The sequence below is a fragment of the Macaca mulatta genome, chromosome 5 (assembly GCF_049350105.2).
Source record: "Macaca mulatta isolate MMU2019108-1 chromosome 5, T2T-MMU8v2.0, whole genome shotgun sequence".
Lineage (NCBI taxonomy): Eukaryota > Metazoa > Chordata > Mammalia > Primates > Cercopithecidae > Macaca > Macaca mulatta.
The window spans coordinates 64587530-64731708 of NC_133410.1; the positions used below are offsets into that span (position 1 = coordinate 64587530).

The window sequence follows — 144179 nt, forward strand, 5'->3', positions numbered from 1 at the left end:
AGCCTAACATGCTTTGGACTCATCTGTATTTTTGCCTGTCACAGATGTATATGAGTAAACTGCATATTCTGCACCTCCATTTGTTTATTCATTCTCCAACTGGTGGACACTTGGATTGTATCTACTGCTATTTCAGTTCTTTCACAGTGTCTTGTGAGTGGGAGTTTTCACTGTTGTCATTTGTTTGTTTATGAAGTCTAATTTATTATTTCATTATTTTTTCTTTTATAGTTTTTCTGTAAATCTGTCTAAGAAAGCTTTGCCTATTGCAAAGTAATCAAGGAAAATGGCTCCTGTTTTCCTCTAAAAGTTTTAGGGTTGGTGTTTTTTTTTTGTTTTTTTTTTTTTTGAGACAGGGTCTTTCTCTGTTGCCCAGGCTGAAGTGCAGTGGTGCCTCTGAGGCTTACTGTAACCTCCGACTCCTAGGCTCAAGGGATCCTCCCACCTTAGCCTCCTCAGTAGCGAGGACTACAGGAGCGCCACCATACCAGTCTTTTTTTTTTTTTTTTTTTTTTTAAGTTTTCTGTAGAGACTTATTTTTTTATTTGTTTTTTTTATTATTATACTTTAAGTTCTGGGATACATGTGCAGAACATGCAGGTTTGTTACATAGGTATACATGTGCCATGGTGGTTTGCTGCACCCATTAACCCATCATCTACATTAGGTATTTCTTCTAATGCTATGCCTCCCATATCCCCACCTCCTGACAGGCCTCAGTTTGTAATGTTCCCCTCCTTGTGTTCATGTGTACTCATTGTTCAACTCCCTCTTATGAGTGAGAACATGCAGTGTTTTGTTTTCTGTTCTTGTGTTAGTTTGCTGAGAATGATGGTTTCTGGCTTCATCCATGTCCCTGCAAAGGACATGAACTCATCATTCTTTTATGGCTGCATAATATTCTATGGTGTATATATGCCACATTTTCTTTATCCAATCTATCATTGATGGGCATTTGGGTTGGTTCCAAGTCTTTACTATTGTGAACACTGCCACAGTAAACATACATGTGCATGTGTCTTCATAGTAGAATGATTTATAATCTTTTGGGTATATATCCAGTAATGAGATAGCTGGGTCAAATGGTATTTCTTGTTCTTGATCCTTGAGTAATCACCACACTGTTTTCCACAAACGTTGAACTAATTTACATTCCCACCAACAGTGTAAAACTGTTCCTATTGCTCCACATCCTCTCCAGCATCTGTTGTTTCCTGACTTTTAATGATTGCCATTCTAACTGGCATGAGATGTTAACTCATTGTGGTTTTGATCTCCATTTCTCTAATGACCAGTGATGATGAGCTTTTTTTCATATGTTTAAACATTTTTATATGTTTATTGTTTTTTTTTTTTGAGAAGTGTCTTTTCATATCTTTTTTAAAAGGCGGTTAGATGTCAACTCAGGATTCAAACTGAGGCCATCTGCTTTCATATTTTTAACCACGACCCACTGTTATAATGTCAATAATAACTCCCGGTCAATGACAACTTCTTAGGAGCTTTGCCTTGGCACGTACCCGAACTTTGTCATAGATTTGTCTCCTATCTCTAGTTCTTAAATTGCAATTTTTTGATAAACAAAAATTTACTTTTCCTGTTCTTTGCCCACATTTTAATAAAGTTGTTTGGTTTTTACTTTTAAATTTGTTTACATTCATTATAGATGCTGGATACTAGGCCTTTGTCACAGGCACAGTTAGCAAACATTTTGTATCATTCTGTAGGTTTTATTTTTACAGTGTTGATAGTTTCTTTTGCTGTGCAGATGCACTTTAATTTTACTAGAACCCACTTGTCATTCTTTGTTTCTGTTGCAATTGCTCTTGACATCTGAGTCATACAAGCTTTGCCCCTTTCTATGTCTAGAATGGTATTTCCTAGCTAACAAGCATAAGAAAAAAGCTCAATATCAATAATTGTTAGCAAGGACATGGAGTCAATGTAAATGCTCATCAGTGGTAGACTGAGTAAAGAAAATGTGGTACACATTCAACATGGAATACTATGAAGCCATAGGAAAAGCAAGACTATGTCTTTTGCAGGAGGAATATGGATGGAAGATGGAGGACATTATCCTTTGCAAATTAATGAAGTAATGCAGGAACAGAAAATCAAATACTGCATATTCTTACTAGTAATTTGGAGCTAAATGGTTAGGACATATGAACACATAGAGGGAAACAACAGACACTGTGAAGGTGGGAAACAGCAGACATATGATGGTGGAGTGTTGGAGGAGGAAGAGGAGCAGAAAAAAAAATAACTATTGGGTACCAAACTTAATACTTGGGTGACAAAATAATCTGTACAACAAACCACCATGACACAAGTTTATCTACATAACAAACCTTCACATGCACACCTGAACATAAAATAAAAGTTAAAAGAAAGAATGTAACTTTTCAGTTTTTGATTGATTTTTTTAAATATATGCAGAAAGTAGAGACACTTTACAATATATTCTGCACAAGCCCATTCTCAAATGGTAGCATAAGAATTCCGTGGATCAAAAGTCAAGGAAAACAAGAATAACTAGTGAAAATTGTTTCTTAAACTACCATTTGGTGTCCCTGGCAATAATCCTAAAGGTAAAAACCAAATAAAGTAACATTCACTGAAGAAAATCCACTAATTTGTGGTGAAAACAGCGAGTGTCTTTGGCATTTAAGCCACAACGTGCTCACTTGCCCACCCTCCTTGTTCAGTAACAGAAAACTCCCTCTCTTTCAGGGAGGTGCCGATGCTACCACTCGTTTTCTCTTTCCCATGGCAAGGTGAAGAAAGACATGTTTGTTTCCCCTTCCACCATGATTGCAATTTCCAGAGGCCTCCTCACCCCAGTGGAACTGTGAGTCAATTAAACCTCTTTCCTTTATAAGTTACCCAGTCTCTTTATAGCAATGTGATAGCAGACTAATACTTTCACTAACCAGTTTCTCAATATCTGTCTAAGCAGTCAATTAGTGAATAGCCTATATTCGTTTTGCACAATCTTCAGTTTTACATTAAATGCTACAACAACTTAAACTTTTTACTGAAGCTTTTTAAAAATAGTTGAATGATTAGTAATAATTTTCACTAAATATAAATTGTGATGATGTCAACTTGACTGGAATGAAGGATACCCAGATGGCTAGTAAGGCTTTGTTTCTGGGTGTATTTGTGAAGGTCTGTCAAGAGGATATTGAAATTTCTCTTTTCTGGCAGTTACCCTTGTGACTCTTGTCTGATCTGTGTCTTTTTTATTCCTACCAAGATAGCCACTTCATAGGAGATGGGACAGATGTTAGGTTTGTGTTCATTGGTCAAATGAGATACAGAGGAGGCAACTCAACAAAACACATGAAATGTCAGAAGCAGTATATTCTTACAGTTCCCAGAGAGAAGCAATCTGCTTGATTCACACGGCTAATGGGGAAGAGAAAGCTCTCTGGGTCATGCAGTACAACTAGTGGGTGGGGAGCAAGAGATAGTGAGGGATTTGTGAGCCAAAGCCTTTATTGGAGTCTAGGGTGTTATCTAAGTGGGCTTCCCTTGGGGAAATCCAATTAGTGGGTTTAGTGGTAGTAGGCGTACCTTCCAGGATTCATTCTACGACTTAGATGTGGTCACTGCATAGTCTATGTGGGGTCTGGGGATCAACAAGGTGATCCAAGTATATGGTATTTACAGGTCCCGTAAGAGATGGTCATTAGGATGCAGTTGTATAAGACAGAGATTTGGACCACCCTGAGGAATTTGGAGGATGAAGAGGAACCTGAAACTGTATCAATGGTTTCTAAGCTCTGCTTCCAGAATGAAGAAGTCCAACTCATATTTAAAATGAATGCCAAGGCCACATAAAATTTTAAGACTTTCCTAAAATAATTATAGTACAAATTATGTTTAACTGTCAGTATGGAGTGAGGAAAAACCCTCTCATTTCTTGTACTGTGGAAATATGAACAAAATTATTTTAGGAAGACTGCAGATTCAATGGTATTCCTGAGAGAATGATTGATTTCTTTTTCTAGTAAGATGTGTATAGATGAGTACAGTTTCATTTCAGAAGGATTAATATTCTTTTTCTTTTCTTTCAAGTTACAACTGCAAACCGAGTTCTGTTAAGTAATGACATAATTAACCTGTATCTAACTAGCAATGCCAAACTACTCTTTATTCTCACACTTCCACTTTTACACACACAAGCACACAAATGCATGTACACACACAGAAGAGAAAAGTATTATAGAAACCATATCTAAAAGGAATGTAAATCAACACAGTAATGATTTACTAGATATAAACTGTCATGCTCATAATTTAATAAATCGAATACAGACATATTTGGAGGTTTAATTACAAAATATATTTTTATGTGTTTGGAAACCACTCAGTTTTTAGAATTAGGTGTCCACTAAATATGAAAAGAACTGTACTCTTATTGCTTCATATTTTTCTATAATGATTTGGTCCCATGCTCTTTCTAGTAATCAATGATCGTTGATTTAAGTCAAATTTTTCACACACAGACATTATCTTGAAGAGACTAGATGGTGCTATGTGTCAAAATGTGGAGACAGTCTATGCTTCTGAAAATTCCTTTCTGTCTTCATTTAAGAAGTATAAGTAAATTTTATTTTATTCTCTATGGATACTTCACTTTTGTAATGCAAATATTGTTTTTCTCTGCAGGACAAGGAAGAATTTGTTCAGAGCTCAGGCAATGATGGTGTTGTGGTGTTTTCTCTTGGATCAACTCTCCAAAATCTTCCAGAAGAAAAGGCTGATATTTTTGTTTTAGTCCTCACCCAAATTCTGCAGAAACTCAGTATAAACTCCAAATCTGGTAAGCAGCTATTCCCACAGTGGATCGAGAGTGTGGATAATGGTGTCTTTTTTATTTGAAAGTTAAATCTTATTTTAAATTTAGCATAACAAGTACCTGTATTAAGAAAAAAAATCATAAAACATTATACTAATGTAGTTTGGTATAATTGATTATTTGTCTACTGAGACTTGCCATTTCCATGGAAACACATTTTTTGAAGTTATTTGTTTGTAATAAAATAGAAATAAAAACTTAAGTCCCACTAAGTATTTAGAACTTGAAATACTAAAATACTTAAGACCTGTGGTAACTTCTTCAAAAAAAAAAAAAAAAAAAAAAAAAGTTCTGAAATATGTTGGCTCCAATGACCAGGAAAAGGGAGGATAATTTTTATCAGCATACTGATAGAGAAGAATCATGCTTAAATATATCCTCAGCTTAAGTTGTTTTAGGATTCAATGTAGCAGGGCATAGGAATAGAACCCTAGATTTCTGTGGTTTTTCTAATTAGCTAAGAGTTTTCTAGAATTAGAAGGCAATTAAAGTTCTACAATGAATACGTAAGGCTATTTATGAAATAGTCAAAGGCTCTTTTAAAACTATTTAGTTAAATTTTATAAAACACAGCATAGGCAAGAATGTTAAATAGGAGTGTGAAATCTTGGGTTGTGATTATGTAATTCTCTGTTAAGGGGTTTGATACATCTTTACATCCTTTGGATTCAAATGTAAGGTTTCTTACAGACTTCCTAAAAATAAAACTGTATATAACAACAAGTACAAATCCAGATAAGATGCTCAATTGAAAAATGGAATAAAATTAACCCATGTCTCATTTTTTCTTAAATATTAAATAACACAAAATAAAGGTGAGAAGGAGGTAGGATGAAAAAACTACTACTCATCCAAAAACAGACAAAATCTAAAGCAGGGTATATTTGTGAGAAATTCTAAATTTGAAGAGAGGGAGGAAGGTCAAGTAACTATAATTTAAACAAAAGTCATGTATCCATAATAATTTTTATCTCTCAAAAACTGATTAGCCAGTACTGTTTTATTTTCTAATTCCTCACTTATAATCTCATTCTTTTGTAATTGATAATATGCAAAATGGCAATAAAGATAGATGTATAAAAAAGACAGATGTATAAAAGGCTTTTATTTATTTCAGTATTTACAAAGTAACCCTATATACTTTTCTCACTATGTAATCTGAAATGGAGTAGGATGTATGAGTTATAAATATTTCTACAGCCTTAAAATGCTATTATCCTGTGGTTTTACTTGTGAAATACATATATTTCTTCCACAGGTTTTATGGATATATATAAAAAAGAAAGAAACTAGCCACATTATGAGCCAATACTCAGCTCTATGATTGGATATTCCTGAATTATCTTCTTGGTAAGACTATGAGAAAGTAAAAATAAGCAATTAGATGAGCAACAAGGTGAATAACAGTTTAACAGCTAAAAATTCAATATTTTAAAGTTGTAAAAGTTTATTATTTTACTTCTAAAGCAGATTTATTTAAAAAATCGATCATCAATTTTATAGATTCACACTTTCTGTTGTTCGTGTAAGAGTTTCAGGCAATGCAGAAATAATTAATGCCTTGTTTTCTGAAGATAGAAAATTTCTGTGGTGGCAATGTCCCATGTGCTCATCTTTTGTAGAAAATGCTGCTTTCTTCAGTGAGTTATCTGATTGCTTTTTCCCCTTCTTTCTCAGAAATTCTTTTAACATTATAATAGAATTCTTACCCATTTCCCAATCCGATTCCAAAATTAAGTCATCTCAAAACCAAAACTTTTGTTACTCCTGGTGAAACTAATGGGACCTGTTAAGCTGTTTATGATAGGTCTCTATGGTGTGAGTTCCCATGTTTGCTGATCTGCCTAATGACATCATTCACATAAAGATCAAAGGAACAGCTGTGGAGGTGAACATATTTACAAGTGCACAATTGCTCAAAGATTTGAGAATTGTTATTCATAATTATTTGTCAATATTGCTACTTTTAAAGTTTTTCCAACCATTGATTATGTCACCAATCACACCAGAAAATGTTTGAGGCCATGTGACTTTTCTAACCATTTTTGGTTTGGTAATTCACCATCTTGGTCTTGGACCTGAAGTGTTATGCTGACTCACAATATGCTGATTCCTGGAGAGTGCACAAATACAAAAAATGATAACTTCAATGGATGCAGAGAAGCCAAAAGAGTAAAACTGACACATGCAATAGACCATACACAACAGGAAAATATCTTAGGGAACAGTTTGATATGAGAAGCATAATGACTTCACTTTTTCTACATGCTTAGCACTACTAGGCTAAGCATATAAATTGAAAATAATGATAATAGGGGATTACACTAGGAAAGGCTTACTATTTTTCTATAGAGTCCATTTAGACCATCACAGTCTACATTTCCACCTTTGTCAACCGATATTTATTGTGTTGCTTTAAATATAAGGGCCTATTCTTTCTAAAACTTTAAATAGTAAAGGTCATTAATCCTTTTTCAGAAAGAGAACATGTCAACAATATGTTCAAAAGAAATGGATTCTTTCAAGGAAAATAATCATAATATAAAAAGAACTCATTTTATGAAACTTTTTAATTGACAGTGCACTTGATAAACTTGGATTTATTAATACTTTTTTTGCTGTACTTAAAAAAATCACAAATATCCCAAATCTCTCATTTCTAATCTTTATTTACAATGTAAAGTTATTTACTGTGGAAAAATAAAAACATATTTACTCTGAAAGTAAGATTATTATGATATTTTCTAATCTTAATCTTTAAAATGTATAAATTAGTTAAATAACAACTTATATGCTAAGGACTTAAGATATTAGAAAACCTATTTGATCAAGAATATGTTGTATTAAATATGTGACAATTTAAAGCTCTACATCAAAGTATATATTCATATTTAAATCAGTTTTACATTAATTTCACAAACACAGGCTTGTCTCAGAGGTATTGGGAGTTCAGTTCCACATCACTTCAATAAAGCAAATATTGCAGCAAAGCAAGACACATGCATTTTTTGGTTCCCCAGTGCACATAAAAGTTATGTCTACACTATATTATAGTCTATTGAATGTGCAATACCATATGTCTAAGGGAAAATATACAGGCTTTACTTATAAAATACTTCATTGCTTAAAAATTGCTAATGATATCTAAGCCTTCACCAGGTTGTAATCTTTTAGCTGATGGGGGGTCTTACAGTGACATTGATGGCTGCTAACTGATCAAAGCTGTGGCTGCTGAAAGTTGGAGTGGCTGTGGCAATCTCTAAAAATAACACAACAGTAAAGATTGCTGCACCAATTGACTCTTCCTTCCAGTAAAGATTTATCTTTAGTATGTGATGCTGCTTCATAATGCTTTCCCCACAGTAGAGCTTCTTTTAAAACTGTAATAAATCATTTCAAACCCTGCCACTGCTTTATCAAGTAAATTGATGTCATATTTTAAAACATCTGTTGTCATTTCCACAATGTTCACAGCATCTCCATGGGAGAAAATGTCATCACAAGAAACCACTTTATTTGCTCATCCATAAGAAATGGATCTTCATCTGATCAAGTTTGATCAATAGATTGTAGCAATTCATATCCTTTGCCCACTTTTTGATGGGGTTGTTTGATTTTTTCTTATTAATTTGTTTAAGTTCTTTGTAGATTATGGATATTAGCCCTTTGTCAAATGGGTAGATCGCAAAAATCTCCCCCCATTCTGTAGGTTGCCTGTTCATGCTGATTGTAGTTTCTTTTGCCGTGAAGAAGCTCTTTAGTTTAATTAGATGTCATTTGTCTATTTTGGCTTTTGTTGCCATTGCTTTTTGTGTTTTAGTCATGAAGCCCTTGCCCATGCCTATGTCCTGAATGGTATTGCTTAGCTTTTCTTCTAGGGTTTTTATGGTTTTAGGTTTAACATTCAAGTCTTTAATCCACTTGAATTATTTTTTATAAGACACGTTTCAAAAGAAGACATTTATGCAGGCAACACACACATGAAAAAATGCTCATCATCCCTGGTCATCAGAGAAATCCAAATCAAAACCACCATGAGATACCATCTCAAACCAGTTAAAATGGTGATCATTAAAAAGTCAGGAAACAACAGATGCTGGAGAGGATGTGGAGAAATAGGAATGCTTTTACACTGTTGATGGGAGTGTATACTAGTTCACCCATTGTGGAAGACAGTGTGGCGATTCCTCAATGATCTAGAACTAGAAATGCCATTTGACCCAGCAATCCCGTTCCTGGGTATATACCCAAAGGATTATAAATCATGTTACTATAAAGACACATGCACACATATGCTAACTGTGGCACTATTAACAATAGCAAAGACTTGGAACCAACCCAAATGTCCATCAAGGATAGACTGGATTAAGAAAATTTGCGTCTGGCGTGGTGACTCAAGCCTGTAATCCCAGCACTTTGGGAGGCCGAGACGGGCAGATCATGAGGTCAGGAGATCGAGACCATCCTGGCTAACATGGTGAAACCCTGACTCTACTAAAAAATACAAAAAAACTAGCCGGGCGAGGTGGCAGGTGCCTGTAGTCCCAGCTACTCGGGAGGCTGAGGCAGGAGAATGACGTAAACCCGGGAGGCAGAGCTTACAGTGAGCTGAGATCCGGCCACTGCACTCCAGCCTGGGCTACAGAGCGAGACTCCATTTCCAAAAAAAAAACAAAAAAAGGAAAAAAAAAGAAAATTCGGCACATATACACCATGGAATACTATGCAACCATAAAAAACGATGAGTTCATGTCCTTTGCAGGGACGTGGATGAAGCTGGAAACCATCATTATGAGCAAACTATCACAAGGACAGAAAACCAAACACTGCATATTCTCACTCATAGGTGAAAATTGAACAATGAGAACATTTGGACACAGGGTGAGGATTATCACACACTGGGGCCTATCATGGGGTTGGGGGATAGGGATGGGATGGCATTAGGAGAAATGCCTGATGTAGACAATGAGTCAATGGGTGCAAGAAACCAACATGGCATGTGTATACATATGTAACAAACCTGCAAGTTGTGCATATGTACCCTAGAACTTAAAGAATATATACACACACACACACACACATAGATCTATATATATATAAAGATTGTAGCAATTCATTCACATCTTCAGGCCCCTCTTCTAATTGTAGTGCATTTGCTATTTCCACCACATCTGAATTTACTTTCTCCAATGAAGTTTTGAATCTCTCACAGTTGTCAATGAAGGCTGGCACCAACTTCTTCTAAACTCCTTTCAGTGTTGCTATGTTGACCTTCTTTCATGAATGATTATTATACTCAACAGCATCTAGAATGGTATATTGTTTTTCCGAAGGTTTTCAATTTATATTGCTCAGATCCATTGGAAGAATTAGTATAGCAGCTATTTTCTTATGAAATATATTACTTAAATAATAAGATTTGAAAGTTGAAATTACTCGTTGATCTGTGGGTTCCAGAATGGATGCTGTGTTAGATGAAATGAAAACATTAATCTCTTTGTACTTATCCATCAGAACTCCTGGGTAACCAGGTGCATTGTCAATGAGTAGTAATATTTTAAAGAAATATTTTATTTCTGAGCAGTAGGTCTCAACATGGGCTTAAAACATTCAGTAAACCTGCTGTAAACACATGAGTTGTCATCCAGGCTTTGTTTTTCCACTAATGAAGCACAGGCAGAGCAGTTATAACATAATTATTTAGGGCTGTAGGATATTCCAAATGGCAAATGAGCACCCATTTCAACTTAAAGTCACAAATTGCATTAGCCCCTAACAAAAGAGTCAGCCTGTCCTTTGAATATTTGAATCGGTTTTCATTTCCCTTTAGCTATGAAAGCCCTAGATTGCATTGTATTTAAAGTGAATGTTGTTTCATATACATTGACTATCTGTTACTTAACCTAACCACCTTGACCTTCCTTAGATGTATTGAATAACTTGCAATTTCTTTATCAACATTTGCTGCTTCACCTTACACTGTTATTTCATGCAGATGGCTTCTTAAACTCATGAATCAATCTCTATTAGTGTCAAACATTTGTTCCACAGAATCCTCATCTCTCAGCCTTCATAGAATTAGAGAGTTAGGGCCTTGCTTTGAATTAGGCTTTGGTTTAAGGGAATGTTGAGAGTAATTTGATCTTCTATCCAGACCACTAACACTTGCTCTTTATCAGCAATACAGCTATTTCCCTTTCTTATATTTTATGTGTTCACTGGAATAGCACTGCTAATTGCTTTTGTGTTTTACAAAGATCTCCAGGGTATTCCAATGTGCAGTAGCATTGGAAACATTAGATTAATGTCTAAACAGTGAGCATAGTTACTATTTTTATTGGGATTTAATTATCAGTCATTCCATTAGTTATTGACTAAATTAAACACAAGCTGTCTGTGTATTTTATATCTACATACGGTTTCAATCAAAGTAGTGGAAAACTAAAAAAAAAAAAAAAAAAAAAAAAAAAAGTTATTCCAATATATTAATACTTCACAAAACAGTGGCTCTTCTTGTTTCCATGACAAGTGTACATGAATTTAGTCACAATCTCTTTTCACTTTATTTTAATCTATCTCAACAGTGTCACCTATTGACCAGTCCGGGAATGAGAATATGTACTCTCTTTTCATAAACAGCTTGTGGAGGGAAGTATTTTTGTATTATGAGTGTCTTGCTCTTTTCTTTCACTTCATATTTTATTCTGTGTGTTTTCTCCATCCTATTTATCAGCAGCAAGCATCTCTTTAAAATCTATTTTGCTTTATCCTCAAGTTTTGCTTTCCTCAAAAGGAAATAAGGTTTAAATTATAGTTATTATTTGTTTATCTACAACTGTTCTAATAATGCAACATTAGCATAATATTATGTATGATTTCTTACATTGAATTTACCAGAAATTGTGTTACATGACTTTCGTACTTTAATTTAATTCTTAATAGATTCCTGGGAAAAGTATTATTATTGAACTTTATATTAATAGGCTCAACTCTCTTTGTCACATGCCATTATGGGCCTTTAATCAGCTTGTCAATGTAAGAAACAAAATAAATTACACAAATGTGGTTGAGATCATAGACCTGAACACCACAAGCAGGTTTTCCATATTGATTTCCTGTAAATGATTACAAAGAATACTATATATTTAATGATTTTATTTACACATTTTATCTACCAATATTTCAGCCATGATGTTTATTGCAGTTATTTAATACTTACATATTAGTATTTTGGAAACTTACCGGTTAGCCAAATATTTATATGTTTCTATTAAAAAAAGAGAAATTTTAAATTCCAGACTACTCAGCTATAACCAAACCTTTGGAACATTCTCACATTAGGTTGAGCATGGTCAGAAGACACTTAAATCAAATTATAACCCCATTTACTAATACAAACATAAATATCTAAATAAATTATTATAATTAAAATCAAATAATGATCAAATGGATTATTATAACATCACCAAAGCTATGTCACGTTCATTTTACCTAGCTGCAAGAATTTCTTGGGATATCTTCTAGCATTTTTAATTTATATGAAATATTACAAACTGAAAAAATAGTTTTAAGCACTTAAATAAGTGCCTATAGTCTCACTACCTAATACAGAACATAAAAGTATATTGCCATGTTGTCAGTACATATCCTTTAAAAGTGATACGTGGTGTGTAGGTGGAGGGATATTGATGTTGGTGGAATAGGAAACCCATTTTCCTTTTTTCCTCACAGAGAAATGGACTTAACAAATATATATATGTATATACACACACACACACACACACACACATATATATATATAGAGAGAGAGAGACCAAATAACCTTTATGAAAACTCCAGAAACAAGTTAAAACATCACAGCATCCCAGGCAAGAGCAAAGCCAAGAAGAACTTCACTGAAATTGCTAAGAAATTTCACAGAATTGTCTCACTATAGAGAACAGCCAGTACAACATGGCACAGTTAGGAGAAAATTCCCTAGCCATACCTTCCCCCATGGGAAAGAAAGAGAAGAGTAAAGCGTGCTTTAATGTTCTAGCTTTTGGAGGGGCTGCACAAGGGGCTAGTTTCTCTGACCTAACTCAAAAAAATCCCAGAAACTAGCAGAATTCGGATGCCTGTGAGCTACTGAGAAAAAACCGCGTTTGGCAGTGTTAAAAAGACTGCCCTACCACAGAATGACAGCAGAGGGAGAAATAGACTACAAACTCCTAAAGAGGATGTAGGAAAATAAAAAATCTTTAGCTGGGTAATTACATACAAAAGCTGAGAGAAGACACATTCCCAGAAAAGTTTTGAGAGACCCGCAGAATATCTAGCTGGTGTGACTAATGAACACAGTCTTTTGTACCAAGTTAGGTGGTACATAATGGGAGATGCAGCTATTTTTCAAATGCCCAAATTGTAGCAAAAGAACACAAGGCATACACACACACACACACACACACACACACACACACACACACGCCACAAAACCATGGCCCAATGAAGGGAACAAAATAAACTTCTAAAAAATAACCCCAAGGAAATGATGATCTATAAATTACTTGTCAAATAATTCATAATTATCATTTTAAAGATAATTAACTAAGAGAGAACAAAAAACTATATAAAATAAAAAAATAGTTCATATAAAAATGAAAATATTAACAAAAAGGTAAAACTCTATAAAAAAGAGTTGAACAAAAATTCAGGAGCAGAAGAATACAATAAATGAATTTTAATATTCACTAGAGGAGCACATGAGAAGACATTATCAAACATATAAAAAAACATACACACTTAAGAACATAGGTTATTTGAAATTACTCAGGCAGGGGAGCAAAAATATAAAGAAAAAAATACACACAAAAAAAGTGAAGACAACCTAACTAATTTATAAGACACCATCAAGCTAACCAATAAAGCATTATAAGAGTCCCAGTATGTGCAGTGCGCCCAAGATGGCCAAATAGGAATAGTTCCAGCCTCCAGTACCCAGCATGAGTGACAGAGAAGACAGGTGATTTCTGTATTTTTAACGGAGGTACCAGGTTCATCTCACAGGGGAGTGCTGGACAATCAGTGCTGGTCAGCTGGTGCAGCCCAACCAGCGAGAGCTGAAGCAGGGCATGGCATTGCCTCACCTGGAAAGCACAATGGGGAAGGGAATCCCTTTTCTTAGCCAAGGGAAACTGAGACACACAACACCTTGAATATCGGGGAACTCCCACCCTAATACTGCACTTTACCAAAGGTCTTAGCAAACAGCACACCAGGAGATTATATCCCACACCTGACCCAGAGGGTCCCACACCAACGGAGCCTCCCTCATTGCTAGCACAGCAATCTGAGATCTAACTGCAAGGTGGCAGTAAGGCTGGGGGAGGGGGACCCACCATTGCTGAGATTTAAGTAGGTAAACAAAGTCGCCTGGAAGCTCAAACTGGGTGGTGTCCACCACAGCTCAAGGAGACCTGCCAGCCTCTATAGACTCCTCCTCTGGGGACAGGGCATAGCTAAACAAAAAGCAGCAGAAACCTCAGAAGAGGTAAATGCCCCTGTCTGACAGCTTTGAAGAAAGCAGTGGATCTCCCAGCACGGAGGTTGAGATCTGAGAACGGACAGACTGCCTGCTCAAGTGGATCCCTGACCCCTGAGTAGCCTAACTGGGAGAAATCCACCACTAGGTGCAGACCAACACCTCACACCTCACATGGCAGGGTTCACCCCTGAGACGAAGCTACCAGAGCAAGAACCAGACAGCAACACTTGCTGTTCAGCAATATTCTATAATATGCAGCCTCTGCTGCTGATACCCAGGAAAACAGGGTCTGCAGTAGACATCAAGCAAATTCCAACAGACCTACAGCTGAGGGACCTGACTGTCAGAAGGAAAACTAACAAACAGGAAGGACACCCATGCCAAAACCCCATCAGTACATCACCATCATCAAAGACCAAAAGCAGATTAAACCACAAAGACGGGGAAAAAGCAGGGCAGAAAAGCTGGAAATTCAAAAAATCAGAGCGCATCTCCTCTTCCAAAGGAATATAGCTCATCGCCAACAACGGAACAAAGCTAGATGGAGAATGACTTTGATGAGTTGAGAGAAGGCTTCAGTCGATCAAACTTCTTAGAGCTAAAGGAGGAACTACGTAATTAGCGGAAAGAAACTAAAAACCTTGAAAAAAGAATGGATGAATGGATAACTAGAATAATCAATGCAGAGAAGACATTAAAAGAACTGATAGAGATGAAAACCATAACATGAGAAGTACATGACAAATGCACAAGCTTCAGTAGCTGACTCGATCAACTGGAAGAAAGAGTATCAGTGATTGAAGATCAAATGAATGAAATGAAGAGAGAAGAGAATTGTGGAGAAAAAAGAGTAGAAAGAAGTGAACAAAGCCTCCAGGAAGTATGGGATTAAGGAAAAAGACCAAATCGATGTCTGATTGGTGCCTCTGAAAGTGACGGGGAAAATGGAACCAGTTGGAAAACATTCTGCAGCATATCATCCAGGAGAACTTCCCCAAACTAATAAGGCAGGTCAACATTCAAATTCAGGAAATACAGAGAACACCAAAAAGATACTCTTCGAGAAGAGCAACTCCAAGATACATAATTGCCAGATTCACCAAAGTTGAAATGAAGGAAAAAATCTTAAGGGCAGCCAGAGAGAAAGGTCAGGTTACCCACAAAGGGAAGATCAGACTAACAGCAGATCTCTCGGCAGAAACTCTCCAAGCCAGAAGAGAGTGGGGGCCAATATCCAACATTCTTAAAGAAAAGATTTTTAAACCCAGAATTTCATATCCAGCCAAACTAAGTTTCATAAGTGAAGGAGAAATAAAATCCTTTACAGACAAGCAAATGCTTAGAGATTTTCTCACAACCAGGCCGGACTTACAAGAGACCGTGAAGGAAGCACTAAACATGGAAAGGAACAACAGGTAGCAACCATTGCAAAAACATGTCAAAATGTAAAGTCCATCGATGCTAGGAAGAAACTGCATCAACTAACGAGCAAAATAACCAGCTAATATCATAATGTCAGGATCAAGTTCACACATAACAATATTGACCTTAAATGTAAATAGACTAAATGGTTCATTTAAAAGACACAGAGTGGCAAATTGGATAAAGAGTCAAGACCCATCAGTTTGCTGTATTCAGGAGACCCATCTCACATGCAGAGACACACATAGGATCAAAATAAAGGGATGGAGGAAGATCTACCAAGCAAATGGAAAACAAAAAGAAGCAGGATTTTCAATCCTAGTCTCTAATAAAACAGATTTTAAACCATCAAAGATCAAAAGAGACAAAGAAGGCCATTACATAATGGTAAAGGGATCAATTCATCAGGAAGAGCTAACTATCCTAAATATATATGCATCCAATGCAGGAGCACCCAGATTCATAAAGCAAGTCCTTAGAGACTTACAAAGAGACTTAGACTCCCATACAATAATAATGGGAGATTTTAACACCCCCACTGTCAATATTAGACAGAACAACGAGACAGGAAGTTAACGAGGATATCCAGGAATTGAACTCAACTCTGCACCAACAGGACCTAATAGACATCTACAGAACTCTCCACCCCAAATCAACAGAATATATATTATTCTCAGCACAATATCACACTTATTCCAAAACTGATCACATAGTTGGAAGTAAAGCACTACTCAGCCAATGTAGAAGAAAATAAATTGTAACAAACTGTCTCTCAGACCACAGTACAATTAAACTAAGACTAAGGACTAAGAAACTCAATCAAAACCGCTCAACTACATGGAAACTGAACAACCTGCTCCTGAATGACTGCTGGATACATAATGAAATGAAGGCAGAAATAAAGATGTTCTTTGAAACCAATGAGAACAAAGATACAACATACCAGATTCTCTGTGACACAATTCAAGCAGTGTGTAGAGGGAAATTTATAGCACTAAATGCCCACAAGAGAAAGCAGGAAAAATCTAAAATTGACACCCTAACATCACAATTAAAAGAACTAGAGAAGCAAGAGCAAACACATTCAAAAGCTAGCAGAAGGCAAGAAATAACTAAGATCAGAGCAGAACTGAAGGAGATAGAGACACAAAAAACTCTCCAAAAAATCAATGAATCTAGGAGTTGGTTTTTTGAGAAGATCTAAAAAATTGATAGACTGCTAGCAAGACTAACAAAGAATAAAAGAAAGAAGAATCAAATAGATGCAATAAAACAATGATAAAGGGGATATCACCACCGACCCCACAGAAATACAAACTACCATCAGAGTATACTATAAACATCTCTATGCAAATACACTAGAAAACCTAGAAGAAATGGATAATTTCCTGGACACTTACACTCTCCCAAGACTATACCAGGAAGTTGATTCCCTGAATAGACCAATAGCAGGCTCTGAAATTGAGGCAATAATTAATAGACTGCCAACCAAAAAAAGTTCAGGACCAGATGGATTCACAGCTGAATTCCACCAGAGGTACAAGGAGGAGTTGGTACCATTCCTTCTGAAACTATTCCAACCAATAGAAAAAGAGGGAATCCTCCCTAACTATTTTACGAGGCCAACGTCATCCTGATACCAAAGCCTGGCAGAGACACAACAAAAAAAGAGAATTTTAGACCAATATCCCTGATGAACATCGATGCAAAAATCCTCAATAAAATACTGGCAAACCGAATCCAGCAGCACATCAAAAAGCTTATCCACCATGATCAAGTGGGCTTCATCCCTGGGGTGCAAGGCTGGTTCAACATACGCAAATCAATAAATGTAATCCAGCATGCAAACAGAATCAAAGACAAAAACCACATGATTATCTCAATAGATGCAGAAAAAGCCTTTGACAAAATTCAACAGCCCTTCATGCTAAAAACTCTCAATAAATTCGTTATTGATGGAACGTATCTCAAAATAATAAGAGCTATTTATGATAAACCCACAGCCAATATCATACTGAATGGGCAAAAACTGGAAGCATTCCCTTTGAAAAGTAGCACAAGACAGTTATGTCCTCTCTCACCACTCCTATTCAACATAGTTTTGGAAGTTCTGGCTAAGGCAATCAGCAAAGAGAAAGAAACAAAGGTATTCAGTTAGGAAAAGAAGAAGTCAAATTGTCCCTGTTTTCAGACGACATGACTGTATATTTAGAAAACCCGATTGTCTCAGCCAAAATCTCCTTAAGCTGAAAAGCAACTTCAGCAAAGACTCAGGATACAAAATCACTGTGCAAAAATCACAAGCATTCTTATACACCAGTAACAGACAAACAGAGAGCCAAATCATGAATGAACTTCCATTCACAATTGCTTCAAAGAGAATAAAATAGCTAGGAATCCAACTTACAAGGGATGTAAAGGACCTCTTCAAGGAGAACTACAAACCACTGCTCAGTGAAATCAAAGAGGACACAAACAAATGGAAGAACATACCATGCTCATGGATAGGAAGAATCAATTTTGTGAAAATGGCCATGCTGCCCAAGGTAATTTATAGATTTAAGGCCATACCCATTAAGCTACCAATGAGTTTCTTCACAGAATTGGAAAAAACTGCTTTAAAGTTCATATGGAACCAAAAAAGACCCCATATTGCCAAGACAATCCTAAGCCAAAAGAACAAAGCCAGAGGCATCACGCTACCTGACTTCAAACTATACTACAAGGCTACAGTAACCAAAACAGCATGGTGCTGGTAGCAAAACAGAGATATAGACCAATGGAACAGAACAGAGCCCTCAGAAATAATACCAAACATCTACAGCCATCTGATCTTTGACAAACCTGACAAAAACAAGAAATGGGGAAAGATTCCCTATTAGTAAATGGTGCTTGGAAAATAGGCTAGCCATAAGTAGAAAGCTGAAACTGGATCCTTTCTTTTTTTTTTTTTTTTTTTAATTTATTTATTATTATTATACTTTAAGTTGTAGGGTACATGTGCATAACGTGCAGGTTTGTTACATATGTATACTTGTGCCATGTTGGTGTGCTGCACCCATCAACTTGTCATTTACATTAGGTATAACTCCCAATGCAATCCCTCCCCACTACTTCCTCCCCATGACAGGCCCCTGTGTGTGATGTTCCCCTTCCTGAGTCCAAGTGATCTCATTGTTCAGTTCCCACCTATGAGGGAGAACATGTGGTGTTTGGTTTTCTGTTCTTGTGATAGATTGCTAAGAATGATGGTTTCTAGCTGCATCCATGTCCCTACAAAGGACACAAACTCATCCTTTTTGATGGCTGCATAGTATTCCATGGTGTATATGTGCCACATTTTCTTAATCCAATCTGTCACTGATGGACATTTGGGTTGATTCCAAGTCTTTGCTATTGTGAGTAGTGCTGCAATAAACATACGAGTGCATGTGTCTTTATAGCAGCATAATTTATAATCCTTTGGGTATATACCCTTTAATGGGATGGCTGGGTCATATGGTACATCTAGTTCTAGATCCTTGAGGAATCGCCATACTGTTTTCCATAATGGTTGAACTAGTTTACAATCCCACCAACAGTGTAAAAGTGTTCCTATTTTTCCACATCCTCTCCAGCACCTGTTGTTTCCTGACTTTTTAATGATCGCCATTCTAACTGGTGTGAGATGGTATCTCATTGTGGTTTTGATTTGCATTTCTCTGATGGCCAGTGATGAGGAGCATTTTTTCATGTGTCTGTTGGCTGTATGAATGTCTTCTTTTGAGAAATGTCTGTTCATATCCTTTGCCCACTTTTTGATGGGGTTGTTTGTTTTTTTCTTGTAAATTTGTTTGAGTTCTTTGTAGGTTCTGGATATTAGCCCTTTGTCAGATGAGTAGATTGCAAAAATTTTCTCCCATTCTGTAGGTTGCCTGTTCACTCTGATGGTAGTTTCTTTTGCTGTGCAGAAGCTCTTTAGTTTAATGAGATCCCATTTGTCAATTTTGGCTTTTGCTGTCATTGCTTTTGGTGTTTTAGACATGAAGTCTTTGCCCATGCCTATGTCCTGAATGGTACTACCTAGGTTTTCCTCTAGGATTTTTATGGTATTAGAAACAGGGTCTGGAGTGGATCCTTTCATTACTCCTTTTATGAAAATTAATTCAGGATGGATTAGAGACTTAAATGTTAGACTTAATACCATAAAAACCCTAGAAGAAAACCTAGGTAATACCATTCAGGACATAGGCATGGGCAAGGACTTCACGTCTAAAACACCGAAAGCAACGGCAACAAAAGCCAAAATTGACAAATGGGATCTAATTAAACTAAAGAGCTTCTTCACAGCAAAAGAAACTACCATCAGAGTGAACAGGCAACCTACAGAATGGAAGAAAACTTTTGCAATCTACTCATGTGACAAAGGGCTAATGTCCAGAACCTATAAAGAACTCAATCAAATTTACAAGAAAACAAACAAACAACCCCATCACAAAGTGGGAAAATCATATAAACAGACACTTCTCAAAAGAAGACATTCATACAGCCATCAGACACATGAAAAAATGCTCATCATCACTCGCCATCAGAGAAATGCAAATGAAAAGCATGTTGAGATACCATCTCATACCAGTTAGAATGGCAATCATTAAAAAATCAGGCAACAACAGGTGCTGGAGCGGATGTGGAGAAATAGGAACACTTTGAAACTGTTGGTGGGACTGTAAACTAGTTCAACTATTGTGGAAGACAATGTGGCAATTCCTCAAGGATCTAGAACTAGAAATACCATTCGACCCAGCCATCCCATTACTGGGGATATACCCAAGGATTATAAGTCATGCTGCTATAAAGACACATGCACATGTATGTTTATTGTGGCACTATTCACAATAGCAAAGACTTGGAATCAACCCAAATGTCCATCAATGACAGACTGGATTAAGAAAATGTGGCACATACATACCATGGAATACTATGCAGCCATAAAAAAGGATGAGTTCATGTCCTTTGTACGGACATAGATGCAGTTGGAAACCATTGTTCTCAGCAAACTATCGCAAGAACAGAAAACCAAATACCACATGTTCTCACTCATAGGTGAGAATTGAACAATGACATCACTTGGACACAGGAAGGGGAGCATCACACACTGGGTCCTATTATGGGGAGGGGATCATGGGGAGGGATAGCATTAGGAGATGTACCTAATGTAAATGATGAGTCAATGGGTGCAGTACACCAACATGGCACATGTATACTTATGTAACAAACCTGCATGTTGTGCACATGTACCCTAGAACTTAAAGTAAAAAAAAAAAAAAAAAAAATAGAGTCCCAGTAAAAAAAGAGTGAAAGATAGAGGCAGAGATTATATTTGAGAAAAATAATGACCAAAGAATTACCAGTTTTGCAGAGAGTAATAGACATACAAATTCAAGAACAACTGAATGCAGTTCCAATGTGAATAATCCAAAGAAGTCTGCAACAATGCACAAGGTAATTAAAGTTTCAGAAGTCATTGACAAAAAGAAAATCTTGAAAGCAGCAAGAAAAAAGGGACTTACATCATATAAAGAAACTCTGTAAGATTATCAATAAGATTCTCAGCAAAAATCATGCAAACCAAAAGTAAGTGAGATAATATATTCAAAGTGCTGAAAGGAAATAAAAAAAAAAGACAAATTTTTCAAATGAGAATATCATGTGCCAATCTTGTCCTTCAAAAATCATAGAGGAGTGAATGTTTCCCAGATTTAGGAAAAAAAAAATGGTGCGGGTTATAATCAACACTAGACTTAGAAGAAATGTTAAAAGGAGTCCTTCACATTGAAATGGAAGTATGCAAGGCGTGCCAGGCATGGTGGCTGCTGCCTGTAATTCCAGCACTTCAGAGGCTGAGGTGGGCAGATCACCTGAGGTCAGGAGTTTAAGACCATCATGACCAACATAGTGTAACACTGTTTCTACTAAAAAAACAAAATTAGCTGGGCATGGTGGCAAGTGCATGTAATCCCAGCTACTTGGGATGCTGAGGCAGGAGAATCACTTCAACCTGGGAGTTGGAGGTTACAGTGAGCCAAGCGTGTGCCATTGCATTCCAGCCTGGGCAAAAAGAGTGAAACTCCATCTCAAAAAATAAAAAAAAACGAAATAAAAAAAATATGCTAGGCAAAAGCACAAAAATAAAAATCTCACTAGTAAAGGTAAATATATAATCAAATATAGAGTTCTGTAGTAATGCTTGTGCATAAATTACTTTTAGTTCTGATATGCACCTTAAAAAACAAAAGCATAAAACAGCTATAAGTGTACATAAATTAATAACAATATAAGAAGATATCTTTAGTGCTATTAAGAATATTAAGTGGGGATGGGTGATGTAAATGAGCAATGTTTTAAATGTTATTGAAGTAAGATTTTAATCTTTAATGTTTTTTATTTAATTTAAAAATTGATTGTTATAATTTTAAATGTTTTATGTAATCCTCATGCTAGACACAAAAAAATACGTACAAAAGATACACAAAAGGATGTGAAGAAGGAATCAAAACTTATGGAGACAGCAAAAACTTGTAGTATGAGAAAATTTTATAGCAACAAATAACCATATTAGAAATGATAAAACATCTCAAACAAGCAACCTAACTTTACACATCAAGGTTCTAAGAAAAGGAAAACTAAGTCTAAAGTTAGCATAAGAAAGTTACATTTTCCATAAAACAGAAAATAACGAATGTTAAAGAGAATGTAGACAAATAGTAAGTCTTGTGCACTGTCTATAGGAATAAAAAAAAAGGTGAAGCTTCTAAAGAGAAGGGTATGAAGGTTCCTGAAATAAATTAAAAGAGAATTAGCATATTGTCGAACAATGTCACTTCTGGGTATTTTTCAAAAAAAAAAAAAAAAAATTAAAATCAGGATCTTGAAAATATATTGACACATCCATGTTGTGGGCAGCATTATTCATGATAGTCAATACTGGGCTTCCTAATCCTTCTTCATATGTATCTGGCAGCACATCAGGACTGAGAGACAACAGGGTTTTTTTTGTAGAGATGCTGCAGAAATATTTAAAAAATTTAAAAAATCAGAAACAAAAATATAATCTGATTTCATAGTCCATTAAAAAATCAATGTCTGGTTTTCAACAATAATCATGAAGTATACAAAGAAACATGAAACTATAACCCATTAAAAGTACCAAAATAAACTTACAAAAACAATTTCTGAGAAAACACAGACACTGGAATTACTACACAAAAGATTCTAAAATAACTGTCTTTAATGTGTCTAAATAACTAAAGGAATAAATTGACAAAGATAAGAAAACCATGAATGAACAACATGATATTAATCAAGAAAAAGAAATTAAAGAGGAAACCAAAAGGAAGCTCTGGAGCTGAAAAATACAATAATGGAAGTGAAAAATTTACTGGATGGTTTCAAAAGCAGATATAAGCAGATAGAAGAAAGAATTGGCAAACATGAAGACAGAGTCATTGAAATTACTGAGTCAGTTAAAAAAAAAAAAAGAAGAAGAAAATCAGAGCCTAAGAAGGTGTAGGGTATTTTCACATAAACCAAGATATGCACTGTGGGAGTCCGAGAATGAGAAGGAGTAAGAAAAGGACATAAAGAGTATTTGAAAAACATATTGCAGAAAATAACAAAAATGTAGTAAAGTACATACATCTACAAATCCAAGAAGCTCAACCAACCCCTAGTGGGATTAAGTCAGAAAGATCCACACTAAGATACGTTATAATCTAGATGCTTACAGTCAAAAGAGTAAGAGAAACTTGAAAACAGCAAAAGAGAAGTGACTCATCATAAATAAGTCATTCTTGGTATTCTTAGTAAGATTATCAACCAATTTCTTATCTGAAACATTGGAGCCAAAAAGCAGTGGGTTGACATATTTGAAGTAATGAAAAAATGTTAATAAATAATTGTATGTCCAGAAAAACTGTCCTCCAAAAACTAGGTAGAAATTAAGACTTTATCAGATTTTTAAAATGCAGAGAAATTTACTATTACCATACTTGCCCTGCAAAATACGCTAAAGAAAATATTTTAGTTTTAATAAAAGACTTCTAGACAGCAACACGAACACATATAGAGGAATAAAGATTTGTAGTGAAGATAAATTCATAACAATTATAAAAGATAATATTTTTGTAAGTTTGGTTGTGATTCCACTTTTTATTTATTTATAATATAGAAGACAGTTGCTTAAGAGACAATTAGTAATCTATGTTATTAGGCACACAATATATAGAGATATAATTTGTCACATCAGTAACAGAAAAATAAGAGTGATGGAACTATATATGAGCAGAGTTTTTATGCTATTAATGTGAACAACCAAAAAGTCAAAAAAGAAATCACAAGGGTAATTATAAAATACTTTAAAATCAATAAAACACAACATATCAAAACTTTAGAGATGCAGTGAAAGCAATGCTCAGAGGAAAACTTATACCTATAAATGCCTGTGTTCTAAAATGATTAGGGAAAAAAAACCTGATTTTCTATATATTCACTCACAACATAGAACTTCCAGGCACCAATATGTGGGTGTTTTACCTTCACAACAATCCAATTTAATTCTCAGCTGACAACAACTGTTTTTCCTACAATTTAATTCAAGTATGCTGCTGGATACATGACAATAGCATCAGATTCCACAAATGAAGGACTTAATCTCACTGCTCTTCAATTCAGATGCCAGTTGCAAGTAGTGAGTCTCCAGGTTATCCATTAACTACTGTCTGGCTTGGCTACAAATTATGACCCCATTCTCAGGGTGAATAGTTTACTAGAGTGACTCACAGGATCTTTCCAGCAGCTAGGCTCTAGCATTATCCAATATTGTTTAGACTGCCTGACACTTTTCCCTAAAGCCTCAATATCTTTCCAGGCTGATTCTCATTTTTTGTTTATTTCCTGGAAGAAAATTTCCTGTAATTATGTTTTCCCCGAATGCTGCTCCTCACTAAAACCAAATTCAGCCATTCCCAGGATAAATGAGATGGCTCTCATCTCTCCTAAGACACTTTTCCATTTCATGAACCTGTATTGTTCAATCCACCAAGCATGTTGTTTATTAATAACCTGAGTAAAGTTAGAATACATGTTTTGCACCCCAAAATGTTACATACCCCATAACAAGTATAGATAAGTGGTAGTCATACAAAAATGCAATTTCATTTCTATGCCAAAAGGCCTCCCCTATCCTTCTTATATTAGGGTGGAGCTGTTTCCCAGCGGAACTCAAATTCATCATAAAATGCCCACTGCTTAATTCTTCCAGAAACCCATTGTTTTTTACATTCACATTTGTGGATAACTTTCTATCCATAAAGCAAAGGTTATGTGTTTGTGATTAGCACACTGTGGCATGTTGGGCATACTGACATTATATTTCATCCATTTTAAAGTTTCTAAGTATTTTGTGATCAAAATGTACAGTTATGCAGCGATCTATCTTCTGAGAGCCATACAAAACACACACACACACACACACACACACAAAATTTAAAATTCTAGTAGAAAGCAAGTCCCTACATTTTCTTCCAGGAAATAAACAAAATATGACATCTTCTATAGTAGATAGAGCCAGAAAAACAGGTGTCAAAAATTGGCTACTTACTAGAGTTCCTTTTAGTTATTAACAGTTGATCTAGTTCATCAACGTATGGTACAACTAGAGTGTTTCCCAGAGTAATGTCACTCAATTTTACAGGCTGCCGTTTAACTTTGTCACATTCCAAAAAGCTCTTGCTCTGAGTCTTTCTAGAGATAATAATATATTGTTGGATTACCTTCATTGAATAACACATTTATTCATTCCTTTTACTCTCAGCCATGATTTCTCTTTCTCTCCATCTGTCCTTCTACCTCTAGAAGTGTTGTGAGGTCCATCCATTGGGCTGGCCCTGACTGCTGGCAGCAATCCTACTCTAGAAAGTTCTTTCCCTCCAGTCTACTACCATGTATATAGTATATGGTTATATAAATACAAAACTAATGGACTATCCTGACCAATATCCAACATAGTAGTAGTTACTGTTAGTTCCAACCTTGCCAGGTAGGGTGAATGCACAGTCAACTTTATCAGGTCCTTAAAAATTCTGACACAAACATTTAAAGTTATAGTTGCAAATTCTGGCTTAGGGTTTATCGTTGATTCTGGTATGAACACTTGCATCCCTGGTCTTGGGACCACTGTGGGAGGTGCAGGAAAAAAACAAAGTTGAGATGATCTGAGGGAGAAATGTATAGTTGCACCAGAATCCTCCTCATTCCCTCTTTCCCCGAGACCCCAGAAAAGTAGGGGTATGTATGGAGGAGACATCCTTTGTTAGCAGGAATCCCCCTTCATGTTGAGTGTGAGCACACACTTATGCAGGCATGTAGGCCCATCCTTCATGTCTGTATATCCTTCTGATTTAGATGATATCTTACATCATTTGTGCTGCTTTACAAAATACCTGAAGCTGGGTAATTACTAAGGGATGAATATTTCTTTTCCTCAGTTGTGGAGGCTAGGAGTCCAAGATCAAGGACCAAGCAGGTTCAGTGTCTAGCAAGAGTTTCTTTTGCTTCCAAGATAGGTCCTTGTCCCTTTGTCCTCAGGTGGTAAAAGAGACTTATGGGACAAACACACCCTCCTCAAGCTTTTTTTTTTATAAAACACTACTCCATTTATGAGTGTAAAGCCTCCATGACTTAATTATCTCTTAAGGACCCTACCTCTTAATACTGTTATGTTGCCGATTATGCTTCAGCATAAATATTGAAAGGCAAACACATATTCCAACCATAACATAAAGCAAATGTTTTAACTTTCAATTTAAATTATGTACTAAATCATTACTCTGAGAATGATATGCAACATGATATGTTCATTGGAGATAATATCTCTGCCAACTCCTAGACATGATGACTGTACAGTGTGTCTGTACTGTGTGCAACAAACTAATCTCAAAGTGTTTCTATTCTCTTACTAAACAACAATCAATACAGAAGACTTCTGTAACCAAGTGTTAGTCTGTAAAGGATGTTCCCCACACTTCAAACAAGGAATCAGTTCTGCATTAGACAGCAACTGAGTGTCCTCTAATTCCATTCTGACCCTACTTGGGAGATAGCATCAGATTCCACAGGTTAGGGACTCAGCAAACAAGACACTCCTCAATGCCATTTAGAAGCCCTAGTATGTTTACATGTGCTTTGACCAGCTAGTTACAAATCAGCATTCTCCCAACTCTTTCCTTGGTTTCGATTAATTTGCTAATGCAGTTCACAGAAGTCAATGAAATACACTTACCAGTTTATTATAAAAATTACTACATGTGATACAGGTATGGTGGAAGGGGTGTGGAGCTTGTGTGCCCTCCTGAGATGTGCCATTCTCCAGGAACCTCCATGGGTTTAGGTATCTGGAAACTCTGTGAATACTGTCCTTCTGAGTTTTTTTAAAGCCTTCATTATGTAGGCACTATTGATTAAACCATTGGCCATTGGTGATCAACTTAACCTTTAATTTCTCTATCCTTCTTGGAGGTTGGGGGATGGAGATGAAAGTTCCAACTCTCTAATCCTGCTTTGGTCTTTCCAATGACCGTCCTTCATTTCAAAGTGACATAGGAACTATCAGCTATCAGTGAATTAATTAACTTACAAAAGCACATGATTTTGGAGATTCTAATGATTTTACTAGTTGTATGCCAGAATATTGGGTGAAAGACCAAATATGTGTTTTACAATAAGACGCCTATACTCAATTTTTCTTGCAATATCACTTTTCATGAACTTTGTGAATGTCTTTTTCATTGTGATGATATGCCACAGATTACCTCTAAATAAAGAATACATTTTGCAAAATGAGAGATATGTAAATAAACTCATTGGTATTAACATATGTATTACATTTGAACTTTGAAGTTAAGTTTCAATTTTAATTTTACTCAAGTTGCAGAAAAAAACCTCAACTCACTGAAATGTAGCATAAAGCCACATACTAAGTACCTACGAGTTAATCATTTTTTTTCCTCAAAAAGCTACATGGCTATGTAAACAAAAAAGATTGGACAGGGTAATAAGAGTTTTAAATCTCCAAACTTGTCTGTCTGCCTTGACTGACAGCAGCTGTCCTCTGCCCAGTGATATTTCTTAGAGGGACACAGGGAGCTGAGTACATGGAATACTCAATAAGAAATATTTTAATGATGGTATGGCAAGTGAGACTTTTTTACTACCCAGGTACTAGGGATTGTTGTTACTATTCACATTCTTTGGTTCAAAAAATTTAAATTGGGTTGCATGATTAGAGTTCCGTCATTATTCTTAAATGCTTCTTTGCCATATTCTGAACTTTCCATTGAGAGATGGCCATGCGTTTATCAGGATAGTTAATTTCACAGGGGTAATATCAATTAGTAATTGAGTTTAAGGCCAAACAATTTTGCACCTAAAAAATCTCCCACACAAGGCCGTCATAGTAAATAGTCACAAACAGGATTAATCATCTTTTGTAATATTTTGAAAACACATACTACAGTATGCACAATCACTTAAATCAATTAATTTTATATTGGTAGACTGATTAACTAAAAGCTAAAATATGACATCTTCTATCATTAAAAAATGTCCTTGTTGTCCAAAAGAAGGAGGTCAGTGTAGGGAGGTCAGTGTAGGGTGTATTCACCTCCACAAGTAGAATGCATAAGTCGGCAAATAAGAAGTGGAAGTAGCCCCTTATACTATTACCAGCGATAGATGTTGTAGTAATTTTGTTTCCAGTCTCCAAGACCTTAGGGTTTAGCAGGTTCCGAGGTCCTGTTGTCTGAAGAAGAAATGCATTGTTTAGAAAGTAAATGCACTGTTCTGTGAAACTGGAAGCTGAACCTGTCTTTTCTTCTCTTCCTGAACTGAGGGGCTAATGAAAGAGATTAGCAACAAGAATGTCAGGACGTTGCTACGCAATGAACACTGAACACTATTTTGAATCCAGAACACTCACTGGAATGCTTCTTAGTACTATCATGTTCCATATTAGTTGTCAATAGAAAGTTGTGGCAAGCCTTTGTGGGCATTACCACTAAGAACTTGGATATAATATTCATTCCCTTTTCTTGTTCTTTAGACTTCGGGTTGTTAACAGCTCCCAAAGTTGCTAATTCCAGAATTCTGCATTATCCTTTGGTGGCTTCTTGCACAGATATTTAGAATATTCAGAAATAGTTAATCACTTAACATTAATTCTGCTATTAAAACATTTGCAACCAAAGTACTAAAAAGAAGCAAATACTGTAAAAGGCATTAAAATACTATGTGGGCTTGTGTCCTTTACACAAAATGTATAACAATAGTTAGACTCTGCTGTAGATAATCATGTATCTGATGCTCTGTTCCAAGACAGTATGGTCCAATAATGGCTAGTGAATGCACAAAGTCCTAAATGTTTCCCCAAATCACAAATGTTTCACTGTGAGTATATGACATGTTAAATATATATACACAATCAAAAATAATAAAATAAAAAGAAAGTATTATTTTATCAGTAACTGTGTTTATTCTCATAAAGTGCATAGTTCTCTGGGAAAATGATGAACATTTTTCATCTGTATGTAACCGCTACTTACATCACCTAACACACATCCAAGTTTGGCTACCAGAGATCAAACAATTAAAGCAATTAACCTTAGGTTCTAAACAAAGCTATGGTGACAAAATAACATCAGTATATGTGTTTGTAAATATTTATTTAATTGTACACACAAAATGAGTATTTTTTTGTAAATTTTACCTCAATTAAGAAAACATACAAATAAAAAGTGCACGTATTTACAAATGTCATCTGCACCACTATAAAGCCAATCTTTTTTTTCTAGTTTTTAAATGGAAAGATCTCACAAACTAAGCTTGGAAACACGCTTATAACGTTTGTGAAGGAAATGTCTACTTACACATCAAATTATTTATAAAGGCAGATTCTAAGTGGATCCTAAGTGAAAACTAAGAATGCATATTTTCCATAGCTTTTTTCTCATAAACTCATGTTAGTTCAAAGACAATGGTTAGATATCTTACCCGGCAATTAACACTAAAGAAGTACCATCCAGTGTCTTAGTCCATTTGTGCTGCTATAACAAAGTACCACAGATCGGATAATATAAAAAAAAAAATAGAAATGTAATTTACACAATTCTGGAGGCTGAGTAGTGCAAGATACAACCTTCAGCGGGTTTATCATGTGGTGATAGCTGTTCTCTGCTTCCAAAAATGGTGCCTTATTTTTATATCCTCTGAGAAGAAGGAATACTGTGTGCTCACATGGTATAAATTAGAAGGACAAAAAGGCTAAACACTGCATCAAGCTTCTTTTATATGGGCCTTAGTTACATTCACTAGCAGGAAACCCTCATGTCCTAATTACATCTTTAAGGCCTGACTTCATAACACCATCACATTGGCCATTGTTTCAATATGAAGAGTAGTGTGCATAAAGTTCTTATTTGTGTAGATTGGAGTTACTTAACAAAGGTAATAATTTTCTTACAAAAAAAGTAAAGAGGTGCAAACTCTCTCTGACCCTAATTGTTTTGAGAGATGTGAAAGAAATATTTACTGAAAAAGAATCTGAAAAACCTACATAGAAGAAAAGTAAATCAATATAATAGTAATTATACCAGACATAGAAGGGGTTTACAAGTGACCCTGCAAGTTATGGATTATCTCTTGTTCATGTTTTTCAGGAAAAAAAAAAAAAAAAGCTTTTCTTTATCATTGATTTATATTGATTATAATCCTTTTCCTTGAATTGCTTAGTTGCCTACTGATATGGTTTCCATACTTGCCCTCACCTATATCTTGTATTGAATAGTAATTCCCAATACTAGAGGTGTGGTCTGGTTGGAGGTGTTTGGATCATGGGGGCAGATGCCTCATAGCTTGGTACTGTCCTTACAAGGGTGAGTTTTCATGTAAGATCTGGTTGTTCAAAAGTATGTGACACCTTTCCCCAACCCCAGGTTGACTCTTGCTCCTGCTTTTACCATGTGATATGCCTGCCCCACCCCTTCACTCCATATTTTCTGCCATGATGGTAAGCTTCTTGAGGCCACCCCAGAAGCCAAGCAGATGCCAGCACCAGGCTTCCTATGAAGACTGCAGAAACGTGAGCCAATTAAACCTCATTTCTCTATAAATTACCCTATCTCAGATGTTTATTTATAGCAACGCAAGAATGGCCTAATGCACTTAATTTTTTTGTAGTTTAAGGGATATAGGCTTTATATCATGCACTGCCCTGGGGAGAAGAAATGGGCAGCTCTTGGGACGCAGACTGGCTCTGTAGGATTGGGGTAAGACATATAATTGTGATATTTCTTTATCAGTAAGGAGAGAGAGGTATGAAGAGCACATCTATAGAAAAGGTTTTGAAGACTTCCAGAATCTCTATCAGTCTGAATGAGGAGATATTTCCCTTCCAAAACAAGTCCATAAAGAGTAGAAGAAGCAACTGCTTCCTCAAATACACAGAAACCAAAACAAAGCTATCAGAAACATAAAAAATAGGAAAATATGATGCTTCTGATGAAACAAAATAAATATTCAGTAATTAATCATAAAGAAATTGAGATCTATAAATGAAAAGATTCAAAATAATTATCTTAAAAACCTCAATATGCTACAAATGAACAGCTGAAAGAGGAATAAATGAATTCAAGGAAACAATAAATGAAGAAAATGAGATACCATTGAGATAGAAACCACATTAAAAAAAAAAAAAAAAAAACAAGCAGAAATTCTGGAGCTGAAGAATACAATTAATACAATAACTGAAATGAAAATTTAAAATTTCTCTATGGCATTGGTTTTAATGGTGTCTCTAATACCTGTTTGTATATCAAGTTTTATTTTAACATACCCGTGCCCATTCTTTAATATATTGTCTGTAGTTGTTTTTTTGCACTACAATGACAGAGTGTGTGTAACAGAGCCCATAAGACTGTCAAATCTAAAATGTTTATTATCTGAAATTTTATAGTAAAAGTTTCCTGGTCTCTGCTTTGCAGTGAAAAAATTTATTTTTCTTCTAATATATCTATAAATTTTATAATATTAATAAAAATTTATAGCTAAGTATAATTGTATTATTAATAAAGATTAAATAATACTAATTGTATTAATAAAGAACTAATGAATTCATCTGTTTCCATTTAAATTTTATTTAGAATAAACAAAGCCTTTGGGGGTTATATATATATCCCCTGAGCAGTGTACACTGTACCCAGTGTGTAGTCTCGTATCCCTCACCTGCTGCCATCCTTTCCCCCAAGTCCACAAAGTCCAATGTATCACATGTATATGAAAGCATATAAGCTGCTGTATATGTGTAAGAATATTGTTTGTAAAGGTTTTAAAATATCTTCACTAATAACACAATTGTGTTTGTTTGTTTAAGTTTTATGTTTTTAATTTTTTCTGGGGTTTCAATTTTGGTTTATTGAGTTTGTCATGCTGCTGGTGTATCAAAGTCTTTTCAGAATGTTTTTTCATTTCCTCTTATTTTAGTTAAATATGGTGACAGAATTCCTTCAGACTAAATGATAACATTATTTTCTTTACTTATTTTTACAAATTATAATAAAAAGAATTATTTCTTGGCTATCACCAAAGTGTTTAACTGTGTAGTTTGAAATTTCCCTCATAAGATACATATACATGTATATGCAGCACAGGTCTTTTTTTTTTTTTATAAAAAACCCAGTTCTGGGAGATTCTGTATCTTCTATCATGAATTATAATCTTGGCCATAACTTACGGATAAATTTTGAAGTAAAATTTTAAGATAAAACTCAGAAGTTACTTCATAAAAAGCAATTACTTAATACAAAATAAGGCACATATGATATTTTAAATAATTCCCAGGAATAAGAGTTCCTGGTGACAATATTGTTTTTAAATAAAGGAATGGAACTGAGGAGATTTTTAACCAATAAATCTTCTTAGGTAAAAAACATGAAATAAAATGCCTGGGGTGAAGCCGACTTGATTATGGTAGATAACCTTTTGATTTGCTGCTGGATTTGGTTGACTCATATTTTAATGAGGATTTTTGCATCAATGTCCATCATGAATATTGACCTGAGGTTTTCTTTTTTTGTTTGTATCTCTACCAGGTTTTGGTATCAGGATGATGATGGCCTCAAAGAATGAGAGAAAGAAAAGTTTCTCTTTTTCACATTTTTGGGAATAGTTTCAGTAGAAATGGTAGTTAGATCTTCTTATTGAATTGAATTCTTTACCACTATATAGTGTCCTTTTTTAATTAAATGTATTTTTTATTCTGATAGATTTTTAGGGAACAGGTGGTGTTTGATTAAATAAATAATTTAGTGGTGACTTCTGAGACTTTGGTGCACCCATCAGCAGAACAGTATACTCTGTACCCAATTTGTAGTCTTTTTCGCCTTACCCCTGCCCATCCTTTCCCCCAAGTCTCCAAAGTCCAATGTACCATTCTTAGGTGTTTTCATTCTCATAACATAGCTCCCATTGTGAGTGAGAGCATATGATATTTGGTTTTCCATTCCTGAGTTACTTCACTTAGAATAATATTTTTTAATTCTATCCAGGTTGCTGTTGTAAATGCCATTATTCTGTTCCTTTTTATGGCTGAAGAGTATTCATATATATATGAATATATATATAATAGATATATGTATATACACACACTGCATTTTCTTTATCTACCCATTGATTGATGGACATTTAGACTGCTTCCAGATGTTTGCAATTGTGAATTGTGCTGCTATAAACATGCATGTGCAAGTATCTTTTTTATATAATGACCCGTTTTCCTCTATGTAGATAACCAGCACTGGGATTGCTGGATCAAAATGTAGATCTACTTTTAGTTTTTTAAGGAATCTCCACACTGTTTTCCATGGCAGTTGTACCAGTTTACATTCCCATGAACAGTGTAAGTGTTCTTTTTTCACCACATCCATGTCAATGTCAATTATTTTCTGATTTTTTGATTAAGGCCATTCTTGCAGGATAAGGTGGTATTGCATTGCGGTTTTGATTTGCATTTCCCTAATAATTAGTGATATTGAACCTTTCTCCATATACTTGTTGGACTTTGTATATCTTCTTCTGAGAATTGTTTGTTTATCTCCTTAGCTCATTTTTGATGGGATTGTTTGTTTTTTTCTTGCTGATTTGTTTAAGCTCTTTGTAAATTTTTGATATTAGTCCTTTCTTGGGTGAATAGACTGTGAAGATTTTTTTCACTCTGTGGGTTATCTGTTAACTCTGCTATAATTTCTTTTGCTTTTCAGAAGTTTTTAGTTTAATTAAGTTCCATCTATTTATCTTTTTTTTTAATTGCATTTGTTTTTGGGTACTTGGTTCTTGACTGAGCCAATGTCAAAAAAGTTTTTCCTGATGTCTTCTAGAATTTTTATGGTTTTAGGTCTTAGATTTAATTATTCTATTCATTTTGAGGTGATTTTTGTATAAGGTGAGAGATGATGGTTTTGTTTCATTCTTCTCTGTATGGGCTTGGCAATTATCCCAGCATCATTAGTTGAAAAAGGTGTCATTTATCCACTTCATGTTTTTGTTTGCTTTGTTAAAGATCAATTGGCTGTAAGTATTTGGATTTATTTCTGTGTTCTCTATTCAGTTCCAATGGTCTTATGTGCCTATATTTATACCAACCAGTACCATACTGCTTTTCTTGACTATTGCTTTATGTTATAGTTTGAAGTCGAGTGATGTGATGCCTTCCATTTGGTCTTTTGCTTAGTCTTGCTTTGATTTTGTGGGACGTTTTCTGGTTCTACATGAATTTTAGAATTGTTTTTTCTAGTTATGTGAAGAATTATGGTAGCATTTTGATGGGAATTCCGTTAAATTTATAGATTGCTTTTGGTAGTATGATCATTTTCACAATATTGATCCTACCCATACATGAGCATGGGATGTGTTTCCATTTGTTTGTGTCCTCTCTAATTTCTTTTAGCATTGTGTTGTAGTTTTTCTCATAGACACCTTTCACCACCTTGGTCAGATATACTTCTATGTATTTTGTTTTATTTTCTATTTGTTGCAGCTATTGTAAAAGGGATTGTGTTCTTGATTTGATTCTCAACTTGGTTGCTATTGGTAAATAGCAGAGCGAATGATTTGTGTACATTGCTTTTATATCCTAAAACTTTGCTGAATCCATTTACCAGTTCGATAAGTTTTTCTGATCGTTTTCTAAAGTTTTCTAGATATATGATTGTATCACGAGCAGACATCAATAGTTTGAATTCCTCTTTACCAATTTGGATGACCTTTATTTCTTTCTCTTGTCTAATTGCTCTGGCTGGGACTTCCAGTACAATGTTGAAGAGAAGTGGTAAAAGTCTTGTTCCAGTTTTGAGGGGGAATGTTTTCAACCTTTTTCCTTTTTAAGTTATGTCTCTTCTATGTCAATTTCTCTGAGTGTTTAAATCATAGAGGGATGCTGGATTTTGTCAAATGCTTTTTCTGTTTCTATTGAGATGATCATGTTGTTTTCATTTTAAATTTTGTTTATGTAGCACATTACACATGTTGATTTACGTAAGCTAAACAATCCTTGCCTCTCTGATGTAAAGCCCACTTGATCATGGTGGGTTATCTTTTTGGTATGTTGTTGGATTTGGCTTGTTAGCATTTTGTTGAAGATTTTTGCATCTATGTTCATCAGGGATATTGGTCTGTAGTTTTTTTTGTTGTTATGTCCTTCCCTGCTTTTGGTATTAGCATGATACTGGCTTCATAGAGTGAATTAAAGAAGACCACCTCTTTCTCTATCTTTTAGAATAGTGTCAATAGGGCTAGTGCCAGTTCTTCTTTGATCATTGGTTTCATAATATAGTCTCATGCAATCATACTGAGAAAAAAAGTAAGTCAAGATGTGCATATTCAATATTTATGGAAATATTCATAAATTAACATTGGAAGTAATCTAACATCTTAAATGAAGGAATGCTTAAAAACTTATACTATATGCATACTATAGCCTTACAATAATTTTATCAATCAAATATTCAATTACACTGTGAGCCAAAATGCAAGTAAAGTGAGGTAGAAAATGGTAAATATAACAAGATGACAAGTTTTTTGTAGGAGGAAAATGTATACACAATAAGGTTAAAACTTTCTAAATAAATGGCATGTGTGTACATGTGTAAATAGAATAAAAGCCATGATGAGAACATACATATTTTACATTGGTAATATCACTAGATAGAAATTTTAGAAATATTTCCTTTTCTTTTTTAAACTTTTCTTACTTTTATTAAATTACTTACATTGATTTTGTAACATTCTTATGAAGTTGTCACAGAGTGGGAAACAACCAGACCACATCAGTGATGAATCAGTAAATAGAGTTTAGATTACTTCAACACTGGTGGATGAAGAAGGTTCCGGGCATCAAGACACTGAGAGTAAACACTGAGCACGTGTTACATTAAATGTGGCAACAGGTAACTGCAATCTCACAGAATGCCTAGATGCCCCATGTGTCATCTGGAATAGTGGTACAATGACTCTCACATTAACATTGATGTCTTAAGATTAAAAATCATATTTGAAAAAATATACAGCAATATATGATCTTCACAGTCAATATTTGGATCTTTTTCTTTGTTTCATAAACAACAGCTAAAAACAGTTTTACCCTAACGATTAAATCTGAAGCTTTATAAATTTAAATATTGGCATAGATTGGAGAAAACAAATCAGAATAAATATCAATCAATTTTAGCCAAGCACATATTCACCAGGAAGTGTAGTGTGAGTGAGCTACTCATGAAGGTGACAGATCTCCCCTGCAGAAAGTCCTGGGGGCCTCTCCCATTATGGTGCAAGTGCTGCTGCCTCCAAGACACAGCAAAGTGATGATGAGAGCTCCTCACATGCAGTTATAGATAACCCATCAATTTAACAGTGTGATTTCAGGGTAAAGTCCTTCCACCTAAACAATAACCTGAAAAATATGATCATTCTACCATCTAACTATATACTGTACAATTCTGTATTATAAATGAGACTTTCAGGACTAATTCATAGAAATTTCAAACCACAACCAGACTCCAGAATGTCAGTGATTCTTCACCACTTTTAACAGTTACTTTTTGTCTTTTTTGAAAAAAGACTGGAAACCTCTGACAAAATTTAAGGAAATGTAAAGGATTATAGAGGAAGATAAATGTAGACATAAAATCATCCCAAATCTGAGTAACTTATCCTCAGGGCTTATAGTTAGGGAAGCAAACCATTGATAGCTTCAAACCAAAACAATTCTGTGGAAAACCTGCCTGAAATAAAGATAAGTGATTTAGTAGGATGACTATATAGAATTAAAGCCAAGTAGTGTCACTTTCCAAGAACCTATAATAGTAACTCTAATATTATAAGTGAAGAGTCTGGGTATAATATTTTCTAACATTATCTTTCTGACTACTATGTAATAGCTCCATTTCATTTCTCCCTTATGCGCGCGCGCACACACACACACACATGCACACACACATATTTACATAAATACCCTTAGTAGAGGCCCACTGTCTCATATTACACATCTTCTTGATAAGAAACTGAGTGATTCAGTCAGTTAAAATACATAATTTCCTCCAATAATTCCTAATAATACTTGATTTTCTCTCTTTAGTAATTTGTACCAATTATTTCAGTAGTGCCTGCTGTGCTGTTACTCTTTTGTGATGGAAAAAATTATTTTGTCACAGGAAATGGAAGAGTTTATCCAGAGTTCTGGAGAAAATGGTGTTGTGGCCTTTTCTCTGGGGTCAATGGTCATTAACATGACAGAAGAAAGGACCAATGTAACTGCATCAGCCATTGCCAAGATCCCACAGAAGGACAGATAAAGTTCCTTACTGGTATGGAAAACTACTAAAAGAGGCTGTGAAAGTCTGTAAAAATTCAATTATAGAAATTTCCTGACTAGAAATGTAGCTCCTGGAAAAGCTCTAATTATCAGATATTAGTTCAAAATCAAAAATATAGGGGGCGGAGCAAGATGGCCGAATAGGAACAGCTCTAGTCTCCAACTCCCAGAGCAAGTGACACAGAAGACAGGTGATTTCTGCATTTTCAACTGAGGTACTGGGTTCATCTCATTAGGGAGTGCCAGACAATCGGTGCTGGTCAGCTGCTGCAGCTCGACCAGCGAGGGCTGAAACAGGGTGAGGCATTGCCTCACCTGGGAAGCGCAAGGGGGAAGGGAATCCCTTTTCTCAGCCAGGGGAACTGAGACACACAACACCTGGAAAATCGGGTAACTCCCACCCCAATACTGCACTTTAAGCAAACGGGCACACCAGGAGATTATATCCCACACCTGGCCAGGAGGGTCCCATGCCCACGGAGCCTACCTCATTGCTAGCAGAGCAGTCTGTGATCTAACCGCAAGGCAGCAGCGAGGCTGGGGGAGGGGCGCCCACCATTGCTGAGGCTTAAGTAGGTAAACAAAGCTGCTGGGAAGCTCGCACTGGGTGGAGCTCACAGCAGCTCAAGGAAACTTGCCTGTCTCTGTAGACTCCACCTCTGGGGACAGGGCACAGCTAAACAACAACAAAAGCAGCAGAAACCTCTGCAGACGCAAATGACTCTGTCTGACAGCTTTGAAGAGAGCAGTGGATCTACCAACAAGGAGGTTGAGATCTGAGAAGGGACAGACTGCCTGCTCAGGTGGGTCCCTGACCCCTGAGTAGCCTAACTGGGAGACATCCCCACTAGGGGAAGTCTGACACCCCACACCTCACAGGGAGGAGTACACCCCTGAGAGGAAGCTTCCAAAGCAAGAATCATACAGGTACACTCACTGTTCAGAAATATTCTATCTTCTGCAGCCTCTGCTGCTGATACCCAGGCAAACAGGGTCTGGAGTGGACCTCAAGCAATCTCCAACAGACCTACAGCTGAGGGTACTGACTGTGAGAAGGAAAACTATCAAACAGGAAGGACACCTACACCAAAACCCCATCAGTACGACACCATCATCAAAGACCAGAGGCAGATAAAACCACAAAGATGGGGAAAAAGCAGGGCAGAAAAGTTGGAAATTCAAAAAATAAGAGCACATCTCCCCTGGCAAAGGAGCGCAGCTCATCGCCAGCAACGGATCAAAGCTGGATGGAGAATGACTTTGACGGGATGAGAGAAGAAGGCTTCAGTCCATCAAACTTCTCAGAGCTAAAGGAGGAATTACGTACCCAGCGAAAAGAAACTAAAAATTTTGAAAAAAAAAGTGGAAGAATTGATAGCTAGAGTAATTAATGCAGAGAAGATCATAAAAGAAATGAAAGAGGTGAAAACCATGACATGAGAAATACGAGACAAATGCACAAGCTTCAGTAACCGAGTCGATCAACTGGAAGAGTATCAGCGATTGAGTATCAAATGAATGAAATTAAGTGAGAAGAGGAACCAAAAGAAAAAAGAAGAAATGAACAAAGCCTGCAAGAAGTATGGGATTATGTAAAAAGACCAAATCTACGTCTGATTGGGGTGCCTAAAAGTGAGGGGGAAAATGGAACCAAGTTGGAAAACACTCTTCAGGATATCAGCCAGGAGAACTTCCCCAACCTAGAAGGGCAGGCCAACATTCAAATACAGGAAATACAGAGAATGTCACAAAGATACTCCTCGAGAAGAGCAACTCCAAGACACATAATTGCCAGATTCACCAAAGTTGAAATGAAGGAAAAGATCTTAAGGGCAGCCAGAGAGAAAGGTCGGGTTACCCACAAAGGGAAGCCCATCAGACTAACAGCAGATCTCTCGGCAGAAACTCTACAAGCCAGAAGAGAGTGGTTGCCAATATTCAACATTCTTAAAGAAAAGAATTTTAAACCCAGAATTTCATATCCACCCAAACTAAGTTTCATCAGTGAAGGAGAAATAAAATCCTTTACAGATAAGCAAATGCTGAGAGATTTTGTCACCACTAGGCCTGCCTTACAAGAGACCATGAAGGAAGCACTAAACATGGAAAGGAACAACCGGTACCAGCCATTGCAAAAACATGCCAAAATGTAAAGACCATTTAGGCTAGGAAGAATCTGCATCAACTAATGAGCAAAATAACCAGTTAATATCATAATGGCAGGATCAAGTTCACACATAACAATATTAACCTTAAATATAAACAGACTAAATGTTCCAATTAAAAGACACAGACTGGCAAACTGGATAAAGAGTCAAGACCCATCAGTCTGCCGTATTCAGGAGACCCATCTCACATGCAGAGACATACATAGGCTCAAAATAAAGGGATGGAGGAAGATCTACCAAGCAAATGGAGAACAAAAAAAAGCAGTGGTTGCAATACTAGTCTGATAAAACAGACTTTAAATCATCAAAGATCAAAAGAGACAGAGAAGGCCATTACATAATGGTAAAGGAATCAATTCAACAGGAAGAGCTAACTATCCTAAATAGAGCACCCAGATTCATAAAGCAAGTCCTTAGAGACTTACAAAGAGACTTAGACTCCCATACAATAATAATGGGAGACTTCAACACTCCACTGTCAACATTAGACAGATCAACGAGACAGAAAGTTAACAAGGATATCCAGGAATTGAACTCATCTCTGCAGCAAGCAGACCTAATAGACATCTATAGAACTCTCCACCCCAAATCAACAGAATATACATTCTTCTCAGCACCACATCACACTTATTCCAAAATTGACCACATAATTGGAAGTAAAGCACTCCTCAGCAAATGTACAAGAACAGAAATTATAACAAACTGTCTCTCAGACCACAGTGCAATCAAACTAGAACTCAGGACTAAGAAACTCATTCAAAATCGCTCAACTATATGGAAACTGAACAACCTGCTCCTGAATGACTACTGGATACATAACGAAATGAAGGCAGAAATAAAGATGTTATTTGAAACCAATGAGAACAAAGATACAACATACCAGAAACTCTGGGACACATTTAAAGCAGTGTGTAGAGGGAAATTTATAGCACTAAATGCCCACAGAGAAAGTAGGAAAGATCTAAAATTGACACCCTAATATCACAATTAAAAGAACGAGAGAAGCAAGAGCAAACACATTCGAAAGCTAGCAGAAGGCAAGAAATAACTAAGATCAGAACAGAACTGAAGGAGATAGAGACACAAAAAACCCTCCAAAAAATCAATGAGTCCAGGACTTGGTTTTTTGAAAAGATCAACAAAATTGACAGACCGCTAGCAAGACTAATAAAGAAGAAAAGAGAGAAGAATCAAATAGATGCAATAAAAAATGATAAAGGGGATATCACCACGGACCCCAAGAAATACAAAGTACCATCAGAGAATACTATAAACACCTCTATGCAAATAAACTAGAAAATCTAGAAGAAATGGATAATTTCCTGGACACTTACACTCTTCCAAGACTAAACCAGGAAGAAGTTGAATCCCTGAATAGACCAACAGCAGGCTCTGAAATTGAGGCAATAATTAATAGCCTACCAACCAAAAAAAGTCCAGGATCAGATGGATTCACAGCTGAATTCTACTAGAGGTACAAGGAGGAGCTGGTACCATTCCTTCTGAAACTATTCCAATCAATAGAAAAAGAGGGAATCCTCCCTAACTCATTCTATGAGGCCAACATCATCCTGATACCAAAGCCTGGCAGAGACACAACAAAAAAAGAGAATTTTAGACCAATATCCCTGATGAACATCGATGCAAAAATCATGAATAAAATACTGACAAACCGAATTCAGCAGCACATCAAAAAGCTTTTCTACCATGATCAAGTAGACTTCATCCCTGGGATGCAAGGCTGGTTCAACATTCACAAATCAATAAACATAATCCAGCATAAAAACAGAACCAAAGACAAGAACCACATGATTATCTCAATAGATGCAGAAAAGGCTTTTGACAAATTTCAACAGCCCTTCAAGCTAAAAACGCTCAATAAATTTGGTATTAATGGAACGTACCTGAAAATAATAAGAGCTATTTATGACAAACCCACAGCCAATATCATACTGAATGGGCAAAAACTGGAAAAATTCCCTTTGAAAACTGGCACAAGACAGGGATGCCCTCTCTCACCACTCCTTTTCAACATAGTGTTGGAAGTTCTGGCTAGGGCAATCAGGCAAGAGAAAGAAATCAAGGGTATTCAGTTAGGAAAAGAAGAAGTCAAATTGTCCCTGTTTGCAGATGACATGATTGTATATTTAGAAAACCCCATTGTCTCAGCCCAAAATCTCCTTAAGCTGAGAAGCAACTGCCCCAAAATCTCAGGATACAAAATTAATGGGCAAAAATCATAAGCATTCTTATACACCAGTAACAGACAAACAGAGAGCCAAATCATGAATGAACTTCCATTCACAATTGCTTCAAAGAGAATCAAATACCTAGGAGTCCAACTTACAAGGGATGTAAAGGACCTCTTCAAGGAGAACTACAAACCACTGCTCAGTGAAATAAAAGAGGACACAAACAAATGGAAGAACATACCATGCTCATGGATAAGAAGAATCAATATTGTGAAAATGGCCATACTGACCAAGGTTATTTATAGATTCAATGCCATCCCCATCAAGCTACCAATGAGTTTCTTCACAGAACTGGAAAAAACTGCTTTAAAGTTCATATGGAACCAAAAAAGAGCCCGCATCTCTAAGACAATCCTAAGTCAAAAGAACAAAGCTGGAGGCATCACGCTACCTGACTTCAAACTATACTACAAGGCTACAGTAACCAAAATAACATGGTACTGGTACCAAAACAGAGATATAGAACAATGGAACAGAACAGAGTCCTCAGAAATAATACCACACATCTACAGCCATCTGATCTTTGACAAACCTGAGAGAAACAAAAAATGGGGAAAGTATTCCCTATTTAATAAATGGTGCTGGGAAAATTGGCTAGCCATAAGTAGAAAGCTGAAACTGCATCCTTTCCTTACTCCTTATACGAAAATTAATTCAAGATGGATTAGAGACTTAAATGTTAGACCTAATACCATAAAAATCCTAGAGGAAAACCTAGGTAATACCATTCAGGACATAGGCATGGGCAAAGACTTCATGTCTAAAACACCAAAAGCAACAGAAGCAAAAGCAAAAATTGACAAATGGGATCTAATTAAACTAAAGTGCTTCTGCACAGAAAAGAAACTACCATCAGAGTGAACAGGCAACCTACAGAATGGGAGAAGATTTTTGCAATCTACTCATCTGACAAAGGACTAATATCCAGAACCTACAAAGAACTCAAACAAATTTACAAGAAAAAACAAACAACCCCATCAAAAAGTGGGCAAAATATATGAACAAACATTTCTCAAAAGAAGACATTCATACAGCCAACAGACACATGAAAAAATGCTCATCATCACTGGCCATCAGAGAAATGCAAATCAAAACCACAATGAGATACCATCTCACACCAGTTAGAATGGCGATCATTAAAAAGTCAGGAAACAACAGGTGCTGGAGAGGATGTGGAAAAATAGGAACGCTTTTACACTGTTGGTGGGATCGTAAACTAGTTCAACCATTATGGAAAACAGTATGGCGATTCCTCAAGGATCTAAAACTAGATGTACCATATGACCCAGCCATCCCATTACTGGGTATATACCCAAAGGATTATAAATCATGCTGCTATAAAGACACATGCACACGTATGTTTGTTGCGGTCACTATTCACAATAGCAAAGACTTGGAATCTACCCAAATGTCCATCAGTGACAGACTGGATTAAGAAAATGTGGCACATATACACCATGGAATGCTATGCAGCCATAAAAAAGGATGAGTTTGTGTCCTTTGTAGGGACATGGATGCAGCTGGAAACCATCATTCTTAGCAAACTATCGCAAGAACAGAAAACCAAACACCGCATGTTCTCACTCATAGGTGGGAACTGAACAATGAGATCACTTGGACTTGGGAAGGGGAACATCACACACTGGGGCCTATCATGGGGAGGAAGTAGTGGGGAGGGATTGCATTGGGAGTTCTACCTGATGTAAATGATGAGTTGATGGGTGCTGACGCATTGATGGGTGCAGCACACCAACATGGCACAAGTATACATATGTAACAAACCTGTACGTTATGCACATCTACCCTAGAACTTAAAGTATAATAGTAATAAAACATAAATTAAAAAAATATATAGGCCAGACGCAGTGACTCACACCTGTAATCCCAGAACTCTAGGAGGCTGAAACAGGCGGATCACGAGGTCAAGAAATTGAGACCATCCTGGCCAACATAGTGAAACCCCGTCTCTACTAAAAATACACAAAAAATTTGCCGGGCCTAGTGAGGGACTCCTGTAGTCCCAACTACTCAGGAGGCTGAGCAGGAGAATGGCATGAACCCGGGAGGCAGAGCTTTCAGTGAGCCAAGGTTGTGCCACTGCACTCTAGCCCGGGTGACTGAGCGAGACTCTGCCTCAAAAAAGAAAAAAAAAAAAAAAATCAGAAATATACATGGAAGAGGCGAAAATAATACAAAGGGTATACTCATGGATAATAAATGTGGCACTAATATTGTGATCAGGAATAAATATATTAAGAAGTGTAGGTAAAGTTTTGATATTATCATGATATTGGGATCGCATAAGAGGTATCACCAAATTATTTGCCTGTCATTTGATACTTATGTTTAGGGATTTCTGAGTATGTTGAACACACTACAGATGTTATCAGAAGAAGTTTCATTTTAATGGGCAACTTCACTAGCACAATAACGATAGCAGTTATTTCAAAATGTCTAACATGCATCATGCAGTTTAGGCTTGGCATGTAATCCAGCCTCATATACTGCCTCTACACATTTTGGAATAGGCCTATCTAAGTGATGTTCAGGGTACTATTCAGAGAAAGAATGGCCTAGGCTGACAGACTTAGTCCAAGTTCCCACCAGACAGGTAGATTTAGAGAAAGAGTAAAAGCAGCCTCCCTTGCTGGGCTGGGCCCAGCCAGTGTCTGAAGCAGTAAGATGAATGAGAAAGGATGGAGATAGATCCTGACCTGAAGGTGGATGCTGTGCTGCATAAAATGTGGTCCCACAAGGACTCAGCACTAACTATCAGATTAACAACTCCTCCCAATAGAGGCTGCAGAAGGAAATATAGGAAGGAGTCAAACAGAAGGAAGCCAGGTGGGGGAACAGGTTCAGATGCTCCCTCCATAGAACATAGTAGGAAACATATTTTCTTCTGTATAGAATAAAATGGTGACATTTGTGTATTTGTCAATTACTTTTTAGTTCCCTATCTGATAGTCTTCTTTTAATGACCTATACTAACGTTTTTTGCTGAAAACTCAGTTATTTTAATACTGATATAACAAGTAAAAGTTAAACACTATAAATTATTGTTCAGTTTATGAGGATTGCTTGGGAGTTCCATAACTAATAACTCAAACATAAAAATGTCTTGGCTATAGTAGAACATATTCATCACTGTTGTCAAAGCTTTGTAGCACATTGTCTAAGTGTTAAGAATCAGTTGCCAAATTCAGAAAAACACAATTTTGAATTTATTCAACAGATCTATTTTTATTTGATACCAAAATGTTCCTCATTTGAATGCTGAAAAAACAACCAAAATTAGCAATACTGATAATGCTCTAAATTTGTCTCAGAAATTGTCCCTTGAAATTTCTCCTTGAAGTAGTGCTTGATAATTTGTAATTTGAAAGAAGTTATACATGCACCCTTTGTAGCATTGATTTATTTCTTACAATTAGTTTATTTTATCAACTTGCTTTTTTGTCCATCAAAGAACACCAAACTCTAATATAATAACTTATAGACAAGCAGAATTACATGAACTACTTCCTATGTTACTAAAAAATGAATAAATTAATATTTAATGTGGAAGATGAAAACTAGTATAAAACACATAAAAAATAAACATATAGGTCTCTACTAAATTGTTACTACTTATTCTCACTAGAATTATAAAGACTATTTAAATATTTTTCATACATATAATTTTTTAGAATTTTTATATGTTTAGAATTAAATTTATTTTATTTTTTAACTTTCATTTTAAGTTTAGGCATATAGGTGTAGGTTTCTTACATAGATAAATTTGTGTCATGGGGGTTTGTTTCACAGATTGTTTAATCATCCAGACATTAAGATCAGTACCCATTAGTTATTTTACCTGATCTTCTCTCTCCTCCTGCCCTCCACCCTCCAATACACCCCAGTGTATGTTGTTCCCCACTATGTTTCCATGTGTTCTCATCTTTTAGCTTACACTTCATGGTGAGAACATGTGATATTTGGATTTCTGTTTCTATGCTAGTTTGCTAAAGATAACAGCTTCCAGCTCCATATATGTCCCTGTAAAATACAAAGTCTTGTTTTTTTATGGCTGCATAATATTCCATGATGTATATGTACTCTATTCCATTTTCTTTATTCAGTCAAACATTGATGGACATTAAGGTTGGTTCCATATCTTTACTATTTTGAATACTACTGCTATTAATAAACATGTGTATGTGCCTTTATAAGGGAATCATTCTTCATCCTTTGCTTATATGCCCACTAATGAGATTGGTGAGTTGAATTGTATTTTAGCCTCCAGGTTTTTGAGGAAGTGCCACACTGTCTTCCACAATGGTTGAACCAACTTACACTCCCACTAACAGAGTATAAGCATTCCTTTTTCTACACAATGTCACTAGCATGTACTACCTTTTGAGTTTATAATAGCCATTATGACTGGTGCAAAATAGTATCTATTGTGATTTTGATTTGCATTTCTCCAATGAGCAGTGATATTAAGCTTTTTTCATATGATGGTTGGCCAAACATAGGTCTTCTTTTGAAAAGTGTAACAATTTTTTTAAATACTTGAACTTTTCATTTATAATCTCATTTTTCTAAGCTATTATTTGGAAAATCCTGATTTCCTTACGTATTTAACTAATTATAGAAGTTAAGAAAATGAAGTGTTGGCATCCTGTTTACATCAATCTTTGAGTAGTTTTATTACCCAGCATCTCCTGATCTCATTCTTAATCTCTTTAGTGTTCTAACATTCTATAATTTTGGAGTTCTACTCATGGAATAAGATATTTTCTTTACTGTAGCAGGTTCTGTGGAGATTTGATGGGAATAGACCACATGCCTTAGGACTCAGTACTCGGGTGTACAAGTGGATACCCTAGAATGACCTTCTTGGCATGACTCTGGAGTACAAATACTGAATATATTAGTAACAGCCCATTGGAGTATTAATAACTAATGATGAAATAAGCTTATTGAAAATGTATTATGGAAAAACTTAAAAATAAAATGAAACTTCTTTATATTTATTTTCCTTTCCTATGGGGAAAATAATAAGATATAATTGTCGGCATTTTATGATATACATTCACATTCTTTATGGTCAGAATCAGAGTATTTTTATTTCAGGTGTTATTACGTCTCACCGAATTTTTTACAACTTCATAGATTGTCTCTTTGTCTCCTATTTCTATAACTTTACACCTGTTCTTTCTTTTTATGCAGGGTTATTTCATATGTCACTAAAAATAACAGCTCTTCTGCTATCACCAGGGACTCTGCATTTTCTGTAGGATTAAATTCCTAATCTTAATCATAATGTGATGACATATTTCATGATGAAGTGTGACATGTCCTTCCTCAATCCTAGCACCACCACCACCCCACTACCTGCTGCCTTGCACATCTCACATATCACACTCTGTGACTGCACTTAGAAGAACACATTCTTACATGTTCATCTCTTTTCTTTGCTGCTTCTTCTTTTTTTTTTTTTTTTTTTTGCACATTTTATTTAGATTGCACTTTTTCTTTAGTACAACTGGTAATCTTGTTTAATTTTTTTTCATTCTGAATTCACACACACTATATAGCTTTCACTTACAGCTCCAGCAGAAGTAGGCACACCTTCCTCTGAAGTCTGAAACACAATTTAGTTTAGTTCCACGTGTTAGCTAGAAAACACTGTCACTTGAGCGTTTAGTTGTTCTTTCCTCATTTTATTCCTATGCGTAATATTGCTAAAATTTATCCGATCCTAGGTCATCCAAAAACCAGGACTTTTATAACTCATGGTGGATCCAATGGCATCACGAGGTGATCTACCATGGGATCCCTACGGTGGGCATTGCATTGTATGAGGATTAACCTGATAACATTACATAAATGAAGGCCAAGGAAGCAGCTATTAGATTGGACTTCAACACAGTGTCAAGTACAGACTCGCTCAATGCACTGAATACAGTAATTAATGACCCTTTGTGAGTGTAACAATATTTTTGTACTAGGTGGTATTTTTAGATAGCTTATCTATTCAATAGTAAGTATGAGTTTCATCCTTTTTTTAAGAGTCTAATTTTGAAAGAATTTACATGATGTAACCAACCTGAAATCATCTTTTATTTTTGAACGGTTATTTAAAAATTGTGTTTTGAACTCCATACATGTAATAGGTATCCAATAGTGAAGCAATGTTCTATACAAAAATAATTTTAAGTAGTATAGCTAATATAAAAAAGGCAGGTTTTTAAAAAAAAATTACATGATCAATCTGCAGTAGAAAGGAAGGATAAACTTAAAGAAATATGGTAAAATATTTTAATTAAATATTGAAAATGTCTAAAAGTATAACTATTTTCTTCATGAAAAATTCATTTTTATTGTTTTCATTATTGTAACAAGCTTGATAATTACATGTAATTTTCATGACTTAAAACCCATGTATTTAAGGTGTAAAATCCCATTATATTTAGAATGCTTATGAGTCATGAAGCCATCTGGAATGATACAATTTAGGGTGTTGTGAAAGTGACTTCTTTCACTGAGCATAATTTTTTTTTAAATAGCTTTTAGATTCATTCATGTTGCAATGTGTATTAATACTTCATTTCTTTTTGAAGCAGTATAATATTTTATGGTATGGATATGCCATATTTTCTTTGTTCACTTAGTTCATTGACCTTTTGATTGTGTTCAGTTGTGGCTACTAGGAACATTGCTACACATGTTTTTGCATAAATATGTTTTTCTTTGGGATTGATACTATAAGTGGAATTCCTGGCTCTTGTGGGAACTATATTTTTATGAAGAGCTGCTAAACTGTTTTCCAAAGTACTTGTTCCATTTGTCATTACTACCAACAATGCAAGAGGGTTCAAATTCCTCCACACTGTTGCCAACACGTATTATTATCTTTTTGCTGTAGCCTTCTTAGTGGGAGTGAAATGATCTCTCATTGTGGTTTTCTATTGGATTTTCATTACAGCTAAAAATGTGGAGCATTGTTATATGTGCTTACTGACCATGTACCTTCTTTGGAAAAATGTCTATTCCAATCCTTGAAACATTTTTAAACTTTGCAACTTGTCTTATTATTGAGTTTTAAGAACTAATTATATATCATGAATATTATGTTAGATATATAATTTTCAAATATTTTGTTTCATCTTGGTGTGCTAACATTTTACTTTTTTGATGATGGTTTTTGAAGCACAAAAATTTTAATTTTAGTAAATTAAATTTTTAACAATTGGTTTATTTATACTCTGAAGATACAACGTGCAAAATGTCTACCCAGTCCAGCAACCATCAATTCAGCATTTATAACTACTATCAATAATGTTTTTATGTAAGAAAGGTATCACCTAAAGGAATGCTTTTATAACAGATTGTACCATAAAACAGGTTGGACCAATATAAAAGAAATATAAAATAAGGTGATTTATTTAAATGTAAATATACAGATAATTCCATTAAATCTAAAGAGACTTTAAAAAGAGGAGCAAATAATGAGAAATGACATAGAACATTAGAAGAACACAGTTAACAAATAGAACCTTATAATGTAACATGATACACACACACACATGCATATATATATATATATATATATGCACATATATGTATTTTATATATATCAACTGGAAGACACATTTTCTTAGAGCATATTGAATTTTTAATAATTATTTGAAGTGATATGTGGTGGGGTATAAATCAGGTTTTTTCCTAAAATTTATGGCAAAATGTTTATTATTTTAGAGCTTTATTCATTTCTCCAGTGGAATGTATGTGAAATTAGAAATATAGCAACTGCTACCTGCTTCCTACATTAATATTGAACTATTTTACAATATTAACAAAATCAAGACATCTTTGTCCAAAAAAAAAAAAATTAGAAATGGAGAAATGAGTGAGTGAGTGGTGGAAAGAACACCGGATTAAAAGTCAGGAGAGCTGGAGTCCAGCCCCACACTTCTGCTGAGCCAATCTTTCACCCTGAGTCTCAGTTTAACCATTTTTTTCTGGTCATTTAAAAATATTCATCTGGTTGATTTTATTCTCATATTTTAAATTATTTCAATAGATTTTAGGGAACAGGTGGTGTTTGATTAGATGGATAATTTATTTAGTTGTGATCTCTGAAATTTTGACACATCCATCACCCAAGCAGTGTACACAGCACCCAAAGTGTAGTCTTTTATCCCTCTTCCCATTCCGACCTTTCCCAGAGTGCTGAGAGTCCATTATATTACTCTTACGCCTTGGCGTTTACATAGCTTAGCTCCAACTTACAAGTGAGAACATCCAATATTTGGCTACCTAATCCTGAATTACTTCACTTAGAATAATGGTCTCCAACTCCATCCAGGTTGCTGTTAACGGCATTATTTTGTTCCTTTTTATGGCTGAGTAGTATTCCAAGGTGTGTGCCTGTGTGTGTGGGGGGGGGGTGGGTGGGTGGGTGTGTATCACATTTTCTTTATCCTGCCATTGGTTGATGGACATTTAGGTTTGTTCCATATTTTTACAGTTGGCAATTGTACTCCTCTGAAGATGTGTGTGCATGAGTGTTTGCATATAATGACTTCTTTTTTTCTGGGTAGATACCCAGTAGTAGGATAGCTGGGTAAAAATGTAGATCTACTTTTAGTTCTTTAAGAAATCTCCATACTGTTTTCTATAGTGGTTGTACTAGTTTACATTCCCACCAGCAGTGTAAAAGTGTTCCCTTTTATCACATCCTTGCCAGTATTGTATTATTTGGGGGCTCTTTAATCATGTCCATTCTTACAGGAGGACAGTAGTATTGCATTGTGGTTTTGATTTGCATTTCCATGATAATTAGTAATGTTAAGCATTTTTTAATGTTTGTTGGACATTTGTATATTTTCTTTTGAGAACTGTCAATTCATGATCAGCCTACTTTTTGATGATATTATTAGTTTTTATCTTGTGAATTTGTTTGAACTCTTCATAGATTCTGAATATTAGTCCTTTGTCAGGTGCATAGTTGGTGAATATTTTCTCCCACTCTGTGAGTTGTCTGTTTACTCAGCTGATTATTTATTTTGCTGTGCAGAAGCTTTTTAGTTTAATTAAGCCACATCTATTTATCTTTGTTTTTGTTGCATTTGCTTTTGGGTTCTTTATCATGAAGTCCTTGTTAAGTCAATGTCCAGAAGAGACTTTCTGATGTTACCTCCTAGAGCTTTTATTGTTTCAGGCCTTAGGTTTAATTTTTTCATCCATCTAAAGTAGATTTTTTTAAATAAGTTGAGAGATGTGGATTCAATATCATTCTACTACATGTGGTTTGTCAATTATCCCAGCATCATTGGTTGAATAGGGTGTCCTTTCTCCACTTTATGTTTTTGTTTGCTTTGTCAAAGATCAGTTAGCTATAAGTATTTGGCTTTACTTCTGGATTCTGTATTCTGTTCCATTGATCGACATGCCTGTTTTTATACCAGTGCCACCCTGTTTCAGTAGCTACAGCCTTATAGTAGTTTAAAGTTGGGTAGTGGCACACTTCCAGATTTGTTCTTTTTGCTTAGGCTTGCTTTGGCTATGCAGACTTCAAACTGAGAATAAAATCAAGAATTCAACCTTTTTCACAACAGCTGATTCAAAAAGAAAAAAAAAAAAAAACATAAAATACTTAGAAATATACTCAACCAAGAAGGTGAAAGACGTCCACTAAGAAAACTACAAAATACTGTCAAAAAAATCATAGACGATACAAACAAATGGAAATATCTCCCATGCTCATGGATGGATAGAATCAATGTTATGAAAATGAGCATACAGTCAAAAGCAGTCTATGAATTCAGTGTAATTCTCATCAACATACCATCATAATTCTTAATAGAGCTAGAAAAAACAATCCTAAATTCCATATTGGTTTTATTCTCATTTATGACCTTTAGTAGCAAATGTAAGTTCTTAATTTTAGTTTGTGATAATATAGGAAATGCATTCTAAAGCGACTTAGTGGATTTTCAATCTTGCTAAATATACATGTACTTATACATGTCTATTTCTTTTGAAACAAGACACAACATCACTTTACTATCTAATAGGTATGTTGGGAAATTCAATGTGTTTATTGAAGACAGTTTGAAATAATAATTATTATTCTACATAACTATACTTTAAATGATCATGTCTAATTTTTTCTCTTTTCCACAGTCTTTTGATCCTTCCCTCCTATAAATATAACATGGCAACACTAAATTTTTAACATAAAAAAGATATATAAAAACAATACAAAAAGTTTATAAATTTTGTGGAAAATAGCTAAATCAAGCCGTACACCTTTAATCTGCACATCAGTGAAGTACTTTATGATCACAGTTGTCCAGATTGACAGAAACTTATTTGTCTTTGTTAACAAGATGTCTCATCATTACACAAGTTTCCCGACAAATATTCTTGAGCCTAAGGCATGATTTAAATATATATCACTATATATATGTGTGTGTATATATGTGTGTGTGTATATATACTTGAGCTTGCAGCTTAATGTTAAAAAGACAAATAACCTAATCAAAAAATGTTTAAAAGATCTAAACAGGAATTTTACCAGGGAATATGTAAACGTCCAACAAGAACATGAAAAAAAAGGTATATGTTAGATTATATAGTAGAGAGAAATATATAATGTCTTCCCAATAACAAATAACTTTTCCTTTGTGCTCATAGTCAGGTAAATAAATCCTCATGACTAAACAGAAAAGCTGCGTGGTATATATACACACACACATATATATCACTATATACGGATCACTAAATATATAGATTTGTATTTGTATATGTATATATAAATCATGTCATACACAGACACACATACATTAAAACATTGATGTTAAAAAAATTATAGGAAGTGTTTACAGCAGAATATTTTATACAAATCATTCAGGTATTGATATAGAAAAGCAGGAATAATAAGGTGGAAAAGGTTAATAATATTGTTTTATCATTCTTATAAGCCTGAATAAATTCACATTAGACCTATTCTACAACACACTTAAAAGATGGGTATCTATTGTTTAGTAAGTACTAAAATCACCAACCAAAAAAGAGAAATATTCCAATATAAAACTTAATGTAACTATAAATGTGCACTTCAAAGTAAAAATTGCCAAAAACATATAAAAGATTATAAACTAACTGGTGCTCAGGAAAAGAGAATGCCAATAAATTAATGCTATAGAGATTTGCAATCTATAAAAACCTGAGAAATCAATTTTTGAGGGAGTATAATGCAAAATAACCTTCTAAAATAAAATGTCAATATACAGTTTGAAACTGAAGTTCTACATCTAGAAATCTGTCATGCAGAAATCCTTCCACATAAGCACACGTATGAACAGAATATTTCCTCCAGCACTCTGTTGGCTCCAGTCAATGAACACATATAGCTCCAACAAATGTATGAGTGTAGCCATTGCAGGGAACAGTTTATTCCACTGTTAAATAGGAAAAGTAGTTTCCAGAAGAAAAAGTCTTCCTTGCAATGAAATAAATTAAAATATATGTAAACTCATACAAGGAAAAAAAAAACTAGAATACACATAAATCCAAGAATGGGAATTTTAGATTTTATTCTCAGAATTCTGCAGTATTTAACTTTTTACAATATTTTCATGTGTTATTTATGAGGTTTAAAAATTAATTTGTGAAATAAATATAAAATCAATACTGGAAGTTTGAAAAATTAACATCTCATTATTAATTCATTAGTATTATTCAAAAAACTTGAATTGATCATGTTTCTCACATGCGATTTTATTCATTTGCAGCTTTTTTAAGAACATTTATTCCATATTTAAAATACCAATGGATAAATACAATACAGTGTTTAAAATTTGCAGTAACTGTGGATATCTAAATTCACAAAATTTTCATATTTGTTATTTTATTTTTAATATTTTATGAATCTTACAATAACTTAACAACTTCTGCTGTCTTCTTCCAAAGGTTATATTGATTGTGATTTTGTGACATGACTATAAATACTTTGACAATTATCCTGTCAAGTGAAATTCCCTCCCTTTGAAGTTTGGCAGACCTTGTGGCTGTCTCAACAAAAACGATGTAGTGGAAATAATGCAGCTTAACTTTCAAAGTTCTGTTGGAAACACAACATATTCTCTCTCTCTTTCTCTCCCTCTTTTTGGATCTTTTGTTTGCATGTTTCTTTTTCTCTCCACTCCTCCTCAATTCAATCTGTGGTCCCTGTAATAAACGACAATTTGGCAGACAGACACAATATTTGCCTAAGAAATCCTGGGAGCCCACGAGCACTCTTATCCCCTCAACTTGAATCATTAAGTATGTAAGCAAATAACCTTCAGATAATTATAGACCAAGGCACCACAGGAAAGTAGCTACATAAGAAACTCTGTGGAAGGAACACATACCTGAGTCCAACCAACACCCCCAAACTCTGAGCAATGATAATAAAATTATTACAGTTGTTTTAAGGCCTGACTTTTGGAAACAATATATCATGCAGTGATACAAAACTGGAATAATGAATCTACATCTTTTAAATTATACATTTGTAAAAAAATTATCATTAATATATAGCTACAAGAGTTGAAAATAGGGAATATTATATTTTGAGAATATCTGTACCCCAAATAGAAGAGTCAGCATAACATGGTGGTTAAGAGCTGGCACTCTGGATCCAGATGCCCTTGATTCAAGTCTCTGAGAAAGTACTACATGATGATTTGGGGTTGGACAAGTTGCTTGGACTTTATTTGCTTCAACTTCCTCACCAATGAAATGGCAGTGGTGGTCACAGTATTATCACCCTCATGGGTTTCCTGAAAGGATGCATTCATTAATATTTCAATGCACCAAAAACAATTGTATATACAGCACAGTAAAATTTTTTGGAACACTGAATTGGCAAGGTTTTTAAATATCACACCAGGAGCAGAAGCAACCAAAATAAAATTGATAAACTGGGTTTCATCAAAATTAATATTTTCACACATCAAACAACACCGTTAATAAAGTCAAAAGAGAAACCAGAGTTTGAAGTATATATTTGCAAGTTACATACCTGATAAGTGACTTATATAAAAAATATGTAAAGAAAGCTTGCAGCTCAATGTTAAAAAGACAAATAACCTAATCAAAAAATGTTTAAAAGATCTAAACAGGAATTTTACCAGGGAATATGTAAACGTCCAACAAGAACATGAAAAAAATGGTATATGTTAGATTATATGGTAGAGAGAAATATATAATGTCTTCCCAATAACAAATAACTTTTCCTTTGTGCTCATAGTCAGGTAAATAAATCCTCATGACTAAACAGAAAAGCTGCGTGGAATAAATGCAAGTTATTTAGCAGAACTATAAAAATATAAAATTAAAGATACTTAAACAAATAACACTAGTTTTCCTAAGAATCCATACTAGTGATTAAAATATTATAAATGAAGAGTCTGGTTTCCATATTTTTTAACAGTCTCTTTCCCCACCACTGAGAAAAGATGCTATTTAAATTCTTACTATATGTACTAAGTCCAACACGCACACACACGCACACTTGCATGACTATGCATTAATAATAGAGGAAATGTATCTTGTGGCACATACCTCCTTCCAAAGGAACTGAATGATAAGGTTTGTTTAAAAAATTGGCACTACTGAAAACAGTGTGGAGGTTTCTCAAAAAAATTAACATAAGATTATCATGTGATGCAGCAATCCCTCTTCTGGATATTTATCCATAACAATTAAATCAGGATCTCAAAGAGATATTTGCACATCCATATTCATAACAGCACTATTATGAAAGCTCAGACCTTGAAGCAATCCCAGCATCTATCCAAGCAAAGTGTAGGACCAACCGGGTCTGATTGGTCTAAAATGAAAGGAAAGGTGAATGTGCAGTGTCATAACTGGGAGGGAATGGGAGGAAAATCGTCGAAACCCACCCCATTGGAATGCATGTTAAAGAACTTTAAGAAGGGCTTTCCAGGGGTTAGGAAGTCAAGTTAACCCATCGAATGCTAAGAGCTCTCTATGAATTAGAATAGCTCTCTTCTGGTGTTGGCTGGCTGGCCGACTGTACCATACATAGGGATACCATTGGTCACGTGTTTAAGGTGGTGACCAGAGTTGGAGGACAGTCACAGAGTTCAGACCAAATTTCCTTATACTAACTCACGGCCGAATGCAGCCCTGTTTAGCAGCTTATTGCAGAATGCTTGCACTGGAGCAGAGAAATCAGCTGTGCTGGCAGCTATAAAGACAAAGTGAAAACTTCTCCTGTAAACACAGAGTTAAAGAGAAAATCATAGGAGCTTGTAGCATGAGCTGAGCAGAGAGTGAAAGCTTCTGTGGCAAACACAGAGACAGAAAGAAAGCCGCAGGAAAAACCATTTTGCAAGAACCACTAGAAGGAAAAGAGACCCCTCCTCCATATTGACTGGATGATGGGAGAGGACAAAGACGACTAAGATGGCGCATTTCCGGGTTCTTCATCATCAACTTACCCACCAGCAGGTAAATGCAGCCCGTGCCCAGGAAAAATACAGACCATCCGCGCAAGCGCAATGTGACCTCCGACTGAGGAAACGGAAACCTACCTGGCCCCGCCTACAGCACGGCCCCAACCCACCGTGTCCCCCCTACTGCCCTCTCACTCCCAGGCCCTAGACACAAAAGTTGCTATGGGCAGAGGCGCCGCGTGAACTTCCTCCGCACCTCCTCATATTCGGACCTAGGAACCTCACCCGAGAATGCCAGAGCGACTTCCTCGGCCTCCACTGCCGGAGACCGGTGAACCTCACCCTTTCTTCCTTCAATTGGCTAGCTAATAAAGTTTCTTTTTACCTTGCCTACTTGCCTTTTCTCTGGTGCCTGCCCTGGTGGTCGCATAAAACAAATCAGGTGATGCCGAGACCCGGGAGGACACACCTCCTCAGGGGCCTCCCAAAGTCTGAGGAGCCTCCTCCTTCCACACTGCGGATGGACCAGGACCTAGACATCACTTTCCACCCCTCCGTGTCTCCTGGCATGAGTACCTCTTGCCTCTGTCTCATACTCCTTGGCCAGAAGTCCTGCGCAGGCCCAAGGTTTTTTGGTCACCAGGTGACCCACAGGAGAGTTCCCAAAGGTAGAGACGTCTGTCCAAAGGAACTCCATTCCAGTCCGTGTGAGGCCTGTCCAGGACGGAGACGTCTGCCTGGAGGTAATCTCCATTCCAGCTCCAGGAGCCTCCTGGTCTCTAGTGGCTCCAAAGGATGCTTTGTAGCCAGGTAGAGTTCGGTTTCCACCTATAGGCGAGAGAAAGGCAACGGGAAATCCCCAATCCAAAATACCTAGAGACACCCCTTTAGGGTGTCTTCTAACTAATCTCAAAACTTTACAATCAGAGCAAGATCTTAAATGAAAGTGACTGATTTTCCTCTCCACTGTGGCATGGCCCCAATATAAATTAAACAATCAATCTCAGTGGCCACCTGAAGGCACTCTAGACCGCAATATTCTACTTGATCTTGGCAGTTTCTGCCAGCACCTAGGCAAGTAGTCCAAAATTAACTATATACAAAAGAAGATTTTTTTTTTCCTTTTAAGACTTGCGTTCTCACCCAGACTTGTGTGCCCAGTGTTCGATAGCCCAGGTCTTGTTAGCCAAAACCCGGCCCTCGGTACCCACCTCAACATCAGAGGAGGACTGCACCTTCATTTTAGATAGGGCTGATGGTGGGGCACCTCCCTCCTGACCTTCCAACCCCCCTCCCTATGGACTTCCTACTGCCCCTCCCGGCGCTTCTCCCTCAGCCACTCCTCTCACCCCTCCCTATGGAGCTCCCAACACCCCGCCTGACACTCCTCCCTCAGCCACTCCTCTTATCTCTCCCATTTCCGTTCATGCTCGCTCCAAGACCGTGGTAGCGGCCCCCATTAGTCAGCCCTCTACCAGTCAGCCTGCCCCAACCCCCTCTACCAGTCAGCCTGTCTTAACCTACCCTACTGGTCAGTCTGTTCCAACCTCCCCTGCTAGGTTGTTGGCCCCACCCCCCTCCGAGAAGTTGCCAGAGCCAAAGGCGTGGTTAGAGTCCACGTCCCCTTTTCCCTGGCTGACCTTTCCAAAATTGAAGAATGACTCGGCGACTTCTCAGCCAACCCCACCTAATATTCCAAAGAGTTTTGATACCTAGGCCAGGCATATGACCTTACCTGGCATGACTTACATGTCATTCTTACTTCCACTCTTAACCCAGAGGAAAGAGAGTGCAGCTTCCAAGGGAACCAAGGCCTCCTACACCTGCTATGGAAGGGAGGATATAAAGTGTCAGGGAAAAAGACTCAAATCTGCCTAAAAGGGACCAGTATTTAGGCTTCTATATAAGCCAAAGGAAAAGATGGCTCGGTAGCAAATGGAAGCAGGCTGTTTATGTGCTTTCTACTACAATCACCCAGTGACAAGAGAGTTCCTACGGGCAGCAGGGTTCTGCCGCATCTGGATCCCAAATTTCTTGCTCATGGCTAAGCCATTATATGAAGCCAAAAACAGGGGAAAAAGGAGCCCTTCCTCTGGAAGGCTGACCAGGAGAAGGCCTTTAAGGAAATCAAAGAAGTCTTGACTCAGGCCCCAGCTTTAGGACTGCCAGATCTAACTAAGCCTTTCTTTTTATATGTCCATGAGCAAAAGGGAATGGCCATAAGAGTTCTAACTCAAGCTATAGGGTCATGAAATCACCCGGTGGCACACTTATCCAGGCAATTGAATTCTGTGGCACTTGGATGGCCTCCTTGTTTTAAGGCACTAGCTGTCACTGCTTTGCTGGCACAGGAAGCTAATAAACTGACTTTAATACAGCAACTGACAATCCAGTTACTATAAAAGGGCCCACTCAGCCCCCGGGAATTCAGGAAACAGGAGCCGTGCCCTGGGAAAACCTGCTTACGGACTTCACCGAATTGCCCCGAGCAGGGGGCAATAGGTTCATTTTGGTGCTTGTCTGTACCTTTTCAGGATGGGTCGAGGCCTTCCCCACCCAGACAGAGAAGGCATGAGAGGTGACCAAGGTGTTGTTAAGAGACATTATTCCCAGATTGAAACTGCCCCTAACATTGGGGTCAGATAATGGACCAGCATTTGTGGCTGAAATAGTTCAGGATTAACTCGACTATCAAAAATAAAATGGAAGTTGCACACAGCCTGCCAGCCTCAGAGCTCAGGAAGGATGGATGGCATAAATCGGACACTCAAGCAGCTGCTGAAGAAATTTTGTCAGAAAACTCATCTGAGGGGGAACCAGGTCTTGCCCATGGTCCTTCTCTGAGTCAGGTGCACCCCCACAAAACAAACCACACTGGATATTTGCCCTGTGAGATTTTGTTCGGCCGGCCACCCCCAAAGTTAGGGGCAATCATAAGTCAGATAAAAGTAATCTCCATGAGCTACAAAAACTAACTTTAAGGAGGCAAATGCAGGCTTTAGGTATGGCCATGAAAAAAGTCTATTTTGGGCACAGGAAAGAATGCCTATAAGTCTGGCAGACCCAGTGCACCCTTTCAAACCTGAAGACTTTGTTTAGGTTAAGAAATAGAATCCAACTACTCTGTGCCCCTTATGGGATGGGCCCCATACTGTAATCTCATCCACTCCCACTGTTGTTAAAGTTGCAGGCGTCTTGCCTTGGATCCACCACAGTCACCTGAAACCATCAGCCCAGGACCAGTGGATGAGCCAGCAGGACCCAGACCATCCGACCCAGCTGATCCTGCAATGAGACCACGGTGCCAGTGGAGACGACAGTAGCCCTGCTCTGGTCACTCTGGAAGATGACCAGTCTATGCACGGTGGAAGCTTGAGAAAACAGCAAGCCCTGCTCTAGTCACACCAAGAGTTGACTAGTCTATGTACGGCCAAAGCTTGAAGAATCATCATCAAACGAGTCAATGTGACCAGAAATCTTAGGCCCACGAATCTTCTTTGTATTATTCATTATATTGCTCTTGTGCTATTGCTTTAACCAACCACCTACATGCCTTTACTGCCCACGCTGGCCGTAAGAATGCTACTGTTTGCTTTGTTTGTGCTGATCCCCATATCTGTGCTAGAAGGAGGAGGACCCATATTAGGATGCCCTCACTCCATGCACACTCCATGGATGAGAAACACAGTAGTTAAGACTTTATTGTACCATACATACTATAGGTACCTGGACACAAGATAGGTCAGGGGATACTGTACCCCAATTTACATGCTTAATCACATCATAAGATTGCAGGCAGTACTTGAAATCATCACTAATGAGATAGCAAATACGTTAGACTTACTAGCCCAGCATGCCACAGAAATAAGGAACACCATCTATTAGAATAGACTGACCTCAGACTACCTCCTAGCCCAGAAAGAAGGAGTATGTGGAAAGTTGAGCCTGATGAATTGCTCCCTAGAAATTAATGATAACAGGAAAGTCATCATAGAAATAACTGCAAGGATGTGGAAGAGAGCTCAAGTCCCAGTTCAGACCTGGAATTCGGATGGTCTCCAGATTCCCTCTTAGAAGGTTGGTTTTCATCCTTAGGTGATTTTAAAACATCAGGGGTCGTGTTGGCTGTATTAAAGCATTGCCTAATGCTCCCTTGCCTTTTACCCCTCCTCATCAGAAGCATTCAATCAACCATAGAATCCATAGTTAACAGAACCACCTCCACTCGACTGACGGCTCTCACCAAGCATCAACCCATATCAAACAGAGAAGAACTGACTTGTAATGAGGAACCAAATGATGGTGATGCCTTCTATTAAATTCCATTACAGGAGGCATCAAAGGGGGAGATGAGGTCGAAAATAAGAAAGAAAGAAAGAAAGAAAGAAAGAAAGAAAGAAAGAAAGAAAGAAAGAAAGAAAGAAAGAAAGAAAGAAAGAAAGAAAGAAAGAGAAAGAAAGAAAGAAAGAAAGAAAGAAAGAAAGAAAGAAAGAAAGAAGACAGAAAGAAAGAAAGAAAGAAAGAAAGAAAGAAAGAAAGAAAGAAAGAAAGAAAGAAAGAGAAAGAAAGAAAGAAAAGGAAGGAAGGAAGGAAGGAAGGAATGGAGGAAGGAAAGAAGGAAGGAAGGAAGGAAGAAAGAAAGGAAAGAAAGAAAGAAAGAAAGAAAGAAAGAAAGAAAGAAAGAAAGAAAGAAAGAAGGAAAGAAAGAAAGAGAAAGAAATTAAAAAGAGAAATAAGCTTTCCTGTAGTAGACTAACTTGTCCCAGAGGCAGCAATGGGTGAAGTCCAGACCCAGGGAAAGTCTTGGTAATACTATAAAAAACCAGGACACACACCAAAAAAATGTGGTCCAGAGATGCTCCCAGCACTCCTTCAACATAGGGAGAAAAAAACAAATTTTCCTCTGTTTTATGGTATGGGTTTATAGATTTTTGTTCTTTGTAACTAGCAACTTCAAGTATTCTGTTTTGTCTAAAAAGTACAGTGAAAGTCATGACAAGCCTGAGCAGGACTGAACTACAGCTGTCTGGACACCATATTGAAGATTAGAAGGTAAACCAGTGCAAGGCTGTTTTGAGCAAAACCTAGATAACAATCATCTAGGTTGCACAGCAACAGTCATGGGTAATCCTGACTTATGAGCTGTCACAATTTGATCAATTGTTCTCCCTCTGTATCCCTGCTTTTGCTCCACTGTAAGCCTGCATCAAGTTAGCCCACCCCTTTTGAAAAGTGTGTATAAAAGTCAAGTGCTGTCTTTGTTGGGGTCCCAATCTTTGGACGTTAAGTCCGCTGAGTGTGACTGAGTGCACTCAATAAAGATATCCTCTTGTATACATCCCAAGGTCTCCCTCTAGTCCTCCTGATTCCCACAAAAAGATGTCATATTAAAAACAATATACATGACAGATGATAAAATAGCACAAAGAGTGTTGTTGATTAATAATACTTTGCCATTAACATTGTGATTAGAAAAAAATACATAATTAGGAGGTGCAGTGTGGCATTTTGGTATTATCATGATAGTGGAGGCAGGTAACGGATATCACCAAATTTTGCTCTGCCATTCAATTCTATAACTTATAGATTCCTAAGTGCGCTGTATGTACTACAAATGTTATCAGAAAGGAGTTATATTTATGTGTTACTTCACTAGCACAATAACAATAAATACGTTTTTTTAAAAAAAAAATCGAAACGTATCATGGAGCTTAGGCTTTCCATGTAACCTGGGCCCCTTTACTTACCATAATTTTGAAATAGGTCTATTCAGTGTATTGTTCAGAGGGCTATTCAGAGAAAGGAAGCTCAAACTCATCCACCCTGAGTCTAGGTACCCACTTAGGCATGTAGATTTGGAGAAACAGAAAAACCAAACTGCCTTGGTGGACTGGACTTGGCCAATATCTGATAGGAAGATGTAATAAAAAGAGGGTGATCAAATCCTGCCCTTAAGGTAGACAGAATCTGTCAATGCTTTAGAGTATACCGTCAAGGAGTTAACAGTCAGCAGAACAAAATTTAGCATCATCACAATTTTGGAAGTTTTTTAACAGCCCTATTATTTATAAACTGCCAATCAGTATTTTTACATTTAAATAATTTTCAGTGGTAGTAAATGTGATAACATTCTCAATATATGTGAAAAATATCACTTACAATTTTTTCTTGGAAGAAACGCTTAATAATTTGTAATCAGAAACAAATTATATGTACTTTCTAAGTAGATTAATGGATCTCTCATATATAGATGATGACACAGATTTGCATTTTAGTAAATTATCAAATATAAGACTCTAATTTATGGAAGAAGTGAATATAAGTAAACTATCTCCTATTTCATTTTTTTATAAATGAAAAGATTAACATTAAATTTGTAAGATGAATGTGTATGTAGTAAATACATTAATAAAATAGGTGTAGACCATTAGTAGTAACTTTTTACTCTTATTTATACTAGGATTATGTCTGCCTAACAATTACTTAAATATTTGAAGTTTTAATTTATTATCACAATTCTCTAAGCCACTATATATGAAACCTCATGATTGCGTTTAGCTTCACAATATAAAAATTAGTCAAGATAATATAGTTGTTCTATTTACTTCAGTCTTCTAATAGTTCTCATTACTTAACTTGTCCTCATTTCCTTATTAGCCATATGGAAGGCATTTGACTAGGTGATCTCAATCTGTTTAGAATTCTAACAGAAATGCTATAATTTGAATTTTACTCATAGAACAAGGTACATTCATTTTTAAAACTTTTAAGTTCAGGAGCACATGTTCCCGTTTATTACATATGTAAAGTTGTGTCATGGAAGTTTGTTTGACACATTATTTCATCACACAGGTATTAAGCCTAGTGCCCATTAGTGATTTTTTCTGCTCCTCTCTCTCATCCCACCCTCCACCTTCTGAAAGGCCCCAGTGTACGTTGTTGCCCTCTATGTATCCACGTGTTCTCAATGTTAGGCTCACTTATGTATACAGTTCTATGGAAATTTGATGACAGGAAATCAGATACCTTAGTACCAATATTCAACAATATAGTGGGTATTCCAGAATCACTTTCTCGGTAAGATTCTGAGGATCAAATATTGAGAACTTGGGTAACAGCATGTGAAGATGAAAATGGTTCAACGGAAAACACACTGTTGAAATAATAACTGATTAATCATTTATCATTTAAAAAGTCAAAAATAAAATCTAACTTCTTTATATTTATCTTCCAGTCCTAGGAAAAATATAATAAACTAAAAGGGATTGAAATTTTATTATACACAGTCATACACTTTATGGCCAGAAACAAACTGTCTTTATTTCAAGTGTAGTTACCTTTCAGAAAATTGTTTTTCAATAATTTTCTGGGTTGTCTGTCTCCTAATTCAATCATCACACCTACTCTTTCTCCTAATGTATAGATGTCGCAAATGCAACAGAAAAATGACAGCTCTTCTTTCATTACCAGTAGCTTCATTTTCTATGAGAATAAATTCCCTATCTTTATCATGGAGTGGTGGTAACACATTTCATGATGGAGTGTGGCCTGTCCTTCCTCTATCCAAGCACCACCACCACCCCTCTCCCTGCTGCACTGGATACTGTGCCCTATCATACTCAGTGACTACATCATTTCTCTAAGAGAACAAGTTCTGGCATGCATGCTGCTTCTTTTTTGGGGGAGGGTGGTAATGAGAAATGGGTGATACACAATTATCTTTATCCACAGTGTTCTCTATTTGTCCATGTGACAATCTTGCATGATTTCTTCAAATCTCAAGTCACATACCATGTGTCAATGTGTAGCTTTCACTTACTGCCCCAGAGGACTTGGTGCTTCTTCCTTTGTGATCTGAAACCGATTTTAATGCAGTTTTACTGTTACAGTAATTTGTGATCTAGAGAACAATGCCTATTTCATTGACTCATATTGTGTGTTGCTCATTTTAGTTCTAAGACTTATAATGTATACTTTTTCAAAAAATCATCTACTCTTAGGTCATCCACAAACTAAAGCATTTATAACTCATGATGGATCCAATTTAATGTATGAGGGAATCTACCACGGAATCCCTACGGTGGGCCTTCCTTTATTGCAGATCAACCTGATAACTTTGGTCAAATGAAGGCTAAGGGGGAAGCTGTTAGATTGGACTCAAAAACAATGTAAATTACAGATTTGCTCGATGCATTAAAAGCAGTCATTAACGACCCTACACAAATATAAATTTTTTAAGTTCATTGCATGTATCCATACTTTCTCACATGAAGGCCAAGGGAGCTGCAGTGATTCTGAACATGAACACAGTACTGAGTACATATATTTTTTGTAACACTTAAAGGCCATGATAAATACATCATTGTATCACAATATGTTTTTTGTTTGTTTGTTTGATTTAGTGAAATCATTGGTCAGAGTTTTTAGGATAGTGCATAAATTCTAAAATAGCCAAAAAGTGAAATAAGAGGAATTGCTAAAGATGGTAACAGAAGGATTGTAAGGAAGATTGAGGATAAAGTTGAAGCAGAAAACTGTAAATATTATTACAGTACTGACTAATTTTCATCACACTTATGTTGTCTTTCAACATGAGAACTCATCAAATGTTCATTTTTAAATATTTTTTGTGTATGTTGAAGGTATATAAAATGATATTATGGAATACAAATACATATTTTAAAAGTTACCATAATAAAACAAATAAACATATTCATGATCTCCTATTAGTCATATATTTCTTTTGTTTTTAAAGCATTCTTAAGATGATTTATTTTCAGTAATCAGCATGACATAATCAATCTCTAATCACATCATATTCAATGTTTTACAAATTTTCACACTACATTTTGATCCCATCATTGATAATTTGTAAACAGCTAGAGCTTTCAAATTTGCCTTTTAAAAATTATTGAAAAGAGGAGATATTAGTATAAATATAGCCATTTCTTTGTTCTTACAGTGGTGGTTAATTTGCTTATTTGGAAGAATTATAAAATCAAAAAATAGTTGACTTGGAAAAGATAAGTTGGAATATTTCTGTTTAATAGCCAAAATGTATGAAACCAGAAATATGCGGTTTAAAAATTATTTCAGCATATACATTAATTTCAGTTATGCTATTACTATTACATTAATAATAGCAATAATTTTTAATAAACATAGCTCTGTATTGAAAAATGACAATTTTTAATTAGTTGATACATACTGAATGTGTGTGACAAACATTGTATTGGTTCTTTGTATTATGAATCCGAATTGTATGAAAAAATATATCAGAATTAGTGCCCTCTTCTGAAAAACACCATTCCACCATGTGTTTTTTTAAGTAACAAGGAGAGAAGTTACCTCCATTGCTATTGCTACGGTGTCATGCTTTAGCACTTTTTGATTTTGACTTAGTAAGCAATATACTTACATGCATCCTTATTCTTTGTCTATTAGTCCAAAATTATTTCACACTAGAAACAAATGGACTGCAACACCTCAAAGTAAAATATTGAAAGCCACTTAGATTCTAAAATACTAATACAAGAAAAATAGTAATGACAGTGATCATTTACTGACAATCACTTTATGATGATAATAATTCTACCAATTATTCTGAGAATCATTACATGACGACTCACAATAATCAGGCAAGAAAGACACAATTCTTATTCATTCACATTAACAATTAAAAAAACTTGGAACAGATACATTTTTTAAAAAAACGACCAGTAGATATCAGGTTAGGATTCAAACTAAGGCCATCCACTTTCATACTTTTAACCATGAATCCACTGATATAATGTTAATTCCAACTCTTGGTCAGTGCCAACTCCTTATGAGCTTTGCCCTGATATGTACCTGACCTCGTCAGATTTGTCTGCTATCTCTAGACTTTGATATTATTTTGAAACTTGTACACCAAGTCCATTTTTTTTTTTTTTTTTTACTGGCTAATCAATTTCTACACTCTCAAATGATTTTTTTAACCCTTTGGACTCATCTGATTTCAATTTCTAGGCTACAAATACTTGTTCTCTCTTAAGTTATCTCTTTACATCTTGAAATCTTATGCATGAAACAAATTCTAGCCCATAAACCAAAATCTCTATAACCACCATGAAATAAAATATTTTATTTTTCATCCACTTTTATGTGGCACTCATTTTTAACATCTACACAAAAATTTCACATATTTGTCTTTTCTGGTTCATTATATCAGTTGATGTCTCTTTGATTTTCCATTAGCTGTAAAAATAATGTGATGTAGTTATCAATCATTCATTATGATCAGTCTCTGAAGCCCTTGGACCAAAAACTCTTCTGGATTGAGTTTGTCATGCACCACAATGGAACCAAGTACCTGCTGCCACCTACCCACAACTTCACCTGGTTGCAGTACTGCTCTATGGATGTGCTGGCCTGCATGGCAATTGTTACTCTCTTTGTCATAATATGTGGTTTGATTATCAACTGTTTGTTAAGGTAAGAAAGAAAGAAAAGAGAGTAGATCTGTTTGAGATCTAAGGCAGGCAGGCATGATACAGAAAATCATGCCATTTAATGCCGCCACTATGTATCAAGGTATGGACTAAATTCTTTACTGCATTTTACAAAATCTGTGCCTTCTAGATTTGTTTGAAATTTTTAATCTTTGTTAAACATTAAGTAATGTACAATTTTAATTTCAGAAAACCTGTAGTAATTCACTTTTAATGCTTATCTATGTATATTTTTAAACTGAAAATAAAATGAGATTCACTAGAAACTCAGTCTGTTTCCTTGAGAAGGCCAGAAAGACTAGATATATTTTGCATTTTAAGAAATCTCTTCTTTTATATATGTATTTATAAAATATATAGTAAATTTATATATTATGCATTTATATAACATATAAAATAAATATATTTATATATTATATTTTTATTGTTTTATTTCAACTTTTATTTCAAGTTCAGAGATACACATGCAGGATGTGCCTGTTTATTGCATAGGTAAAGAACCCTCTTCTATATAAACAAATACAATTATATGGAATATATGTGTGCATGCCAGAAAAAAAAAAAAGAAACACTGAGCAACATCCTTGTCAAAAATTGCAAGACAAATTTTATTTTGACTACTGAAGTAGGGGATAGAGACTGCAATATGAACTGAACTCAACCCCAACTAAGACAAAAGTTAACTGACACTTTTAAAGAAAATCTATTTGTGAATAAAATGGGAATATGAGGAAATAAAAATAAGGAAACCAAAAAGAGAGTAGTTGGCTATATGGAAATAGAAAATTACATAAAGATTAAGTGTACATGATTGATTATTAGACAAGGTGAGTTAGACAGGGTAATTTTGCAATTTGGCAGGATCACATTTTATTGAGCAAAGCCTCAGCATGAAGGCTAGGGTCACCTTCCAGAACAAATCCATGACATAACGTACATATAAGCTGGACTAAACTTAGCCACCTTTCTTAGCATGGTGTTTAGGCAAGTTCTTTGTGTTAAATGGGTGTTTCCAATTCATATCCTTCATGAAATGCAAAATATTTTCTCAGGAAAATTTTCTTTATTTCAAAACTCTAGATAGTCATAACTGGCTTCCTATGTAAAACTATGCAACCTGGTAAAATGTTTGGTTAGAAAGACTGAAGATATTTTCCACATGAGACCTTGACTAACTTGAGTTACTATTTTTACTTTAGTAATGACAATTTACAATTGGATAGTAATACATAAAAGAATAGAAAAGAAGAGTCTAGTTCCCTTTAGTTAGGAATTATAGATATGGCCCAGCAGGTTTAGTCCAGTCCCTCTAGCTTATAATGTTACATGATTTCTTTCCTGCAATAAGATGTCACATTTCTTGTCCTTACCTTGCCAAGTATGATATCTCCACCTACTTTAATGCCTGGAATAGTGAGGATATACAAACCGGAAATGTATATAATTATTTACTTATTCTCTTCTCATAACATATTAAAAAAAAGTAGGTGGAATAAGGAGCCAAATATCACGTGCAACAATTTTTAAAGTCTATGCTGGAGAAAACGTAGTAAATGGAAAAAAGCTCTCTGATACCTATCTTCAACTGTTGTTCATTACAGCCTTTGGACTCAGAACAAGGTTTTAAAAGAAAATAACAGAGAAGAAGGGAACCAACCTAAGAGCAGTTCTTCTGTCTGACAAGAGTTGTGTCTAAAACAGTTGAAAGAAAGAGAAGCATAATGATTATTTCCGGCACATGAAATAGACTTTTATAGTACTCTTCTCTAGGAGAAACTGTTGTGGCAATAATTGGTAATAAAATGAATTATTATAATGTCTAGAAAAGAAATATACACTAAATATTTTACTTTGCTACACTTTGAACATATAGTCAGGCCACTAGAAAGAAAAAATAGCAAAGTACAAGAAAAAAAGTGTAATGCATTAGTGCTTTTTATAGAAATGTCTTCTTTATAAAAGGGGAAACCTTATAGATAAATATTAGTCTGGGGAAATAATGTAACTCAATGTGTACTACACAAACTAAATTTTAGTCTATTTATATTTTCTTAATGAAACAACTTCTGAAAATGCATCAAGGACCTTGCCAAAAGAGATCTTCTTTGCAATTCATAGACCATATAGCCAGATACAAAAATCTATGTTTATTCATGAGTTATCAAAGAATACTTTCATTTGTTTTCATATTGAGAAATCTTTTCACATAAAATACTATGTACACTTATAGTTAGGAAAGTATGTGAATATGAAGGTTTACATGAGACTCATAAAATCACATGGTATATGAAATTCCAAAAATTTCCATATTGTGCATGTGTCTGTTTCTTTGAGATTGATTCTAAAAGCTTTTAAATATCTCAGGAGTTAACAAAATTTAAACACAGAAACTCTAATCACCTGGAATCATTGAATTGAAGTAACATTCTTCATCTTCGTGATCATCTTTTTCCATAAAATTTTGAATATGCTGCTTAAAGACTGGAATACAAAGCACCACAGAAGTTGAAGACAAAAATAACATAATTGTGAATTTAATGATTCACAAAGCAACATATGAAGATGAATCTGTTTGTGTCAAGGACAAATGGTTTATGTAGTTTTCTGAATTAATATCTATACAGAAGGCAATGTTTTGTAGAAGATAAAATAAATGTGCTAATTAGAAGTTTCCTTCTTCTATTCTTTAAGTATATTCTTTAATAGTCTTAAATATATTCTTTAACATACAAATTCTTAAAACCCAATAATAATTATAAAAATTACTGAATAACAGTAAAGAGTACGGTCTTAGAAGGGATATGTCTTCCAGCATCTAACACCTCACAACCACTCCAGTGTTCTCTATTGATGAAGTTTAACATTCAACTAGCTGGTAAAGGAGTAATGTTTACAGGATCCAGATTCAGTATCATAAAGTTATATTTGCACCCAGGGGATAATAAATTGAAAACTCTTAAAGCATACGTTTTCAAATTTTTCATTTGCTATCATTCTAAAAGTTGTGGTCCTTCTGACACTGAATCTTGGAAAAATTTGGATGAGTAAGAGGCATGGCTTTCTTTTGAAAATAACATTTTTGAAAGTGGGGGCATGTAGAGGTTCTGAGAAAGATGACTTAGAGTTGGCCCACTGGGTTCACCACCCCCCTGGTGGTCACTTCCCTAATGTCCAAATGTATAATAAGAATTGACGTACTAGCGGGTTGGATTTTTTATTTCAGTAGTACCTAGCTCAGATTTGGTTAGAGGAAATTTTGTCGTGCTGGACCCATGCATACCCTTAGCTTATCACCACTCTATTCATAGTCCCAACAAATCAACACTGGAGTAGCCAGGTATTTGGTGCTTTACCTATAATGGATATTAACTGTCACCAATTCAAAGCATATTAAGATGTCTCATTGATTTCATTGCAAGTTCCCAATTATTAGCCTCATTAATTACTTTTTGTGTTTATGATACAGTGAGAATTTCGTTCCTGTACTGCACTGATTTTTTTCAAGAGACATTTTTCTATAGATTCATCTTTGGTATAGAGACTTTATTTAAGGATGAATTTGTTCTTCATAAGAGATCTAGAATCCTGACTCATCATGACAGTGGCTCAGAGTGATTGTCTAAAACAAGATTGATAAAGGTCAGATAAACAAGTAAAAATTAATGAATAATCCTCAGTCAGATAAGGTGAACTTTGCTGTTGGATTAATCCATCATAATGAGGACATGTAGGTTGCAAGAGTTAAGACAGAATGAAATGCAGCTTGAGACAAACACATTGAATCAGGTTATAAATGTTTGAACAAAACATATAATGAGTAGTTAAGACCAGGAAAACAACTAGAAATAAGAGAGTTTTGGAAAAAAACAGGTAATCAGAAAATTTCTAATGTAAGGTGTTAGCAAGCAGTGCTTTTAGGTTTTAATCGGTTTGCTGAAAATTTCTAGAGCATTAGGTGATTTCTCTTGGGAGTACTACGAGTCAAGCATTTGGTTTCATTTTATTTCATGTAATCAACCATCATTTCATATATAATTAGGGAGCCCATGTCTGATTTCAGAAATATCTGATGTTTTTTTATTCATCCTCCTGATCTCATCCCATTCTTGCTTTATATTAGTGATGCTTGCATATCTGAACATTTGAATCATGCTTATTTAAAAATCTCATTTTGTCCAGACATGGTGGTTCACATCTGTAATCCCAACACTTTGGGATGTTGAAATAGGAGGATTGACTCCAGGAGTTTGAGATCAGCCTGGATAACCTAATGAGAGCTCATCACTATAAAAAATTAAAATACTAGTTGGGTGTGGTGTCAGGCACCTGCGGTCCCAGCCACTTAGGGGACTGAGGTGAAAACATCACTTGAGTTTCGGAGGTTGAGGCTGAAGAGAACTGTGATCACACCACTGCGCTCCAGGATGGACAGCAGAGTGAGAGAGTCACTTGAGCTTTGTATGTTGAGACTGCAATGACCCCTGAATACTCCACTGCATTTCATTCAGCCTGGATGATGGAATAACATCTTATCTTTTTTTATATATATATTATAAATCAAAGCCTCATTCTGATTGTGTCCTCTATCTGCAATCCTTGGGTGAAAATCTTCCAACTGTGTATCACTGGTTATTTCCTCATATGGTTTTCTTGAGGAAATCTTCAACATGTGTTGATTTCTGCAACATCCTTCATATTCTCTATTGTAATAGAAACCCTTCACAATATTTAAAATTGCCTCTGCTGCAGTCTAGGGAGATCTCCAGTTACACACATATTTTATTTTATTTTTAAACAAAAGTCACTGCACTCTGTAAATTTTTGTTCCTTGCTTCAAGGTACTATTTTTCATTTGGTTTCCTCACAAAAGTCACTTTTTCATAGTTTTCACAAGCATCTATTCATAGAATTCCCTCCAATTTTAACAATTGGTGGACATTCTTCCTTCATTTTATACTAGGCTATATATGTTTTTTGACATCATTTTTAAATGCATGTATATATGTCTGGAGTAGAATAAATTGGAAAAAGTTGAGTCACTTATGATCACCTCAGTATACTACGTTGTTTAATTTATTTGAGTCTAGTTTTTAGGACAACTATTTCATATATAAAAATCTATAAGTAAATATTTTCAAATACTTAGTGAACTATTCAGTAGTTGTAAACATATAAATTCACACAATTTTTAGGATTGTATTGTTTTTAATGTCCATATGTAATAATTTCATAGTTGCTTAGAGGCTTCTGTTGAGCAAATCAATAGCTTAAATTTGTGGAATTTTGAGACACCACTGCAAATACTTTGACATTCTTATTAAACGTGGTCCCTCCCCTTGAAATGTGGTAAAGCTTGTGGCTTGCTCAGCAAATTTATAGTGAAAGTGACAGCATAATTTTGAAGACTGTGTTAGAAAAGACAGTACATTATCTCCATCTCTCTGTCTCTGTCTGTCTGTCTCTGTCTTCTACTTATACTTTTTTCTCTCTTTCTTTCTCCTTCTCCCTCTTTCTCTTTTTCTGCCTGTATACTCTTTGGAGCCCAGTATCACACATGAAGTCCTGATGATAAAAGACAATTTCAAGGAGAGATGCAAAGAGGAGACTAAGAAGTCATGATTATTCGGTCTTACAGGAATTTGAGTCTTTTGACATCCATCACCATGTATGTGAATGAATGACTTTCAGATGATTACATCCCCAACCACCATATGAAACTAATGGTCTGAGAAATACTGTGTATGAACCACCTGACTGAGGCTACCCAACACTCATGCTATGGGAGTTGTAATAAAATGCTTGCTGTTTTTCAAAATACCTACAATAGAGGGTAGTTTGTTATAAAGTGATAAATAACTGCAAGGATATTTCTTTATTGTATTATGTTTATTACACTTTAAGTTCTGGGATACATGTGCGAAATGTGCAGGATTGCTACATAGGTATATATGTGCCATGGTTGTTTGCTGCACCCATCAACCTGTCACCTATATTAGGTATTTCTCCTAATGCTATTCCTCCCCTAGCTCCCGACCTCGTGACAGGCCCCATTGTGTGATGTTCCCCTCCCTGTGTCCATGTATTCTCATTGCTCAACTCCCACTTATGAGTGAGAATATGCAATGTTAGGTTTTCTGTTCTTGTGACAGTTTGCTGAGAATGAAGGTTTCCAGTTTCATCCATGTCCCTGCAAAGGACCTATACTCATCCTTTTTATGTGTGCATAGTATTCTATAGTATATATGTACAACATTTTCTTTATCCAGTCTATCATTGATAGACATTTGGTTTGTTCCAAGTCTTTCTACTTGTGGACAGTGCCACAATAAACATATGCATGTGTGTGTCTTACAGAATGATGTATAATCCATTGGGTATATGCCTGGTAATCGGATTGCTTCGTCAAATGGTACTTCTAGTTCTAGATCCTTGAGGAATCACCACACTGTCTTCCACAATGGTTGAACAAATTTGCACTCCTACCAACAGTGTAAAAGCATTCCTATTTCTCCATAACCTCTCCAACATCAGTTGTTTCACGACTTTTTAATGATCACTATTCTAACTGGTGTGAGATGGTATTTCATTGTGGTTTTGTTTTGCATTTCTCTAATTCTCTAATGACAAGTGATAATGAGCTTTGTTTCATATCTTTGTTGGCTGTATAAATATCTTCTTTTGAGAAGTATCTCTTCATATCCTTCACCCACTTTTTGATAGTGTTGTTTGGTTTTTTTCCCTGGTAAATTTGTTTAAGTTCTTTGTAGATTCTGAATATTAGCCCTCTGTCAGGAGGAGAGATTACAAAAATTTTTCCCATTCTGTAGGTTGCCGGTTCACTCTAATGATAGTTTCTTTTGCTGTGCAGAAGCTCTTTAGTTTAATTAGATCTCATTTGTCTATTTTGGCTTTTGTTGTTATTGCATTTGGTGTTTTAGTCATGAAGTCTTTTCCACAGCTATGTCCTAAATAGTATTGCCTAGGTTTTCTTCTAGGATTTTTATGATTTTAAATCTTATGTTTAAGTCTTTAGTCCATCTTGAGTTAATTTTGTATAAGGTGTAAGGAAGGATTCCAGTTTCCGTTTTCTGCATATGGCTAGCCAGTTTTCCCAGCACTATTTATTAAATAGGGAATTTTTTTCCCCATTGCTTGTTTTGTCAGGTTTGTCAAAGATCAGTTGGTTGTATATGTGTGGTGTTATTTATGAGGCCTCTGTTCTGTTCCATTGGTCTATATATCTGTTTTGATACCAGTACCACACTGTTTTGGTTACTGTACAATTGTAATATGGTTTGAAGTCAGGTAGCATGATGCCTCCAGCTTTGTTCCTTTTGCTTAGGTTTGTCTTGGTTCTGCAGGCTCTTTTTTCATTCCATATGAAGTTTAAAGTAGTTTTTCTTTTTTCCAATTCTGGGAAGAAAGTCAATGATAGCTTGATGTCAATAGCATTGAATTTATAAATTACTTTGGACAGTATGGCCATTTTCATGATACTGACTCTTCCTATCTATGAGCATGGAATGCTTTCACATTTATTTTTCCTGTCTTATTTTCTTAAGCAGTGGTTTGTAGTTCTCCTTGAAGAGGTTGTTCACATTCCTTGTAAGTTGTATTCATAGGTATTTTATTCTCTTTGTATCAATTGTGAATGGGAGTTCACTCATGATTTTGTTCTCTGGTTTTCAAATTATTATTATTATTCTTGGTGTATAGGAATGCTTGTGATTTTTGCACATTGACTTTTATCCTGAGATTTTGCGGAAGTTGCTTATCAGTTTAAGGAGATTTGGGACTGAGACAGTGGGGTTTTGTTAACATATAATAATGTCATCTACAGAGTGGATTTGACTTCCTCATTTCCTATTTCAATACCTTTTGTTTCTTTATCTTGCCTGATTTTCCTATCTAGAACTTCCAATACTGTTTTGAATAGAAGTAGTGAGAGAATGCATCCTTCTCTTGCACCGATGTTCAAAGGGAATGCTTCCAGCTTTTGCCCATTAAATATGATATGGGCTGCTGTGGGGTTTGTCATAAGTAGCTCTTATTATTTTGAGATATGTTTCATCAATACCTAGTTTATTGAGAGTTGTTAGCATGAAGTGATGTTGAATTTTATCAATGGCCTTTTCTGCATCTATTGAGATAATCATTTTTTTTTTCCATTGGTTCTGTTTATGTCATGGATTACTTTTTTTTTATTTCGGTAGGTTGAACCAGCCTTGCATCCCAAGTATGAAGCCAACTTGCTTATGGTGGATAAGCTTTGTGATGTGTTTCTGGGTTTTTGTTGCCAGCATTTTATTTAGGATTTTCACATCGATGTTGGTCAGGGATATTCACCGAAATTTCCTTTTCTTCGTTGTGGTTCTGCCAGGTTTTGGTCTCGGGATGATGCTAGCCTCATAAAATGAGTTAACAAGGCTTCCTTCATTTTCTACATTTGGAATAGTTTCAGAAGGAATGGTACCATTTCCTTTTTGTACCTCTGGTAGAATTCAGCTGTGAATCCATCTGGTCCTGAACTTTTTTTTGGTTGGTAGGCTATTAATTACTGCCTCAATTTCAGAACTTGTTTTTTCTTTCTCCTTTCTTGATGCTCTTAGGGGTTTAAATATGAATATGATGAATTCAGTTGACTATCTTTGATTCTAGTCCACTCCTGGGTCTTAGTGGAGCCCCTTCTGATTACTTTCTCCATGACTGTTTATCTTTTGTTAAATGTTCTGACCAGGTGTCGTCCTCAGGAAGGGGCCATAGATGGCACACAAAACCACACCTTTGGCCTGTCAACCCTAATCTGCTGTGTTTGCGCTTCCTGAAGTTTAGATGAAAGTGGGAATGCTAGGTGGGTTGTAATCTTTGGTCTGTCAACCCTCATCTGCTGTCTTTGTGCTTCCTGAAGTTCAGACGAAAGTGGGAATGCTAGATGGGTTGGAAGCTCTTGCAGATGTGGCCCATCTGGCTGTGGAAGGTGGGGATAAATGAAGTTATTTGCCATGCTGTCGGTGTGTTACCAGGGCAATAGGAGTCTGCACCGCCTAGTGACAAGTGACAGTGGTGGGTGGAATGTCACACATCCTGCCATACGAGTGTTTCCTGGGGTAACAGGAGGCTGCACACTTTACCTGAACTCACACAAAGCAAGATTACTGGGCTGGAAGCTCTATTGGGTATTACCTGCCTGGTTACCAGTGACAGGTTCAGGTGGAACATCCTCTGCTATTCAGGTGTTTCCTGGGACAATAGGAAGCTGAGCCCTCCAGCTGAGTTCACACAAAAAGGAGATCACTTGGCTGGATTCTCTAGCAAGCATTGCCCATCTGGCTAACGGCAGCAGAATGGGTGAGGTTGTGTGCCATGCTATCTGGGTGTTTCCTGGGAAAACAGGAAGCTGCATCCTTCTGCTGCATTCAAACAGAAGTGAAACTGCTGATCCAGAAGCTCTAGCAAGGATGATAGTAATACAAGTTGATTCTTAATTAATTAAAGCACATGGAGGAGCTAATCCAAAAAGAAAAAAACACTATTAAATCTCTCAGACTTTAAAAATATAGTCATATTCATTTTTCACAACATAGCATATTGTGACTGGTCTTTCTTGGTTTACTACATTTACCTATTATGCTCTGAAGTATATATTTATACCTGAATTTTACCTAGCTTCAATCTTCCATTAACTTTGCATTCATTCTTAATTTTTGTTAACCACCATATTTTCTAGAAATTGGTGATTATATTCTAAAATCATTGTACTCACTAAATCATATGAATACCTGCTTGGCCTCTCTGGATAGGGTCAAGTTTCTCACATAAGCAAAATTTACTTTTATTTTGCATATACAATGTGAATATAATCTTAAAACGTGATTTTGGCTTTTGGTGTTATTAATAAGGTTTCTAATCCAATTTGTGTTTTTTACAGAAGTGATACAGCCATGCTGTAATCCTAGCATGCCTGAGTTTTGTATATGGCTTGGAAATAATATTTATTGTCAAATATTTATAAATATTTAACTTTCTTCTAAGATATTTATTAATCTCAGCATCTTTTTTTTTTTTGCATTTTTTTCCCTGTGAAGTGTCATTCACTCTATCAATTACCACCAGAAAATCTGTTGTCACCTTGCCTATTTATGCAAAGTGAATCATTGTCCAACTGTTGACTCTAATCCTTCTGAAATAGGTTCTGCTAAATAAATGACCCTGAGTCTCTGAGACATTTGTTGTATCAAAGCACAACAACATTAACGGTAAAAAAAAAAAAAAAAAAAAAAAGTTGGGAAATATGAAATATATGATCCTTTCTCCCTCTCTCAAAATTCTGTCAGCCAGGGTGTAGTGGCTCACACCTGTAATCCCAGCACTTTGGGATGATGAGACGGTTGTATCACCCAAGGTGAGGAGTTTGGGACCAGGTTGGACAACGTGGTAAAACCCCGTCCCTACTAAAAATACAAAAATTACTCAGGTGTGGTAGCACATGCCTGTAATCCCAGCTACTCAGGAGACTGAGGCACAGAATTGCTTGAACCAGGGAGGCAGAGGTTGCAGTGAGCTGAGATCACACCACTGCACTTGGGCCTGTGCTGAAGAGAGCAAAACTCCATCTCAAAAAAAAAAAAAAAAAAAAAAAATTTCTCAAAGACTACACTTCCAAATTTGTGTGTAGTTCTCTTCTAAGCAAAATGAGGTTATTGAAGTTGATTGGGGTTTCAAATAACATTCTTTGACTTTCTAAGCACCTATTGAAAAGTCTCAGTTGCAGCACAGCTTCATCTGAAAAAAATCAAATGTATTTAGCTTTCTGTACTAAACATACTTCTCTACACATTCTACACTATAGGCTATCTCTAATGGAGCCCTTTATTTATTTATTTATTTATTTTTATTATTATGCTTTAAGTTCTAGGGTACATGTACACAGTGTGCAGGCTTGTTATATATGTATACATGTGCCATGTTGGTGTGCTGTACCCATTAATTCGTCATTTACATTAGGTATATCTCCTAATGCTTTTCGTCCCCTCTACCCCCTCCCCACAATAGGCCCTGGTGTGTGATATTCCCCTTCCTTTGTCCAAGTGAACTCATTGTTCAATTCCCACCTATGAGTGAGAATATGCGGTCTTTGGTTTTCTGTTCTTGCGATAGTTTGCTGAGAATGATGGTTTCCAGCGGCATCTGTGTCCCTACAAAGGACACGAACTCATCCTTTTTTATGGCTGCATAGTATTCCATGGTGTACATGTGCCACATTTTCTTAATCTAGTCTGTCACTGATGGACATTTGGATTGATTCCAAGTTTTTGCTATTGTGAATAGTGCCACAATAAACATATGTGTGCATGTGTCTTTATAGTAGCATGATTTATTTATAATCCTTTGGGTATAAACCAAGTAATGGGATGACTGGGTCAAATGCTCTTTCTAGTTCTAGATCCTTGAGGAATCACCACACTGTTTTCCACAATGGTTGAACTACTTTACAGTCTCACCAACAGTGTAAAAGTGTTCCTATTTCTCCACATCCTCTACAGCACCTAATGTTTCCTAACTTTTTAATAATTGCCATTCTAGCTGGTGTAAGATGGTATCTCATTGTGGTTTTGATTTGTATTTCCCTGATGGTGAGTGATGATGAACATTTTTTCATGTATCTGCTGGCTGTATAAATGTCTTCTTTGGAGAAGTGTCTGTTCATATCCTTTGCCCACTTTTTGATGGAGTTGTTTGTTTTTTGCTTGTAAATTCGATTGAGTTCTTTGTAGGTTCTGAATATTAGCCCTTTGTCAGATAAGTAGATTGCAAAAGTTTTCTCTCATTCTGTAGGTTGCCTGTTCACTCTGATGGTAGTTTCTTTTCTGTGCAGAAGCTCTTTCGTTTAATTAGATCCCATTTGTGAATTATGGCTTCTGTTGCCATTGCTTTTGGTGTTTTAGACATGAAGTCCTTACCCATGCCTATGTCCTGAATGACATTACCTAGGTTTTCCTCTAGGGTTTTTATAGTATTAGGTCTAACACTTAAGTCTCTAATTCATCTTGAATTAATTTTCGTATAAGGAGTAAGAAAAGGATCCAGTTTCAGCTTTCTACTTAAGGGTAGCCAATTTTCCCAGCATCATTTACTAAATAGGGAGTCTTTTCCCCATTACTTGTTTTTGTCAGGTTTGTCAAAGATCAGATAGCTGTAGATGTGTGGTATTATTTCTGAGGGCTCTGTTGCAGTCCATTGGTTTATATCTCTGTTTGGTACCAGTACCATGCTGTTTTGGTTACTGTAGCCTTGTAGTACAGTTTGAAGTCAGGGAGCATGATGCCTAGAGCTTTGTTCCTTTGGCTTAGGATTGTCTTGGCAATGCAGGGTCTTTTTTGTTCCATATGAACTTTAAAGCAGTTTGTTTTTCCGATTCTGTGAAAAAAGTCATTGGTAGCTTAATGGGGATGACATTGAATCTATAAATTACCTTGGGCAGCATGGCCATTTTCACAATATTGATGCTTCCTATCCATGAGCATGATATGTTCTTCTATTAGTTTGTGTCCTCTTTTATTTCACTGATCAGTGATTTGTAGTTTATCCTTGAAGAGGTCCTTTACATCCCTTGTAAGTTGGTTTCCTAGATATTTTATTCTCTTTGAAGCTATTGTGAAGGGAAGTTCATTCATGATTTGGCTCTGTGTTTGTCTGTTACTGGTGTATAAGAATGCTTTTGATTTTTGCCATTGATTTTGTATCCTGAGACTTTGCTGAAGTTGCTTAGAAGCTTAAGGAGATTTTGGGCTGAGACAATAGGGTGTTCTAAATGTACAATCATGTCATCTGCGAACAGGGACAATTTGACTTCTTCTTTTCCTAACTGAATACCCTTGATTTCTTTCTCTTGCCTCAATGTCCTAGCCAGAACTTCCAATACTGTGTTGAATAGGAGTGGTGAGAGAGGGCATCCCTCTCTTGTGCCAGTTTTCAAAGGGAATGCTTCCAGTTTTTGCCCTTTCAGTATGATATTGGCTGTGGGTTTGTCATAAATAGCTCTTATTATTTTGAGATACGTTCCGTCAATACCAAATTTATTGAGCTTTTTTCTCATGAAGGACTGTTGAATTTTGTCAAAGGCCTTTTCTGCATCTATTGAGACGATCATGTGGTTTTTGTCTTTGGTTCTGTTTATATGCTGGATTGCATTTATTGATTTACATACCTTAAACCAGCACTGCATCCCAGGCATGAAGCCCTCTTGATCATGTTGGATAAGCTTTTTGATGTGCCACTGGATTCAGTTTGCCAGAATTTTATTGAGGATTTTTGTTTGAAGTTTATCAGGGATATTGTTCTAAAATTCTCTTTTTTTGTTTTATCTCTGTCAGGCTTTGGTATCAGGATGATGTTGGCCTCATAAAATGAATTAGGGAGGATTCCCTCTTTTTTTATTGATTGGAATAGTTTCAGAAGGAATGGTACCAGCTCCGCCTTGTACCTCTCAGAATTTGGCTGTGAATCTGTCTGGTCCTGGACTTTTTTGTTGGTAGGCTATTAGTTATTGCCTCAATTTCAGAGCCTGCTATTGGTCTATTCAGGGATTCAACTTCTTGCTGGTTTAGTCTTCAGAGAACGTATGTGTCCCGGAATTTATGCATTTCTTCTGGTTTTTGTAGTTTATTTGCATACATGTGTTTATAGTATTCTCTGACGGTAGTTTTTATTTCTGTGTGATCCGTTGTAATATCCCCTTTATCATTTTTTATTGTGTCTATTTTATTCTTCTCTCTTATCTCCTTTATTAGTCTTGCTAGTGGTCTAGCAATTTTGTTGATCTTTTCAAAAAACCGGCTCCTAGGTTCACTGATTTATTGAAGGTTTTTTCGTGTCTCTATCTCCTTCAATTCTGCCTCGATCTTAGTTATGTCTTGCCTTCTGCTAGCTTTTGAATGTGCTTGCTCTTGCTTCTCTAGTTCTTTTAATTGTGATGTAAGGGTGTCCGTTTTAGATCTTTCCTGCTTTCTCTTGTGGGCATTTAGTGCTATAAATTTCCCTCTACACACTGCTTTAAATGTGCCCTAGAGATTTTGGTATGTTGTAACTTTGTCCTCACTGGTTTTAAAGAGCATCTTTATTTCTACCTTCATTTTGTTATGTACCCAGTCATCATTCAAGAGCAGATTGTTCAGTTTCCATGTAGCTGAGTGGTTTTCAATGAGTTTCTTAGTCCTGAGTTCTAGTTTGATTGCACTGTGGTCTGAGAGACTGTTTGTTATAATTTCTGTTCTTTCACATTTGCTGAGGAGTGCTTTACTTCCAACTATGTGGTCAGTTTTGGAATCGGTGCAATGTGGTGCTGAGAAGAATGTATATTCTGTTGATTTGAGGTGGAGAGTTCTGTAGATGTCTATTAGGTCTGCTTGGTACAGAGTTGAGTTCAATTCCTGGATATCCTTGTTAACTTTCTGTCTCGTTGATCTGTCTAATGTTGACAGTGGGGTGTTAAAGTCTCCCATTATTATTGTATGGGAGTCTAAGTCTCTTTGTAAGTCTCTAAGGACTTGCTTTATGAATCTGGGTGCTCCTGTATTGGGTTCATATATATTTAGGATAGTTATCTCTTCTTGTTGAATTGATCCCTTTACCATTATGTAATGACCTTCTTTGTCTCTTTTGATCTTCATTGATTTAAAGTCTGTTTTATCAGAGACTAAGATTGCAACTCCTGCCTTTCTTTGTTTTCTGTTTGCTTGGTAGATTTTCCTCCATCCCTTTATTTTGAGCCTATATGTGTCTCTGCATGTGAGATGGGTCTCCTGAATACAGCCAACTGATGGGTCTTGACTCTTTATCCAATTTGCCTGTCTGTGTCTTTTATTTGGACCATTTAGTCCATTTATATTTAAGGTTAATATTGACATATGTGAACTTGAACCTATCATTGTGATATTAGCTGGTTATTTTGCTTGTTAGTTGATGCAGTTTCTTCCTAGCATCAATGGTTTTTACATTTTGGCATGTTTTTGCAATGGCTGGTACCGATTGTTCCTTTGCATGTTTAGTGTTTCCTTCAGTATCTCTTGTAGGGCAGGCCTGGTGGTGACAAAATCTCTATGCATTTGCTTGTCTGTAAAGGATTTTATTTCTCCTTCACTGATGAAACTTAGTTTGGCTGGATATGAAATTCTCGGTTGAAAATCCTTTTCTTTAAGAATGTTGAAAATTGGCCCCCACTCTCTTCTGGCTTGTATAGTTACTGCTGAGAGATCTGCTGTTAGTCTGATGGGCTTCCCTTTGTGGGTAATCCAACCTTTTTCTCTGGCTGCCCTTAACATTTTTTCCTTCATTTCAACTTTGGTGAATCTGACAATTGTATGTCTTGGAGTTGCTCTTCTCCAGGAGTATCTTTGTGGTGTTCTCTGTATTTCCTGAATTTGGATGTTAGCCTGTCTTACTAGGTTGGGGAAGTTCTCCTGAATGATATCTTGAAGAGTGTTTTCCAACTTTGTTCCATTCTCCCCGTCACTTTCAGGCACAGCAGTCAGACGTAGATTTGGTCTTTACACATAATCCCATATTTCTTGGAGGCTTTCGTCATTTCTTCTTACTCTTTTTTTTTTTTTTTCCTCTAAACTTCTCTTCTTGCTTCATTTCATTCATTTGATCTTCAATCACTGATACTCTTTCTTCCAGTTGATCGAGTCGGTTACTGAAGCTTGTGTATTTGTCACGGAATTGTCGTGTCATGATTTTCACCTCTATCAGTTTATTTAAGGACTTCTCTGCCTTCGTTGTTCTAGTTATCCATTATTTATTGAAGGTTTTTAGTTATTTGCATTGGGTACCTAGTTCCTCCTTTAGCTCTGAGAAGTTTCATTGACTGAAGCCTTCTTCTCTCAACTTGTCCAAGTCATTCTCCAACCAGCTTTGTTCCATTGCTGGTGATGAGCTGCATTCCCTTGGAGGGGGAGATGCACTCTGATTTTTTGAATTTCCAGCTTTTCTGCCCTGTTTTTCCCCATCTTTGTGGTTTTATCTGCCTTTGGTCCTTAATGATGGTGATGTCCTGATGTGGTTTTGGTGTGGGTATCCTTTATGTTTGTTAGTTTTGTTTCTAACAGTCAGGATCCTCAGTTGCAGGTCTGTTGGAGTTTGCTTGAGGTCCACTCCAGACCCTGTTTGCTTGGGTATCAGCAACAGAGGCTCCAGAAGAGAGAATATTGCTGAAGAGCAAGTGTTGCTGTCTGATTCTTGCTCTGGAAGCTTCGTCTCAGAGGTGTACCCAGCCATGTGAGGTGTGAGGTGTCAGTCGGCACCGAATGAGGGATGTCTCCCAGTTAGGCTACTCGGGGGTCAGGGACCCACTTGAGCAGGCAATCTGTCCATTCTCAGATCTCAACCTCTGTGCTGGGAGAACCACTGCTCTCTTCATAGCTGTCAGACAGGGGCATATACATCTGCAGAGGTTTCTGTTGCTTTTTGTTTAACTATGCCCTGTCCCCACAGGTGGTGTCTACAGAGGCAGGCAGGCCTCCTTGAGCTGCGGTGGGCTCCACCCAGTTCGAGCTTCCCAGTGTCTTTGTTTACCTACTTAAACCTCAACAATGGTGGGTGCCCCTCCCCCAGCCTCGCTGCCACCTTGCTGTTAGATCTCAGACTGCTGTGCTAGTAATGAGGGAGGCTCCTTGGACATGGGACCCTCTGGGTCAGGTGTGGGATATAATCTCCTGGTGTGCCATTTGCTAAGACCCTTGGTAAAGCACACTATTAGGGTGGGAGTTACACAATTTTCCATGTGTTGCATGTCTCCGTTTCTCTTGGCTAGGAAAAGGAATTCCCTTCTCCTTTGCACTTCCCAGGTGAGGCGATGCCTCACGCTGCTTCAGCTCTCACTGGTTGGGTTGCACCCACTGACCAGCAGTGACTGTCTGACACGACCCAGTGAAATGAACCCAGTATCTCAGTTGAAAATGCAGAAATCACCCATCTTCTGTGTCACTCACACTGGGAGCTGGAGGCTGGAGCTCTTCCTATTCGACCATCTTAACCCTCTGATTGTAGACCTTTCTTTAATATAGAAATAAATACCATTCAAATTATAATGGCATTTTAAAATTTAAATATAAACATGTGAGCTACTTGATCACAGGAACTATATCACATTCTCTTTTATTGCCTATATAGCATGCATAAGTGGATTACATAAGTGTTGTAAATTGTGCATTTAATGTGTAATGTGAAAAAAATTAACAGAAGCATAGATAGCTGGGTAGATAAATTATTATCTAATTTATATTATGAAACTCTATCACTATACGCAACAATGAGTCTCCTAGGAAATTATAATTATTTACATAGAGAAGTATTATTACTAAATTAATCACTGAAGGAAAACCAGTTGCACAAAGATCCTATTTTTCCCAAACATAGCATTCATTTTTTGTGTATATTTTACCTAAAGACATTGTTGATGTTTTGACCATTCAGGTAGAAACCATATCTGTGTCTTTGTGTATACAATACTTTCAGCCTCAGATGTAGTCGGTTGGTAAACACAAACTCAAAATAATTCCTCACATTTACTATCATGCAAGCCACAGCCCTATAGTCTTATACTTGGTTTCCTAATATATACTTTTAATTATTTTCCCTACATTTACACTCTTCTGTTTACTTGCCAATCTTTGTTTAGCTGCCAGACTGGCTTGCTAAAGAAACACAACAAAGCAACAATGACGTTTTGGCTGGTTTTCCTTAATACTAGATTAAATTATTTTGCCTGTAAATTAAAACAGAAACCTGTATACATCACATAAATCTACACAAGGCCTCCAATTTCAACCAAAATTTTTTTTATAATCTCTGGTATACGATTTACTCTAAAATTCATACTTGTGGGAATAGTTTGCAAATATCAGGACTTTCTCTCATTCTATGATTTGTTTCCTTTAGCCACTCTCTGTCTAGAGTCTACCAAAGGTTTCATCTCACTGTATATGTGATCTGTCACACCAGCTTTTTCTGATTACTCCACAGATGGCTAATGGTTTTCTCTGGGTTTCTGATCATTTTGCACCATTTATATCACACATCATAATATCCTTCAGAGTACAAGCATACCTTACTTTATTGCACTTTGTTTTATTATGGTTTGCATATATTTAGTTTTTTTTGTTTTTTTCTTTTTCTTTTTCTTTTTTTTTTTTTTTTTTTTTTTACAAATTGAATGTTTGTGGCAATTGCACATCATGCAAGTCTATTGACATCATTTTTTCAAACTGCAAGTAACTAATTTATATCTCTGTGACCCATTTTGTTAATTTTTCACAAAAGTTCAAGCTTTTTTGCTATTATTATATCTGCCATGGTCATCTGTGATTGGTGATTTTTCATATTACTATTGTAATTGGCTTGGGGCATCACAAACTATGCCCATATAAGATGTCCAACTTAAGAAATGGGTGTCTACTGAGTGCCCCACATATCAGTTGTTTCCTAGTCTTTCTCCCACCCCTCAGGCCTATTTCCTGAGACACAACAACATTGAAATTAAGCCAGTTAATAAACTTAGAAAGGTCCCTAAGTAGAAAGGAGAGTCCAACATCTTTCACTTTAAATCAAAAGCTAGAAATAATTAAGAAACATGAGGAATGCATGTTAAAAGCTTAGAAAGACTTAAAGCTAGGCCTCTTGCATCAAATGACCAAGTTGTGAATTAAAAAAAAAAAAAGACAAAACAAAGTTCATAAAGGATATTAGAAGTGTTACTCCAGTGAATGCCCACATGGTAAAAAGTAAAACCCCATTATCACTGATGTGAAGACGTTTTAATCTGGATATATCAAACCAGCCACAATCACAACTTCACTCTAACCCTAATCCAGTGCAAGACCTTACCTCTTTTTAATCTATGAAGGCTGAAATAGGTGAGGGAGCCTCAGAGAAAAATTTGGAAAGCTAGCAGACATTGGCCCATGAGGCTGAGAAAGAAAAAAAAAATCTATCATTATAACAAAGAAGTACAAAGTAAAGTAGCAAGTGCCAATGTAGAAGCTGCAGAAAATTATTTAGACAACCTAGCTAAGATCATTGATGATGGTGATTACACTAAACAACAGAATTTGAATGTTGACAAAGCGGTCCTTTATTGAAAAAATACGTCATCTGAGACTTTAATAGCTAAAGATGGGAAGTCAATGCCTGACTTTAAAGCATTAAAAGACAGGGTGACTCTTTTGTTAGTGGCTAATTCAGCTAGTGAATTTAAGTTGAAGGCAATGTTCATTTATTATTTTGAAAGTACTAGAGTCTTTTAGAATTATGCATTGAAAATCTGAGAATCTGCATTGCCTGTGTTCTATAAACAGACAAACAATGCCTATATGACAGCACATCTGTTTAAAGCATGACTCACTGAATATTTTAAGCTGACTGTTGAGATCTACTCCTTAGAAAATAAAATTTATTTCAAAATATTGCTGTTTAATGACAATGCACATGGACACCCAAAAGTTCTGATGAAAATGTACAAAGAGATTAATGTTGTTTTCGCGCCCACCAACATTACATCTATTCTGCAGCCTACTAATAAAGGTGTAAAGTTACTCTGAAGTTTTATCATTTAAGAAATACATTTTGTAATGCTATTGTTGTCTTAGATTGTGATTTCTGTGATTAATATGAACAGAGTAAATTGTAAACCTTCTGTAAATAATTTACCATATTGGAAACTAAAACATTTGTGATTCATAGGAGCAGGACAGCATATCAACATTGACAGGAGTTTGGAAGAACTGGATTCCAATCCTCATGGATGACTTGAGAAGCTCAAGACTTTATAACTACAGATATGTTTTCTTCAATTTCCTTCAATAATGTTTTATCATTTTTATTGTAAAGATCTTATATCTTCTTGGCTAAATCTATTCCTACATATTTCATTTTTGTAGCTTTGTAAATGCGTTTTCTTTTTTCATTCTTTTTATTTATTTTTTTTCATTTAGATATTGGAATCCAGAAACACAACTGATTTTTTTAGATGATGATTTAGTACCATCTGCTAAATTGATTTGTTGATCAATTTTAAGAGCTTCTGCTGGAGTCTTTAGGATTTTCTGTGTATAAAATCATGTCATATGCAAAGAGAGATAATTTGATTTTCTCCTTTCCAATGAATGACTTTTCTTTCTTTCTGTTGGCTAATTGCTCTGGCTAGAAATTCTAATATTATATTGAATAAGAGTGGTCAACATGGACATCTTTGTCTTGTTCCAGATCTTAGAGACAAAGCTTTCCAACTTTCCTTTTTTAGTGTGATATTACCTGTGCATTTGTCATATATGGCCTGAATAAGTTTGAAGTGTTTTTTAGTACACTTTATTTGTTGAAAGTTTAACGTTTTCCTCATGAAGGAATGTAAATTTTATCAAATGCTTTTTGTGCATCAACTGACAAAATTGTATGTTTTTTCTTAATTCTCTTGATGTAATATATTACATTTATTGATTTGCATATGCTTTACCTTCTCTTCATCCCTGGGATAAATCCCAGTTCACCATTGTGTATAATCTCTTTGATGTGCTCTTGGATTTGGTTGGCTAGCAGTTGTTGAGCATTTTTGCATCTGTGTTCATTAGGATTATTGGTCTATAAATCCCCCCTCCCCCCCCACAACCCTCTCTCTCTCTGGTTCCTTCTTTCTGGTTTTAGTATCAAGGTAATCACACTCTTGAAAAATTATTTTTGAAGCATTTACTTTAGTGTTTTGGAAAAAACATTTTAGAAAAAATGGATTAATTTTTTAATTATACTTTAAGTTCTGGGATACATGTGCAGATCATTCAGGTTTGATACATAGATATACATGTTCCATGGTGGTTTGCTGCACCCATCAACCAGTCACCTAAATTTTAAGCCCCACATGAATTAAGTATTTGTCTTCATGCTCTCCCTCTGCTTGCCACCCACAGCGACAGGCCCCAGTGTGTTATATACCCCTCCATGTGTCCATGTGTTCTCATTGTTCAACTTGCACTTAGCAGTGAGAACATGAAATGTTTGGTTTTCTGTTCCTGTGTTAGTTTGCTGAGAATGATGTTTTCCAGCTTGGTCTATGTTCCCACAAATGACACAAACTCATTCTTTCTTATAGCTGCATAATATTCCATGGTGTATATTGCCACATTTTCTTTATCCAGTGTATCATTGAGGGGCATTTGGGTTGGTTCTAAGTGCTTGTTATTGTGAATAGTGCTGCAATAAACATATTTGTGCATGTATCTTTATAGTAGTATGATTTATAATCCTTTGGGTAGATGCCCATAATGGGATTGCTGGATCAAACGGTGTTTCTAGTTCTAGATCCTTGAGGGATCGCCACACTGTCTTCCACAATGGTTGAACTAATTTACACTCCCACCAACAATGTAAAAGCATTCCTATTTCTCCACATCCTCTCCAGCACCAGTTGTTTCCTGACTTTTTAATGATTGCAATTCTAACTTCTGTGAGATGGTATCTTATTGTGGTTTTGATTTGCATTTCTCTGATGATAATGATGATGAGCTTTTTTTCATGTTTGTTGGCTGCATACATGTCTTCTTTTGAGAAGTGTCTGTTCATACCATTTACCTAGTTTTTGATTGGGTTGTTTGTTTTTGCCTTGTAAAGTTGTTTAAGTTCTTTGTAGATTCTGGGTATTAGCCCTTTGTCACATGGAGAGATTGCAAAAATGTTCTCCCTGTCTGTAGGTTTCCTGTTCACTCTGATGATAGTTTATTTTGCTGTGCAGAAGCTCTTCAGTTTAATTAGATCCCATTTGTCAACTCTGGCTTTTTTTGCAATTGCTTTTGGCGCTTTAGTCATGAAGTATTTGCCCATGCCTATGTCCTGAATGGCATTGCCTAGGTTTTCTCCTAGGGTTTTCATCGTTTTAGGTTTTACGTTTAAGTCTTTAATCCATCTTGAGTTAGTACTGAAGCCATCAGTTCATGGTTTTTCGTTTTTGCTTTTTCATGTGAGTTCTTATTACTGCTTCAGTCTTGATACTCATTATTTCCCTGTTGATGTTTCTATTTCTTTTTAATCCAACACTGGTTGGTTGTGTGTATCCAAAAAATTTTCTATGTCCTTTAGATTTTTTTATTTGTTGGCATGAACTTGTTTATAATAGTATTTTATAATCCTTTGCATTTCTGTGTATCAGTTCTTATGTATCTTTTTCATCTCTCACTTTATTTATTTGAGTCATCACTTTTTGTAGTTAATTTAGCTGAAGATTTTTCCACTTTATGTATTCAATAAACCAACTTTTGTCTTGTTGATTTTTAAATATTTTAAAAATATGTTTTATCTATTTCTACTATAATCTTTAGTATATTCCTTATCTACTATTTTTTACTTTAGTTTCTGTTTTCACATTTCTTAAGGTGGTATAGGTTGTTTATTTAAGATATTTCTGCATTTTTAATGAAGACCTTTATTTATATATATTTGTTGTTTTACAACTTATTTTTTCAATATCTTCCAAGTTTTATTATATTGTCTTTCCATTTTTATTTTTCTCATATATTTTAAAATAATTTATCTATATACAAAATGGTTGTTTATGAGCAGAATTAATTTCCATATAGTTGTACATGTTCCCAAATTCTTTCTTTTATTGATTTCTAGTTTTATTCCGTTGTGGAAAAAAGTGACCTAATTTTGAATTAAAAACACTTTAAGACCTATTTTGACCTAAAATATGGTCTATTCTAGAAGATGTTTCATGTGCTGTTGAGAAGATTACATATTCTGCCGCTGCTGGATGGAATGTTCGGTAAATGTTCATGTTAGGTTTATCTTACCTAGAGTGCAGTTTAACTCTGAAGTTTCTTTGATTTTCTGTCTGAATTATATTTTTAATATTGTAAGTAAAGCGCTGAAGTCTTCTACTATTATATCACAGTAAATCTCTCTCTTCAGCTCTGTAAATTTTGCTTTATATATTTGGACGTTCCAGTGTTATGACCACATATATTTACAATTTTATTCTGTTGCTCTATTGTGCTCTTGATTATTATATAATGGCCAATTTCTTATCAATGTTGACTTAAAATATATTTTAACTAAGTATAGCTACACTGTAATTTTTTTATTGTTTACAATGACAAGAAAGAAAATTTTCTATTTATTTCCTTTTAGTCTGTATATGCCTTCATAGGGGAAGTGAGTTTTCTGTGGGGACAATAGAGTTGAGTTTAAATTATTTATCCATTCAGTCACTCTATGTCTTTTACCTGGATCATTCAATCAATTTCATTCTGCAATATTATTAATTGATAAAGATTTGCTACCTCTATTGTGTTAATTGTTTTCTGGGTTACTTTCTGTGTCTCCTTTCTCTCTCAATCTGTCTCTCTTTCTCTGTCTCTCTCTCTCTCTCTCTCTATCTATCTCTATCTCTCTTTGTGTATTCCTTTATGGTTAAGTAATTTTCTCGAATAGTATGTTTTGATTTCATGCCACTTTTGTTTATTGTGTCTAAGTTTGGCTTCCTAGTTAATGAAAGATTTACAAGAATATTTTATTTTTAGATATTTTAAACTGATGACAACTTTCAGCACAAAGAAAACTAAACAAAACTGTATTTTGACATAATTTTGTCTTCCACATAATCACTTTTTGATGTCTAAATTTATATCTTTTCAAATTTCCATCTCTTAACCAATTGTAGTTACTATTTTCTTTAATATCTTTGTCTTTTGCATTCATGATAAAGATATAAATGGCTTATATACCACAATTATACTATTAGAGTATTCTGAATTTATCTTTACAATTGCTTTTACTAGTGCTTTTTATGGCTTCAGACGTGTACTTACTACATATGAGTGTCCTTTTATTTCCAATAAAAAAATTTTCCTTCTTATTGTTTCTTATAACATTGTTCTGGTGTTTATGAGTGGCTTAGATTTTGTCTGGGAAACTCTTTCAGGTTTTAAGAATTGCTTTGGTAGGCACAGTATTTTTGCATGGCAGATTTTTTTCAGCACCTTAAATGTATATCTTATTGTCTTCTTGCTCACAAGTTGATTTATTTATTTATTTATTTTGAGAAATTTGGTGAAACTTGAATTGGGACATTCTTTAATATGGTACAAACTTTTTCTCATATTGCTATCACTATTCTTTATTTGTATTTGCCTTTTAACCATTTAAATAAGATGTGCCTTTGGGAAATACTCTTTGGATTAAATTTGATTAGGGTACTTGGTTTGGCCCCTGCAGTGTTATGGTACTGGTCAAACTCCGCAGCGTGGCATTCCTGGTAACAGGAACTCCAAGCAGTTGCTGAGATCTGTGTGCCTATCACTGTGGTTAGTACTCCCACTCTCGTTTCCAATTCACCCCAGGTCATTCAACCCTCTAGCCACTCCTAATGCTTCTCCTGGGGTAGAACAAAAATGGGCTTCCCAAAAAGAATCACAGATCCATGAAGAAACTGAACATTCCCCTTAAATTTCCTCCTCTGATCTTGTAACTTCAGGTAAAGTTCTCTCACAGTGGTGTGTCTTCTTGGTGTGTGGAAGAGGTGTCATAATCCAAAATAATTATTCTTCTTACAGATAATGAGTTTTCCCATGTCTATGAGTCTTGGGATTTTCTTCTTCTCTTTTTAGCTCTGGTGAATTCAGCGTGGCTTTTTGTATTTACATAGTTACTAGCTGTATTTTTGTGTGGGAATTAATTTTGGGGGCATTATTTCATCATTTTACTGACATCACTTCTCAAGGAATATTTTTATGAGTTTGCAAACCATTATGATTTTAGAATTAGATATCTACCAAATATTAAAAGAGCTGTATATTTATTACTTAAGTGTTCTGTATAATTATTTGGTTGGGTACTGTTTCTGGTAAATAATTACTATGTATTGAAGCCATGTGTTTCTAACACAAACTTTCTGGCACAGACTGGAAGTATATGGCAGAATACAGGGACAATATAACCATACATATGGAAACTTCTTCAGATTTTTATTAAAGCATAGGTAAACTATATTATTCTATATGACATTGCATCTTTATGATGCAGAAATTATTTTCTTTGTAGGAAATGAAAGAATTTATCCATATATCTTGCAAAGATGGCACTGTGGTGTTTTCTCTGGGGCCAGTTGTGCAAAACCTTACAGAAGAGAAGGCTGATCTCGTTGCTTCAGACTCGGCCCAGATTCCACAGAAGGTTAGTACAACCTCCAATCCTTATAAGCAGCCGTTTACACAGTGAAGAAAGTGTGGCTTTCCATTTGGAATTTGAATCTCATTTTCTGCTTTGCATTAACAGGCACTACTTCTACACAAAAAATTTTAAAGCATTATAGTAGTGTATGTGGGCTCAACTAATCATTTGACTATGAATTCTTGAAGTAACTTTGGAAATACTTCTCTTTCTTGTCATTTGTTTGTGACAAAATGAAACTAAGGTATTAAGTTTCTATCTCACATTTTGTTATTTTAAACCTTTTTTTTTTTTTTTAAGATGGAGTCTCGCTCTGTTGGCTAGTCTGGACTGCAGTGGTCTGATCTTTGCTCACTGCAAACTCTGCCCTCTCTAGTTCACGGCATTCTCCTGCCTCAGCCTCCCAAGTAGCTAGGACTACAGGCGCCTGCCACCATGCCGAGCTAATTTTTTGTAATTTTAGTAGCCTAGTAGCTGGGACTATGGACGCCCGCCACCACGTCCGGCTAATTTTTTGTATTTTTAGTAGAGAGGGGATTTCACCATGTTAGCCAGGAAGGTCTCAATCCTCTGACCTCGTGATCCATCTGCCTCCACCTTCCAAAGTGCTAAGATTACAGGCTTGAGCCACTGTGCCCGCCCAAGATTTTAAATCTTAAGATCTGTGCTGACTACTCAAAAAAAAAAAAAAAAAAAAAAAATCAAAAAACAAACAAAAACAACGCTGAAGTGTGCTAACTCCAAGGAACATATAAAGGGAGGGCTAATATAACAAAGATAGAGAAGAATTATACCCAAGAATCTCTTCAACATATCTGATTGTATAAGAATTCCGTCCAGTGTACTTGGGCATGAAAATAGAAGCTTAGATTAATGTAGTCTTTCTTATGAATTAAACTTTTCTATAATTAAAAGGCAATTACAATTTTGATGTTACAGTCTAGCAATCAGTTTATTTTAACTTTCTTTTTATTGCAATTCTAGATTTCCACTCTTTAGGTAGCACTATTTATACACTATCCAAGGAGTTTTTAGAAATTTAATGGTTAATTAAATTTCATAAAACTCAATAAAAGCAAGTATGCTAATTAGGATTATGAAATTTGTTTTGCTTATGAAATTGGAGCATCTGTGTATTCCTATGTTTTCAAATGCAATATTTTCTTATAGGTTTCCCATTAAAGAAAAGTATGTGACAAAAGGCATAAAGATGAACAAAATTCAACATTGAACATAAATTCTAAGTAACTTCTGTCCTTTTCTTTTTAAATTAAAGATAAATTAATATATAAAATCAAGGAGCATAGGATGCATGAAGAAAAGCAGAAAGTAAAGAAAACTAACTATCCAAAAACAAATAGCAAAATCTAAAGCAAAGATTTTCTATGAACAGAATAGCATGGAAAAGACTCATCCCCATGATTCAATTACCTCCATCAAGTCCCTCCTACAACATGTGGGAATTGTGGTAGTTACACTTCAAGATGAGATGTTGGTGGGGACACAGCCAAACCATATCAGGCTATTGTGATCTCCTGTTTTGGTTACAAATGCACATTTTTAATAATCCTTTCTAATTTTAAGGTCTTGACTTTACATGCCAATATTAGTTGACACAGTTGCTTGCTAAAGGGAAATCTTGATTCATAACTGTCATTCTTTAAAAGATGTGTAAGTAAATTTTGGTGGTGTATTAAAATCCAAATCCATAGTGTGACAAGTAAGACTGCCTAACGTCTTCGTTCCAAATTAACTGTCTTTTGTAATCTCCTGCCCTCAACGTTCTCTGTATCCATACACATTGGGATGCTCCTCATATGTCTATGACCTTTACTCTTTCTATTCTTTATTGGAAAATCCCTTCTTGGCCACACACTGCCTAGGTGCAATCAAAGCTTTCATTTTATATCATATGTTACCTGCCTCGTTAAGTTTTTCTAATTATTTCATAAAGAAGTACTTGTGTTTTTTCTCTGGAACTCTAAACATCCTGTATTATTCATTTGAGTCACATCAAAAGAGTCTTATATTATAGCTATTCAATGTATTATCAGCTAATTAGTGAGGGTCCACATAGGTAAAGTGATGTAAAATATTTATTTTCCAAAACCACCTGGTAACTTTGGGTTTTATGTGGAATGACAGAAAGTGTGTGTATGTTTGTGTTTTGTGTGAATTAGAAACTTTAAAAAAATCTTTTGTGAAAGGGTAGGTTAATGTACATGGCCAAGATGACTGACTGAGAGTAGGTAATATGCATGGTTCTCATAAAGAGGAACAGAAGGGGTGAGTAAACAGAGCCCCTTCATCTGAAATACATATTTTAGAGTTTATCTCATATTAAGTGTTTTCATTAATACAAGGCATACTTCTGAGATGTTGCAGATTTGGTTCTTGAATACTACAATAAAGCAAATATTGCAATGAAGTGAGTCACACAATTTGCTTTGATTTCTAAGGCACATAAAAAGTTATGCTTAGAAAATGCTGTAGCGTATTCAGTCTGCGATAATATTAAGTCTACAAAGTGCATGCTATAATTAAAAGATACTTAATTGCTAAAGAGTGCTAATGATCATCTGACTCTTCAGTGAGTGCAACTTTTGTTGACGGAGAGTCTTGTATCAATGTTGATGGTTGATACTTATTATGCTGGTAGCTGCTAGTAGTTGGCATGGCTGTGGCAATATCCTAAAAATTAGACAACAATGGTATTTGCCACATACATTAACCTACCCTTTCACGAAAGATTTTTTTCAGCATTCAATGTTGTCAGATAGCATTTTACCCATAGAGGATCTTCTTTCAAAATTGAAATCAATCCTCTCAAACTCTAATGCTGCTCTATAAAGTAAGTTTAAGTAATATTCAAAATCTCCTATTGTCATTCAACAATGTTCATAACATCTTCACCAGGAGTAGTTTCCATCTCAAGAAACCAGTTTCTTTGCTCTTCCCTAGAATGTAACTCTTCACTTATTTGTTTTATCATGAGATTTCATCAATTCTGTTACATCATTAAGTTCCACTTCTAATTATAGTTATCTTTCTAGTTTAATTGTATTTGCAGTTACTTATTCCATTGAAGTTTTGTTATAGGACCAACAGATTCATATGCTTACTTTCCAATAATAGTCCAATTACACTGAGACGTCAGGTTTGGCAGCAAAGAAGGAGTTTAATAATTGCAGGGCACTGAGCAAGGAGATGAGAAGAAAACCTCAAATCCAACTCCTCAAGGAGTTCTGGGCTGGAGGTTTTAAGGAGATCATACACGGTGATGGACTGGAAAATTTGGGTAATTGATTAGTCTGGGTAATTGATTACTCAGGGTAATAGGGACAAAGATATCAGAACAAGAAACAACATTATTTGCTGAGTCAGTTCCTTGTGGGGTCCTCTACATCAACTGGCATCGGTGAAGTCCCTCAGATCAGCTGGCATCAGTGAGGTCCTTCAGACACGCTGAGTCAGTAGTTGTGTCAGTATGCTGGTCCTGAAGGAATACCTCAGAAGGAACTTTGATCATTTCATAATGTTTAAGCTATTATCTACAGAAGAGATAAGAGGAACTATAATCTTGAAATAGGATCTCCATAATTATAGGACAATAGCCGAATAACTATGAGGAAATGAGTCAGAGAACAAGCAAACCTAATGATTAATGCTGAATGTACTACAAGCTTGATTTACTTTTCTCTTTTTCTCTCTTTATCTTTGATTACCCTGACAAAGTTTATAAAGATAGTGTCATCTTCACACTCTCAATATCTTACATAATGGCTGTAAGAATCAACATGTGTATACTATATCATAAATGAACATTTAAAATGTTATGTTACATAAAAGAAGCCACTCACGAAATACCACATATTGTATGATTCCATGTATTAAAAATCATCCAGAATAGGCTAATCTATAGAGATAGAAATGCAATTAGCAATTACCCAGGACAGGGGAAATGCAGAAACTAGAGGTGGAGAGAAAAAGGCTAAAGGCTATAGGGCTTATTTTGGGGAGATAAAAGGGCTCTCAAATTGATTCTTGTGGTAGACGCACAACTCTGTGAATTACTATGAAACATTAAATTTTACACAATAATTGATAAATTGTATGATATTTAAAATATATGTCAACAAGATGTACAAAATATGTGGACCATGTTTAGTCATTTTATCTTTAGTTTTGTGTCTGCAAAACATGACCTTTCACTGCTACAATTCTGGACACTCTTCTAAAATATATTGCATAAGACAGATGCTATGTCCATACAAGATCCTTGATATTAGCTGAAGGATAGCACTCAGAAACATAAAAGGGAAATTAATCACATCTGTGTAAACAGGTCATTTACCTTCATTTGTCTCCTTGCCATCCACATGTTCGGACTGTTGATTTAATGATATTGTATGTACTTTGAAGTATAAGGGTTACATTTTAACTTCTTGGCTAATTTATCTTTGGATATAACCATGAGAAATGACAGAAAGGAATAGCAAGTGGAAAACAAGCATTGTTTTGCACCAGGATGTCTGTGAAATGGACTTCAGTAATTCTGCTAATACAACTGAGCTTTTACTTTAGCTCTGGGAGTTGTGGAAAGGTGCTGGTGTGGGCAGCAGAATATAGCCATTGGATGAATATGAAGACAATCCTGGAAGAGCTTGTCCAGAGAGGTCATGAGGTGACTGCACTGGCATCTTCAGCTTCCATTCTTTTTGATCCCAACAACTCATCCGCTCTTAAAATTGAAGTTTTTCCTACATCTTTACCTAAACCTGAGTTTGAGAATATAGTCACGCAAGAGATTAAGAGATGGATAGAACTTCCAAAAGATACATTTTGGTTATATTTTTCACAAATGCAAGAAATCATGTGGAAGTTTGGTGACATATTTAGAAACTTCTGTAAAGATGTAGTTTCAAATAAGAAATTAATGAAGAAACTACAAGAGTCAAGATTTGACGTCATTTTTGCAGATCCTATTTTTCCCTGTAGTGAGCTGCTGGCTGAGCTATTTAACATACCACTTGTGTACAGTCTCCGCTTCACTCCTGGCTATGTTTTTGAAAAGCATTGTGGAGGATTTCTTTTCCCTCCCTCCTACGTACCTGTTGTTATGTCAGAATTAAGTGATCAAATGACTTTCATGGAGAGGGTAAAAAATATGATCTATATGCTTTATTTTGACTTTTGTTTCCAAATATATGACATGAAGAAGTGGGATCAGTTTTATAGTGAAGTTCTAGGTAAGTATTTTTTTTCAATCTGTAAATTATTTGTATCTCTGAAGCAGAATTTATATAAAGCCATAAAGTCAGGGTAGTGGGGTTTTGGTAAGTGAATTTATAAAATGAAAATACAAGATGATCTATCAATCTCACAAATATCATAGAAAAGTTTAAATTACAGAGTCAGTTAAAACCCTGTGGCCATGATTCACACAGAACACCCCAGGAAATCATAAACCTATGTATTAGTGCCTCTAAGACTTTAAGCAATTACACATCTGTTTTACTATACAGTGTTTTACATCTTAAAAACAGTAAAACCCATCAAATAACATCTTACTGAATGCATAGATTTAGAATGAATAGTTATACATTTTTCTACAACTATCTATATAACTGTAGAAATTATTTTTTCTCATAAAGTTTGGTTTTCTTATTTAGAAATCAAAAGATCTTCCCATGTTACCTGAAGGTTTCCTTCACAATAGAGAGAGGGAATATCTATATCTCAGATGCATAAATCATTAAAGGTAATTTGAAGTTTCTAATGTTTCTATACTCTTTCATTAAAGAATTGGAAACCATTCAAAGTCCAATCATCTTGTTGAAGTGTGAAGGTTGTTATATCTACATAGTTTTTTTCCAAACTATGTCTCCTTATTAAAAAATATAAGACAGATTAAGGTTGAGTACAAATCTTTATTTCAATATTTTCTCAAAAATTTCTAGCTATAATTTACAAATATATTTACTTAAAGATAATATTATTAAGATCTTATCATGAATCTAAAAGAGTACAAGGATTTCAACCATACTCACAACATAGTCCACAGTTCACTTGAAGAACCAAAGATAAAAAATTAGCTTAATGAGTTGTGTAAACTAGTCAAATTTTAGAAAATTATTTTTATGTGTACAGTGGAATTAATTGACTATGGACCTCAAAGAGTTGTTTAAATGTCCATATGCTACTATTGAAGCTTTAAAAAGAAAAGAAATTGATGTTTAATTTTCTATGACTTATTTTAATAATTGTTTGTGATTATGAGTATACTGATGTGATATTAGAGATGTAGCTTAACCTCACAATTCTCCCACTACTTTGCCTTTCTTATAAATATACATGGGCAAAATAAATAATACATAAAATAAAATTATGCCTATAGATGAATATATGTATATATTTTTCAAAGCACAGACACATTGCCTATATTTTTGCCTACATTATTCTAAACATTTTCAGAAAATAACCTAATGTAATTATCCTGTGTCATCCACATTTTCTTTTTTTATCATTGTCAGGAAGACACACTACATTATCTGAGATAATGGGGAAAGCTGACATATGGCTTATTCGAAACTCCTGGAATTTTCAGTTTCCACATCCACTCTTACCAAATGTTGATTTTATTGGAGGACTCCTCTGCAAACCTGCCAAACCCCTACCTAAGGTAAACATACTTTCATTGGTTTTATTTTGTTGGCTTTGAATTTTCAGTAGAATTGATTCTACGGTCTTCATTCAGAGTGGTTGACTTACACTGAAAGAAAGATGGGAAGTGGGTGGGGTAAAGCAGATACCAATTAGAAAGTCATGTACATATTGATACCATCACACGTATATGAGTTTTATGAGTACTACAAATAGAGGGGAATACTAAGGAGACTTCAAAAATAGAGTTGGTTAAATTAAAGTCTTCATTATTTAACACCTAAGAAGGTATTGATCATTCGTTCAAATAATATTTACAAAGGGATTAGCACAAAACACAGGTAAGTGCAGAATTTTCAGAGAAAAAAAAAGGACAGTTTCTGTCCCCACATACCTTACATTCTACTTCAAAAGATAGAATATGTGCAAGTAATAAAAATTATATAAAAATTATTATCTCAAGGAAAAACCCAATGTCAAGAAAGCATCAGTGGAGATAATAAAAAATATCCTGGAATCACTGATTACTAAGATGAGAGCTGAACAATATGCAAGAATAAGTAAAAGAATGATGGAGAGAGACAGACAAAAGAAGGAAAGAAGCAGGTAAAGTGGTCGGGACAGGTCTCAAGTCCTCAGGTTTAGTTTGCAGGAAGAGACTAAGAATCAGATGATGCTGAGAGGCAAATTAGAGCCAGATACATATTGGGAATTGAAATATTTATTCAGCACATTGAAAAACTATGAAAAAGAGTTAAGACAGAAAGATATAGAAAAGATTCTCTTCTTTAAGAAAAGCTTTCAAGATATTCAATGATTAAATTGCAGGAGGGTCAGAATAAAGAGCCAACCATTCGGGAAATTTTGCATGGATTCAGGTAGCAGATGATGGAAAAGTAGACAGAATGTTGATAGAAATAATGATGCCTACATTTACAAAAATAGTGGCAACTTCCTGTTGTGTGGAAAAAATATTAACACAGACAAAACACTTGAAGTGTCTCTGGCCTGTAGTTAGTTACTCATAAATATTATTAATTTTGCAATTATTGTTATTTTGTTATTACTGCTAATACTACTAATTACTTAACATGTGCAGGTCACTTGAGATATCATTCTTCATTTAATAGAGCCAGATTTTTCAGTACATCAGAATTATATTCTCTTGCAAAGTCATAGTTGACAGACACCTGTGTCATGCGCGTCTGTGTGAAGAGAACACTAAACAGTCTTTGTGTGAGCAACATGGCTGTTCATTTCACCTGGGTGCAGGCAGGCTGAGTCCGAAAAGCGAGTCAGCTAAGGGAGATAAGGGTGGGGCTGTTTTATAGGATTTGGGGAGGTAAAGGAAAATTACAGTCAAAGGGGGGTTGTTCTCTGGGAGGCAGGAGTGGGGGTCACAAGGTGCTCAGTGGGGGAGATTTTTGAGCCAGGATGAGCTAGGAAAAGGAATTTCACAGGATAATATCATCGCTTAAGGCAAGGACCTGCCATTTTCACTTCTTTTATGGGGTCCCTGACTTCCCACAACAATGAGCTAGTTGAAATTCTAAAATTTTCCCATAGGTAATGAGGATCTTCACCAGTATTGCAGCTTAAAACACTTCCTCAATAAAATAAATATGTTCCTTTAATATTTGCAGACAAACTCAGTGATCACTTGATATTACTAAAGCATTTAAATCATTCTTCATTGAGACCCCAGGGGTTTACATATTACAGCATAAACGTATCCTATGAAAGCGCATGATTTTTGCCATATGACAAGCAACTGATTAAAACTTCCTGTGTCAACTTGTCTTAACAGCATAGCTGCCTGACAGAGAAGCACAGAGATAATGAACAAGGCATGTATAATAAAAACCAAATAATTTATACCACTTGTATCTGAATAGTGTTCTTAGTTTCAGTACCAAAAAAATTCTGTCAGCATATAAGATTATATTCTTTATGAAAGAACACAATAAACCCATATAGTTTAAATTAATATCACACTTTTAAGACATATGTACAAAGCAAGCATTCTTTATCACATTATTAAGTCATCTCTTAAAATATAATTTTTGTGCACATAAAGCTGAGTTTTTATTCCATTTTTAAAACTCAACATCTATGATGAATGCAAATTGCACGTGCTCTATATGATAACTTTCTCAAGAGACAAAAACTGGGTAAGACTAATGAAAACCTATGCCACCCTGCCCTACTCTTGAAAGATTTCCCCCCTCACAATAAGGGAAACTGGTAGTGTCAGTAGGAAGGGGAAGAGAGTGGGACTTGTAGAAGGACAAGAAAAAGAATGACTAGTGGTATAATAATGATAATTACTACTATTAGCTGTTGTGATTAACTTGCAGAAAGATTTGAATGCAAGTCAATGGTTGTGAAACCAATTCCTTGTTTATTATGTAAAATAATTGCTAACCCAGTCAGGTTGCTTACATTTCAATTAAATAATAGATTCTCAGATAATTTCTATATAAGAGAATAAGACACTTGACAAAATGTACCAGGTGTTTTAAAAGTGAACATTGCCATGAGTTTTATAATATATTCATGTGAAATCATACAGATAAAAAATTAATCAAGGTGTATCTATTCAACATTATGGAAAATATGCATAAAATTAACATTGGAAGTAGTCCAACATCTTAAATGAAGGAATGATTAAAAACTTATACTATATGCATACAATAGCATTACAATAATATTATCAATGGAATATTCAATTACACTGTCAGCTGTAATACAAATAAAGAGAGTTAGAAAATGATAAAGGTAACAAGATGACAAGTTTTTGCAGGAGGAAAATATATACTCAGCAAGATTAACATTTTCTAAGTGTCACATGTGTACATTGAGCTATATAAATAGGACAAAAGCCATGATGAAAAAATATATTTTATATAAATAAGATCACAACAAAAATTTTAGAAAAATTTTATTTAAAAAAATTTTTCATGCTTTTATAAAATTTCTGACATTAATCTTATGTTATTTTTATTACATTATCACAGAAGAAGAAACAACCAGTCCATATCCGTGATGAATCTGTAAACAGAGGTTAGGTTCCTTCAACACTGCATGGGTAAGCAGGGCTCTTGGCATCAAGCTAATGAGGTGAAACACTGAACACCAGTTACAGTAAATATGACTACAGTAAACTGCAATCACACACAATACCTAGATGCCCCAAGTACAATGACTCTTACCTTAAGATTAAAAATCATATTTTAAAAACACTCAGTAATATGTGGTCTACACAGTTAACATTTGGACTTTTTTCTTTGTTTTATTAAGAACCGTTAGGAAAAGTTTTACCACAATGATTAAATCTGAAAGTATTTAAGTTTAAATATTGGCTTACATTGGAGAACGCAAGTCAGAATAATTCTCAATCGATTGCAGCCAAGCACATCTTCATGAGTAGTGTGATGTAGTGTGAGTGAGCTACTCAAAAGAGAGACAAGATCTCCCCTGCAGAAAGACCTGGTGGCCTCTTCTATTCTGATGCAAATGCTGCCTCTGAAATACAACAAAGTGATGATGAGAGTTACTCACATGCAGTTATAAATAACACATCAGTTTAACAGTGTGATTTCAGGTCAATAGGTGCTCCACCTAAACAATAACCTGAAAATATGATCATTCAACTATGTAACTGTATAGTGTACAATTCTGTATTGTAAATAAGATTCCTGGACTAATTCACGGAAATTCCAAATTACAATACCCGACTCCAGAATGTCAGTGGTTCTTAACCATCAGCTTTTATTATTTATTTATTTATTTTAGCTTTTCAAAAGCTACCCAAAACTCTGACAAACTTTAAGTGAAGTAAAAAGCACTGTAGAGAAACATAAATGTAGATATAAAATTATCCCAACAGTGAGCAGCTAATCCTCAGAGCTCATAGCGAGGGAAATAAACACTAATGGCCTCCTACTAAAAGAATCCTACAGAAAACCTGCCTGAAATTAACATAAGTGATTTAGTAGAACAACAATGTAGAATTAAAGCTGAGTGGTGCCACTTTCCAAGAACGTATATTAGTAATTTTAGTATTATAAGAGAAGAGTCTGTGTGTAATATTTTTAACATTATCTCCCTGACTACAGTGTAATAGCTCCATTTCTTTTCTCCCTTACACACATGCACACAAATACATAACATACACACATAGTTACACAAATATCCTAACAGCGTCCACCTATCTCACATTATCTATCTAATTGCAAAACACCTGAGTGATTGAGTCAGTTAGAAAATATTATTTACTCCAATAATTCCTTAAAATACCTGATTTTCTCTCTTTAGTAACTTGTACCAATTCTTTCAGTAGTGCCTGCTTTGCTGTTATTCTTTTGTGATGAAACAAATTCTTTTTCACAGGAAATGGAAGAATTTGTACAGAGCTCTGGAGAAAACGGTGTTGTGGTGTTTACTCTGGGGTCAATGATCACTAACATGAAAGAAGAAAGGGCCAACGTAATTGCATCAGCCCTTGCCCAGATTCCACAAAAGGTAAGATGAAGTGTCTTATTGGTGTGGAAAACTACTGAAAGAGGCTGCTAAAGTTTGTAAGTAATCCAATTATAGAAACTTCTGACAAATGTGAAGTTGGCCAAAATTAAAAGTGAGTATTCTATTTACATCAGTCTTTGAGTAGTTCTGATTTACTAACATCCTTTGATCTCATTCCTACTCTTTTTCTCTTTTTAAAGTTTGAACATTCTATAAGTTTTGAATTCCACTCATGGAATAAGATATTTTCTTTACTGTAACAGGTTCTGTGGAGATTTGATGGGAATAAACCAGATACCTTAGGTGTCAATACTCGGCTCTATAAGTGGATACCCCAGAATGACCTTCTAGGTAAGACTCAGGTGAACAAATACTGGATATATTAGTAACAGCACATTAGAGTGTTAATAGTTAATCATGAAACAAGCTTTTTCAATGTTTGTTAAGGAAAAACAAAATGTAACTTCTTTATATTTATTTACCAGTCCAAGGGGGAAAATAATATGTTCTAATTATTGGCATTTTATGATATACACTCACATTCTTTATGGTCAGAATCAGCAAGAATCTTTATTTCTGGTATTACTATATCTCACAGAATTTTTCAATAACTTCCTGAGCTGTCTCTGTGTCCTATTTCTACAACTTTACACCTGTTGTTTCCTCTCCTGCAGGGTTATTTCAAGTGCCACCTAAAATAATAGCTCTCCTATCATCAGTGACTCTGCATTTTCTGAAGGATTAAATTGCTAATCTTAATCATAAAGTGATGACAGGTCATGATGAAGTGTGACCTGTCCTTCCTCAATCCTAGCAACACCATCAACCCACTGCCTGCTGCCTTGCACACCCCACATATCACACTCTGTGACTGCACTTAAAATAGCAATTCACTTCATGCCCATCTCTTTGCTGTCTTCTTTATTGCACATTTTAAAAATCTAGATCGCACTTTTTCAATAGTCCAACTGGAACTCTTGTATTGTTTTGCAGTCTGAAGTCACACACACCATGCAGCCTTCACTTACATACCCAGCACAAGTACGTTTTTCTCCTCTGAAGTCTGAAAGCAATAGCAAAATAGTTCAATGTGTTATCCAGAAAACACTGTCACTTTCAGAGCCTTTCATTGTGCATCTCATTTTATTCCTATGAATAATTTTGCTAAAATTCATGCAATCCTAGGTCATCCAAAAACCAAAGCTTTTATAACTCACGGTGGAGCCAATGGCATCTACGAGGCAATCTACCATGGGGTCCCTATGGTGGGCATTCCACTGTTTGCCGATCAACCTGATAACATTGCTCACATGAAAACCAGAGGAGCAGCTGTTCAATTGGACTTCGACACAATGTCGAGTACAGACTTGGTGAATGCACTGAAGACAGTAATTAATGATCCTTTGTGAGTAGAATAATATTTTTCAGTAAGTGGTATTTATAGATAGCTTCTCTTGTCAATAGTGAGTGTGAGTGTCATCCTTTTTATAAGAGAGTAATTCTGAAAGAATTTAAATGATATAACCAATCTGAAATCTGTTTTTATTTTGTATCAGTTATTTATATATTGTATTTGAAAACCATACATCTAATGAATAGCCAGTTAGTGAAACAATTTTCTACACAAAAATACTTTTAAAATGATATAGATAATATAAAAAATTCATTTCTTAAAATTTCGATATAATGAATCCTTAGTAGAAAGGAAGAATAAATGAAATAATATAATAAATATTTTAATTCAATATCTAAAATGCCTCAGAACATGAGTATTTTCCTGCTGAAAAATTAACTTTTATTATTATCATTACTGTAATGGACTTGAAAATGAGATTTAATTTTGATACCATAAAATCTTTCTGTTTATGGTGTAAAATCCAAATATATTTGCTAAGTCTACAGAGCCATGAAGCCATCACTGTCACATAATTTTAGAACATTTTTGTCAGCACAAAAGAAACTGCAATGACACAGAAGTCATTTCCTATGACCGCTCAGCCCTAGTCTAACCCTAATTTATTTTCTTTCTCTAAAGATTGTTCTCTCTAGGTATTTCATATAAATGGAATTATACAGTTTATGGTGCTGTGTAAATGACATTTCACTAGCTTAATTTTTTGTTGTTTTTTATGGTGTTAGTTTTATTCATGTTTTTGTGCATTTTAATACTTCATTTCTTATTACAGCAGTTTAATATTTTTTTGTAAGGATATGTCATATTTTAGTTGTTAACTTATCAGTTCATTGGCCTTTTGATTGTTTCCAATTGTGGTTACTAGGAATATTGCTACACAAGTTTTTGCATAAACCTGTTTTCCTTCCTTTTGGGTTGATACTACAAGTGGAATTGCTGGCTCATGTAGGAACTGTATGTTTATGAAGAACTGCTAAACTGTCTTCCAAAGTACTTGTTTCATTCATCACTACCACCAGCAGTAAAACATGGTTACAATTCCTCCATACATTTGCCAAATGAGTTATTATCTGTCTTTTTGTTACAGCCTTCTTAGTGGGTATAAAATGATCTCTCATCCTGGTCTCAGACTGCATTTTCATTATGGCTTAAGACTTTGAGAATCCTTATATGTGTTTACTGATCCTTCGTATATCTTCTTTGAAAACATGTCTACTACAATCCTTGGAACATTTTTAAACTTTGCTATTTGTCTTATTATTAAGTTTTAAGAACTATTTATATATTATGGGTCATGTCAGATATATATTTTTTAAAAATTTTGTCCCATTCTGGGTGCACTAAATTTTCCTTTTGGATGATGGTCTTTGAAGCACAAAAAAAATATAATTTTAAGTGAAATTTTTAATAATTGATTTTTTCACACCCAAAGATATCAATGTGCAAAATTCCTTGCGGAGTCCAGCTATCATTAATTCAGGATTTTTAACTACTATCAATAATGCTATCAAATAAGAAGTGTATCATCTAAAGGAATACTTTAAAATTACTTTATCACAAAAAATGAAGGTTAATGAATGAAAAAACACCTTTAAGGAAAATAGAAAATATTTGAAAAGAAACACAAACCAACTTGGACAAATAGAAAAGAAATATATAAAGCAAATTGGTAGATTTAAATGTGATTATGCAAATACTGTCACTCAATCTAAACAGACTGAAAAAAAGAGCAAATAATGGGTAAAGACATAAAACATTTGAAGAACACAAATAACAAATGGAATCTTATAATGTAGAATGATACACACAAATGCACATATGTACATATACAATATATATATATGTATTATATATATCAACTCGAAGATACAACTTCTTAGAGCATGTCAGATAGTTATTTGAAGTGATATGTGGTGGGTAATAACTCAAGATTTAGTAAATATAATAAGCTTTAATGTCATAGAAACTATATGATGCAGTCATAGTGGAAGTAAGGGAGGTTATAAAAACTATAATATCTTTAAATTTTAGAGATCAAAAAAATACACTTCAAAGAAGGTAAAAGTCAAGAAGTGTATCACAATTACACATCCAATTTTATCTCAGCAATTCTACAATATACCCAAGAGATATGTATAAATATATAAATATAACACCATCTAGAAGAATGTTTATGACAGAATTATCAATAGTGTCTAAAAATTATTAGCAACAAAAATACATATTAATCTTAATATGAAGAAAAAATCTGTGCTTTATCAATCAACAAAATACTATACAGCAAAGGAATTATCCAACAACTGCTACTTTAATAAAAGACAGTAATGAGTACATATTATACAATTCAATTACATAAACAAGCAAAACTAATGCATGCTATTTGAAGTCAGACTAATACATAAGTGGAGGTCAAAAGTAGTGATTAAATGGTTCAGAAAAAGAGTGTGATTCTAGGCAGGTTGTGATATCCTATACCACAATCTGAGCAGTAGGTAAATAGATATCTTTACTTCAAAATAATGTTCAAGATGATCTTATGTTTTTGAACTATTCACTTAGTGTGCATATATTTATCTTTTGTATTTACTATTTAAATGTTTATTTTATGATACAGAATGCATTTTAAACTTCTAGGAATCAAATAGCAAAATAAGCACAGAAAATAGAGAAAATCCTAGAGGTTCCATCATATTGTGGTCAATAAAAGCCTCTCTTAGAAATAATCTTAGAAGGAAGCCATAAAAAGGCAGAGAACCATACCTTGGGTTGTAGCAAGAGAGAATACTCCAAGAGCAGGAGAGAGGGAAAAAATGTGTAAGGTACTAAGACAAGAACACCTTTGGGAACTTAAAGAAAAAAAGAAGGCCAATCTAGAAGACAGTGTGTAGGGGGAAAGTGTTAGGAAAAGAGCTTGCCAGTGTCCAACAATGTAGGGTTCTGTAGACCAAATAACAGAGTTGGATTTTATTCTTTAAATAATGAGAAGCCAGGCAAAAGTCTTAATCTGGGGAGTGCTATAAACTGACTTTAATTGCACAAAATCATTCTGGCTATAGGGTGGGAAACAGTAGGAGACAAAAGAGTAATGTAGAAGCATAGTGACTAGCTATGAGGCATGTCACTCACCATGACACAATTACTTTTTAGGAACTTAGAGATGATAATTCTCTTATTACATTTTCACGATCTTTCTTACAGCACTTAAAATGGTTCATGATGTTGAGCACGTTCTCCGTATGTCTGCTTGAGAACTAACAGTGTAATTGAATTGTTCATAATAGAAAGGATAAATGCTTAAGAAATGAATATCCTATTTTTCATGATGTGACTGTTTCACATTGTATCGAAACAACTCATATACCCCATAAATATATGTACTTAATATGTACCCACAAAAACTTAAACAATTTTAAAAAATTAAAATTCCTTATGTTTTCTCTGCTTCAAAAAAATTAACTTTCTCACCTAACATCCAATTTCTAATTTAAAAAACATTTGTCAATGAGAAAAGTTCAATTTAAAAGTCAAACTTTCTATGATGACTCAAATAAAAGTACACAAATTCTATGTGAATTCTTTGACATTTACTTTGAATTATTTGGCACTTTAAAAGCCTTTCATAAACTTGATACGCACAGGCAAATTAACTTACTTTCTGTGTTAGTAAGGGAGGAGATCACTCCTCATATTGTCTTAATCCCAATTTCTGCCTCCAAAGAAAAAAGAAGTAAATACTAAAAGGCAGAAATGAAATCCACAAGCAGATAACCTGGTGCCACTCTCTGGGACGGGTAGTTAAAGATCGACCCCTGACCTAACTGGAATATTATCTATAGATTCGAGCATTTTATGGAAAAGCGTTATAAAAATCCCTGTCCTCTTCTGTTCCGTTCTGATTGCTGCTCCATGCAGCCCCCAGTCATGTCCTCACTGCTTGCTCAATCGATCATGACCCTCTCACGTGAGCCCTTAAAACGGACAGGAATTGCTCACTCAGGGATCTCAGCTCTTGAGACAGGAGTCTTACTGATGCTCCTGGCTGAATAAAACCCTTCCTTCTTTAACTTGGTGTCTGAGGAGTTTTGTCTATGTCTCTTCCTGCTGCATTGGTATCTTTATTTTTATCCTTCAGATATAAAGAGAATGTTATGAAATTATCAAGAATTCAACATGATCAACCAGTGAAGCCCCTGGATCGAGCAGTCTTCTGGATTGAATTTGTCATGCGCCACAAAGGAGCTAAACACCTTCGGCCTGCAGCCCATGACCTCACCTGGTTCCAGTACCACTCTTTGGATGTGATTGGGTTCCTGCTGGCCTGCGTGGCAACTGTGATATTTATCATCATGAAATGTTGTCTGTTTTGTTTCTGGAAGTTTGCTAGAAAAGGAAAGAAGGGAAAAAGTGATTAGTTGTATCTGAGATTTGAAGCTGGAAAACCTGATAGATGAGACTATTTCAGTTTATTCCAGGAAGAAAGGTTATGATGCAAGATTTCTTTCTTCCTGTGACCAAAAAAATAAAAAGAAAAATAAAAAAACTTTTCAAAATTTACTTTGTCATATAAAAATTTGTTTTTCAGAGATTTACCACCCACTTAATGGTTAGAAATATTTTGTGGAAATGAAGAAAACACTCGGGAAAACACAAAATAATGTAAATCCATATGAAATTGTATTGAAATTTGTTGAACTTATATTGAAATTTGTTGTTCTAATTCATAGTTTACACAAAAAATACATACTCAGCCTAACTGTATTTCACACATTCTACATAAACACAAGAACATGAAGAAGTCCACAGACAGTATCAGTGCTATTTTCACATACTCAGAATAATTTGGCTTCATTTCAAAAAGCATTGTATTGTTTTATCTGCTACTAAAGAAACCATTACATAGTGAAATTGTATAGAAAATCTCTCTTTCTTTTGATATTTTAAGATGAGTAGTACTGCCAGCAATGGAACAAAGCTGGATAGAGAATGACTTTGATGAGTTGAGAGAAGAAGGCTTCAGTAGATCAAAATTCTCAGAGCTAAAGGAGGAACTACATAACCAGCACAAAGAAAGTAAAAATCTTGAAAAAAGAATGGATGAATGGATAACTAGAATAATCAATGCAGAGAAGACTTTAAAAGAACTGATAAAGATGAAAGCCATAACACGAGAACTACATGATAAATGCATAAGCTTCAGTAACTGACTCGTTCAACTGGAAGAAAGAGTATCAGCGATTGAAGATCAAATGAATCAAAAGAAGTGAGAAGATAAGCGTAGAGAAAAAAAGAGTAAAAAGAAATGAACAAAGCCTCCAAGAAATATGGGCTTTTGTGAAAAGACCAAATCTTCATCTGATTGGTGTGCCTGAAAGTGACAGGGAAAATGGAACCAAGTTGTAAAACACTCTGCAGGATATCATCCAGGAGAACTTCCCCAACCTAGTAAGGCAGACCAACATTCAAATCCAGGAAATACAGAGAATGCCACAAAAATACTCCTTGAGAAGAGCAACTCCAAGACACATAATTGTCAGATTCACCAAAGTTGAAATGAAGGAAAAAATGTTAAAGGCAGCCAGAGAGAAAGGTCAGGGTACACACAAAAGGAAGCCCATCAGACTAACAGCAAATCACTAGGCAGAAACTATCCAAGCCAGAAGAGAGTGGGGGCCACTATTCAACATTCTCAAAGAAAAGAATTTTCAACACAGATTTTCATATCCAGACAAACTAAATTTCATCAGTGAAGGAGAAATAAAATCCTTTAGAGACAAGCAAATGCTTAGAGATTTTGTCACCACCAGGCCTGCCCTACAAGAGATCCTGAAGGAAGCACCAAACATGGAAAGAAAGAACAGGTAACAGCCATTGCAAAAACATGTCAAAATGTAAAGTCCATCGATGCTAGGAAGAAACTGCATCAACTAACGAGCAAAATAACCAGCTAATATCATAATGACAGGCTCAAGTTCACACATAACAATATTAACCTTAAGTGTAAATGGACTAAATGGTCCAATTAAAAGACACAGGCTGGCAAATTGGATAAAGACTCAAGACCCATCAGTTGGCTGTATTCAAGAGAACCATCTCACATGCAGAGAAACACATAGGCTCGAAATAAAGGGATGGAGGAAGATCTATCAAGTAAATGGAAAACAAAAAAAAAGGCAGGGGTTGTAATCTTAGTCTCTGATAAAACAGACTTTAAACTGTCAAAGATCAAAAGAGACAAAGAAGGCCATTACATAATGGTAAAGGGATCAATTCAGCACGAAGAACTAACTATCCTAAATATATATGCACCCAATACAGGAGCACCCAGATTCATAAAGCAAGTCCTTAGAGATTAACAAAGAAACTTAGACTCCCATACAATAATAATGGGAGACTTTAACACCCCACAGTCAACATTAGACAGATCATCAGACAGAAACTTAACAAGGATATCCAGGAATTGAACTCAACTCTGCACCAAGCAGACATAATAGACATCTACAGAAATCTCCACCCCAAATCAACAGAATATACATTCTTCTCAGCACCATATCACATTTATTCAAAAACTGACCACATAGTTGGAATTAAAACACTTCTCAGCAAATGTGAAAGAACAGAAATTATAACACACTGTCTCTCAGACGACAGTACAATCAAACTAGAACTCAGGACTAAGAAACTCAATCAAAACCACTCAACTACATGGAAACTGAACAACCTGCTCCTGAATGACTACTGGGTACAAAACAAAATGAAGGCTGAAATAAAGATGTTCTTTGAAACCAATGAGAATAAAGATACAATATATCAGAATCTCTGGGACACTTTTAAAGCAGTGCGTAGAGGGAAATTTATAGTGCTAATTGCCCACAAAAGAAAGCAGGAAAGATCAAAAATTGACACCCTATCATCACAATTAAAAGAACCAGAGAAACAAAAGTAAACACATTCAAAAGCTAGCAGAAGGCAAGAAATAACTAAGATCAGAGCAGATCTGAAGGAGATAGATACACAAAAAACCCTCCAAAAAATCAATGAATCCAGGAGCTGGTTTTTTGAAAAGTCAACAAAATTGATAGACCAGTAGTAAGACTAATAAACAAGAAAAGAGAGAAGAATCAAATAGACACAATAAAAAATGATAAAGGAGATATCACCACCGACCCCACAGAAATACAAACTACCATCAGAGAATACTATAAACAACTCTACACAAATAAACTAGCAAACATAGAAGAAATGGATAATTTCATGGACACTTACACTCTCCCAAGACTAAACCAGGAAGAAGTTGAATCCCTGAATAGACCAATAGCAGGCTCTGAAATTGAGGCAATAATTAATAGCCTACCAACCAAAAAAAGTCCAGGACCAGACAGGTTCACAGTCGAATTCTACCAGAGGTACAAGGAGGAGTTGGTACCATTCCTTCTGAAACTATTCTAATCAATAGAAAAAGAGAGAATCCTCCGTAACTCATTTTATGAAGCCAACATCATCCTGATAGCAAAGGCTGACAGAGATACAACAAAAAAAGAGAATTTTAGACCAATATCCCTGATGAACATCATTGTAAAAATCCTCAATAAAATACTGGCAAACTGAAACCAGTAGCACATCAAAAAGTTTATCCACCATGATCAAGAGGGCTTCATCCCTGGGATGCAAGGCTGGTTCAACATACGCAAATCAATAAATGTAATCCAGCATGCAAACAGAACCAAACAAAAACACATGATTATCTCAATAGATGCAGAAAAGGCCTTTGACAAAATTCAACAGCCCTTCATGCTAAAAACTCTCAATAAATTCGGTACTGATGGAACGCATCTCAAAATAATAAGAGCTACTTACGACAAACCAAAACAGCCCATATCGTATTTAATAGGCAAAAGCTGGAAGCATTCCCTTTCAACATTGGTGCAAGACAAGGGTGCCCTCTCTCACCACTCCTATTCAACATAGTATTGGAAGTTCTGGCTAGAACAATCAGGCAAAAAAAAGAAATAAAGGGTATTCATTTAGGAAAAGAAGAAGTCAAATTGTCCCTGTTTGCAGATGACATGATTGTACATTTAGAACACTCTATTGTCTCAGCCCAAAATCTCCTTAAGCTGATAAGCAACTTCAGCAAAGTCTCAGGATACAAAATCAGTGTGCAAAAATCACAAGCATTTTTATACACCAGTAACAGACAGAGAGCCAAATCATGAATGAACTCCCATTCACAATAGCTTCAAAGAAAGTAAAATACCTAGGAATCCAAATTACAAGGGATGTCAAGGACCTCTTCAAGGATAAACTACAAATCACTGCTCAGTGAAATAAAAGAGGACACAAACTAATAGTAGAACATACCATGCTCATGGATAGGAAGCATCAATATTGTGAAAATGGCCATGCTGCCCAAGGTAATTTGTAGATTCAATGTCATTCCCATTAAGCTATCAATGAGTTTCTTCACAGAATTGGAAAAAATTGCTTTAAAGTTCATATGGAACCAATAAAAGACCCCGTATTTCCAACACAATCCTAAGGCAAATGAAGAAAGCTGGAGGCATCATACTACCTGACTTCAAACTACACTACAAGCCTACAGTAACCAAAAGAGCATGGTAAAACAGAGATATGGATCAATGGAACAGAACAGAGCCCTCAGAAATAATACCACACATCTGCAGCCATCTGATCTTTGACAAACCTGACAAAAACAAGAAATGGTGAAAGGATTCCCTATTTAATAAATGGTGCTGGGAAAATTGGCTAGCCATAAGTAGAAAGCTGAAACTGGATCCTTTCCTTACTCCTTATATGAAAATTAATACAATTTGGATTAGAGACTTAAATGTTAGACCTAAAAAGATAAAAACCCTAGAAGGAAACCTAGCTAATGCCATTCAAGACATAGACATGGGCAAGGACTTCATGTCTAAAAACAAAAGCAACAGCAACAAAGTCAAAATTGACAAATGGGATCTAATTAAACTAAACAGCTTCTTCACAGCAAAAGAAACTACCATCAGAGTGAACAGGCAACCTACAGAATGGGAGAAAATTTTTGCAATCTACTCATCTGACAAAGGGCTAATGTCCAGAACCTACAAAAAACTCAAACAAATTTACAAGAACAAAACAAACAACCCCATCAAAAAGTGGGCAAAGGATATAAACAGACACTTCTCGAAAGAAGACATTCATTCAGCCAACAGACACATGAGAAAATGCTCATCATCACTAGCCGTCAGAAAAATGCAAATCAAAACCACAGTGAGATACCATCTCACAACAGTTAGAATGGCAATCATTAAAAAATCAGGAAACAACAGGTGCTGGAGATGATGTAGAGAAATAAGAACACTTTTACACTGTTAGTGGGACTGTAAACTAGTTCAACCATTGTGGAAAACAGTGTGGCGATTCCTCAAGGATCTAGAACTAGAAATACCATTTGACCCAGCCATCCCATTACTGTGGATATACCCTAAGGATTATAAGTCATACTGCTATAAAGACACATGCACACATATGTTTATTGTGGCACTATTTACAATAGCAAAGACTTGGAATCAACCCAAATGTCCATCAGTGACAGACTGGATTAAGCAAATATATCACATATACACCATGGAATACTATGCAGCCATAAAGAAGGATCAGTTCGTGTCCTTTGTAGGGTAATGGATGCAGCTGGAAACCATCATTCTCAGAAAACTATGGCAAGAATAGAAAACCAAATACCACATGTTCTCACTCATAGGTGGGAATTAAACAATGAGATCACTTGGACACAGGAAGGGGAACATCACACACCAGGTCCTATTGAGGGGAGAGGGGGGAGGAATAGCATTAGGAGATATACCTAATGTAAATGATGAGTTAATGGGTGCAGCACATCAACGTGGCCCATGTATACATATGTAACAAACCTGCATGTAGTGCACATGTACCCTAGAACTTAAAGTATAAAAAAAATTAAAAATTTTTTAAAAATAGAATGTTGAATATTGGCCACAAATCTCTCCTGGCTTCTGGGATTTGGGCTGATAAGTCCATTGTTAGTCTGATGAGCTTCCCATTGTATGTAATTTGGTCTTTCTCTCTAGCTGTCTTGAACATTTCTTTTTATTTTTACTTTAGAGAATATAATTGTTTGTCTTGGGGATGACCTTCTCATGGATTATCTCACTGGGGTTTTCTGCATTTCTAAACTTGAATGTTGGCCTCTCTAGCTAGATTGGAAAAGTTCTCATGGATGATATCATGAAGCATGCTTTCCAAGTTGATTTCATTGTCATCTTTTTCAGATACACCAATTACTCATCGACTGATTCTTTTCACATAATTCCGTATTTCTTGAGGTGTTGTTCATTCATTTTTATTTTTTCTCTATTGTTGCCCACCTGTCTTATTTCAGAAAGCCTGTCTTAAAGATGTGATAGTCGTTTTTCACTTGTTTTATTTTGCTATTAATACTTGTCATTGCATTATAAAAGTCTTTTGGTGTTGTTTTCAACTCTATCAGGTAGGTTACATTTTCTCTTTACAGGCTACTTTGTTAACTTCTGCAATGTTTTATTAATATTTTTAGCTTCCTTGCATTGGGTTACCTTATACTCCTTTAGCTCAGCAAACTTTGTTTATATCCCTATTTTGAATTTTACTTCTGTCATTTCAGCCATCTTAGCCTCAGCCCAGTTCCAAACCCTTGCTGGAGAGGTGATGCTGTAATTTGGATGAAAGAATACACTCTGTTTTTTTCAGTTTTCACTGTTCTTGCACTGATTCTTTCTTATTTTTGTGGGCTTATCTGCCTTCAGTTTTGGAGGTTGCTGGCCTTTTTTTCTTTTCTTTTTTTTATTTTGTGGTATTTGATTGCCTTGAGGGTTTGTTTGTGATATAAGGTGGATTCAGCCAACTGGCTTTGTTTGTAGAGGGAGCAGTCTTCTGTTCCCAGTTCCTGGACTGTATGCTTTAACTCTGGTGGACTTGTATTGAGCCCCAGCTTTGTTCTCTTGCTTTTCAAGGCTTTAAGCCTACTGCACTGGACTGATCAAGGTGCGGCAACTGTAGCAGAGTGCTAGCAAGTGCAGGAGTGTCTGCCTCTTTCTGAGTGTTCACCACAGTGGCAGAAGCAAAGCAGTTGTAAGGGAAGTGGAAGGCCCCTGCTGCAGACTGCGTTATGTCACACTGCAGGTGGTGTTTGTTTAGAGTGGGGTGGTTGCCAGCACAAGTCTGGGTGCCTTCTCTTTGCCCTGCTAGCAGAATTGATCACTCAAGGTATGGGAGGATCCTGTCCTCTGTGCAACATCAGCAAAAAGGTGGGCACTGGCCAGACAGGGATTTCTGGTTCTGTGCCCATCAAGGCTCTGTCTGCAATGCTGCAAAGACTGTCAGGGTGATTTGAGTGAATGTGGTCGGGCGGGGGGCGGGGGCCTGGAGGGATGCACTGCACTCATGTGTGCTGCTGGGTCAGGTACAGAAAAATCCACCCATGCAGACATGCATTTAGCAAAGTGATGTGAAGAGTTTCAGTAGGCTCAGGGGAAGCTGCAGTATGGGAGGGAACATGCAGACTGGTGCACAGTTGTAGGGGCTGCCTCAGTGGAACTCTCTATCAGTCAGGCCTGTTCCTCTGTTGCAGAAACTATGGTGTGGGACCTCAGGACACCCAAGACTACCCTGTAAGTAGGCGTGGCAAGGCTGGGGTCCCAGGAGAGGGTAGAAGATCAAACAGTGCTCAAATCAGACCAGCCTCATCTGATGTGCCGGATCACCGTGCAGGGATCGGATCTGACTCTTACCCAAGGGCTAGGGTCCCTTATTCATCAAAGTTGAACTTACAGAGATAGTCACACTTTGCTACAGATTCTCCTGCACCCACCCCTCTGGACTCTACATCAGTTGGCTTGCTGCTTTGCTACTTTGTTTGCTCCTGTGACTTCATCTCAGAGAAATGAAAGTCAGCAGCTGCTCAGTGTCTTTGCTCCTTTGTTGGTCCAAGAGAGGCAAGGGAAATTCCATTGCAGAGGCAGTGGTAAAGAGACTTTCTGTTGCCCTAGGGGCTCTCTCCAAGGAGTTGCAAGTTGCTACTAGACAGATTGGGCTGTTGACTAGAGACCAGGCCTGGAAGATCTGCCTGATGAGGACATACAGGAGCAGGCAACCACATTACACTCTGGTCATTTTTCTGTAGGGCTGCTGTGGTACGCTAGGGGCCCACTCCAGTCACTAGTCACCTCAGATTTTCTAGTACCTGGAGGTATCACCAGTGAAGGCAGAGAAGCAGGAAAGATGGAAGCCTGCCCTTTTCTCTGGTAGCTCCATCCCAGGGAGATATGGATCTGTTTCTGGCACAAACACTCCTCTAAGAGGTGGCTGGAGACCCCAGTTGGGAGATCAGACTCCTAGTCAGAAGGAATGGTATTGCGGACCTGCTTAAGTTAGTCTAGCCACATTTTCATAAAGCAGCTGTGCTGCCCTGGGGTATACTTCAGCCCCTGTTGCCTTGGACACTCCAAAGCTAGAAGGCTGGAATGGCTAAGTTGCTCAAACAGCAAAGATGTCAGCCTGCCCTGTCCCCTGGGATCTCTTTACCAGGGATGCCTGGAAACCCTGTCAGCTGGTGAATGCCAGTGGTGGTAGCCAAAAATCCCTGCTGGGAGGCCCCACCCAGTAATGAGAATGAGGGTCAGGAACTCAATTAAAAAAGCAGTCCGGCTCCATTTTTATATGGTGGTTGTGTTCTTTAGTGTAACATCCACCCCAGTCAGCTTGGGCTCTTCCAAGCTTACAGACTGGAATTGATAAGTCAATCAAACAGCAAAGATGCCGGCCCATACCTCTTTCTGGGAGCTCTGCCACAGGGAGTTTTCAAATCTCTATAGACCCAAGAACACTGATGGGAGTGGCTGGAGTCCCCTGTCAGGAAGTCCCACCCAGTGAGGAGGAACAAAATCTGATAGCTGCTTAAAGAAGCAGTCTGGCAATGTTTTTGTAGAGCAGACGTGCAGCAACTGGTGGATTCCTTCCACCACCAGTACATTTGGACTCTCCAAATTTGAAGGGCAGAACAGCTAAGTTGTCCAAACAGCAAAAATGGCAGCCCGCTCTGCACATCATGCCTCAGCTGAAGGTGCTGTATATAAATTATATGTAAGCAAAGTATATAAAAATCATTTGAACTGTGTTTCATTATTTTATCTTTAGTTCTGTGTCAAACAAAATGCAGAAACATGAACCTCTCATGGTTACGTTTCTGGAAACTCTTCTAAAACAAATTGCATAAGACAAGTGATGTGTCCATACAATAACATTGATATTAGATCAAGAATAGCACTTACAAACATAAAAAGAACATTAAACACACTTGGGTAAACAGGTCATCTACCTTCATTAATTTCTTGCCATATACATGCTGAGACTGTTAATCTAATGATAATATGTTTACTTTGAAGTGTAAAACTTACATTTGAACTTCGTGATTGATTTATCCATGGATATAACCATAAGAAATGACAGAAAGAAACAGAAAATGGGAAAAAGTGATTTATCCATGGATATAACCATAAGAAATGACAGAAAGAAACAGCAAATGGGAAAAAGCATTGCGTTGCACCAGGACGTGTATGAAATGGACTCCAGTTTTTTGTTGCTGATACAGCTGACCTGTTACATTAGCTCTGGGAGTTGTGGAAAGGCACTGGTGTGGCTCACAGATTTCAGTCATTGGATGAATATAGAGAGAATCCTGGATGAGCTTGTCCAGAGGAGTCATGAGGTGACTGTATTGGCATCTTCAGCTTCCATTTTTTTTTTATCCCAACAGCCCATCTACTCTTAAACTTGAAATTTATCCTGCATCTTTAACTAAAACTGACTTTGAGGATATCATCATGGTCAGACCTTCCAAAAGACACATTTTGGTCATATTTTTCACAAGTACAAGAAATCATCTGTACATTTAATGACATAATTAGAAAGTTCTGTAAGGATGGAGTTTCAAATAAGAAACTTATGAAGAATCTACAAGAGTCAAAATTTGATGCTGTTCCTGCAGATGCGATTGTTCCCTGCGGGGAGCTGCTGGCTGAGCTATTTAACATACCCTTTGTGTACAGTCTCCCCTTTTCTGCTGGCTACACACTTGAAAAGCATAGTGGAAGATTTCTATTTCCACCTTCCTACATACTTGTTGTTATGTCAGAATTAAGTGACCAAATGATTTTCATGGAGAGGGTAAAAAAATATGATCTATGTGGTTTATTTCCTATATCAGTTCCAAATATTTAATATGAAGAAGTAGGATCAGTTTTCCAGTGAAGTTCTAGGTAAGTAAATTTTTCAATTGGTAACATGGAGATTAACTTTCTTGTGTCTTTGAAGCTGAGCATATATAAAGCAATAAAGTCAGGATACTTGGTTTTTTAAATTCCTTTTTGTTTTTGTTTGTTTGTTTGTTTGCTTGCTTGCTTTTGGTGGAGTCTTTCTCTGTCTTCCAGGTTGGAGTGCAGTGATACAATCTCAGTTCACTGCTAGGATTACAGGAATGTGTCAGCACACTTGCCTAATTTTTTGTATTTTTAGTAGGTAGGGGGTTTCATCATGTTGGGCAGGCTGGTCTCAAACTCCTGACCTCAAGTGATATGCCTGCCTCGGCCTTCCAAAGTGCTGGGATTACAGGCATGAGCCACCACACGAGGCTGGTAGTGGAGTTTTTGTAAGTGAATTTATGAAATGAAAACACAAGATGATCTATCAATTGTACAAATATTATAGCAAAGTTTAAATTATAAGGTTAGTTAAAACCTTGTGGCCATTGCTCACACAGAACATTCTAGGAAGTCATAAACCTGTAAATTAGTGCACCTAATATTTCTTTAAACAATCACACATCTGTTCTACTATTAATTTTTTTTCATTTTAAAAAAAGTCAGACCCATCCACAAGCATCTTACTGAATGCATACATGTAGATTGAGTAGTTACTCAGTTTTCTACAACTATCTATGCAGCATTGCAGAAATTATTTTTCTTTGCATACCTCAGTTTCCTTATTCTGAAATTAAAATATATCCCCATGTCACCAGAAGGTTTCCTTCACAGTTGAGAGAAATGGTACCCCTTTCTCAAAGGCAAAAACCACTAAGGGTAATTTGTAGTTTCCAATGTCTATACATTCCTACACTAAAAGATTGGAAATTATTTATTTTAAGACCAATCATCTTGTTGAAGTCTGAACATTGTTATATCTATATAGTTTTTTTTTTTTTTAAACTATGTGTATTATAAAATATGAGCCATATTTAGGTTGGGTACAAATCTCTATTTGAATAATTTCTCAAAATTTTCTATCTGTAATTTGCAAATATATTTACTTAAAAGCTAATATGATTAATACCCTAGCATGAATGAAAAGCAGTAGTGAGTACAAGGATTTCAGCCACACTCTCAAAATAGCCCACAGTTCACTTGAATGACCAAAAATAAAAGGATTAGCTTAATGAACTGTGGAAACGAGACTATTTCTTAGAAAGTTGTTTTTATGGGTACAGCAGAATTAGTTGATCGTGGAGCTCGAAGAGTTGTTTAAATGTTTATATGCTACTATTGAAGTTTTAAAGGGTAAAGAAATGGATGTTTACTTCTCTCTAGATTATTTTAGTAATTGGTTACGATTGTTAGTATTCTGATGTGACACTGGCTATGATGTAGTTGACCCTCAAAATTCTATTATCACTTTGCTTTTCTTATAAATACACACAGGCAAAATATATACTACATAAAAATTAAATTGTGCTTATAATATTTGACTATATGTTTACGTATTTCAAAGTACAGATACTTTGCCTACATTTTTGCCTACATTATTCTAATCCCTTTCTGAAAATTACCTAATGTAATTATCTTGTGTCATCCATCTTTTCTTTCCTTGTTCTTCTCAGGAATACCCACTACCTTATCTGAGACAATGGGGAAAGTTGACATATGACTTACTCAAAACTCCTGGGATTTTCAATTTCCTCATCCAGTCTTACCAAATGTTGATTTTGTTGGAGGACTGCACTGCAAACCTGCCAAATCCTTACCTACAGTAAAGATAATATTGTTGGTTTTGTGTTGTTGGCTTTGAAATTTTAGTAGGAATAATTCTACAGTCTTCATGCAGAGTGTTTGACTTACACAGAAACAAAGATGGGCAGTGGGCAGGGTAACGCAGATACCAACTAGGAACTCGTGTACATGTTAACTTGCTGATACCATCACAAGTATGTGAGTTTCATCATTATTATAGATAGAGAGGGATACTAAGAAGACTTTGAAAATAGGGTTGGTTAAATATAAGTCTTGATTATGCAACACGTGAGAAGGTATTGATCATTCATTAAAAGAATGTTTATAAAACGTTTAACACAAACCACAGGCAAGAGGAAAAACGTAGACACAGTTTCTGTCCCCACACACATTACATTCTGTTTCAAAAGACAGAATATGTGCAAGTAATAAAAATTGTGCAAAAGCTTTTATCTCAAGGAAAAATGCAGTGACAAGATAGTGTCAGTGGAGATAATAGAAAGTATCCTGGACTCACTGATAATGAAGCTGAGAGCTGAACAATGTGCAGAAATTGGTGAAATGTTGAGAGGTGAGGAAAACACAAAAAAGAAAAGAAGGTAAAGTATTGAGGAAAGTTCTCAAGACTCTAAGTTGAGTTTGCAGGGAAAGGCTGAGTGAGAATCAGATGATGCTGAGAGGCAAGTTAGAGCCAGATACTTATTAGGAGCTAATTTATTTATTAAGCACATTTGAGAACTACTAAAAAGAGTTAGGAAATGAAGATATATGATAAGGTAATTTAAAAAAAAGAAAGAAAGAAAGAGCAGACCATTTGGGAAATTTTGCATGGAATCTGGTAGCAGTTGATGGAAAACTGAATTACAATGTTGATAGAAATAATCATGCCTACATTTACAGTAATAGTACCCACTTCATATTGTGTTTTGTGGAAAAAAAATGTTAATACAGAAAAAACACTTAAAATGTCTCTGTTATATATTCAGCGAGAGAGAAATATTAATTTTGCAATTATGATTATTTTGTTATGATTACTAACACTACTAATTACCTAACATGTGCAAGTCACTTGAGATATCATTCTTCATTTTACAGAACCAGATTGTTCAGCACATCAAGATGACATTCTCTTGAAGAGTCGTGGATGACAGATATATTGTGGACTTGAATAAAAATAGACATACTAGTTTTGCCAGTAAGACGGGAAAGCTGCACATGTGCCCTAGAATTTAAAGTGTAATAATAATAATAAATGAAAGGAATTCTGAAATTCTACTGTAAGTGATGCAGATCTTAAGTATTCTAACTTAAAAGAATAACTCAATGATATAAATGTGTACCCCTAATAATATTTGCAGCTAAATCCAGTGTTCACTTGATTTTATTCAAGAATGTAACTCATTCTACTCTGAGATACCAGAGTTTTACATCTTAGATCAGAAACATGTCCTATTACAGAAGGTGTTTTCAGTCTTACGACGAGCAACTCAGTACAGTTTCCTGGTGGAACTTGTGTCTAAACACCAAAGCTCCCTACAGAGAAGCATGGAGGAAATGAACGATCCACTTATTATAAATGCCAAATAGTTTCTATCACTTGTATATGTATAGTAGTAAACTTAGTTTACAATAACGAAAGAATTCTACTTAGAAGATGATATTCTTTTCAAAGGAACACAAGACCCTCATACATTTTAAATTAATATCATACTTTTAAGACATATGTAGAAAGTAAGCATTCTTTAGTACATTAATAAGCAATCTCTTAAGATTTTTGTCTATATCAAACTAAGAATTTATTCCATGGTTAAAATACAATATCTATGTTGAATGCAAATTCTATGTGCTTTATAATTTTTGAAAGAGACTAAAGCTGAGGTAAGACTGATAAAAATTCTATGCCATCCTACTTTAGTATTGAAAGATTTCCCTATTCACATTAAGGGAAAGTGATAGTGCCAATAGGAGGCAGAAGATAGTAGGAAGTGTAGAAGGAGAAGAAAAAGGATGACCAGTAGTAAATAGTGATAATTACTAAGAGTAACTGTTGTTATTAAGTTGCAGAAAGATTTGAATGAAAATCAATGGTTGTAAAATGGGTTCTCTAATTGTTCATTATGTAGAGCAATTGTTAACCAAAGTTGTTTCCTTTTCAATTATATATTAGATTCTCAGAATATGTGTGTATATTTTAAGAAAAAAAGACACTTGGCAAAATGTTTCTAGTGATTTAAAAATGCAAATAACTATTGGTTTCACAATATAGTTTCACGTAATCATACTGAGAAAAAATAAGTCAAGATGTGTGTATTTAATATTTATGGAAAATATTCATAAAATTAACTTTGGAAGTAATCCAACATCTTAAATGAAGGAATAATTTAAAACTTATACTATATGCAAATGTCTAACATGCATCATGCAGTTTAAGCTTGCCATGTAATCCAGCCTCGTATAGTTTCTGTACATTTTGGATTAGGCTTATCTGAGTGATGTTCAGGGTATGATTCAGAGAAAGAACGGCCCAGGCTGACAGACTTAGTCCAAGTTCCCACCTGCCAGGTAGATTTGGAGAAAGAGTAAAAGCAGCCTCCCTTGCTGAACTGGGCCCAGCCAATGTCTGAAGCAGGAAGATTAAAGAGAAAGGATGGGGATAGATCCTGACCTGAAGGTGGATGCTGTGCTGTATAAAATATAGTCCCACAAGGAGTCAGCACTATCAGATTAACAACTCCTCCCAATGGAGGCAGCAGAAGGAATTATAGGAAGGAGTCAAAGAGAAGGAAGCCAGGTGGGGGAACAGGTTCAGATGTTCCCTCCATAGAACATAGTAGGAAACATATTTTCTTCTGTATAGAATAAAATGGTGACATTTGTGTATTTGTCAATTACTTTTTAGTTCCTTATCTGATATAGTCTTCTTGTAATGACCTATACTAATGTGTTTTGCTGAAAACTCAGTTATTTTAATATTGATATAACAAGTAAAAGTTAAACACTGTAAATTATTGTTCAGTTTATGAGGATTGCTTGGGAGTTCCATAATTAGTAACTTAAACATAAAAATGTCTTGGCTATAGTAGAACATATTCATCACTGTAGTCAACACTTTGTATAACACATTTTCTAAGTGTTAACAATCAGTTAACCAAATTCAGAAAAACACAATTTTGAATGTATTCTATAGCTCTATCTTTATTTATGATACCAAAAGGTTCCTCATTTCAATGTTGAAACAGCAACCAAAATTAGCAATACTGATAATACTCTGAATTTGTCTCAGAAATGGTCCCTTGAAATTTCTCCTCGAAGTAGTGCTTGATAATTTGTAATTTGAAAGAAGTTATACATAGTCCCTTTGTAGCATTAATTTATTTCTTACAATTAGCTTATTTTATCAGCTTGCTTTTTTGTCAATCAAAGGACACAAAACTCTAATATAATAATTTATAGACAATCAGAATTATATGAAATACTTCCTATGTCACTTAAAAAATGAATAAATTAATAGTCAATGTGGAAGAAGAAAACTAGTATAAAATACATAAAACAAAATAAACATATAGGTCATTACTAAATTGTTACTGCTTATTCTCACAAGAATTATAATGAGTATTTAAATTTTTTGCATGCATATATTTTTTTATAATTTTTATGTGTTTAATATTAAATTTATTTCATTTTTTAACTTTCATTTTAAGTTCAGGCCTACAGGAACAGGTTTCTTACATAGATAAATCTGTGTCATGGGGGTTTGTTTTATAGATTGTTTAATCATCCAGGCATTATGACCAGTACTCATTAGTTATTTTACCCGATCTTCTCTCTCCTCCTGCTCTCCACCCTCCAATATACCCCAGCGTATGTTGTTCCCTGCTATGTTTCCATGTGTTCTCATCTTTTAGCTTCCACTTAATAGTGAGAACATGTGATATTTGGATTTCTCTTTCTATGCTAGTTTACTAAGGATAACAGCCTCCAGCTCCATCTATGTATCTGTAAAATACAAAATCTTTTTTTTTTTTTTTAATTTTCTTTTTATGGCTGCATAATATTCCATGGTGTATATGTATACCATTCCATTTCCTTTATTCAGTAAATCATTGATGGGCATTAAGATTGATTCCATATCTTTACTATTGTGAATACTACTGCTATTAATAAACATGTGTATGTGTCTTCATAAGAGAATCATTCTTCATCCTTTCCGTATATACCCAATGATGAGATTGGTGAGTTGAATTGTATTTTAGCCTCTAGGTTTTTGAGGAAGTGCCACACTGTCTTCCACAATGGTTGACCAACTTCACTCCTACTAACAGAGTATAAGCATTCCTTTTTCTACACAATCTTACTAGCATGTACTACCTTTTGAGTTTATAATAGCCATTATGACTGGTGCAAAATAGTATCTATTGTGATTTTGATTTGCATTTCTTCAATGAGCAGTGATATTAAACTTTTTTCATATGATGGTTGGCCGCACATGGGTCTTCTTTCGAAAAGCCTAACAATTTTCCAAATACTTGAACTTTTCATCTATAATCTCATTTTTTCCAAGCTATTATTTGGAAAATCCTGATTTCCTTACATACATAACTAATTATAGAAGTTAAGAAAATGAAGTGTTAGCATTCTATTTACATCAGTCTTTGAGTAATTTTATTACCCAACATCCCTGATCTTATTCTTAATATCTTTAGTGTTCTAACATTCTATGACTTTGGAGTTCTACTCATGGAATAAGATATTTCTTTTCTGTCACAGGTTCTGTGGAGATTTGACGGGAATAGACCATATGCCTTAGGACTCAGTACTCAGGTATACAAGTGGATACCCCAGATTGACCTTCTTGGCATCACTCTGGAGTACAAATACTGAATATATTAGTAATAGCCCATTAGAGCATTAATTATTAATCATGAAATAAGGTTGTTGAAAATGTATTATGGAAAAACATAAAAATAAAATGAAACTTCTCTATATTTATTTTCCATTCCTATGGGGAAAATAATAAGCTATAATTGTTGGCATTTTTTGATATACATTCACATTCTTTATTTTCAGAATCAGAGTATTTTTATTTCAGGTGTTATTACGTCTCACCGAATTGTTTGCAACTTCATAGACTGTCTCTTTGTCTCCTATTTCTATAACTTTACACTTGTTCTTTCTTTTTATGCAGAGTTATTTCAAATGTCACTAAAAATAACAGCTCTTCTGCTATCACCAGGGACTCTGCATTTTCTGTAGGATTAAATTCCTAATCTTAATCATAATGTGATGACACATATCATGATGAAGTATGACCTGTCTTTCTGCAATCCTAGCACCACCACCACCCCACTGCCTGCTGCCTTGCACATCTCACATTTCACATTCTGTGACTGCACTTAAGAGAAAACATTCTTACATGTTCATCCCTTTTCAGTGCTTCTTTTATTTTTTCTGCACATTTTATTTAGATTGCACTTTTTCTTTAGTCCAACTGTTAATCTTGTTTAATTTTTTTTCAGTCTGAAGTCACACACACCATATAGCTTTCACTTACCTCTCCAGCAGAAGTAGGGGCTCCTTCCTCTGAAGTCTGAAACACAATTTTAATTTAGTTCAATGTTTTAACTAGAAAACACTGTCACTTGAGCGTTTAGTTGTTCATTCCTCATTTTATTCCTATGAATAATATTGCTAAAATTTATCCAGTCTTAGGTCATCCAAAAACCAGTGCTTTTTTTACACATGATGGATCCAATGGCATCACCAGGTGATCTACCATGGGATCCCTATGGTGGGCATTGATTGTATGAGGAGGATCGACCTGATAACATTACACAAATGAAGGCCAGGGGAGCATCTATTAGATTGGGCTTCAACACAGTGTCAAGTACAGACTTGTTCAATGCACTGAAGACAGTAATTAATGACCCTTTGTGAGTGTAACAATATTTTTTTACTAGGTAGTATTTATAGACAGCTTATCTTCTCAATAGTAGGTATGAGTTTCATCCTTTTTTTAAGAGACTAATTTTGAAAGAATTTACATGATGTAACCAATCTGAAATCATCTTATATTTTGGAGTGGTTATTTAAAAATAGTGTTTTGAACTCCATACATGTAATGGGTATCCAATGGTGAAACAATGGTCTATACAAAAGTAATTTTAAAGTAATATACCTAATATAAAAAAGACAGGTTTGTTTTTTTGTTTTTGTTTTTTTTTTTAATAGACTTTAAGTTCTAGGGTACATGTGCACAACCTGCAGGTTTGTTACATATGTGTATATGTGCCATGTTGGTGTGCTGCACCCATTAACTCATCATTTACATTAGGCATATCTCCTAATGCTCTCCCTCCCCCTCCCCCCTGCCCCCTCCCACAATAGGCCCCTGTGTGTGATGTTCCCCTTCCTGTGTCCAAGTGATCTCATTGCTCAACTCCCACCTATGAGTGAGAACAGGCGGTGTTTGCTTTCTGTTCTTGCCATAGTTTGCTGAGATGATGGTTTCCAGTTGCATCCATGTCCCTACAAAGGACGTGCACTCATCCTTTTTTATGGCTGCATAGTACTCCATGGTGTATATGTGCCACATTTTCTTAATCCAGTCTGTCACTGATGGACATTTGGGTTGATTCCAAGTCTTTGTTATTGTGAATGGTGCTGCAATAAACATATGTGTGCATGTGTCTTTACAGCAGCATGATTTATAATCCTTTGGGTATATACCCAGAAATGGGATGGCTGGGCCAAATGGTATTTCTAGTTCTAGAATCTTGAGGAATCGCCACACTGTTTTCCACAATGGTTGAACTAGTTTACAGTCCCATAAATAGTGAAAAAAATGTTCTTATTTCTCCACATCCTCTGCAACACCTGATGTTTCCTGACATTTTAATGATTGCCATTCTAACTGGTGTGAGATGGTATTTCATTGTGGTTTTGATTTGCATTTCTCTGACAACGAGTGATGAAGAGCCTTTTTTCCTGTGTCTGTTGGCTATATGAATGTCTTCTTTTGAAATGTCCGTTCATATCCTTTGCCCACTTTTTGATGGGGTTTTTTTTTCTTGTAAATTTGTTTGAGTTCTTTGTAGTTTCTGGATATTAACCCATTGTCAGATGCGTAGATTGCAAAAATTTTCTCCCATTCTGTAGGTTGCCTGTTCACTCTGATGGTATTTTCCTTTGCTGTGCAGAAGCTATTCAGTTTAATTAGATCCCATTTGTCAATTTTGGCTTTTGTTGCCATTGCTTTTGCTGTTTTAGACATGGAGTCCTTGCCCATGTGTATGTCCTGAATGGTATTACCTAGGTTTTCCTCTAGGGTTTTTATGGTTTTAGGTCTAACATTTGAGTCTCTAATCCATCTAGAATTAATTTTCATATAAGGAGTAAGGAAAGGATCCAGTTTCAGCTTTCTACTTATTGTTAGCCAATTGTCCCAGCATCATTTATTAAATAGGGAATCCTGTCCCATTAGTTGTTTTCGTCAGGTTCGTCAAAGATCAGATGGGTGTAGATATGGGATATTATTTCTGAGGACTCTGTTCTGTTCCATTGGTCTATATATCTGTTTTGGTACCAGTACCATGTTATTTTGGTTACTGTAGCCTTGTAGTATAGTTTGAAGTCAGGTAGCGTGATGCCTCCAACTTTGTTCTTTTGGCTTAGGATTGTCTTGGCAATGTGGTGTCTTTTTTGGTTTCATATGAACTTTAAAGCAGCTTTTTCCAATTCTGTGAAGAAAGTCATTGGTAGCTTAATGGGGATGACATTGAATCTATAAATTACCTTGGGCACTGTAGTAATTTTCACAATATTGATTCTTCCTATCCATGAGCATGGTATGTTCTTCCATTTGTTTGTGTCTTCTTTTATTTCACTGAGCAGTGGTTTCTAGTTCTCCTTGAAGAGGTATATCCCTTGTAAGTTGGATTCCTAACTATTTTATTCTCTTTGAAGCTATTGTGAAGAGGAGTTTATTCATGATTTGGCTCTCTGTTTGTCTGTTACTGGTGTATAAGAATGCTTGTGAGTTTTGCACATTGATTTTGTATCCTGAGACTTTGCTGAAGTTGCTTATCAGCTTAAGGAGATTTTCGGCTGAGATGATGGGGTTTTCTAAATATACAATCATGTCATCTGCAAACAGGGACAATTTGACTCCTTCTTTTCCTAAAAAGACAGTTTTTTAAAAAATCATATAATCAGTCCACAGTAGAAAGGAAGGATAAACTGAAAGGAATATGATAAAATATTTTAATTAAATATCTAAAATCTCTAAAAGCATAACTACTTTCTTGATGAAAAATTTATTTTTATTGTTTCCATTATTGTAACAGGTTTAATAATTACATGTGATTTCCATGACTTAAAACCCACCTATTTAAGGTGTAAAATCCCAATATATTTAGAATGCTTGTGAGTCATGAAGCGATCTGGAATCATACAATTTAGGGTGTTGTATAAATGACTTCTTTCACTGAGCATAACTTTTTTTTTTTTAATGGTTTTTAGATTCATTCACGTTGTAGTGTGTATTTTCTTTTTTTTTTTTTTTTTTTTTTTGCAGCAGTATAATATTTTATAGTATGGATATGCCATATTTTCTTTGTTCACTTATCATTTCATTGGCTTTTTAATTGTTTCCAATTGTGGCTACTAGGAACATTGCTACACATGTTTTTCGATAAACATGTTTTTCTTCGGGATTGATACTATAAGTGGAATTGCTGGCTCATGTGGGAACTGTATGTTTATGAAGAACTGCTAAACTCTTTTCCAAAGTACTTGTTATATTTGTCATTGCCACCAACAAAGCAAGAGGCTTCCAATTCCTCCACACTGTGGCCAACATGTATTATTATCTTTTTGTTGTAGCCTTCTTAGTGGGTGTGAAATGATCTCTTATGGTTTTCGATTGAATTTTCATTACAGCTAAAAATGTGGAGCATTGTTATATGTGCTCACTGACCATTTATCTTCTTTGGAAAAATGTCGATTCCAATCCTTGAAACATTTTTAAACTTTGCTACTTGTCCCATTATTGACTTTTAAGAACTATTTATATATCATGGATATAATATTAGATATATAATTTTCAAATATTTTGTTTTATTCTTGGTGTGCTAACTTTTTACTTTTTTAATGATGGCTTTTGAAGTACAAAAAAATTAATTGTAATAAATTAAATTTTTAATAATTGATATATTTATACTCCAAAGGGTACAACGTACAACATGTCTACCCAATCCAGCTCCCATCAACTCAGCATTTATAACTACTATCAATAATGTTTTTATGTAAGAAAGGTATCACCTAAAGGAATGCTTTTATAACAGATTGTACCATAAAGCAGGTTGGACCAATATAAAAGAAATATAAAATAAGGTGGTTTATTTAAATGTAAATATACAGATACTTCCATTAAATCTAAACAGACTGTAAAAAGAGGAGCAAGTAATGAGAAATGACAGAAAACATTAGAAGAACACAGTTAAAAAATGGAACCTTATAATGTAACATGATACACACACACATGCATGCATATATATATGTATATAAATATATGCACATGTATGTATTATATACGTCAACTGGAAGACATATTTTCTTAGAGCATGTTGAATTGTTAATAATTATTTGAAGTGACCTGTGGTGGGCCATAAATCAAGACTCAGTAAATTTGAAAAGATTCAATATCATAAAGAATATATGATCCAGCCTTAATGGAAGAAAGGGAGATTTTTTAAAAGTATAACTAAAATATCTTTAATTTTGGAAACTGAGAAAGCTCACTTCAAAAAAATTTAAAGTCGTGTCTCAGCCTCCCCAGTAACTGGGATTACAAGCATGCACCACCATGCCCGGACAATTTTGTATTTTTAGTAGAGACAGGGTTTCACCATGTTGGTCAGGCTGAACTCAAACTCTTGCCCTCGGATGATCCACCCACCTTGGTCACCCGAAGTACTGGGATTACAGGCATAAGCCATTGCTTTAACCCAGGAGTTGGAGGATGCATGAGCCAAGATCGTGCCATTGCACTCCTGCCTGGGCAACAAGAGCAAAACTGTTTCCAAAAATAAATTTAATAAATAAATAAAACTTTAAAAATTAAAAATTCAAAAAAAAAACGAAGTCAAGAAGTGAATTATAATTATGCATGGACTTTTATCTCAGCAACTCTACTTTCAATTATACACCCAACAGATATGTATACATATGGAAACCTAGTGCTGTATATGACATGGACAGGAAACAGAAAAATACTGGGTAGAACTGGTTGGTTCCCCTCCAAAGGTCCCACCCTCAAGCCTGAAAACTCTTGGCCCTAAATGAGAAGAGACATTCTGTTTTTGAGGCCCAAAGTTGCCGTTTGGCCCACCATACACCCCTATTCTGTACACATATAAACCCCAAGCCCCCGGCATGAACAGAAGAGCAGAAGAATGGCAGAATGATGCGTCAGAGGGAAGAGAAGGAGTTTCTGAATGTCGAGAGTAGTTCAGCTGAAGACAGTTAGAGAGGAGAGGAGATTGGATGCTGGATGACCAAACTCCAGAGGAAGATCATCTTCCCACTCCATCACCATTCCAGCTCCCCATTCATCCCACTGAGAGCCACCTCCACCACTCAATAAAACCCCTGCATTCATCCTTCAAGTCCATGTGCAACCTGATTCTTCCTGGATGCTGGACAAGGACCTGAGTACTAACAGGACACTGAACTGGTTAACACTTAAGTCATCAGTACATGGCAAGGCTAAAAGAGTACACTAACACATACCTATTTGGGCTTCAGGAGTTGCAGTCTCCCACCCCTGTATGCTGCCGTGGGGTCAGAGCCCTGGGGCGCTCGCCCAGGCTCCTGCACTTGCCTGTTTGCATGCTCCCTCTCCTGTAAGGGGCTTGAACGTGCATGGCGACTGAACAGATGAGCCACACAGCTGTCACACCTCTTGTGAGGGGGGGCAAAGATCTCTTGCATTTCATATACAAGAATGTTTATGACAGACTTATTAATATTGTCCAAAAATTGCTAGTAAACCAAATGTCTATTGCTCATAAAACGATGACATAATCAGTGGTTTATCCATCAACAAAATACTACACAGGAATGGTATTAACCAACAACTGCTACACAAAAGTTTTAAAAAATAGACTCTAATGAATATATGTTATATAATTCAGTTACATAAACAAAGAAAATTAATGTATGATATTTGAAGTCAGGCTACTATTTAATTGGAAGACAAAAGTAGTGACTAAATGGTTCAGGACAAGAGAGTTATTCTAAGCAGGTTGTGATATCCTACACCATGATCTCAAGAGTAAGTAAATTGGTATCTTCTCTTCAAGATAATGTTCAAGATGATCTTACACTTTTGACCTATTCACTTAGTTTATGTATATTTATCTTTTGGCTTTAATATTTAAAGGTTCATTTTATAAGATATATAATGTACTTAAAATTCTAAGAATTGAATATCAAAATAAGCATAAAACAATAGAGAAAATCCTAGAGGTTCCATCATAGTGTGGCCAGGAAAAACCTCTCTTAGAGGTAACACTTAGAGGGAAGCCTCAAAAAGAGATAGAAGCATGCCTTGGGTTGTTGCAAGAAAGAATGTTCCAAGAGCACAAGAGAGGGGGCAAAATGTGAAAAGATGCTATGGTGAGAACCCTTTTGGCACCCTAAAGAAAAATAGAAGGCCAATGTCTCTAGAAGACCTAGTGTGTGTAGAAAAATTGTTAGGAGAAGAACTTGCCAGTGTTTGATATTGCAGGGTCCTGTAGGCCAAATAACAGAGTTGGATTTTATTCTTAATATGATGAGAAGTCAGGCAAAAATCTCAATTAGGGGAGTGGCAAAATCTGACTTTTATTTCAAAAATATCATTTTGGCTACCGGGTAGGAAACAGTAGGAGACAAAAGGTAGGATAGAAGCAGAGTGACTAGTCAGCTATGAGGCATTTCACTCAGCGTGACACAATTCCTTTTTGGAACTTAAACATGATAATTCTCAAATTGTATTTTCACTATCTTTCCTAAAGCACTTAAAATTGCTCATGACATTGCCCACGTTCTTATATGCCTGTTTGAGAACTAAAAGAGTATAATTGGATTGTTCACAACACAAAGGATAAATGTTTAAAGGAGGGATACCTTATTCTCCATGATGTGATTATTTCACATTGCAGCCTGTATCAAAACATCTCATGCAACCCATAAGTATATATACCTGGTAAATACCCACAAAAACTAAAAATTAACAAACAAAAAAATAATAATAAAATGGCTTATATTTGTTTTGCCTGTAAGAAATTAATTTTCCTGACTTTCCGTTTTACTTTATAAAATTTGTCAATGATAAAATTCCAATGTAAAAGCCAAAGTTTCTATGATGACTCAAACAAAATTGCACAAATTCTATGTCAATTATATGTCATTTACTTTGAATTATTTGTCACTTTAAAAATCTTTCATGTGCCGGGCACAGTGGCTCATGCCTGTAATCCCAGCACTTTGGGAGGCTGAGGTGGGTGGGATCACCTGAGGTCAGGAGTTCGAGACCAGTCTGGCCAACATGGAAAATCCCTGTCTCTCTCTACTAAAAATCCAAAAAGTAGCCAGGCATGGTGGCGTGAGCCTGTAATCCCAGCTACTTGGGAGGCTGAGGCAGGAAAATCTCTTGACACCACGGGAGGTGGAGGTTGCGGTGAGCCGAACCTGCACCACTGCACTCCAGCCTGGGCAACAGAGTGAGACTCTGTTTCAATAAATAAATAAATAAATAAAATAAAAATAAAAACCTTACATGGACTTGATATGCTCAAGAAAATAAACTTACTTTCAATTTTGATATCTCTATGTTAATCCTTCAGATATAAAGAGAACACTATGAAGTTATCAAGAATTCGTCATGATCAACCAGTAAAGGTTGGGCAGTCTTCTGGACTGAATTTGTCAGGCACCATAAAGGAACCAAGCACCCTCAGGTTGCAGCCCACGACCTCACCTGGTTCCAGTACCACTCTTTGGATGTGATTGGGTTCCTGCTGGCCTGTGTGGCAACTGTGATATTTACCATCATAAAATGTTGTATGTTTTATTTCTGGAAATTTGCTAGAACTGGAAAGGAGGGATAAAGAGATTAGCTGTATTTGAGTCTTGAAGCTGGGAAACCAGATAGATGGGACTTCTTCAGTTTATTCCAGCAAGAAAGGTTATGATGCAAAATTCCTTTCGTTCTGTTTAAAACTTACTTACGTTGTCAAATAAAAATTTGTTTTCAGAGATTTAATACCTGTTTAACGGTTAGAAATACTTTTTGCCAAGAGGGAAAATATTGGCAAAATTATTAAATAGTATAAAGCCATACGAGCTGATATTTGAATTTGTCGAGCTTATATTGAAATTTGTTGCTCCCATTCACAGGTTCCATGAAACAATTTATACAGAGTTTAAGTACATTTCACATATTTTACTTAAACACAAGAATATTAAGAAGTCCACTGACAGTATTGGTACTGTTTTGCAAATACTCAGATTACTTGGCTTCACTTTGAGCAGGATTTTCATATTTTACTGTTGTTAAAGGAATTATTAAACAATTGAATTGTATTAAAAAACTCTCTCTTCCTTTTAATAATTTGAAATGAGTAGTGCTGCTTGGCCTTTACTGTGCATGCTGCTTCAGCATCAGTTTTTTCCCAAAACTTGTGGCAAAATGTTTATTATTTTAGAGCTTTCCTCATTTCCCCAGTAGAATATATGTGGAATTAGAAATATAGCTACTGCTACCTGCTTCCTACAGTAATATTGAACGATTTTACTAAGTCTTTGGTTCTATGAGCCAATTCAGGCTTTCCATGTGATATCAAAAAAATTAAGACATCTTTGTCCAAAAAAAAAAAAAAAATAGAAATGGAGAAATGAGTGAGTGAGTGGTGAAGAGAACACCGGACTAAAAGTCAGGAGAGCTGGGGTCCAGTCCCAACCTTCTGCTGGGCCAATCTTTCACCCTGAGCCTAAGTTTACCTATTTTTTCTGGTCATTTAAAAATATTCATTGGTTGACTTTATTCTCGTATTTTAAATTATTTCAATAAATTTTAGGGAACACGTGGTGTTTTATTAGATGGACAATTTCTTCAGTTGTGATTTCTGAAACTTTGGCACACCCATCACCCATTCAGTGTATACAGCACCCAAAATGTAGTCTTTTATCCCACTTCCCGTTCCGACTTCTCCCGGAGTCCTGAGAGTCCATTATATTACTCTTAAGCCTTGGCGTTTTCATTGCTTAGCTCCCACTTACAAGTGAGAACATCCAATGTTTGGTTACCTAATCCTGAATTACTTCACTTAGAATAATGGTCTCCAACTCCATCCAGGTTGCCATTAATGGCATTATTTTGTTCCTTTTTATGGCTGAGTAGTATTCCAAGTGTGCCTGTGTGTGTGTGTGTGTGTGTGTGTGTGTGTGTGTGTGTGTGTATCACATATTCTTTATTCACCCAGTGGTTGATAGATATTTAGGTTTGTTCCATATTTTTACAGTTGGGAATTGTACTGCTGTAAAGATGTGTGTGCAAGAATCTTTGCATATAATGATTTCTTTTTTTCTGGGTAGATACCCAGTAGTAGGATATCTGGGTAAAATTGTAGATCTACTTTTAGTTCTTTAAGGAATCTCTATACTGTTTTCTATAGTGGTTGTGCTAGTTTACATTTCCACTAGCAGTGTAAAAGTGTTTCCTTTTACCACATCCATGACAATATTGTATTATTTGGGGTCTTTTTAATGATGTCCATTCTTACAGGAGGACAGTGGTATTGCATTGTGGTTTTGATTTGTATTTCCATGATAAGTAGTGATGTTGAGCATCTTTTTATGTTTTATGGACATTTGCATATTTTCTTTTGAGAACTGTCAATTCATGATCAGCCTACTTTTTAATGGTATTGTTTATTTTTCTCTTGTTAATTTGTTTGAATTGTTCATAAATTCTGAATATTAGTCCTTTGTCAGGTGTATAGTTTGTGAATATTTTCTCCCGCTCTGTGAGTTGTCTGTTTACTCAGCTGATCATTTCTTTTGCTGTGCAGAAGGTTTTTAGTTTAATTAAGTCACATCTATTTATCTTTGTTTATGTTGCATTTGGTTTTGGGTTCTTGGTCATGAAGTCCTTGTTAAGCCAATGTCCAGAAGAGACTTTCTGATGTTATCTCCTAGAGTTTTTATTGTTTCAGGTCTTAGGTTTGATTTTTTCATTCATCTTAAGTAGATTTTTTTTAATAAGTCGAGAGATGTGGATTCAGTATCATTCTACTACATGTTGCTTGTCAATTATCCCTGCACCATTGGTTGAATAGGGTGTCCTTTCTCTACTTTATGTTTCTGTTTGCTTTGTCAAAGATCAGTTAGCTATAAGTATTTGGCTTTATTTCTGGATTCCCTATTCTGTTCCATTGGTCGACATACCTGTTTTTACACCAGTGCCACCCTGTTTCAGTAGCTAGAGCCTTGTAGTAGTTTGAAGTTGGGGAATGTGATACCTCCAGATTTCTTCTTTTTGCTTAGTCTTGCTTTGGCTATGCAGACTTCAATCTGAGAATCAAATCAAGAATTCAACCCTTTTCATGACAGTTGATTCAAAAAAAAAAAAAAAACATAAAATACTTAGAAATATACTCAAACAAGAAGGTGAAAGACCTCCACTAAGAAAACTACAAAATACTGTCAAAAAAATCATAGAAGACACAAACAAATGGAAACATCTCCCATGCTCATGGATGGGTAGAATCAATTTTATGAAAATGACCATACAACCAAAAGCAATCTATGAATTCAGTGCAATTCTCATCAACATATCATCATCATTCTTAACAGAGCTAGGAAAAACAATCCTAAATTTCATAGTGGTTTTATTCTCATTTTTGACCTTTCATAGCAAATGTAAGTTCTTAATTTTAGTTTGTGATAATATAGGAAATGCATTCTAAAGGGACTTAGTCAATTTTCAATCTTGCTAAACATATATGCATATATACATGTCCATTTCCTTTGAAACAAGACAAAGCATCACTTTACTATCTAATAGGTATGTTGGGAAATTCAATGTGTTTATTGAAGACAGTTTGAAATAATAATTATTATTCTACATAACTATACTTTAAATGATCATGTCTAATTTTTTTCTCTTTTCCACAGTCTTTTGATCCTTCCCTCCTATAAATATGATATGGCAACACTAAATTTTTAGCATAACAAAAAGATATATACAAAGAATACAAAAAGTGTATACATTTTGTGGAAAATAGCTAAATTAAGCCATACACCTTTAATCTGCACATCAGTGAAGTACTTTATGATCAAAGTGGTCCAGATTGACAGAAACCCAGGTGTCTTTGTTAACCAGAAGTCTCATCATTAAACAAGTTTCCCAACAAATATTCTTGAGCCTAAGGTATTATTTAAATATATATCACTATATATATGTGTGTGTGTGTGTGTATACACACACATATATATCACTATATATAGATTGCTAAATATATAGATTTGTATTTGTATATGTATATATATGATTCATGTCATACACAGACACACATACGCTAAAACACTGATGTTAAAAAAATTATAGGAAGTGTTTACAACAGAATATTTTATACAAATAATCCAAGTATTGATACAGAAAAGCAGGAATAATAAGGTGGCAAAGGTTAATAATGTTGTTTTATCATTCTTATAAGCCGGAATTAATTCACATTAAACCTATTTTACAACACACTTAAAAGATGGGTATCTATTGTTTAGTAAGTACTACAATCACCAACCAAAAAAGAGAAATATTCCAATATAAAACTTAATGTAAATATAAATGTGTACTTCAAAGTAAAAATTGCCAAAAACATATAAGTGATTATAAAGTAACTGGTGCTCAGGAAAAGAGAAACAATGCCAATAAATTAATGCTATAGAGATTTGCAACCTATAAACACCTGAGAAATCAATTTTGAGGGAGTATAATGCAAAATAATCTTCTAAAATAAAATGTCAATATACAGTTTGAAACTGAAGTTCTACATCTAGAAATCTGTCATGCAGAAATCCTTCCACATAAGCACATGTGTGAACAGAATATTTCCTCCAGCACTCTAGTGGCTCCAGTCAATGAACACATATAGCTCCAACAAATGTATGAGTGTAGCCATTGCAGAGAACAGTTTATTCCACTGCTAAATAGAAAAAGTAGTTTCCAGAAAAAAAAAGTCTTCGTGCAATGAAATAACATAAAATACATGTAAACTTACACCAAAAAGAAAGAAAGAAAGAAAGAAATCTAGACGACCACACATAAATCCAAGGATGGGAATTTTAGATTTTTTTCTACAGAATTCTGCAGTATTTAACTTTTTACAATATTTTCATGTGTTATTTATGAGGTTTAAAAATTAATTTGTAAAATAAACATAAAATCAATACAGAAAGTTTGAAAAATTAACATCTCATTATTAATTCATTAGACTTATTCAAAAAACTTGAATTGACCATGTTTCTCACATGCGATTTTATTCATTTGCAGCTTTTTTTAGAACACTTATTCCAGGTTTAAAATACCTATGGATACATAAAATACAATGTTTAAAAATTTGCAAAAACTGAAGATATCTAAATTCACAAAATTTTCATATTTTATTCTTTTATTATTTTTAATATTTTATGAATCTTACAATAGCTTAACAACTTCTGCTGTCTTCTTCAAAAGTTTATATTGATTGTGATTTTGTGACAGGACTATAAACACTTTGACAATTATCCTGTCAAGTAACATCCCCTCCCTTCGAAGTTTGGCAGACTTTGTAGCTGTCTCAACAAAAACGATGTAGTGGAAATAATGCAGCTTAACTTTCAAAGTTCTGTTGGAAACACAACATGTTCTCTCTCTCTTTCTCTCCCTCTTTTTGGATATTTTGTTTGCATGTTTCTTTTTCTATCCACTCCTCCTTAACTCAATCTGTAGTCCCCATAATAAATGACAATTTGGCAGACAGACAAAAATACATGCCTAAGAAATCCTGGTAGCCCACAAGCACTCTTATCCCTTCAACTTGAATCATTAATTATGTAAGCGAATGACCTTCAGATAATTATAGACCAAGGCACCATAGGAAAGTAGCTACATAAGAAACTCTGTGGAAGAAGCACATACCTTAGCCCAACCAACACCCCCAAACTCTGAGCAATGATAATAAAATTGTTACAGTTGTTTTAAGGCCTGACATTTGGAAACAATTTGTCATGTAGTGATACATAACTGGAATAATAATTCTACATATTTTAAATTATACATTTGTAATAAAATTATAATTAATATATAGCTACATGAGTGGAAAATAGGGAATATTATATTTTGAAAATATCTGTTCCCCAAATAGAAGAGTCAGCAAAACATGGTGGTTTAGAGCTGGCACTCTGGATCCAGATGCCCTTGATTCAAGTCTCTGAGAAAGCACGACATGACGATGTGGGGTTGGACACGTTACTTGGGCTTTATTTGCTTCAACTTCCTCACCAATGAAATGGCAGTGGTGGTCACAGTATTATCAACCTCATGGGGTTGATGACAGCATGAATTCATTAATATTTCAAAGCACCAAAAACAATTGTATATACAGCACAGTAAAATGTTTTGAAACACTGAATTGGCAAGGTTTTTAAATATCACACCAGGAGCAGAAGCAACCAAAATAAAATTGATAAACTGGGTTTCATCAAAGTTAAGATTTTCACCCATCAAAAAACACCAACAATAAAGTCAACAGAGAAACCAGAGTTTGAAGTATATATTTGCAAGTTACATACCTGATAAGTGACTTATATAAAAAATACATAAAGAAAGCTTACAGCTCAATGTTAAAATGACAAATAACCTAATCGAAAAATGTTTAAAAGATATAAACAGGAATTTTACCAGGGAATATGTAAACATCCAATAAGAACATGAAAAAATGTTTTATGTTAGATTACATAGTTGAGAGAAATACACAACGTCTTCCCAATAACAAGTAACTTTTCCTTTGTGCTCATAATCAGGTAAATAAATCCTCATGACTAAACAGAAAAGCTACCTGGAATAAATACAAGTTATTTACCATAACTATAAAAATATAACATTAAAGATATGTAAATAAATAACACTAGTCTTCCTAAGAATCCATACTAGTGATTAAAGTATTATAAATAAAGAGTCTGCTTTCCATATTTTTTAACAGTATCTTTCTCCACTACTGTGCAAAGATGCTATTTTTATTCTTATTATATGTACTAATTCAAATACACACACACGCACACTTGCATGACTATGCATTAATAATAGAGGAAATGTATCTTGTGGCACATCCCTCCTTCCAAAGGAACTGAGTGATGAGGTTTGTTTAAAAACTTGGCACTACTGAAAACAGTGTGGAGGCTTCTCAAAAAAAATAACATAAGATTACCATGTGATGCAGCAATCCCTCTTCTGGATATTTATCCATAACAATTAAATCAGGATCTCAAAGAGATATTTGCACATCCATATTCATAACAGCACTATTATGAAAGCTCAGACCTTGAAGCAATCCCAGCATCTATCCAAGCAAAGTGTAGGACCAACCGGGTCTGATTGGTCTAAAATGAAAGGAAAGGGGAATGTGCTGTGTCATAACCCTGAGGGAATGGGAGGAAAAGCATCCAAACCCACCCCATTAGAATGCATGTTAAAGAACTTTAAGAAAGGTTTGCAGGGGGTTAGGAAGTCAAGTTAACTCATCGAATGCTGAGAGCTCTCTGTGAATTAGAATAGCCCTCTTTTGGTGTTGGCTGGCCGGCCAAATGTACTACAGATAGGGAGACCATTGGCCATGTGTTTAAGGTGGTGACCAGAGTCGCAGGACAGTCATGGCGTTCAGACCAAATTTCCTTATACTAACTCATGGCCGAATGCAGCCCTGTTTAGCAGCTTATTGCGGAATGCTCGCACTGGAGCAGAGAAATCAGCTGCACTGACAGCGACAAAGACAAAGTGAAAGCTTCGCCTGTAAACACAGAGTTAAAGAGAAAGTCATAGGAGCTTGTAGCATGAGCTGAGCGGAGAGTGAAAGCTTCTCTGGCAAACACGGAGACAGAAACAAAGCCGCAGGAAAAACCGGTTTTGCAAGAACCACTGGAGGCAAAAGAGACCCCTCCTCCATATGTTCCAATCTACCCCCCTTTACCCAGAGTTACTGACTCTGAGGAGTCAAGCTCAAAAGGATACACGCCCCCAGTCTCTGCTGAGATGGAAAAATCTGAGCGCTCGCTCCAGGAAGTTAAGGTGAAATGCTAGGAAAATCAAGCAAGCTGTCTCCAGTCAGGTCGTGTTCCGGCTATGCAAATGCGTCCCTGGGAAACAAGAGGACCCCCATAGGATCGAAATGAGGCAGCCCAACGACAGCAGCTGCCCAGATACCAAGAGGAACCCCTGCAAAGTTTAAGGGAAGGCAATCAATTTACGGAAAATCTCAGAGGTGCTTCAGGGCGCAGCTGAAAGCCCCAGTCAGTTTTATAAAAGATTTAGTGAGGCCGGCGCATGGTGAACAGGGCATTTGTATTGCAGGCCCAGGGGGATATCAGGCGAAAATTGCAGAAAGTGGAAGGTTGTGCAGGCATGAATGCTACTCAGCTTACTGAAGTGGCCACAAGTTGTACATTAACCCAGATCAGGAGGCAAAGAGGGAGGCTCATTGAAGGCTTAAGAAAAAGGGTGATTTGCTGGCAGCAGCCCTCACAGGGAGGGAAGCTGGCTTTGCAAGGGGTCGTGATGTGGGCGCAGACGTGGGCGGGGAAGAGGCCAGTATGGACAGGGATTTGAGAGCCCACCGAGGCTGGAAAGAGATCAGTGTGCATGGTGCAAAAGACAAGGACACTGGAAGGATCAGTGCCCAGGGAATAATATCAAGGAGAAGGGTCAGGGCCATGGTAGAGTAAGGCCACCAGTTGGGGGCTGCCACACCCAGGAGAAACCAGACACTGATCTGATCAGACTGGCAGGGGCTGAAGGATATGAGGACTAGGACAGACCAGGCTGCTTCACTTTGGGCCCGGAGGAGCCCACATCAGATTAGAAGACAGAGGCCAGCTAATGGACTTTACGGTAGACACCAGAGTTAAACACTCAGTAGTGGCCCAACCTATAGGGCCACTATCCAAGAACTGTGCAACTATTGTAGGAGGCACTGGAGTCTCTGAAAAGAGGCCCACCTGTTGGTCAAAGAGGTGTGTTATAGGAGGATGAGAAGTCCAACACAAATTCCTATACCTCCCAAATTGTTCAGTTCCTTTGCTGGGAAGAGACCCCCTTCAAAAACTGCAGGCACAGACTATATTTTGGCCAAAAGGGAATGTAACTATAAACCTACCTCGCCCAGAGGCTATGATGTTAACCTTTACTGTTCCGTAAGCTGAAGAATGGAGACTATATGTAAAAAAGACTCTGGAACCAGCAGTAAATGAATTGCATGGGTTGCTTACTAAAATTCCTGGAGTTTGGGCTGAAGTATGCCACCTGGACTGGCTGTAAGTCAGGCACCAGTGGTGGTAGAGTTAAAACTGGGAGCACCTCTGGTTCTAGTCCGACAGTACCCGGTACTCCCCAAGATCCTACGGGGTGTCCGCAAACACTTAGAGCAGCTTCATAAGCATGGAATCATAGTCAAATGGCAGTCACCATGGAACACCCCTCTCTTGCCAGGGCGGAAGCCGTCTGGCGAATATAGACCAGTACAGAATTTGTGTGTGGAAAATCAGGCAACGGTGACCATCCACCCAGTGGTGCCAAACCCATCTACTTTAATGGGACATATTCCAGCAAGGGCCACTGGGTTTATAGTCCTAAATTTAAAGGGCACATTTTTCTGTGTCTGGCTTGCACCAATCAGTCTATTTTTACTTTTCAATGGGATGAATCACAGTACACTTGGACAAGACTCCCACAAGGATTTAATAACTCTCCTGCAATCTTTGAAGAGGCACTGGCCTCAGACCTTAAAGCATACACCTCACCGAATAGTGACTGTGTCTTGCTCCAGTATATTGATGATCTTCTTCTAGCAGTCCCAACCCGAGAAGACTGCTTCCAAGGGACCCAAGATCTCCTGCACCTGCTATGGAAGGGAGGATATAAAGTATCAGGGAAAAAGGCTGAAATCTGCCTAAAAGTGACCAGTATTTAGGCTTCTATATAAGCCAAAGGAAAAGATGGCTCGGTAGCAAATGGAAGCAGGCTGTTTATATGCTTTCTACTCCAATCACCCGGTGACACGAGCGTTCCTATGGGCAGCAGGGTTCTGCTGCATCTGGATCCCAAATTTCTTGCTTATGGCTAAGCCATTATATGAAGCCAAAAAGACAGGAAAAAGGAGCCCTTCCTCTGAGAGGCTGACCAGAAGAAGGCCTTTAAGGAAATCAAACAAGCTTTGACTCACGCTCCAGCTTTAGGACTGCCAGATCTAACTAAGCCTTTCTTTTTATATGTCCATGAGCAAAAGAGAATGGCCATAAGAGTTCTAACTCAAGCCATAGGGTCATGACATCACCTGGTGGCACACTTATCCAGACAATTGAATTCTGTGGCACTTGGATGGCCTCCTTGTTTTAAGGCACTAGCTGTCACTGCTTTGCTGGCACAGGAAGCTAATAAACTGACTTTAATACAGCAACTGACAATCCAGTTACCATACTCAGTTATAACTTTGACCGACCAAACGGGGCAGCATTGGTTATCAAATCCGAGAATAACTCAATAAAAAGGGCTTCTATGTGAAAATCCCTGCATAAATTTAGAAACTGTGAATACCCTAAACCCAGCTACCTTGCTCCCCATTGAATCAATGTCAGGAAACCCCCTTCATTACTGAGTGGATGTGGTAGATGAAGTGTTCTCAAGCCAGAGAGATTTGACAGACCAGCCCTTCGGAGACCTGGACATTGAATATGTTACTGATGGGAGCAGCTTCATACTAGAGGGGTCTGCCACACTGGGTATGCAGTGGTGACTTGGGACTCAGTAGTAGAGGCACAGTCTTTGTCTACAGGAACTTCCTCTCAGAAAGCAGAGGTCTTAAAGCAGCAAATATT

The 144179-nt window shown here is 35.8% G+C and overlaps 1 protein-coding gene and 2 pseudogenes across 1 annotated transcript; all 3 read left to right on the forward strand.

The window, feature by feature from the left end:
• Positions 1-37603: 37603 nt before the first annotated feature.
• On the forward strand, positions 37604-92390 carry LOC100427993 (UDP-glucuronosyltransferase 2B10-like; annotated as a pseudogene).
• Positions 92391-96860: 4470 nt separating this feature from the next.
• On the forward strand, positions 96861-109373 carry UGT2B33 (UDP-Glucuronosyltransferase UGT2B33; the record flags this gene model as incomplete). The annotated part of the gene is given in 6 exon segments (NM_001032830.1): positions 96861-97591; positions 98876-99024; positions 103398-103529; positions 103793-103880; positions 104715-104934; positions 109076-109373. Coding segments are annotated over 6 exon segments (1590 nt in total). The 3' UTR covers positions 109356-109373.
• A 9195-nt stretch (positions 109374-118568) lies between these two features.
• LOC100428073 (UDP-glucuronosyltransferase 2B4-like) lies at positions 118569-134256 on the forward strand (annotated as a pseudogene).
• Positions 134257-144179: the final 9923 nt, after the last annotated feature.